Source organism: Pteropus medius, unplaced genomic scaffold, assembly GCF_902729225.1.
Source record: "Pteropus medius unplaced genomic scaffold, Ma_sr-lr_union100, whole genome shotgun sequence".
NCBI classification, from domain to species: domain Eukaryota; kingdom Metazoa; phylum Chordata; class Mammalia; order Chiroptera; family Pteropodidae; genus Pteropus; species Pteropus medius.
The window spans coordinates 472,977-617,155 of NW_024352784.1; the positions used below are offsets into that span (position 1 = coordinate 472,977).

Below are 144,179 nucleotides of genomic sequence, written 5' to 3' on the forward strand. Positions count from 1 at the left end.
TCCTTCTCTTAGATAAAAATATAATTATTTCAAACTGTGTCTATCTTTTAAGACAAGCATTCAAACACAAACAGATCCAGTTTCACATTTTTTTGTTTTAATATCCAAGAGGTTACTCACATGGACAAGGTTAAACAGAATACCTATTTAATTGGTACTTCTTGTTAACATAAGAGTGTCAGAAACACTGAATCATTATCACATCATGATGAGAGACAGACATAGTAAAAGTTTGAAATGGAGCAGACTCATGGAGACAAGGAGAAAAGAGGCCAGTGATCTCACTCAATGATCTTTTATTATTGTTAATATTAATGCTAACTATACTAATGTAAGATGACTAATATAAGATAACCTTTGAAAACCTTGTATGCCAGTCTTAAATGTGTGATATTTTCCCATGGATTAAATCCACTAAATATTTTAACCTCAGAGGTGATATGATGACATATGCATTTCAGGAAAAACCCAATGACTTCAGTGTGGAGAGTGATTGGAAAGGGTATAATAGCAAAGGCAGAGAGATTAAGGAAATAATCCAGGTGAGAGATGTCAAGAGTGTGAACTAGGCAGTGACACTGGGGGTTGAGAAAAAAGAGTGTATATAAGAGAGGTTAAAAATAAAGTCAATGGTAACTGGTAAATAGGTAAAAGAGATGAGAGATAAGAATGAATGAGGATAGTTTCAAGTTTTTACATTGGAATGGATAGGTAGATAGTGATGTAATTCAAAAAAATTTGGACAAAAAAGAGCAGATTTAGGAAGAATAAGTGAGTTAATTCTGTCTTGAATGTATTGTGTGGTATAGATAGATATTTAGGAAGCAAATGAAAAAATGGATTTGTGTTTCAGCTATTTGACTTAGAAACATAGATTTAAAAGAAATTAAAGTATGTAAATAGTTAAAACCATGAAAAAGGATGAACTCAGTCAGAAATAATGTACAGAATAGGGGAGCAAGGAGAAGATAGAACTCTGGAATCAACAACATATAATGGATCAGTAGATGAAGAAAGTGGTGGGGCTACATATACAGGAGAAACGACTGTAGAGTGCTATGTTATGGAAACTGAGGGAGACTAATTTAAAGAATAAGAGATTGATTTACAGGGTTCAGTAATACCAAGAGGTAACAAAGAGAATCCTCTCAAGTAGACAGTTCCAAATTATAAGTAACTGAATGGTAGACTTTAAACATGTCTCTAAAAGCAGTATGTGCTTTCTCTTATCTCTGAATGAAACTAGACCTATCTTAATTTAGACATGTGGATGTCTCAGCTTTAAAAAAAAGTATCTCAAGAAAAGAAAATTTTCTTTCTCGTCTCTTTATTCCCTTTATTCCCTTGTATTTCAGCTTAAGCCTCTTTCTTCTCATGAAGATGGTAGCCAGATCCGGAAAATGTGAAAACTCATCAGAAATGGAGAAATCATGATTTTCTTCTCTCTTCTCTCTCTGTGCCATTCATGATGGCCCTTAGTAATTCCAGCTGGAGGCTACACCAGCCTTCTTTTTTCCTGATTGGCATCCCAGGTTTAGAGGAAAGCCAGCATTGGATAGCATTGCCACTGTGTGTCCTTTACCTCCTTGCTCTAGTGGGAAATGTCACCATCCTCTTCATCATCTGGACTGACCCGTCCTTGCACCAGCCTATGTGCCTTTTTCTGGCCATGTTATCTGGCACTGACCTGATCCTGGCCTCTTCCATGGCACCCAAAGCCCTTGCAGTGCTCCTGGTTCATGCCCATGAGATTGGGTACACTGTCTGCCTGATCCAGATGTTCTTCATCCATGCATTCTCTTCTATGGAGTCAGGTATACTGGTGGCCATGGCTCTGGATCGCTACGTAGCCATATGTTACCCTCTGCACCATTCCAGCGTCCTGCATCCAGGAACCATAGGGCGCATTGGAGTAGTGGTGCTGGTGCGAGGATTGCTTCTCCTCCTCCCATTCCCTATCCTATTGTGGAGACTTGTGTTCTGTCAGGCCACCGTCATAGGCCATGCATATTGTGAACATATGGCTGTGGTAAAACTTGCTTGTTCAGAAACCACAGTGAACCGAGCTTATGGGTTGGCAGTGGCACTGCTTGTGATTGGCATAGATGTCCTGGCCATTAGTATTTCCTATGCCCTCATCCTCCAGGCAGTACTGAAGGTACCAGGCACTGAGGCCCGAATTAAGGCCTTTTACACATGCGGGTCTCATATTTGTGTTGTCCTGGTCTTCTATGTTCCTGGCATAGTTTCTTTCCTCAATCATCGTTTTGGCCACCATGTTCCCCATCACATTCATGTTCTTCTGGCCATACTTTACCTCCTTCTGCCCCCTGCACTCAATCCTCTTGTCTATGGGGTGAAGACTCGGCAGATCCGCCAGCGGGTACTCAGGGTGTTTTACATAAAAGGGTAAATATAAACATATCCCAATTATTTTCTTCAGAGGCTCCTGCCAAAGACACTGCTAGGAGCCCATGCCTGATCTAGGCTATATGAATAGAGGGCATTCCACATTGAGATGTCCTTCTAGCCCTACCAGTCTCATGGCAAAGTACTCAAGGACATTTAGTTCCATAGCCAATTGGGATGAACCTGGATAGCTAGATTAGTGAATATTTTCCACGTTCATTTTTTTGCTCCTGATCCCAACATTTTCTTACTCCTTGTGATGGAGAAACTTAGGGATAGGGTAAATTGACGACTGCTCTGGATATGCCTTTTTTTTTTTTTCCTACCTTTAACCAAAGACTGTAACATCATCTGGAATGAGAATGAAATGTCCCAAACTTTGCTTGGTTTTAGTTTTGGAGTCTCCTCGAACCTTCTAAGTGCTGTGAGCTCTAGGACACTGGGCTCCTATGTAGCAAAACTGTCTCTCTGAAAGCATTTGAGATATCCACGATGTGAGAAAACAACTTTTATTGCAATATGGTTGTTACTCGTTTAGTTAAAAAAAACTTAAGTGGAGCAAGTACTGTAATAGGTTCTAGAAATAATGTTATGATCCTTATTTTTTAAAAATGTGTTTGTACAGTGGATTTCTTATTTAAAATAATTTTTTATTTTTTAATTACAGTCAATATACAATATTATGTTAGTTTCAGATGTATGACATAGTGATTAGACATTTATATATCTTACAAGTGATCACTCCAATGAATCTAGTAGCCATCTGACACCATACATAGTTATTAAGATATTATTGACTATATTCACTATGCTATACTTTACATCTGCATGACCAATTTGTACCTCTTAATTCTTTCCCTCTCTTCACTGATCCCCCAAACCCCCTTTAATCTGGCAATGCTCAAAATGTTCTCTGTCTCTATGAGTTTGTTTCTGTTTTGTTTGTTCATTTATTTTCTTTTTTAGATTTTACATATAAGTGAAATCACATGATATTTATCTTTCTCTGTCTAACTTATTTCACTCAGCATAGTACACTCTATGTCCATCCATGTTGTTGCATATGGCAAGATTTCAGTCTTTTTATGGCTAAATAATGTTCATTGTTTATATGTACCACTTCTTTGTCCATTCATCTATTGTTGGACACTTAGGTTGCTTCCATATCTTGGTTATTGTAAATAATTCTGCAATAAACATATAGACACATATGTCTTCTTAAATTAATGTTTTGGGTTTCTTTGCATGAATACTAAAAATAGAATTACTGGGTCCTTATTTATCTCTTGTTATAGGCTTTGTTTTAATGTCTCTTTTGTCTGGTATAAAATTGCTACCCCAGATTTTGTTTTTCATTTTCATTTTCATAAAATGTCTCTCTCTATCCCTTTATTTCAATCTGTGTGTATCCTTTGATTTAAAGTGAGTCTTTTAGGGCGGCTCCATAGTGTAGTGGTTAGCACGTCTGCTTTGCACGCAGAAGGTCCTGGGTTTGCACCCCAGGTCCTGGGTTCATGCCCCAGGTAGAGCCACAGGCCATACCCTCGGTGCACCAGGCCCCGTGTGCGCCAGGCCCCCCAGTTGTGCCAGGCCCCCTGAGTGCACTGGCAGTGCCAGGCCTTGGGTGCGCCAGGCCCCAGGTGCATGCTGCGAGCATATGGGAGGGGACACCCTGTCTTTAGAGATCCAGTTCTTAAGGGGAAATGGCAACAACCATGGGTCAGGGGTGGAAGTGGGAGGGGGGAATTAAAGAGGGGGAAAAAAATAAAGTGAATCTCTTGTAGGCAGCACATGTAAGGGCCTTGTTTTCTTATCCATTCAATTATTCTATGTCTTTTGCTTGAAGTATTTAATCCATTTATCCATTTACATTGAAAGTAATTGTTAATAGGTATATAGTTATTGCCATTTTATTATTCATATTTTTTAAATCTTTTTTTCCTTCTTCTTAAAGAAGTTCCTTTAACAGGTCTTGTAATACTGATTTGATAGTGATCAACTCCTTTAGCTTTTTCTTGTCTGGGAAGCACTTTATTTGGCCTTAGATTATAAATGATAGCTTTGCTGGATAAAGTAATCCTAGTTGTAGGTCCTTGCTTTTCATCACTTTGAATATTTTGTTCCAGTTTCTTCTGGCCTGCAAAGATTCTGTTGAGAAATCAGCTGACAGTCTTATGGGAGCTCCCTTGTAGGTAACTAACTGCTTTTCTCCTGCTGCTTTTAAAATTCTTTCTTTGTTTTTAACCTTTGACATTTTAATTATGATGTATCTTGGTGTGGGCTTCTTTGGGTTCATCTTGTTTAGGCCTTCTGCACTTCCTGGGCTTGTAGATGTATTTCTTTTGTAAAGTTAGGGAAGTTTTCTTCAAATAAGTTTTCAATTCCTTGCACTCTATCTTCTTCTGGTACCCCAATGATGCAAATGTTATGCTTGATGTTATCCCTGAGGCCTCTTAAATTATCCACATTATTTGGATTTTTGTTTTTGTTGCTGTTCTGGTTGGGTGTTTTCTGCTACCTTATCTTCTAAATTGCTGATTCAATTTTCTGCTTCATCTTATCTATTGTTAATTCCCTCTAATGCATTCTTCATTTCAGTTATTGTATTCTTCATTTCTGACTGGTTCTTTTTTGTATTTTCTAGCTCCATTTTTATGTTTCCTATCTCTTTGTTAAAGATCTCACTAAATTCATCTACTCTTCTCCTAAGTTCACTGAGCATTCTTATTACAAGTGTTTTGAACTCTATATCTGGTAGAATGCTTGTCTCCATTTAGTTTAGTTTAGTTTTTTTTTGCCCCCAGAAGTGTGTTCTGTTCTTTCATTTGTGACATGTTTCCTTGTCTCCCTATTTTGGCTGTCTCCTTGTGTTTGTTTCTATTTATTAGGTAGAGCTGCTATGTCTTCCAGTCTTGGTAGAGTGGCCTTCTATAGTAATGTCCTGTGGGGCCCAGTGGCACAGTTTCCCTTGGTCACCTGAGCTGGATGCTCCAGGTGTGTCCCTTGCATGGGTTGTGTGTACCCTCTCATAGTTGAGCCTTGGTTGCTGTTGGCACATCAATGAAAGGGATTAATTCTCAGGCTGATTGGTTGTGAGGACTGGCTATGACCACAGTGGAAGAACTGTTTTGCAAGGGCTGACCCTAAGGAGCAGGATTTGCTTAAGTGGGGCTCTGTTGCCTGCCAAGTCTGACTTTTGGATGTGTCATCTGTGGAGGTGATTGGGTGATACTCTGGTGTGGTCTGAAGCTGGCCATCAGGTGTGTTGGTTCTGGGATCTCTTGGGAGGAGTTCTGATGCAGGCCAAGGTCAACGTCTGCTGTGCCCAGACTGGGACCACCTGATATGAGCTACAAAGTGATCTGTAGATGGTTACTGCATGTGTTGGACTTGGAGGCACCTGGGAGGAACTAAGCTGAGAACTGAGGCCGGCTTCCACTAGTCCCAGGCTTGAAGCTGCTTAGCAAGAAGTATGGGGTATGCTGAAGTGAGTCGCTGCTTGTTTGAGGTTTGTGAACCTTTGAGAGATATTAGGAAAGTCTACAGCCTAAGCTGAGACAGGCTGTCTATATGGAAAAGCTGCTGGAAGTGGCTTGGGTGGGCCTCAAAGTTGGGTGGGGCATGGTCTCAGGGAATTAGCAGGGCCAGGCTAATGGTGTTAGCCAGGTTGATGGAGACTTAGACTCTGTGCCTGTCTATACCTACACATGCAGATTTGATGGTGGAAAGGCTCAACAAAGGAACAATGGTATCTGCCAGAACTTCTGTCTGGGAGAAAGCTTCTGGCTTTTGCACCAAAACAGACAATTTAGTTTTCCCCCATATGTCCCTGATGACTTTTGAGCTACTGCCCCAGAGCTGGAGCTCTGAGTGAGTGAGATAGTCAGCAAGTAAGTCCGTGTGTGAGTCCTTTAAGAGAAATGCTTGAGACTCCAGCAGCCCCCCACTCAATCAGGCACCATCTCCAATGGTTTTTACAGCCAAAAGTTATGAGGATTTCTCTTTCTGGCACTGGAATCCTGGGCTGGGGAGCTTGGTGCAGTGCTGGGACCCCTAGCTCCTCAGGGGGGACCTCTGCAGTCGAGAGATCCTTTTTGATTTTTAGCTGCCACACGTGGGTGTGAGACCAGCTTGATTTTTGTCTCTGTCTCTCCTACCAGTCTTGAGGTGGCTTCTTATGTATATCCTTAGTTATAGGACTTCTGTTCAGCTAGACTTTAGGTGATTCTCAATGATGATTGTTCTGTAGTTTAGTTTTAATTTTGAGGTGGTAGTGGGTGGAGGCCCACACATTGTATATCTACGCTGCCATCTTGACTAGAAGGCTCACGGTGGATTTCTTTTTTAAAAAGTCTGTATTCTTAATTTATTGCATTTTAATTAATTTTTCTTAGGATAAAGAGAGAATAAGACAAAGTATTGAATATACATGTGTTTTATAAGGATTAATTTAACAAAGCAAAAGTAGCCATGTAATTATTATTCAATAACTACAAAATGTTCTAGAGTTTGGGGCTGGTAAACATAGCTTTATTCATAAATGTAGAAGTATTTATACTACTTGAAAATGAATTTCTTTTTCTGAAATGTGGATATGGAGTGAGGTAAATTAATTCTCCCATTTCTGCTAACAGGAACTGGGTAAAAACTCACAAGAGAATTGTCACAATTGGTGTATTACATCCTTTTTGTTGAATATTGCCCTAAGATTTGGCTTAACTTTTTTGTGTGCCTAAAATATAACACATTTTGTTTAGTCCTGGAAGAAGTCAAGTCACTGCTACCTACAGTAGGATGTTCAGGTGAGGAGAGGATCCTATCTTGGATTTGATAGTGGTAGGAGAGTGGAGTGGATAGTTATTATTTTCACTTTCTTTGTAAATTTTACTCCTTATAGTTTTCTGTTACAGAGTTTGAGTGTTAAGTCTTTAATTTGGTTGGCATATGAGAATGAATTAAGAAGGAGTGGTATGAGTTGTTCTTATTGCAGGAGGAATTACACTGTCATCACCTTGTTTCTAGGTCTAGGACTAAACTCTGGTAAGTTGTCCTGGAAAAGCCCAGGCTATGGCATATTACATCCATTGGAAAACAACTTTCTTGATCCTAGAGGTACTTAGTTTTGGTAAGTTATACAAAGAGGCAGTTTGTTCTCTCCTTCCATTTACACCACTTGCTGAAACTTGGAATGTGAATATGATAGTGTGATCTGAAGTAGCTTCCTTCAATCATAATATGGAAATGTGTGCTGAAGATGGCAAAGTAACACTATAGAAGAATGTGTGTTCCTGTGTTATGGATGCTGTCTTGGCCATCAACCCTAACTTAAACTTGAGGCAGAAATAAACTTGTATCTAGTTTAAGGTACTATAGTTTTGAGAATCTTTGTTGTAGGCGACTAACTGATAGTCTAATGAGTATATATTTTTCATTTCAGATCTTCCAAGTGGGATACGTGTGCTTCCTGAAATATATATTTTAAAATTTCCTTTTGAAAAGTGTTTTGGTTTTTGTCTAAAAATTTCTACTTTACACTCATTCAAATTTACTATCAGAAGATTGTTTGTATTATTTTCTTATTGTTTTATTTGTTACTGTGCTTGCAGTATATCTCCTATTTCATTATATTTCTATTTCTTCGTGACTTCTCTGTTTTCCTTGATCGCCCATGAAAAACACTTAGCAACATTATATAAGTACCATGCACTAACCGATTGCACCACTAGAACTCCAGATTTAACAATATTTTAAAAATATTTAAATTTTAAACTGTATAGCTATTCAGCTAAATGCTAGCACTGGCTCTTTGGGTTAAACTCTTTAAATATTTTCTGCTGATTTAGATTTATTTTTCTACCACCTCAAAAATGCATTAAGTTCATTTAAAAAAAAAGTATTACATATTTTATAAATGTCTTTTTTTCTACATGAACTCTTTTCTCTAATGGATTAGCTTTTCTGCTAGTTTAGCTTAATCTTTCATTTTTATTCTAATTTTCCTTAAATATTTATAGATTCTTATTCTTATCCATCTGTTAATACTATGAGAATTGGCTTGGGTAGTTGGTGTGCATTTTCTCCAGGGCTGTGAATTTTATAGCTTTTGTGCCTTGGTTATAGGACTCTGTCAGTAATTGTGCAAGAATTTTCTGACAAGCAGAATTTCCTGAAGACTGTCAAAAAAAAAAAAATGAAGTAGTGAAATGGGTTCCATCTCTTTTGCTAGAACAGATAAGTTTTTATGGTTGAAACCAGAGATGCAGATTTGTGGAGATTCCTTTTCATGCTTTTTCTCTATTTCTAACCTGGAGAACCCACCCTACCTTGGAACTGACTCTGATTCTCTCTATCTGGCCCCACTTCAATGACAGGGTTGAAGATACAGAGGTATCTCCTTCATTTTATATAGGGAGCTGATTTTCTTATCACTGTGTACAAAACTGACCCAGCTGTTCTGGCAATACAAGAGCAATTACTGCTTCAATTTGCTAATGTATTACTCTCTATTTCTGTTATCATTTCTATTGATTGATTCTAACCTTGTTATATTCCCTTCTTATATGGACTTCTTAATAAGAACATTTCCCATCTTTGTATTAAGCTTTAACTTCTCCAGTTCTTCTTTCTCTAACTCATAATTCTACTCTCTACACACACATATATATATTAGTTTGCCAGTTTCTTCATTTTGATTTTTCTATAAATTCAATCCGATCTTACTTATGAATTCCAGAGATATCAGAAAGTATCCAATCCTAGTATACATCTCCATATTCTAGTACTGTTATTGAATTATTCTCATTTTAAGTTTTATTTAGTCATTAGATTTCAAACTATATTACAAAGCTATAGTAATTAAAATAGTATGGTATTGGCATAGACACAGACACATAGATCAATGGAACAGAATAGAGACCCCAGAAATAAACCTATGCATATATGGATAATTAATTTATGTCAAAGCAGCCAAAAATATGCAATGGAGGAAGGCTAGTCTCTTCAATCTTGGTGTTGGAATAACTGGATATCCACCTGCAAAAGAATAGCAATGGATCCTTATTTTATATCATGAATAATATTCAACTCGAAATGAGTTAAAGACTTAAATATAAGACCTTAAATAATAAAACTCTTAGATTAAAAAATAGGGAGTAAACTTGACATTGGTCTTGGCAATGGTTTTTTGGATTTGACACTAAAAACAAAAGCAGCAAAGGCCAAAATAAACAAGTGAAACTACATCAAACTAAAAAGCTCTGCACAGCAAAGGAAATCATAAACAAAATGAAAAGGTAACCTATAGAATCAGATAAAATATTTGCAAATAACATCTGATAAGGGGTTAATATCCAAATTATATAAAGAACTCATACAACTCAATAGCAAACAAACAAACACAAAGAAACAAACAAATGAAAAAACAAAACCAGCCAAATAAACCGTCTATTAAAAAATGAGCAGAGGATTGAATAGATGTTTTTTCAAAAAAGACATACAAATGGTCAACAAGTACATGAAAAGATGCTCAATATCACTAATTATCAGAGAAATGCAAATTGGAACCACAATGGAATGTCACCCCACACCTGTTAGAATGTTTGTCATCAAGAAGACAGAAGATAATAAGTGTTGGCAAGGATGTTGAGGAAAGGGAATGTTTGTGCACTTGTAATGGAAATGTGAATTGGTGCAGCCACGATGAAAAACCATTTGAATGTTCCTCAAAACATTAAAAATAGAACTACCATATGACCCAGCAATTGTTCTTTTATATATATATATATAGGAAACAAAATCACTGTCTAGGAGAGCCGTCTGCACCACCATGTTCATTGCAGCATGATTTACAATAGCCACAACATGGAAACAACCTAAGTGTTTGGTCATGGATGAATGGATAAAGAAAATATGACATTTATAAAAATATTATTCAGCAATACAAAAGAAGGAAATCCTGCCACTTACAACAACATGGATGAATCTTAAGAGTATTTTGCTAAGTGAAATAGGTCAGGTAGAGAAAGACAGATATTGCATGTTATTACTTATATGACTAATCTTAAAAAACTGAACTTGTAGAAACAGAGAATAAATTGGTAGTTGCCAGAATCAGGGTGTGGTATGTGTGAGAAATGTGTGAGATGGTCAAAAGGTACAAACTTCTAGTTATAAGATAAATAAAGAAAATGCTGACTCTGAGAAAGAAAGGAAGTAAATCATGTTATCAGTTCAACACCTTGAATCAGAATTATTACAATTATAGTTAAATTTTGTGATATTACTTACATTGTATATATCTCCCATGCTAGACTGTAGGCTCCAGGAAGGTAAGTACCTTATATGTTTCATTTACTTCTCAATCTAAGTGTTTGACTTACTCCCCAACACAACAAACACCCTCAATAATTATTTGCAATACTGAATTCAATTATTGCACAAACTTGATACCTTTGCAGTGAGTGCTCCTTTTTTCCTTTTATTAATTTTTAGTGTGATTTTCTGTTGTGGATTAGGAGGACAGATCTTCAATCTTAGAATTTGATACTCTTCACCTGACAGAGAGAGGGTATTACTTTGAGAGAAAGCAGCTGAGGAGTGCTATCGGAGATTAAAAGCACAGATTTCTCAGTCTTTACCCATTCTGCATTCCTAGCAGTAGAGAATGATTACAAGGAATTAAAGAGAGATAAAAAAAAATAATGGTTAAAAACGAGTAAATTTCATATGCATGGCTCTCTGATAAGTCATGATTGGAAAATATAGGTGGGACCAAAAGAGACAGAAGAGACCTTCAATTTCACCACTAAATTTTAAGTCTTAAGATCTCTTCTTAACCCCTACCCCCATCCAGATATGGTGAGATTTGATTTGAAAACTTGACTCCAAGTACAAATACTCAGTCATTGAGAATGGTTGCAAGATCCCCATAAATGGAGTCCTAGCAGAATGCATAATGCAAAAGAGAGTGGCAGCCTCCAGGTTTTTCTCTGGGAAAAAGATTATGGGCAGGCAAGTTTATAATATTCAGATATGAAGCAAAAGAAAGTCCACTGGTGTCCCTACAGATTCTCCAGGCAGGCAGTAAAATACAGAGGTCGGAACATTTTTTCTACTCTTGATATGCAGTAACTCCATCCACTACTCACAGCAACCTCTGTCAATTGTATTTGTAATCCTTCTTCCCATATGAAAAAGCAAGCAAGGGAGAGGAAAAGGGAAAAGAGCAGAATTTTCACCCCTATTATTTCCCCCTTATGGTGAGAGGAAGAAAAGACTTTCTTTGTGGAAGCTTAAGAAATCAGATTCTTCTCTAATAGGCCGCATGAGGCCCCTTCTACATCCTTTGGATGGGATTGATGTTACATGAGAACTAAAAAAAGTGGGAAGGGGCAGGGCATTTTTTGTTCTGGGTAATAAATTATGTATCAATAAATTAAAAAAACTGAAACCCTATAGGATGTGTTCTCTTACCAACAAAAAATTAAATTGGAAAACAATAACAATAAGATGCCATGATAAGCGCCAAACACTTGGAAATTAAACAACACACATCTAATAATCCATGACTCAAATAAGAAGTCACAGAAAATGTTAGAAAATATTTTAAACTAATTGATAAGTACATATACTAAAAGTTGTGGCATGCAGCTAAAGAGAAGTTAGAAGAAAAATTATACTTTTAAGTGCTTATATTAGAAAAGAATAAAGATTTAAAATTAATTATCTAAATTGATAACTTAAGAATTATAAAAAGAAGAATAAATTAAGCCCAAATTAAATAAAAGTAAGGAATTAATAAAGATAAAAGTAGAACCAATAAAAGAAAACAGAAACAACAGAGAAAATCAACAAATTTTAAAATTGATTATTTGGAAATATCGATAAAATCAATACAGCCATAATAAAACTTATCAAAGAAAAAAGAGAGGGAGGTGATGTCATTAAGATGGCAATATAGATTGTCTGACTTCAGTCTCCCTCACAAGAAGACCAACCAGCAACTATCCAGAGATAAGACACCATTGTGAAAATCCCAGAACCTGGGGCTGAGGCTGTAGCCCCACTTCCAAGACCACAGAGACTGAGAAAAACTGCATTAGAAGGGTAACGGGAGCAGTTTCACTTTGACTGCATAGTTCCTCTTTCAGGATGACACAGTACTGCACTCACCGAGGGGGCCTACCTGGATTTCTCATTTCTCCAGTGAGGAGTGTCCAGTGTAGACCCCAGCTCTGCTGACATTGAGTGGGATGCTTTCTGGGAGGCCCACTCAGATCTCATTCATAGGGATCATGAGGTCTTCTGTAGGGCTTGACCACCAGGGAACAGATAACTATGGAAAGGGGGCGGGACTAACAACAACTAGTCCTCAGATCTTGAAGGGCTGCATTTCTGCTGCTCTGGAACTTGAGCAGAATTCTCAGCCAGCAGTTCTGCTCATCTGCTGAGTTGAGCCAGTGGCCTTGTCTGGCCAAGTGGTTCAGTTGGCAGTTCTGCTTAATTCGGGTCCCCAACCAATGGGCCTGACTTGCCATGGAGCCCATTATACGACCCCAACCAGGCAAATTCGCAGGACTCCTCCCCCAAATCTCTCACAACTGTTAAGCATATGTTCCAGTTTTGTTTGCCCAGGAAGCTATGTCCTGCCCAGGCAGGGAGCGAAGCCATGTCTTGCTCAGGCAGTGAGCCAAGCCAGTACCCTTGCCCAACTATTGAGCATTGCCTCCGGCCCCTTATAATCAGGTTGTCTAACAGTGACCCTAAGCAGCCTTCAAGCCCAGAGCACAATCCTTCCCAGCCTACAGCCCTGCCTGATTTTTGAACACAGCCTGTGGCCTTGCCCAGGCAGGAAGCCCAGCCAGTAACACTGCCCAGTCCACCAGTATAGACCGTGGTCCCATTCAACTGAGAAGCTTGGGCAGCAGCTACACTGGATCATGGAGCAGTCTCAAGTTTCATTCGACTAGAAGACATAGCTGGAGGCCTCATCTCACCAGAGAGCATGGCCAATGACCTTGTCCAGTAGTGGAGCACAGCCAGTGTCCTACATGATTGTAAGGCACAACCTGTGGCCTTGCCCAAATTCAGGGTACAGACTGTGACTCCACCTGATTGCAGAGCACAACTTGAGGCCCTGTCTGACTGTGAAGTCTTGCCTGTGGCGGCTTTATCTGAAGACAGTGTCCAGCCAGCAACACCATCTAGTTGAGGAGCATGTCTGAGGTCCCATTTGACCAGGAGTGATTTTGGAGCCTAGCCTATAGCCATATGCAGTTGTAGAGTCCAACCTGTGGCATTACTCTGCCAGGGAAAACAGCTTGCAATCTTGCCCAACCAGAGATGATTGCAGAGCCTAGCTAGTGGGCTCACCTGACCTGATGGAACGCAGTAGCAGCTCCGCCTGACCAGGGAGCCCACCCAGCAGCCCTACTTAAATGCAGAGCCCAGGCCATAGGACCACCCAACTGCAGAGCCTAGCCAGCATGACTCCCCTTCCCCTTCAGCCTCAGAGCGTGGGTAGTGGCCTTCCCCAACTAGAAACCATGAAGGTAAGCCCTATGTGCTCATGGATGCTACCAATTGACCCATTCAGTATCCCAAGCTGAGCTGACCGAGATGAAGGTCTTTTTCTACCAAAGTAAACCTACAAAGTAGGAAAATAGAGACTGCTTATCCCAATGTGCAGATACAAGTGCAGGGATACAAGGATCCCAAAGAATCAGGTAAATACATGACCACCAGAGTAATCTAATAAAGCTCCAATAACTAATACCTAAAAAAATGATGATCTATGAACTGTCTGACAAAGAATTCAGAATAATCCTTTTAAAGAAGTTCAGTGAATTATAAGAAAACACAGACGACCAAACAAAAATAAGTTAACAATACATGAACAAAATGAGAATTTGAACAAAGAAATAGAAATGACAAAAAAAGAAAAAAGAAAAAGAAAAAGAAAGAAAGAAAGAAAGAAAGAAAGAAAAAAGACCATACAGAAATCTTTCCTACCTTTAAAAAATTTTTTTTCCTGTTTGATGGAGAGAAAAAATCTCACAATGAATCTGACTGACTTTATTTTAACTTCATCATCACAAACTGCCATGAGACATTCAACAATGTCTGTGACTGGAATAATCACTTACTTAGAACAGTGATTCTAAATAAACTGGAGAGGCAAGAAAGTCAGATTACATATGACCTTGAATTAATCAATTGGGTAAAAATGTGTTGATCCTACTACATTCTAAACACCGTAAGATATCACATTAATGAGAAATAAAATCAATGTGGATCTAAATGCCCATGAAGCTAACAGTCCAGTTTATGTGTAGTATTGAGTAATCCATATTAAGAAAACTAGTTTTATTTTATGAACAATGAAAGCTACTGATATTATAATATAATGTAATTACTATAACAGAATCTCAATTGAAGGTAGGGACCTTAATTACTTTATTCACCTTTTTATCCCTGTGACTATTCCAGTGTTGGATATATGATTGATAATAAATATTTATTGAATTATTGAGGTTTATATAGGGTTAATTAGCTGCCCAAATTCATGCAGATATCAAATAGTTGAGTTGAATTCAGAATAATATAAAAAACAGGAAATAGTATAGCTTTGTTAAGAAATTCTAGAAAGAAAGATTCAACATACCATTTCAGAATGTTGAAAGTGGTATAATGTTTAACAGGATGGTTTGTGGAGTCAAGTAGATAAATGTAGATTTGAATTTCAAGTTAGTTTCAAATCTTGTTCCCCACTTCTCAACTACTAGCACCCAGTAGCACTGTAACATAAGGTAAGATGAAGGTTCCCATGAGATCCAGCTCATCAGCTGATGGGGTCCCAGTATCCCAAACTACTACTGTTCCCAGCTGGCTTGGAGAAGAGGTGGGGCAGTGTGAGGAATTGACAGCAGACCATAAAACCCTCTAGATTTTTTCATCAGAGCCAAGGAAACAGTTCAAGTTGTAGTTTCTGGATGCAGGCAGCTGACAAGTTGGGCAGGCATCTAATCTATTGCATCCTCGGTGAGTTCCAGGGCTAAGGGATGGAAGCAATATTGTGCTGGGCCACAGCAACTGGGTTTCCAGGACACTCAGAGCAGAAGACCCTCTCCTCATTCTTATGTTGGCTCTCATGATAAAAGAAGAAAAAGGCTGTGAGTGGTGGTACTGGATGCAGAACATTCAGAAATCCTAGGTTTCTCCTGGAAGAGAATGTGCTTCTATAGTCTCAGCAATTCCATATATTTGAATACAAGGGGTCCCATGTTTTCTATGGCTGGGGACTTCATACAAGTACGTGACCAAAATCTATCCGACCTGTCTAAAAAAGTTGTGTAGGAATTTCAGAGGGAGGAAGGATGGTTCCAGGACAGGAACAGTGTTTGGAGTTTAATATGACACCAGACACTAGGCCCATGAGACTCAGGGAACAAGCTGGTGAGGAAATTTGGTCATTGCCTTCCCCCAATGTGTTCCACCAAAATAATGTTAACAAGAGAGAAAGTATCCTCTGATTATTGTGCAGGACTCTTATTCAACAGAAAAAGAGTTCTCTGTGATTTTCTCCCAATGGTCCTGGTTTTGATCTCTTCTTCTTGAAAGTCAGTGATACACGTGGAAGGCATCACTTAGATAAAATATCTTCACTTTCCCAAATTATTTCTCCTTATGAGTTTTAAAGCCCTCTTTGTCTTGGCTGCCTTATTCAATGAGGTATAGTTTTTAAAATATTCCTTAAATCAAGGTGCACTGAAGTAGACACAATATTCTAAGCATGGTTGAATGTGAGAAAAGCAGAATAGAAGATCCATCACTTTCTCTCTAATCACTGTCATGTCTTTTAGTAGAGATTAAGTTTCTAATAGTTCTTATTAACTGAATATATAAAAATTTCAACTCATATTCATGTCTGTAATTCTACATGACATTATATCCATGCATCTGAACTTCTTTTTCTCTGCATCCATTTCTTATCATCCCCCCTTTTCTTAGCCTATATTATATACACACTTCTTAGAGAAATCCAGGAGCAGAAGGATGAGATTAACTAGAATAGTTCTCTGCAATGAACGGAGGAATTAGGACAGGGAGGTGGATGAATAAGAGACTGTGATTTGTAATGCATGATCATGGATAGGCACTACTTAAGGGACAGGAAAAAGAACACAGAGCTAAAGAAGGGATCTCTCAGGGATGGCAGAATAAGACAAAAAAAAAAAAAGAGTGAGTGAAGGGCGAGAAATAAGATTAACTATGGTTTGAATTTACCTTATGTGTTGATAGTTTCAATTCTCTACCTTTAATTCCAAGCATTCAAGCGAATTCCCACACTTCATGGTCATGTTTATTTTGATAGCTTACAGACACTATAAACTCAACATATCAAAACTAGATCCATCATCTTTGCTTCTATAACATACACTAAGTCTTTTCAAAGCCTGTTGTGTCTTGTAAAATTTACTTAGTCATTTAATATAGAAGAGACAATACAATTTTAAAATTTCTATCCTCTCTTCCTCTATACAACTACTCAGTCTAATCTCTGTTTATGTCAATATATTTATGCCCCTAAAAATGACCCTTTCTACACCCTCAGAGCCATTCCAGACCATCTATTTGCACACTGATCACTTCTCAACTGGACTATTGAAGCTAACAGTTGCTTGACTTCTTTTGGATAACCTTTGCCTCTTCTGGTTCTTTAAGTTTTGGTATTAAAAAAAAAAAAAGAAATATGAGGTAGAGATTTAATGTCTTTGTTCAAGAACCGAAATCATGGTTTTACACTAAATGGGGATGTGGGATAGATGTAGAAATTAATTAAGATCTGAGAGACTTGAGTGTTTTGAATGTCCAAGGGAAGGAGATCCAAGAAGGGGGAGCTTGAATACATAGGACATTGACTAGATAATTAACAGGCTAAAGTTCCTGAGAAGATCAGGGTAGATAGACTCCAAATCAGAGGCGGAGAGATTGGAATTCAGAGGGGTAGATCTTTGAGTCAACTAGATACAAAGAGACAGTAAGTGTATAGGTATCAATGAGTTTATGAATATATTTTGGGAAATTGAGGAAATTGGACAGCCTATTGCTGTCTTTGTGGAACAGCTGGAGAGGTCATCTGCTGAGAGAGGAGAGGATTTAGCATTTGAAAAAAGTTTAGAACATTAAAAAAATCGATTGCAATGAATGAAGAAATGAACTAACCAGAGACTGTTATATTGAACATTCCTATTAAGGGCTCATTTGAGGTTGGTGGTCATAAATATTAATAAAAATAGCCTGACTTTGAGCATAAATTTCTATAAGAATATTGAACTGTACTTGCACAGGCTTGACTTAAGTATGTCCAAGATGGTTTGTGGTAGAGATATAATAAGTGAGAATGATGGAGGGATTTGGGGAACCCTCTTTAATCAATGTTTACTTTTATTTTCTTTTAACATAGGATTAAAAGTATCATTTAAATCATAAATTTTCCATCTCAAATTTACTTTGGTGTGTGATAAAAAGTGAGGAAACATTAATTTTTTGTCACTTTCTAACAAATTATATCTATAATAATTAAAAGACCTATAGTTAAATAGAATTTTTATGATCTTTGTTAATTCTGGGTTACTCTGTAAACTAGTGAGTACTTCTGGGCTCTGGGATCTATAACTGGTCAATTCGTGTTATCTGTATCATATGTTAGTATCACTTATAAAAAATTTTGTAGTTTTACAATATGTTTTAATGAGGTAATTCTCATTATTTTCCTTCTAAACTTTGTGACTAGTCTTTTTTGTTTTTCTAAATTAACTTTAAAATAATTTGCCAGCTCTTCCCCTGACTCATATTAGTCTTCACTGAACTTGGCTTTCATTTGGGATAGCTTTCTACATCTCATCAGTTTTCTGGATGAGTAGTGTTAGCAAATATTTTGACAACTTCATTTTCTATTGACCTAATTTGTGTGTCTTATCATATATAAACCTAGGTGAAATATCCTCATCTTAGGATTTATCTCATGACATTATCCAGCAACTACTCCACTGCTCCAGTCTCTGAATTCTTCCTCATCTGCTTCCCTAACTACCAGAGTTGGCAGCACTGGCTGTCCCTGCCCCTCAGCCTCCTCTTCCTTCTGGCCATGGGGTCCAACGCCACCCTCCTGATCACCATCCGGCTGGAGGCCTCTCTGCACGAGCCCATGTACTATCTGCTCAGCTTCCTCTCTCTGCTGGACATGGTGCTCTGTCTCACCGTATCCCCAAGGTCCTGGCCATCTTCTGGTTTGACCTCAGGGCCATCAGCTTCTCTGCCTGCTTCCTCCAGATGTTCATTATGAATTGCTTTCTTGCCATGGAGTCCTGCACTTTCATGATCATGGCCTATGACCGCTATGTGGCCATCTGTCACCCACTACGATACCCATCCATCATCACTAACCAATTTGTGGCCAAAGCTAGTGTTTTCATCATGGCTCGGAATGGTTTGCTGCTCTCACCGGTCCCCATTCTCTCTGCTCGGCTTCATTACTGTGGAAAAAATGTCATTGAGAACTGCATCTGTGCCAACTTGTCTGTGTCTAGGCTCTCCTGTGACGACGTCACTCTTAACAGAATCTACCAGTTTGTGGCTGGTTGGACCTTACTGGGCTTGGATTTCATCCTTATCTTCCTCTCCTATGCCTTCATTCTAAGAGCTGTGCTTAATTCAAGGCTGAGGGGGCTGCGGTCAAAGCTTTAAGCACATGTGGCTCCCACTTCATTCTCATTCTCTTCTTCAGCACCATACTGCTGGTTGTGGTGTTAACAAATGTGTCCAGAAAGAGAGTCCCCATGGACATCCTAATCCTGCTCAATGTCCTTCATCACCTCATACCTCCTGCCTTGAACCCTATTGTTTATGGGTTTCGAACCAAAGAGTTAAAGCAGGGGTTTCAGAAGTTGCTACAGAGGAGGCTTTAAATACACAGAAGGGACTCTCTATAGAAACATCTATTCCTATTTCCTCTGTCTTATTTCAGAATTTGTGATTCTAGACAGTAAAATAATGCTCGGAAAGTGAATATTTCCTGCCTACTTTTTGTCCCTTCCATATCAGGGATTACTGTGGATTTCTTAGTACCTGATCAATATTCATTTGCCTAGCTTAGGTAACTAACAGTCTTAGGTACCTAACTTTGTGTCTAGACATTTATAAATTTAAATCATCTGACTTTCATAACAATTCTGCAGGGCAGGGATTATTATTCCACTTTATACATTAGAAAACAAAAATTAATGGAGAAATACTGACAAAGATTCCATCTGGTATCAATTCAAGTGCAGGTGTAACAGACTGCAGAGACTTTCTATGACACAAGATTCCTTCCTCAGGTACAATTGAAGCTCTAGCTCTGCTCTTCAGGCCATGATCTCTGTGTCATTTTTATGAACCTGTTGCTGACAATATGCATCTTCTTTCTAGAATCCCCTCCACCCCAGCCCCAGCTTCAGAGTCGAGAAGAATTAAGGAGAGACACGGAATTCAGAGAGATCACCGTCTTTTCTGATTATGACTGTTTAAGTTTTGGTTACAAAAGATAATACTCATACTAGTACAGTCTGTGCCCAGCAGAAGACAGACACATTCAAAGTCTTTATGGAAAGACTAGGACACCGAGGACCCAAGTGGAAGTGAAGGTGGGAAATTAGAAGACTTGCCATGTAGCCCCATAAACTTGTCAGGTTTATTACATAGCCCTTTTTTTTGTTCACAAGTAGTGGGGAATTTGGGGCTCAGGCTCATCCAATAACCTAACTCAAAGCTTAGACATAATTTTTATTTGCAGAATTTCATATGGTGAAAGCAAAGCCTGCTCTATTAAGAGGTCCTTAGATGCAGGTTCTGGTGAATAGATGTACAGAGCATAAAGAAACAAGGACTTTTTAGACTTTTCAAAATGAATTCCATGGGAACCATTACAGTGATGTCAACTTGCACATAAGAGGAATACACTTAGGGTATAACTGGCCCGCCCAAAACCACAGATGTCAGCTGCTACATGCAGGAGTCGAAGCATGAGGATCTCATCTTGTAAGGTCCGTATAAGCTGAACACCTGAGACAGACAATAACCTGATAGCATCAAGGACACTTGCACTAGAGCTGAAGACTGACTTTTTGACCCGTCATAACCACTGGCTTGGAACCGACGTACAATTCTCTGCGCTGCCAGTCAACAGGGCTGGCTTTGGAGATGTTAAAGGCTTTCATCCCTTTGCTCTCTTGTGGAAGACTTTGTACTTCCCTTCGCTGTGTGTTGTATGTTAACCTGTATGGGTACCTGATCCGTTTATCTGAGGTTCCACTCAATAAACCTGGCATTGTGGAAAGATACAAATGTGTTCAAGAGTGTACTTCAGTAGCCACTTTTCCTGTCTGCAAAAGTAGATTCCAAAATTTTTGAAGGCATTTTAAATGTAAGAGTACTAATCCCTTGTTTGTAACAAATATGATCTTCTCTGTTTTTGAAATGTCTCTTGACTGGTAAATTGTAAATATTGGATAAAAAGGTCTATGTTTTATGCATTAGAGCATAACAAAAACTTGTGAAATGTGGAGAGCTGGGAACTGTTTAATTCCTTTAATTGCAATTCCTCTAATCACAAAAAGGTGATTAGGAAGCATTTTAAAGGAATTTCTTTAAAGAATGAGTGGAACTTGATTATCATTTGGATGTGTGAAGAGAAAAAGATGACTATATTTTCATGCTGTCACTTCTGTGGGTTTTGCCATCTCTAGTCTTTGATTATTTGATAAATTCTGGCATAAGGTTCTCTTATGGGTGAAGACAGAGATTGGGTTGTCCAGATCCAAACATAGTTAACCCGGAGGCATGGTCATGCAGCTATCCTTGTTTTCCCCTGTGAAAAAAACGCACCGTCACATGGTCTTCCCAGAGACACTCATATTCTGAGTACATATCCTAATGTCTCCACACACAAGGGAGAGAATTTTGACAGACTCCTCACTTAAAAATAAACCTAAGTAACTTTCTTAACCTTGAAGTCCAGAACTGGTCACATCTCACTTCCATTTCTGTATACCACTGGCCTTCCCGCAGTCCTAAAATCTATTTTCTTCAAATTTCTTAGATATATTTTGGAATCCCCGAATCACTCTGACCTGATTCCCCCAGAGGTGTATTCTCTTTTACTGTGGTACATAGTCCTTCCAAGACACTAAAGCTTAAGCTGTAAAATAGATCTCTCCTGACTATGGGGAGGGTGGGGGACTTCTTCAGTCACAAGTCCAACTCCAAGTCCAGGGAGGAGTCAGAAATTGGATAATGCTTTCCTCTGTTTGTCCAGCATGATTTACATACTCAAGAAGGACTTAAGCTTGTCAAGATGGAGCAGCAAACCAGATTTATCCTCTCACTTGAAACAACAACAAAATACTGGACAAAATTTGTGAAACAATGGTTCTGAAAACACTGGACATCAGGCAATGAGGCAGTAGAGGACAATGATGCCTGAGTGATAAGAAACAAATGAGGTAAATCCTGTTTACTGGAAAGAAATCTTTGCAACTTATTGGAGAGAGATTCCAGGCCATGTCAAAAGGAGGGCAAACCCAGGTGTAGTCTGACAGTCTCCCTGTGTTGAGGACAAGGGCATGGAAATCCTGGGGAGGTGGGGGGTAGGCCAAGACAGCTAGAATTCAGTGGGTAGAGTATTGAAGAAGCGAGAACTGCATAAAAAGAGAATTCTAAAGATCTACGAAGGGGTCTCATTAAGTATTCAGCACAGTATTGATCAGTGCATGCATGTGTGAAACTATTCAAAAGCATTTGAGGAAACAAAATCCCAAACAAGAACTCACATAATTACAGAGGGAGCTCTAGGATGGCCCTTTTCAGAGTTGTCTAAATTGAGGTGCAGGGGACCAGGCCCTTTTTCCTCTCTTATCAACTAGTCTCTAGATGGGAGTTGCCCCAGACAGGAAGCATAACTTTGGAGGAGGCAGCTCTTTTGCAAAGGGCAATGAACCAAGAGGAACACTTATCATTGTAACTATTTAATGCAAAAGAGTCCTGACCAGCACAGTAAGTCAATGAAGAAAGAAGAGTTTTAAAGATCAGATTAAAAATGGTTAAACTATTGTTGTTTTCATATGATCTAATCATTAAAAATAATAATCAGATTTTTAGAATAGTTATTTGTTCAGTAAGATGTTCAGTTATAAGAAGAACTTAAATCAATAGTTTTCTTTATATCAGCAAAAATTATCTAAAATTAACATACCATTTACGGTAGGAAAAGCATATTAATATGTGGAAATTGGCATTGTTAGAAACACAAGACCTTTAAGGATACTATTTTTAAAATTACGCTTAAAGCATTTAAGTGTAGATCCTGTTAAATGTAGAGATAAACCATGTCCATGAAAAGGACACATGAACATTGTAAGAATGTCAGTTCTCCCCAAATTAATTGATAAATTCAAAGCAATTTCAAGAAAAATTCCAACATGAGGAATGTTACAGTTATTGTAAAGCGTATAGGGAAGGTGAAACTTTCACTAAATGGAAGAGAGTTTTTAAAAAGATTCGAGTCATATCTTATCAGATAATAAAACATACTAAAAAACTCATATAAAATAGTGTGCCTAGTTTAAAGGCCTAGATATAATAAAGAGTTTATAACAGGCAAATGTATATAAGTTAAATTGATATGGGATAATATCATTTACATATATACATATATATAATCTTGATAGACATATAGAAAAACATAGATGGAAAATATACAACAGATTGTTTATACTAGTTCTTTCTGATGGGTGAAATATTGCTGGACTTTCAATGATAAACAATATCATATAATTTGAATGTTAGCATGTCTATTTTTTATTTCATAATCAGAGGAAATTTAAAAACTTCTCTGAATTGGGCTGTATTGTTCAGAGTGAGACTTCCAAGGATGAGTATTGGATTGGTGAGAAAAATCTATGTTTATGAGTAGAAAACAAATGTAACAAGTCAACGAATTCAAGGACACACGTAAAGGTCACCAGTTAGGAACTCACAGAGAAACAAAAAATAAGGATGGGAGCTGTGGGGACTACAAAGCTGTCTTTTCACTTTTTATTGGCTTGATTGTAGCATCTCTTTTGAAATTTCAGTTGTGGCTATCAGTCTGTTCCGGGGCTACCTTTGCACAGTACTATTGTTTTCCAGGTGTATTACTCTCAGCACAAGTGAATAGAGAGCTGTGCTACCAAGTTCTCAGCAGAAAAGGCTCCTGCCCTATTTGCCCATGGAGTTGTCATCTCTTTTTTCTCCTCGTTGTATCGGTTACGGGTGGGCCCAATTTTCCTGTGCAGTATAAAGGCACAGGAAGCTCCATGAGGCAGCAGACGACTACAATTACACCAGTCCCAAACAGATTTATAAAAGGACACCAGAAGAATAAGTTTCTGCCCATTTTCTAATGTAAGGTAGCTTTCAGGCGATGATGTCTGCAGGTGGATCAGATGAGACAAAAAGGAAATTAAATAGAATATTTTATTACCTAACTAAATTGTCTAAAATCAGTGGGAGATACTACAGGGTAAAAATTTGTATCTCAAATGATTTCTCTGTTGAACATATTTTTTGCCTGAGATCTAAACCTCTTCCAGACTTTTCTCAGATTTATTCTAGTCTTCACTGAGAAAAAAAAAAAAAACATATAAAGTTTAGGTCACTCAGAAAGCACTCAATAGTTTAGGTCACTCAGAAAGCACTCAAACATTGGAGTTCTTATAAAGAAGGAGGTTGCTTTTTAGTCTCTTTTTCTACATTTTCACTGATGTTTGTGTGTCAGGCTTATATATCAGATCCCCAGCTTCTGGTTTCTAGACAAGTTCTTACCTCAGTTGCAAATCACTTCATCCTTTATATTCCAACTTCTTACTTGCAGGAGCACCATAAGACAGAGTCTGCAAAGGTCTCAGCCCCTCATTCCTCAAGTCTGTTTCTTGAGCCACTTTTTCCCTTCTGGGTCTAAGAAGCGGGGCAGGAAAGGAACAAAGAGCTCATAAAACTCTCAAGATTTATTCATTAAAGTCCCAGGATAGCAACCGCTATGGCTGATACATTGTCAAGGACTCATCTTTTTATGTCTTCTGTAAGTTTCAAGGTCAAATTTCAGGTAGGATAGCACAGGCTGTACTGGATCTAGATAGAAAGAGTGGTAAGGCAGGCAGTGGTCCTTTTCTAATAGGCAATCTCCAATAAACAGGGAGAAAAAGGAAATGAGGAGGTGAGAGGTATGGTGACTTTGAATGTATTAGCATCTAGAAATCTGAGCACCTCTGTAAGGAGCCTCCTACTTTCTCCTTCTTCTCTCTCCTTTCTACAACATGGTCTCATTTCATTGTTTGGTTAGGAGACTTGGTGAAGATAGAGAATTGGGCTTCATCTTCCCTGACCAGGAAAGAAAGGAGGTTTTTAAATCCTACAACAGGATAAAGGGTGCTGAGTTTAGTATTTCACTGGACACCAAGGATATAGATACAGAAAAAATATTGATGAAGAAGCTTCCCCCTAACTCTGTCCCAGTTTAAACTGGAGAAAGAAAACTTTCTTAAACTTATAGAAAGCTCTCATGTTTAGCCAAACTCAGCTTCTCTGTGATCTCTTTCTGATGGTTCTAGTTTTTCCCTTTCTCCCAAGATAGCCATTCATATATTTTGAAGTTATCACTGATGTCCTTATTTTATGCAGGCTACACATCTATAATTTGTAACAATGAACCCCTTAAAGGAATCAATAACTTTTTAGGATGCTCCAGGTGGACTAACCAAACAGTTGAGAAAAGAAGTGGAAGAATGAGCAGAACAGAATAGCAGAGAGGAGAAAAGAAAATCAAAGAGAACCCAGGACTGAATTTTGGAAACCGATGCCAAGGTAGTGGATGAAAAACATGTCGGGAAATGAGAAGGAGGTCAGGAGGTATGAGATAAATCAAGAGACTGTGATACAAATTAAACCAAAGAGCATGTTTCAATGAAGAGGATTTGATCAATTGTTTTAGCAAGTTTCAACAATCTGATTTTTTGAGAGCCATTTTGATGAAACTGATGGGGATGGAAGCCACATTGAAGTGAGTTATAAAATGGATACCGGGTGAGGAAGTGGAGACAATACGTATAACAGTCCTTGAGAAAATTTTGGGTGTGAAGGGAAGGCGAGAGAAAAATAGCTGCAAGGCTAGAAAGAGGCTTTTTAATTTTTATTTTTAAAGATGAAAGATACTGGAGAATGTTTGAAAGACAGGGCAGATCCAGTAAATAAGGAACTATGACTCAAAATTAAAAAACTAGAATGCACAATTGATAGTATAAATATAGGCTAGGAAGGCTAGGATTCGATGTAGAAGTGGAAAGTTTGACATTTTGTCATTTTAATGGGAGGAATCAAGGAAAGAATGGGAGAATGCAAGTAAATTTGTAAGCTTTATTTTGGGGAAGTTGAAAATTTCACTGGGCACCTTCTCTTTGTGAGATAGTAGTTGATGTCACCTTCCGAGAGAAGAAGAGTTCAGGATTGAAAAAGAATGAAGAAGGTTTGAAAAATGTCTTGGCAAGAGGGGATGGTTGATCAGGAAAACTCTGTAGGATAGACAGGCAATACTGAGGGCCCACTTAAAGTTGATAACTATAAATTAAAGTAAAAACAACTTTTCTCATTGTTTTAGGCTTATTCCAGGAGCACTGAGATGGTCAGGTGCACACTTTGGAAAATGAATAGTTATATTCAAATTGGACTGGGGTTTTAGCAAAGGACCGATTTAATCAATTTTACATTCTATTTTCTTCTAGTATACCATGAGCATGAGGAAATGATACAACAAAATTATCCATCTCAATTTATATTGATGTATGGTAGGAGGTGAGGACTCAATTAAAGGTTTCCCATCCCCCAATTGTCAACAATTATCTCCAATTATCTCAAAAATATCTATTAAAGAAACTTTTTATCTGTCATAGATTTGATGCATTCTAAATTATAGAGTAGATTATTGTAAAAACTAGGTGAGTTTTGGCAGATCTCCTTTATACTACTAACATTTTACTTTTCTTACACTGGTACCATGATGACCTAATTTGTTGCACATTTTTAATATTGTGAGGTTACTCCCTATTATTCTTTTTTCAAATCTAGTTTTTACAGATTCATTTTTCTTCAAAGACAAAAGCATTATTTGTTAAGTCTCACCACTCTACCTTTAAAAAATTGACTTCGGTTTGCCTTATTTGGGAAGAATCTCTTATATGTAATCAGCTTCCTAAAGAGTAAGTGAGAGGGCTATTTTTGAAGTTAATTAAAAAAATTACTTTTTGTATCTGCTCTTACAAATAGTCAAGATTAGCCTTCTCAGCTCGATTAATTCCATGGCCTCACCCAGCAATGACTCTACTGCCTCAGTCTCCAAATTCTTCCTCATATGCCTTCCTAACTACCAGAGGTAGCAGCACTGGCTGTCTCTGCCCCTCAGCCTCTTTTTCTTCCTGGCCATTCCTCCTGGTCACTATCTGTCTGAGGACTCTCTGCATGAGCCCATGTGCTACCTGCCTCCTCTCTCTGCTGGACACGGTGCTCTTCCTCACCGTCATCCCCAAGGTCCTGGCCATCTTCTAGTTTGACCTCAGGGCCATCAGCTTCTCTGCCTGCTTCCTCCAGATATTCATCATGAACAGTTTCCTTCCCATGGAGTCCTGCACATTCATAATCATGGCCTATGACCACTATGTGGCCATCTGTCACTCACTACTATACCTATTCATCATCACTGACTAATTTGTGGCCAGGGCTAGTGTCTTCATTATTACACAAAACGCCCTTTTACTGCATCCATTTCTATCCTCACTGCCCAGCTCTGTTATTCTGGAAAAAATGTCATTGAGAATTGCATCTGTGCCAACCTGTCTGTGTCCAAGCTTTCCTGTGAAATTTTACCCTTAACAGAATCTACTAGTTAGTAGCTGGTCAGACCTTACTGGGCTCAGATTTCATCCTTATATTTCTTTCCTACACATTTATTCTAAGAACTGTTTTTAAATTAAAGGCCGAGGGGGCTGCATTCAAGGCCCTGAGCACGTGTGGCTCTCACTTCATTCTCATTCTGTTCTTCAGCACCATCTCGCTGGTTGCAGTGTCAACAAATGTGTCCAAGAAGAGGATCCCCATGGACATCCTGACCCTACTCTATGTCCTTCATCACCTCATACCTCCTGTCTTGAACTCTATTGTATATGAGGTTCAGACCAAAGAGATAAAACAAGGAATTCAGAAATTGCTGCGTAGAGGCATGAGAATATGAAGAAAAGATTTATAACTCATTTTTCCCTTCCTCCTCCGTGATTTTACCTAGGCAACGAGTTAGAGAAATGCCTGTGAGTATTTGTAATAAGTAAACACTGAGGCTCACTTCATAACTGATACAGATACCTTTCTTTGTTCTCCTCTCCTAGTTTAGGTGGAGGTAGGCAAGTGTGAGAAACTCATATTTCTTGAGTAACAGTTTTGAGCCAGGCAATTGTATTTAAGTAATTTAATCTTCACAACATTCTTGAAGATATCATTGCTTCTGTTTTACAGTAAAAAAAAAAAATGATACTTTTAAAAGAGGTAACTGCCAAAGATCACATATCTGGGAAGCGATGGAGATTGAAATCTAGTCTCTTTCTGCAGAATGGCCCTTCTGTACAATTGAAGCTGGAGACCAGGCTTCCACCATACTCTTCTTTGGCTTTAGTTTTGTCTTTTTGGTCATCCATAGGTATATTCTGCCTGTACCTACTTCCTTGAGAGCCAGAGTGTTCTCAGAGAAGGCAGGGCTGCAGGAAAAGAGTATTCATAATAATATAAAGCAATGCCATGTTTCTATTCTATCCTACATAATCTCATTACCTTCAAGGAGTCTTGCATATGAGGATACAGGTTGTAAGAGGGCATGCCAATGGAGTAGGAAACAGAGAAACTGACTAGAACAGTGGGTTGGCCACCTCCCTAAATGTTCGAGCTACACATGCAGTGAACTGGAAATCAAGTCTCATTTGATCTGTTGACTGCCCAAGAGCTCTAGTTAAAGGTTGGAAGACATGACATAGTATCAGGTTACTGAATAATAGTGGGTCAAGTCAGGAGAAAAGACATTGCACCCATTATTTTTAGAAAATGTAATGTAAGCAGTTGGTAAGTGGGTATTGGAGACTGGAAACCAAAAAAGAGGATGAAGTAACACAGAGTTGGTACCTGAAGAAAGAATCTTACAACTGAGAAAAGGTTAGGTCATTAGAACATAGAATGTTGGGGATGGGCCCTTTAACTGGGTTTCATAACTCTGAGGATGAATTCTGACTCTAATTGGTACTAGTGTCATGGGAGTTCAGAGGAGGTGCCTTTTGAGCTGGCTCTTAGATGTCTGAGGACTGGACTCTATCCTGCTGCTGTTGATACCACTGATGGAGTTCAGTGACACTGATTTGATCCAGGCAGCTCTAAAATTTGAACCCAAACCCAAACCAAACCCAAAACTCATTCAACTAACCAGTCAACCAACCAACCAAACAACCAACCAACCATTCCTGGAGACAAGAATCAACTCCACTGCCAGCATGATGAGTCATTGCTAAGAAATACTGATGAGAGAGAAACAGACACAGAGACAGAAACAGAAACAGAGGAAGAAGCAAGTGTCCCTTCCACCGCTTTAACTTTCCAGTCTTTTTCTGTTGCTCTCTGTGGGTGCAAACTAAGAGGACCCAGCTGATAAAGAAGAGCCCCAGAGTCTGAAGGCCAGCATCACAAAGCAGAGTTTGGCTGAGAGGGTTTGGGACTGAGAGATAAGAGTTAATGACTGCACAGCTCCTCTTTGTTCTGAGTCTGAAACCTATGACAACAGGAGGGACAGCTGTAACAGCATCTTGAAGTGCACAATGCCTCCTAGGGAACTGGAAACAGAATCTAGTCTTCTGGTGCAGGCAGGCAAAGAGACATGATAGGGGCAGCTTTCATAACCAGGAAAGAATTTGGTATTAAGCTGGCAGCAAGAATAGAGATTGACTGCCCCACACTGGCAATTAGATAGAGTAACTACAACTCATTGCTGGTGTGAGCCCCAGGGGCAGAGTCTCCAAAGCCATTAAAATGATGCACATTTGCCTACAAGAAGAGGCTCTTAATATCCTCAGGCTTGGCTCTCATTTCCTCAAGCCAGAGCCACAGCTGTGACTCGGTATTTGTCATTTTTTTTTTTAAAAGCAAATTTTCTAATAGAGCTTCTCTCCATCTCTTGGCTTCTAGAAGAGTTTTATTCACCACCATCTTCCTACTGTCCCTCAAAGGATAGAATTGCCAACTTCAACACTGATTGCCTAAAACGATACTAATAATCTTGTCGTCTTTATGTATTACTAATAATGATAGCAATAATAATAAAATGAAAAGCTCAAATGTTTTGAGCACTTGTGAAATAATAGTTTGTGCATGATAATCTTTAATTTTTATAAGAGCTTTCTGTGAGTGATTATAAAATGAGTTTTACAAAAATCTAGCAGAAAGGATATAATTCATATAAATTATCTATAATTTATATATAATTATATATAGAAATTATATATAATTATATATATATAATTCGTATGGTCTGGTGATATTTTCAAACATTTGGTCCATTCTTTTGGTCTCTCTAGGAGTGCTTTCTCTACCTCATCTATGCCTTTACCCAGGGTGCAAACCCAGAAGGGACTCAAAAAGGAGTATTTTTAGCTGGTCAAAATTAAGATTTAATTCCTGGACCAGGCTTCTCTAGGTTAACGTAAATAGCCAACATAATTATGAGAAGCTTGGATCAAACTGGGTGTACTCAGGAAAAGAAACTACCAACTTGTAGTAGAGATTTGTCAAGAATGTAGGGACCAACACCTCCGTTGTCATTCTTCATAGTGACTAGCACAATTATGGCATGTTGTGGGGCTCAGTAAACATTCTCTTACTTATGATACCGGAGTGGCTAAGTAAAGAGTTAACAGATAGTATCTACAATGGCTCTCTAGTTCCATAGTATTAGAGCCCTAAATAAAAGGAAAGGACAAACCATATACTTGAGGTTAGACCTCAGCTCTGATTCTGACAAGAGAGGGTAAGAGGACCATAGTTTCTCAGACGATTGTCAAGCCCAGTGTAAGTGGTTCAAGAAACTAAACACAATGGTCCTAAGACAGGTTTTGTGGTAATGCCACATCCAGTTAAAGGTAATGGGGGAGCAGCGTTACTCAAAGAGCCAGATCTTAAAGGGCAAACACAACTCTGTTATAAAGTTCCCGTAACATTAAAAAATGAGCTTAGTAGAAATCTTTGAACCTTGTCTTGAGTGGATAGAATGAATGATCGTAAACTAAAGGCATTTTAAATTGGTTGGATATGAAAGGCACAAATGTACAGTTATAAGATAAATAAGTCCTGAAGAATGTAATGTAAAATGTCATGACTACAGCTGACACTGCTGTATGGTCTATTTGAAAGTTCAGTAAATTTTGAGAGTTCTTATCACAAGGAAAAAAATATATACATATATATTTGTATTTGTATGAGATGTTAGATATTAACTAATTGTGGTAATCATTTCACAATAAGTATAAGTCAAGTCATTATGCTGTATACTTTAAACGTATACAGTACTATATCTCAATTACATCTCAAAACTGAGAGAAAAGAAATGATGGGGTACAGATGTTTTATCAGTTCAACTAAGAAACTGTGGAATCACTTTGCTGATATAGACTGACTATGATCCAATTTTAATGGAAGAAGAGTGTAGTAAGAACATGAGAAAGAGGAAGGGAGTGGCTTACCAATAGTCACTCACCTCATTAGCTGGTTTGCAGGTTAGTTCCATTTGCATGAGTAATGTGTAATAAACACAGAGCCTTTTGAAAGAATGTCTGAAACCATTGTACACTGTTATTCAGGAACAGAGCAGATTTTAATCAAGACCCATTGGCAAGAAAGAGCAACAAGTCACCTGGAATTAAATATCTGGAGGATAAAGGGAGTCTATGGCGACCATTGCTCAAAACAAAGACCTAAGTACTCCTAAGTGAATGAAACTGCGTTTTCCACATATAAAATAGAATTTGGGAGCCTCTCAGTATGCACTTAGGGAATCTCCAGTGGTACTTCTGAATCTAGCTCTTGTATAAGCAAAGGGAGAGAAGTGTAGGAGGTTTTAGGGGCTCAATCTGGGAGAGATTCACATCATTTTCTCTATTATTCCACTGGCCAGACTCCTCACACAGATCCAGATGCCTATAAGAGAGGCTGGGTCACTGAATATTCATTTCTTAAGACAAACGATCTGAGAGACTCTTGCATGTAAAATATATGTAACTGCTTCTCAAATCAGACTACCCAAATTTTCATCTATTTCCTGTATGTAGCACAAAGTTCAAGATCTCCAGGAGTATATGGTCTTCTCCATCAAGTTCCAGATGTGATTCCTCTTGGGCCAGTCATTTCCTCCTCCCACTACTTATTGAATGGTAGAGCAGAAACTGGGGACCAGCAATAAAGATTCCCAGGTAGAAGTGAAGCATGAATTCATTTAGGAGTAATTTGTCAATGGTAATGCTAAAATACTTTGGGGACAGGCATGGCAACATTTTCACCTTCTGTCAGTTCAGTAAGCTCTCTGACTACATACAGACAATGTTCTCTGGGAGAAATTGTCCTGGCCATTGTTTTCTATGTCTCCTTGTTCTGCCTTTTGGAGGTTGTACCTTCTTAAGTCTCCAAACTGACATTAAGCAAATGAGGCTCTGGAGCACATGACTTCTTTTGCAGATACTGCATTTGATGTCTGCCTCCTGTTGATAATATTAGGATCAATAATTATCTTAAGTCTTAATCAAAAATTTTCTTTAAAAGCCACGCTCGTGTTTTGATTGTTGAAGCATCACTTCAAAGACAAAAGACATCTATCTCAAATAAATATATTGCCAGCTATACTACTAGGTTAAGAGCCAGTCTACACTACCTATTAAGTTAGTCATTTCAGAAAGCTTTGGTTAACTTAGTTGACTGACTTTTTGAATGACCCTGCTTTTCTCTTCCTGCTTAATTCTTGTTCCTATGTTTTAAATCCATCAATAAAGAGTAAACCCATAAAACCCTTGGCATCTCACTCTTGACTTCAATAAAGGCAGAACCTTAAGTTTGTTCTCTCTCTCTTTCTCTCTCTCTCTCTCTCTCTCTACTCTTGACTTTGCTATGTGGCCCCAGGCATACTGCATACCTTGCAAGACTTGTGAGTAATAAATCTTAGTTTTTCTAAGCTTCCTGATGATTGTTGCTGAGGTGAATTTTCTAACCATTATAAGAACTAAAGGGCTAATGTAGTCTCAACAGTGGCTCTAATTGGAGGAAATGTCTGTGGGCTTTCTGCCCAGGTGAGTGCCTCCAGGCATTTCTAGCCAATAACATCACTATCCATAGGCTGAGAACTACACAAAGCACATCACACACCCAAAGAGTTTTCTTATGCATGATCAAAATATATATATTTTTAATTGTCTTTTCTCTCGCCCCATGCCACTTCTTTTCTACTTAATTGTTTCTTTCCAAGGCTGTCAGATTTGAGTAGGATAGCTAAACATAAAATCTAGTCTCTTCTCAGGGCTGGTTTCTATGAGGCTTAGTTACTCAAAAGTATTCTAATTGATCCTCTTAATCTTTGATCTCTCAAGCAGTAGGACAATTCTTTGACTCCATTCTTATGAACTTTGTCTATTATCATTGAATTTATACTTGAAAATCAGCCAACTTTTTGCTAAGCTCATCTATTTCTCACAATAACTTTTCAAATGGAATCAATAATCGCAAATACACATGATTATTTTGAATTGTTCCAATCATTTCTCCTAGAGTTACCATTTAGTAGGCATGTCAGCTTTTCTTGTTATGAGATCTTTATAGCATTTGATGTCAACTTTCTCACTGTCTACAGCCTTTATCAGGATAACTTACCAGCTGTTGAAACAAACAATTCCAATTTGTTGGTAGTTTAACACAACACAATTTTATTTTTTGAAGTATTCAGTCCAATGTACATGGAAGGGGGAATCTCTTGTCCACTCAATCATTCAGGGATCTAGAGTTCTCTGCTGTGTGGTTCCACTATTTTCTAAGGCTTTATGTCTTCCAGCAGATTGTCTGCAACTGGCCAAAAGTGGAGAAAGAAAGATACTGTAGAGACATGAAGGAGGTTGTTAAGATTATGCCTGGAAGAGGTGAATGCCATTTCCTTGGCCAGATTTAGTCTTATAACCCACATAATTTCAGGTGAGCCTGGAAAATTTAAATTTGTCTGTGTGTCTAGGAGGAAGAAGAATTCTGTTTGCTAAACTTAGCCTTGTCTCTGTCACTTACATACATTGATTGTCAACTGAAATCTAAGTTGCGGAATGGAAAGGATAAGAAGTGAAAGGATAACTATGGAAGATTTTGTGGCTTTCTTGATCTTTCTGACACACAGTCAGCCCTTGAGCCTGGTCTGCTTTTCATTTGCTTCTTCCAGATATCTTATTACCTCATAGGTTTTATTTTAGACTCATAAGAGAGAGGCAGAAGGGTCTTTTTATATCCCTTCCATCTTTCCCAGGCCCCCACCCCATCATTTGTGGTAGAAAAAAGAGAGGGCCACTGTGTGGAGCATTGGTAACCTGCATCTCAGGAGTAGAAATTCAATGGATGGGGTGCAGGGATTTGAATCCCTCCCCAGAACCAGTCCCTAGCTCAAGACTGTCCAAACATATTCCTGAAACTTGCCTCGACTTTCTGCTGTGATGTCGTCAGAGCCCAGTATTTGATTCAAATAAGCAATACATATTGTTTCAGATTTGAGTGTATGCAGAATTTGTGAACTGTCAGGAGATACTGTTGTTAGGACATGTTTTGGAGAGGGGAATAGATGAGTGATATTCTAGGGAAGAACAAACTTTGGTAGATTTTCTCAACAGACTCACTGAATTTATTGCATTCACTTGAATGTTTATAATAAAATTAAGAACTGTGTTCTGTTCAATAAAAGGGCTGAGAGTTTCCTTAGACTTATGCTTGCTTACTCCTGTGCAAGTAAATATGATTTGTCTGTAGACTGAGCCAAAAGAGAGATATTAATGGGTCCAGGTGTTCTGCCTTCTCACAGCTGAAGTGAGAGCAGTTTCTTTGACTTCCAAGGTATGCTGTTGACCTAAGTCTGAGTAACTCTGTACACTGCATTTATCTAGCCAATTAACATGTCAGCAAGAACTTATTTCTGAGATTATAACATTTCCTTTCTCCATTGTGGGGTAAATTTGGCTTTGCTTAATATCATAACTTCATTTTCTTTTTGCACCATCATCTTTTTATCTTAACCAAATGGATTGCATATTTCACCAAAATAATAAAAATGTTGTAATGACCACTACGTCTCATTCTTCCTGGTCTCCACAGAATGACAAACGGATCAATATATCTAAATGCTCTTGAGAAAGAGCCTCCTGATATTCATTTTTAGCATAAAGAGACTTGAATTTTAAGTTTAGAAGTCAGGTTTCATATCCTGGCTGCGCTATTGCCTGCTGTATGAATTGGGAAGACAATTTAAACTCTCTATATTTCAGTTTAATTGCCTCACAAACAATGATAAGAGCAATTATTTCAGTTTGATTTTTTGATTCTATTATGTATATAATATCATTAAGTACAATCACTCAATATCTTTGTTATTTTTACTTCCTTATCCACTGTCTTTTTTTTCTCTCCCACCCTTCTTTTTTACCACCTTCCTTTTTAACCTTTTTTTACCACTACTTTTTTCTCTATCCCACCTGTGTTCTTCCTCTTTCATTCTCTCTTTCTATTCTTTTTAAAAGAAGCTATAGTAAGTTATTCTGTTCTAGACTGTGACACCAGAACTTTATCTTTTTAGAATCTCTTTCTTCAAAATGGGTCACCATTAACTCATACCTTCAGGATCAATTGATTGCTTTAGATAAATCTCAATATATCTGTCAGGTAGATAAAATACAGCTAACCAGCTTAAGTACCTGTCCAGCTGGATTCAGAGAGAGAGAGAGAATAATTATGTGAACAGAGCTAACAGGGTTTTAGAGTACAAACATTTGTTATTTAGGGACATTTTCTTATGCTTCACACTGAAAGTTTATTCCAAACCACTGCGTGGGTAAATGAGTCCTGTCTTCCTTGTAAAAAGCAGTTCTGACTTCCATTTCATGGCAGAACATAACACGAAAAATCTTTTTGCTGTTAATAACAAAGTAAAATATAATAAACGTCATTTCAAATGCATATGTTTAAAAGAAAGTAAGGAAATTTGCTAGTGGTCAGAAGGAATGAGAGATGAAAATAACATTGAACTATGGCTGTAATGGGAACATTTATCAGTTTCTACAACAAAAAGTTTGCATTTTAAATAATCATGCAAATAGGAACTCAAGAACCTGGATACCCACAAGAGGAGGAAATAGAATTTAGAAACATACATCCCCATAGTGCCATGAATATGTGAAAGGTTATAACTTCTGTGAAGGGACAAACAAAGCACACACACACACACACACCACACACATGCATGCATATGCACATGTGTACATGCATACACACATTTTGTCTTGAACTAGATTTTAGAGAGAATAAAACAAATTTCACTTAAGTAGGTTTGATTTGGAATTTATACCATGCAGCTTGGGATATCCCAAGTGGAGAAATTAATATAAAGTGTCCTTAGGGTAAACTTAAGAGATCTCACAGAAATAGCTTTATTGATTATAATCTCACAGTCCAAAATGACAAAAGATGAACAGAATCAGTAGAAGTAGATATAAGAACTTTGAATAATAAAATTATTGGACATGTTATAACAACTGTGTTTAAAATGGTTAAAGAAACAAAAGATGAATCCAAAAACATGACAAAAGAGCATTAACCTATCAGAAAACCAATAACTTCAGAAAAATATAAGAAGTTTAGTGTCTGATGAAAGATTAACATATTTCAAAAGATTGGCAAAGCTGAGTTGAGAATTGGTAAAATGGAGCTAAAGTTGAAAAGTTTAATCTGAAAGCAGTACAATTTGAAAGAGACCCGAATGTGAAATAGAGGTGAAAAGACAAAAAGAATTGAGAAGAAAGCCCAGTATATACCAGATTGGATTTATACAAAACAATATAGAAAATAATGGGGAGGAGCAATATTCAAAGAGATAGTGCCTGAATTATATTCAGACTCAAGAAGCTTAATTAATCATAAGTAGAATAATTTTAAAAAATGTATACATATTTGCTAGCATTCTAAAACCCCAAAGACAAAAAGTTCTAGTAGAACCAGAGAGGTGATACATTGCCTACAAAGAAACAGCCATTTTATTGACAGTGTATTCTGAACAGCAATGATAAACATCAGGAAGACAAAGAAATACACATATGTGACATTAAATTATACACATAACATGTATACATAATGTATAACATTATACATTATTCAATTTGTATATGTAATGTATAAAAATACATGTCAATACTAAAACATTTGCCCAGGTTAAATGTCACTAAAAAAGCTGCTTAAATTAATAAAATAGAAATATACTTTAAAAAGCACTGAAGAGTTAAGAATAAAAAGTCAAAACTAGGATAAGGTAAAAACTGAGATAAACCTGGGATTTAATGCTACTTCTGCTCTGAGGACTTTTGCTAATCTTGAAGAAATGAATAAATAATGGAGCAAAAATTTGGCAATTTCAGGCACTAGGAGACAAAAATCAAGCCTAGAACCCACCAAGAATAGAGTCTGATAATCATCCTCTCACACATACATTTTAAACTGGAACCTTGGGATATGTATTAAGGTGCAGTTAAAATGAAGTTCTTCAATCTTTTTGTTAACAGGTAGCTCTCACCTTGATGACATCCACAAAGACACAATTTCTGAATAAAGTTGCCTTCAGAGGTACCTGGAGCTTAGAATTTCAATATATCTTTTGGGGCACTATACCATTAGTTTATGAAAAAAGTTAAATAAAATACAGGGTAACAATATTGTGTCAACTATAATTAAAAATTAACTTTAAAAAACTGGTTGTCTATGTCCCTCAGTCTTTTTCTATCTATACTCAGGAAAACCATGACCTGTGGCATGTTCCAGTACTACCAGGTCTACTCCATCATCATTTCAGAAGGGAGAATCTAAGAAAATCTAGACATATTGGGGAATGTGTAGCCAAAACGTTGTGTCAGAGAAGAGAAAAAGGCAGGTATTAGAAAGGCTAAGATAACACCAATGTGGCAGCCACATGTGTTGAGGACTTTGAACCGGGCTTCCCAGGAGGGTAGGAGAAAGACTGCATAAAGGATCCTGAAATAGGAGAGAATAATAAGCACATCCAATAATAAGAGAGAAATATTGTCAAGGCCATATATAATATTCACTTTGATGCTGGCACAAGCCAGGCAGGCAATGTCCATGTGCTCACAGTAGGTATGAGGGATGATATGATGCCCACAGAAGGGCAACTTCAGGAGAAGAAACACCAGTGGGGCCACCATGTACAGGCTCTGTAGAATAGCGATGCCGGCAATAATGCTGATGATTTTGCTGGTGAGGATCGTGGTATACCAAAGGGTTTTACAAATGGCAATGTAGCGGTCAAAGGCCATGGCCACCAACACGATGCTCTCCATAGCAGTGAAGAAGTGAATGAAGAACATCTGGGAAAGACAGCTCTCAAAAGATATATTCCTGAGGCCGAACCAGAAGATGCCTAGCATTTTGGGGATGGTGGCAGTGGACAAGCCCAGGTCGATGGAATCCAACATGGCCAGGAAGTAGTACATGGGCTCATGGAGAATATACTCAGTCTGGATCACAAACAGGACAGCAGCATTCCCCAGGAGGGCAACAAGATACAGAAAGAAAAAATGGAATCCAATCCAGACATGCACACCTTCTAGTCCTGGGATGCCCAGCAAAAGGAATGAAGAAGGATGAAAGTGGGTGTTGTTAGGCATGGGCATTCTTTCTGTCACAGTTAGCTGTTGTGCATGTAAGAGACAATTACTGACCTCCTACTAGTGATTCCTGTTCATCTTATCTCTTTGTCCAGATTCCGGGTAAAACAGAAAAGAACATTTTAATCTTCATTTGTTTCTATTTGGAAAGAAGGTTAAATAATGATTTTCATCAGTCAGACTGTTTGATACTTCAAAATTCTAAGGGACTAAATTTAAAATGTTCTGATCAAAAAATGATAATCATGTGATATGATAGGAATGATAGCTAAAGTTACGGTGACAATCATACTATAACATATAAATGTATCATGTCAACATGTTGCACACCTTGAATTTATACAATGTTATATCTCAATTATATATCAATTATATCTCAATTCTTATAAAAGGAAAGGAATTTCAATATAGTCCTCAAGTTCCGCTAGCCTCTTCCGAGCATCATGTGGCACCAGGAATAAAACTAGACTTACCCTGCAGCCACTTACCCTAATAAAGAGACCAATATTAAAAAAAGAAGGCAGAAAAATATCCTCTACATAACGGAAATTCAGACTCTGGAGTGTAGCCATAAATAAATGGAAAAAATAAATTCTAGAGCCTTTGTCTCTGAGAGTGTTCCACATATTTTTGCTTAAAATGCAACAAGTTTTCTTTGATATTCGTAATCTGAACTGTTTCTCTATTAAGGAATCTAAAAACCCCCAAATGTAGAGTGCCTACTCCTGCATACATGCACGTGTGTGTGTGTGTGTGTGTGTGTGTGTAAACTCGGACTGCTAGGGTTGGAAAGGAGACAGCTGAAGTCTCAATTTTATAATGTGAAACTATCAAAGATAGTTTTCTGCCTTTCATTAGTGGAGAATATATACAAGGTAAGTGGAGATGTGATTCCTCTATGTACCAGCATTGATTTGTCAATTTGAATATAATTTTGAATAAAACTGGTCACGAACCCTCAAGAAGACCATGAGTAAAAAGGGAGATAAAATTCCAAAGATGAAATTTGAAAATTGTATTGCAAGTTCAATGTTAGAAGTATGCATAGAATATATACAATTTTTTTTTGGTGACATTAGTTAACAAAATCCAGTAAGATTCAGGTGTATAATTTCACAGTAAGACATATATATATATATATTTGTTAATAATGTCACCAAAAAATTTAATTGAAATGGAAAAAAAAAAGAAGAATGTACAGAATGTTATAGGTGTATAGATGGGTCAAAAAAATTCCATGGAAGAAGGTAGGCTTATGCTAAGACTCAGAATATTCTTCAGCTAATGAAAGAAATAAATTTTATTCAGTATGGAGTGAAGAGAAAGGACAAAGTGAAAATAAAAACACAGTGACCAGTCAGGACATAAAAAAGGAATCTGTCATCTTCTCAATGATCTTATCCAGAAGTTCAGTAGATTGATGGCCAGACTCTTAATTGTCTGGTGTCTTGGTCACTCTTGGGGCTTCATACAGCAGATACTTATTTAAAAAATATGGCTCTATCCCAAGAAAATCTCATTTATTTCTTATCCCACTTATTTCTGTGGATTTTCTAGAAGTGCTTGAAAAATGGTGCTTTCCTGTTCTCTGAGAGAATATTATTTCCATTCTGTAAACATTTATCAACCAATAGCTAATTATTAACATATATCATGTATTATGACCTATTATTTCAACATATATCATGTATCTTTGAATCTCTGCTGGATTCAGAAATAAGACTGGGTCCCAGCCTTTCATTTGATCTCCTAACTCTTAAGTGTTATATGAAATTATATCCAGCTATCCAGTAGTCATGTCCTCAGTGTGTCATCTTCTTACTCTACTCTGTTCCATCTGCCTCCACCACACACTAAATACCCACGTTTTCATTTCCTGGAACTGATGAGCATAAAGAAGAAGACATAAAGTACACTCTTTCTCATTCTTGCTTAATCTTGCAGTTTGTGGCCATCCTGCCTTCCCTTTCCCAGATGTTTTAACGCCCTATACCTAGGTCTTATTTTCACAAAAGTCTAGCCCTCAGGGCCATGTTTTATGGTTTATTTATTTATTCATAAATTCATTAATTCAAAAGCATTTTTTTATCACCTTTTCTATACCTGACACAGTGCTATCATATAGAGAAAGCTAGTCCTTGCCCTCTTGTTACTCACATTTGTGAGCCTATCTACAGGGTCAGAAATAATAACTAAATTGTTACAGGGTATATTGGTGCATCTCCTTCCACATCAGCTTTTATCCTTTAGTTTTGCAGGTGAGATTTTTTGCATGGTCATAGGTATAAGCACAAGTAGGTAAAAGTGTAGCTTCAGGAGGTTATGAATATGAGTGTACATTCTTTCTTCATCTTGTCTTCCTTGCTTTCACTTTTCTTCCATCTCTCCATACTATCTTGGAAAAAGCAATTTCCCCTCTCTTTTGCTGTTTTTCACAGCCTAACCAGGATGACTTACCTTGGTCTCTAAATCTCTAAGAAACTCCCTTGGCATCTTCTTGGGGGGCATGCCTCTTATTATCCTGAATAGAAGATATTTATATTTTTCTTACAACCCACTTCCCTTGGGATAGGCAATAATGGTATCTTAAAGATACGTTCCCAGAGAACTGTCATTATGTGACCTATGTGGAAGCTCCAGGGAAATTCCTTCTCACAGGTAAACCTTTATTTGACATGACTCAAAACTCCTTCACTGTGAACAGCCTTTTCCCTGAGCTATGGTCAAAACAATGAGTAGAAATTAAAACATTGCATCTTCCTAAAGCAGGAAAAAAGTTGGGGATAACAAAAGACTGACCAAAAAACTTAAAAGTAAAACTTGGGAAATGAATTGACCATACAGAGTTTTTCAAAGCTCTGAATATTCCTAAGCTAGAAAGCCACACACACGTATGTGACTATGCACATGCCCAGTAAAGACCTGAGAAGTTCCTAATCTGTACCCTCTGGCTCACTGTGAGGAAATAATACTAAAGTACAGAATGTGGCTCATTCTACTAGAAAGAATCTGGTGAATTCAAAAAGTCATTTCACATGCGTGCGTAAACACGCACACACACAGTAGGGTTTTTTTATGGTGTAGAATGTACATATTTTTAATAATAAAACTACAGAGAAATGTCCCTATGAATATAGATTAAAAATTCTCAGCAAAATACTAGCAAATCAAGTTCAACAGCATATCAAAAAGAATTATACACCATGACCAAGTGTTATTAATCCTAGGAAAACAAGGTTGTTTAGACATAAGAGAATCAATCAATGCATTATACAACATTAATTAAATGAAGGAAATTAGTCCAAAAAGAACATTTGACAAAATCAAGCATATTTTCATGATAAAAACACTCAACAAACTAGGCATGTAAGAAAATTGTATTTTCTTCCTCAACGTGGTAAAGACATTTACGGGAAAAATATAATTTATATTATACCCAATGGTGAAAGTCTGTACATTTAAGGCTTATATAATCTTATTACCCAATGTCATCCAATAAATTTAATTTTAAAAAGATGTACAAAAGGCCAAGGTACCCATGAAAAAAATACTTACTATCATTAGTTATTAAAGAAATGTAAATCAAAAACCCAATGAGATACCACTTGGCATCCACTAGGATGGCTCTAATGGAAAATAACAAGTATTAGAGAGGATGTGGAGAAATGAGAGACCTTATATGTAGGTGTTGGAAATGTAAATTGATGTAGCCACTGTGGAAAATGCTTCCCCAAAAAGTTGTGTAGAATTATCAAATGTCTCCAAAATTCCACTTTTGGTGTATATACCTAAAAGAATTAAAAACAGGTGTTTGAACAAATCTTGTACAAGAATATTTACAGCAGCATTATTGACAATAGCCAAAGTATAGGAACAACCCAATATCAAAAATGGTATATCCATATAATGGATTATATTGTTCAGTGCTAAAAATAAATGAAATACTGATCTATGCTACAACAATGATTCGACTTAAAACCGTGCTAAATGAAAGAAGCTGGGCTCTAAAGGTCACATGTATATGATCCACTTTTATGAAATATCCAGACTAGATCCATAGAGAAAATTGACAGAAGCGGAAATCAGATGATCGGTCCCAGGGGCTGGAGTAGGGAAGAGTGAGCCGCGATGCTTACTGGGTGCAGGGATTCCGTGTGGAGTGGCGTGAAAATGTTATGGAACTAGATTGTGGTGACAGCTGCATGACATTGTGACTGTACTAAGGGCCACTGGATTTTAAATTTCACGTTGCCTCACTGTCTTTGGAATGTTCATGCTTATGTGACTTCCCCATGTCAATTTTAATACATGCACATTGGGAATTTTCTCATGTTAAAAAATGGTTAAATGGTAAATTTTATGTTATGTGTATCTTACTACAATGGGAAAAAAAGTTGCTAGTTATATAAATCCTCAACAGAGCCCAAAGGGTTAATCCAAGCAATTCAAAGACTAAAAGAGAGAAGAATGAGAGAGAAAGGAGGAGAGAATAAGATAAAATGTGACCTGTCATAATATTATGTGAAACAAGAACTGAAAATTGACCAAGTAGCAGGCAGCAAAGTTCACTGAGATTCCCCTAGAGCTTCTCTTCAGCTGGTGGGATGACCAATGGGAATTTCTATTCATTTAATTTCATGCCTTAGACTGTCACCTGGAGACTTCATTACAAATTCTCCCCAAACACATACACGGGAAGACGTTTTGTTAATGCCTCTTAGAGTGCATTGAGGCTCTGTTCTAAACACCTTATATATATATGTAAAATTTCGATAACTGAATTCACAGTTGCCATATAACTCCCTAAGACTGAACACAAGGAACTTGGTAAGTGCTTGTGATCACAGAGTCTGTGCAATGTGTGTTTAAGATTGTAATTTGGATTCAGGGAAATTGAGTTAAGACCTAGAGTATCGGAGTAGGGAGTAAAATGGCACAGATCAGTGGTCTGGGGCGAGACAGCAGGAGGACTGAGATGGGAAGAAGTTGGAGACAATGTATCTGCTGGGCACTTAGAATATTTCACATATATAACCTCATTTATCCCACCCATAACAATATGAGGTAGTGCTATGCTTATTTCTAGATGAAAGTGAAACACAGAACATAATGTAACTGACCTAAGGTCACAGGACCAGTAAGAACAGAATCAGGATTCCCTTTCATACCACAATGCAAGTAATATAAAATACCATATGCTATTGTTTCTTTTTCCTACACATATTGCTTGATAGTGAGTGAGACACCAAGTGAAAAAAAAAGCCATAGTAGGTAAATAAGGATAAGATAATGAGCTTGAACTCCCTTATACTTAGACCGAATGCACCCATACACTGATATAATAAAATACAAAATTTGGTGATCAGCTGTTTGTCTCCATGCTTAATATTTTGAAGGGAATAATCTGAATTCAAAATAGACTATTGGGAGGTTAGAAGTCTGATTTTATGATTGATGCCATAGATCAGGTATGAGGTGAAAACCATAGCTACAACAATAGTAAAAAATATTTTTGGAGCTAAACGAGTAGATGTGTAGTAAAGAACTAGCCATTGCCCAGAGGGAGATCTTGGTCATGCTCTTGGCTTCTAGGTAGTTTGAATATTCTAGGTCCTTTTATTCTTTCTCACTCCTTATTTTAGTTTCTCCCTCCTTTCACTACTTCTACTGTCAATTTTGTAAAGTCTAGTTTCAAACTAATTTCACATTTTGATTTTACTGCTTATTAGCTTTGTAAGCAATGGGAAGTTAATTAATTTACCAAAACCTTTCCCTTCCATAAACCAGATACCAGCAGAACTTGTGCCATAGCATTGTGGGGAGAAGTAAAAGATAATATATGCAAATGAGGATAAGAATAATGTCTGAAAAATAATGGGTACCCAATTAATGATAGCTATTATTGTGGTGGTTATTATGACTACCAATTATCTTATCTCCTAATAATACTTATTTCTTGAGAAATAGAATTGGTGTATTTACTTAGAACACATAATTTTAAGAGAGACAGAGTGTTGGATTCTATGGTGCAGGTGAGGAGTGATACTGGGATTACTTATGTCGAGCTGAAAAAGGAAAAGAATCAAAGGCCTTTAGAGAACCTTATTCCTAGTATTAATGCTTTGTTTGGAATTGTTTTTATTTAAATTTTATAGATCTCAGTTAATGGTGGATAAATTCTTCAATGGAAACCAGCAACGACTTTTAAAAACTATACTATTATGACCCTGCAGAAGAATGACTTCTCCCAATGTCACTGAGTCTCACCCTTCATCATTCCTGTTGCTGGGAATTCCAGGGTTGGAAGTTGCACAAGTGTGGCTTGGCTTTCCCTTCTGTGCAGTGTATCTGATAGCTCTAGTTGGAAATGTCATCATTCTGTTTGTGATCTGGGTCGATCATAGCCTTCACCAACCCATGTTCTACTTTCTGGCCATGCTGTCAGTGATTGACCTGAGTCTCTCTACTACTACCATCCCCAAGATGTTGGGTATCTTTTGGTTCAGTCTTCAGGAGCTGTGCTTTGAGTGCTGTGTTACTCAAGTCTTTTTTATCCACTTTTTTACAGTCATGGAGAGCATTGTACTTCTTGCCATGGGTTTTGATCGCTATGTGGCGATTTGCAACCCCCTCAGATACAACATGATCCTCACTGACAGAGTCATTGGTGTGATTGCTGCGGTGGTAGTTCTAAGAAGCTTATGCATGATTGTGCCCATAGTTTTTCTCCTCCTGAGGCTGCCTTACTGTGGACATAGAATCATCCCTCATACCTATTGTGAGCACATGGGAGTGGCACGTCTGGCTTGTGCCAGTATTAGTGCCAATGTCTACTATGGTCTTGGGAATATTTCTATTTTGTTTCTGGATGTGCTTGTTATCAGTATCTCCTACGCTAGGATCTTATACACTGTCTTCCACCTCCCTTCCCAAGATGCCCGTTCGAAGGCTCTAAATACCTGTAGCTCCCATATCTGTGTCATCTTTGCCTTCTTTGGTCCAGCTCTCTTCTCCTTCCTCACGCATCGCTTTGGTCATGGCATCCCCCAGTATATCCATATCCTCTTAGCTAATCTCTACGTAGTCATCCCCCCTGCCCTCAACCCAGTCGTTTACGGGATCAGGACCAAGCAGATCCAGGAGCGAGTACAGAGTCTTTTTGTTAAAAAAAGATTGAATGAGAGGTAATTCGTTTCATTTATGAAGGAATAAAGTCTGATTATGCTGAAATATGATCAAATTAATAAGGAATTTTTTTAGAAAATTAACTGTGAATTATTTATATATAATATGTTATTATATATAATATTAGTATATTTATATACTATATATTATATCTATAATATAAATATGAGATAATATATATGTATATATATATAAAGAGAGACAGACAGAGAGAGAGAGAAAGAGTGAGAGAGAGAGAGAGAGAATATCGGCTGTAATTGTTGGATGCATGTGTTTTTGTGTGTGTCTGAATGTGTACTTGCAATGATATTCTCTGTTGACCCTTGGCATAAAATATGCCATATAATAATAAATTTCAAGGGGGAAAACTTTGATTCACTGTTCTAACTGTATAATATTTTAGATCTCTTTCAGGTAGTAACAAAATTTCTTTCATAGAGATGTTCAAGCAGAGATCACACATGTCAATTACCAAAAAAAAACCTAAGACAAATGTAAAAAAGTTTCTATAAATAATAATGTACTGCCTAAAAATAGTTGTTTACTGAAGTGTATGCAAGCAAAAGATGGGAATTAGACTAGTTTTATGGTGTTTTTTTTTTTCCTATCCATGATCTTAAGTTTCTGATTCTAAGTTCTTGATAAGCCTAACCTCATATCATACACTCTCGTTCTTGAACTGGTAAATTTAACATTATTTATTTTTTGAAGTTTAAAAATGCTTGTGGAACAAATGAAAATTATATACTAAATTAAATTGATGATTATAAAATTTGTGAACATGTTAGTTCTTATTGTTTCTTCAGCCCATCTCCCCTTACAGAAACATATATTTAGCAGCCATCCTTGGAGAAATGCACATTTGTGGGAGCTTTGAGATCCAGATAGGAGGTAAAATCCAGGTTGAGCTCATAACCGAGAAGGGCTGCTTTGAGAAGGCAAGCCCAACACACCAATGACAGGCTTCTTGCTGGTAGTCCTGGCTGCATACTGATTGCAGCCCCGTTCCCTGTGAACTCGGCTCCAGTTCCACTTGTACATGGTCCTGCCACTATCCTCTTCTGCCAAGGGACTCAGGAGGTGCCATGTCTGTCTGTGCCCCCAGAAAAGGCACACCAACCTCGGGCCTGACTGTCGTCCCTAAAGTAGTCCTGTGACCTGATCCCAGTCCCACTCTACCACAGACCTGTGGCAGTTCTGCTAAAAGGGAGATCAGCCCAGTGATCCAATGAGAGTACACTCAGGCACCCAGTGGAAGCCACATCCATCTGTAACCCTGGTAACAGGCCTGCTAGTTGTGAACCTGTCTTCAGACCAAGTGATAGCCATAAGGCAAGGTTCTAGCTCTACACGACCATGATCTAGAGATAGTTCCATCAGTCCAGAGACCCAGCAGAAGAAGAACTTTACCTGCTAAACCAGTCTAAAAGTTGGAAGGGATTTCTATTCCTTCAAATGTATGTTTTCAACTCAAATATACATGGATCACAAGGAATCAGAAAAACATGACACCAACAAAGGTAACTAATAAAGCTCGAGTAACTGATCCTAAAGAAATGGCGATCCATGAACTGTTTGACAAAGAATTTAAAATAACCATCTTAAAGGAGCTCAGCGCACTACAAGAGAAAAGAGACAATGAAATGCAATCAGTAAAACAATACATGAACAAAATGAGGAGTCTAATAAAGGAATTGTTATTATGAAAATAAACCAAACAGAATTCCTGGAGATTAACAATATAATAACTGAACTGAAAAAATTCAATAGTGATAAAAAAAAGTGGTCTATACATACAATGAATATTATTCAGCATTAAAAAAGAAGGAAATCCTACCATTGGAACAATATGAATTAAACCTGAGGTCACTATGCTAAGTGCAATAAGCCAGTCGCATAAAGACAAGTATTGCATGATCTCATACAGAGAACAAACTGATGGTTGCCAGGTGGGTGAGGTGCCGGGGAGGGTGGAAAAGGTGAAGGAATGAAGAAGTACACATTGACAGTTACAAAACAGATATGAGGATGTAAAATACAACATAAGGAATATACTCAATAATAGTATAAAAACTGTATGGTGCCAGGTGAGTACTAGACTTATCAGAGAAATCGCTTTGTAAGTTATATAAATGTTTAACTACTGTACTGATATAATATTGAGTGTCAACTGTAATTAAAAATTTTTTAATTAAAAATATATTGCATGATCTCAGTTTTATGTGGGATATTTAAAAAAAAAGTCAAACTCATAATAGAATATAATGGTTATCAGAGGCCGTGGAATGGGAGTAAAAGAGAGAGAAAAAAATAAAAAGTTGACGAAAGACAACATCACCTTCTCTCTCATAATAACTCAAACTTGTCTGACTTAGATGATAAAAGATAAAAACTGGAAAAGGGGAAGAAGATTAAAAAGTACAAATATCCAGTTATAAAATAGGTCACAGGGACATAATGTACAGCATAGGGAATATGGCCAATAATATTATAACAACTGTGTATGGTAACAGATGATTACTAGACTTATTGGGATGATCACTTTATACGGTATATAAATTTTGAATCACTATGTTGTACACCCACCTGAAACTAATATAATATTGTGTTTCAACTATAATTAAAAATTCACTTTAAAAAACTGGTTGTTTAATGTAGTCAATTGTCTCTCAGTCTTTTTCTATCTATACTCAGGAAAACTATGTCCTATAGCATGTCCTAGTACTATTGGGCCTACTTTATCATCATTCAGGAAGAGAGACTCTAAGAAAATCTAGACCTTGAGCTCTACCTGCATTCTGTTTTTTCACAAGTATGTGGAGTTTCCTTTACCTTCTGCCAGAAGAGCTAAAAACACAGGAAAGCCCCTCTCCAAAGACTTCATCTGTTTACTAGAGTTTACAGTGTTTCCATTGAGGATGTGTGATATTATTTTCTCACTTGAAACAAAGTCATTTGAGATATTATAATTGTATGTGTCTATGTCTAGTTCCAATTGAATTCTACTTACAATTTCCCTTGTTTGCTACATCATTAACTTCAGATATACAGGATTTCAGAAAATTTGAAAAAAGAAATCAGAATTGTTTTATGGCTTAAGCACAAGGCCCATTTTGTTATTAAGCTCAGAATAATTTCCATATAATTTATCGATCCTCATATTTCTAATATATAGTCCCATTTCCTAATTCTAGATATAGCTAGAGAATGTAATTTGCTTTAAACCAAAATATGGTTTACTTTGAATTGAATTTTGTGACTGATAAGTGCAATCTTGCTTAGAAATCAGGAGATGTCTCCATCATATCTGATGTTTTAAAACCACTCTCTAGGTTTAGATGACAATAGGCAAACTACTCAAAAGTATATCAGAGTAAGGTATCAGGAAATGGGGGCAGATAAAGCCAAGAAGACAAGGAAAGCAACAGTACCTGTTACAGTTACTGGGAACCTGTACATTTCTGTGAATCTGGACAGCTCTTGGTCTGAAACTGGACACTGACAAAGCAAAATTCTTGCATTCTATAGCATCTTAGTACATGACCTGTGTATAGACCTGTGTACATGAATTGTAATTTGTTACTTTTCAGCCTTTGCCTCATACCCCTAAAATTTTATGGAAATATAAAATTTTAAAGATGGAAAGACACTGAAATTCACCTGATTTATCCCCTTTATTTTACAAATAAAGACACCAAGGTCCAATGAAGGCAGCAACTTGTGTGTATACATTGTACCCATATTAAGCATTATTTTGATGTAAGAAGAGATCACTCAGATAAATACTTTTGATTAAAAACTCTTAACTCGTGTAGAGATTTGGATAGACATATTTTATATATATATGTGACTCTCTACCATGGGTCCCAGGTGGAGATATCTAGGAAAGTGGGAGATAGAGCAATAGATTGGTATTGGTAATAAGAAAAGGGAGACTAGAGAATCTCTGAGTGCATGTGCAAATAGAATATTAGCAAAACATGATTGAAATTGGTACAGTCCTGTGGTCCATAAGTTCTGAGGGATGAGAATTGACCATCTCTCTGGTCATTCATATCTGTACCACACATAAGCATACTTCAATAAATAAATCAAATTATTTCAGCTATCTATAATATGAAGGGTTTATGGCATATATAAAGCAACTTTATGGTTAAATCTATTTATGGGATTAGGGAAAAAGCAATATAAACATAATAGTGTAGACAATGTAGATTGGAGTACATAATAATGCTAGCCCTGAAATGGTGTACAATCAAATGGCAGTACCACACTTAGACCTGGCTGAGCAGAGTCCCTGTCCTAGGCTTCCTTCTCAGGGCCCTCTGTGCTTTGGAGTAGTTTCCTCAAAATTTTCAAAGTCCTCTTATGGTGCTTGGGACCAGCTGGGGACAATAATGCTGTATTGATGGGATTCCCTGAGCCTGGACTGAACACATGTGGGCCCAACTCACAATTTTCCACTTCAAGGAAACTCTAAGACTCCCTTTTTCCAATACTGACCAGCTTGTGGAGTTGACGATTTGCCCTAAAGATCTCTCTGACCCATGTCTAGGGGTTGTCTGTCCTCAGATCTCATGGCTGGGACCTGGTTTCAGGAAAATAGCTTGGTAAGCAAATAACTTTTTCTAGACTGCATAGTGGTTCTTTCATGAAATCCTGTAAGTGGAGCCACCTGAAGATTGCTGGCATGCTGATTGGAGGTGACTGTCACTCATGTCAGACATAGGACAAATTCAAGGCTCTGGTCTATCAATGGTTCGTTACTGAACCTTGGCCTTGAGCTATATTAGAGCTTTACTTTGGCTCTCACCCAACTGTGTTCAAACTCTCATGCTGTCTTACCTATAGCACTCAATGCTGGCAGTGGAAAGAGCAGATATCCATGTCTTGGTGAAGGCCTTTCTGTGTTGAGATAATTGAGTGTCTTGAAAAGCCATGGCTTTCTAAATAATAATAGTGCTAGTACTTTCTATTTGTAGCAGAAATGAAATGTCCAGAAATGGCCTGTTTTGACAAAAAATAAATAAATAAATAAAATAAAAATGAATAGAGAGTTCATGGAACTGAACAGAAATAAGAAAGTACCTGGATGTCGGAAAGAATCTTTATGTGCAGTAATTAGTCATGGATAAATTATTATATATCACATAGTTCCCTGAATTTTGTAATACAATTTTTAGACAAATCGTCAATAACTCCACAAATATACTTGCCCCAGGCATAATATACAGCAATAGGACAGGTCCTGCAAGCAGTTTTACATTCAGCTTCTGAATGCCAAATTTCTAACTTCCTATTTCACTCTTGTGGTTGTGTCAAATTAATACTGCCCTGATGCATGGCTCCAAGTTTTTAGAAATAATCTGTATTCTGCTTGAGTATTAATTTGTGTATGAAGTTGTGTGTATGTGTATGTGCACACACATGCTTATGTTTATGTTAAATATGGCATGAATTTACTAGTATCTAAAAATATTAAATGCATTTACAGACTTAATAGCAAATATATATAATATGATGAGAAAATACATATATACAAAAGAAAAATAATTGAGGAAATGGTGACAAGAGAAAAATATGATGAGCTCAACATTAATTATGTCTTTGAGATTTAATATTCCAAGACAAGGCCATTTTCCATAAACCTCTGTTACCCTCCCAGATACTCCTTTTCCTTTGGAATTTTTCATGTGTTGCAGGATAATTTACAGAACACAGAAATCAGGCTTCCTCATTGGATATTAGATGTTAATCTGTAACTTTAATTATCCACCAGCATCTTGGGAGCACACATACGCAGCCTAACTTAAAGACATAAACCTCCATTAAGTTTAATCCAGATATAATATCTTCTTGAATCTATTCCGACATTGATCCACTCAATGGGTCTATCAATCCATAACTCATGATATTTAGTCAGAGCTTCGATATTAACTTGGTCCAAAAAAAAAAAAAAAAAAAAAAAGACTTGTAAAAATTCCAGATGCTTGCAGACCCTTCAATTTTCCTGGTGCTAAATTTAAATAAAATGCCCAACAGTTTCCCAAAGTGGCTTAATGGTTTTATACTGCTACCAACAAACTATGAGAGTTCCAATTGTTCCATATTTTCACCAACATTTGTTTTTTGGGGTCTTTTTAATTTTAGCTGCTCAAGTGAATGAGAATCAGTAGCTCATTATAGTTTTAATTTTGATTTCCCTGTTAACTGATAATGTTGATTGTACTTTCGGGACTTATTAGCTATTTTTTAATCTTTTGTGAAGTGTATACTAGTCTTTTCAAATAACTACAATGTTAGCTACTTTGAGATATATTGGAGTGTAGTTCAAAAGCTTTTGAGAAATTAAAATTCAAAGGCAAACTTCTTCATGACAAAAATTAATTATAAGACCAGTAAAATTAATTATAAGACCAGTAAAATTATAAATATATATCATGTGTTATACATATTATCTGTGTATATATAAATACACATATATGTACACATATATTACACATCATATATTATGTATGACATATTATTATTTAAAGTAAAATTAATTTAAGAGGAATCTGCAAAAAAAGGTAAGGCTGCCTATTGATTATGTAAGTCAAAGTTTTGGAAAAATCGTGGCAAACTCAAATGAGCCCCTTAAACTATAACAAATGATAGGCACAGTGTAGGGATGAAGAGGAATTTTTATTGAAAAGGCTAATCAACTCTTTGTTCTGCTTCTGTAAATATGCTGGCTGCATGGGCTGTACTTGAAATTGACGAAAGACTCACCTTCCCTTTGCTTGTTCTGTCTAAGTAACAAATGTAACTGTTTGTATGCCCTAGCAAGTCCTGCCTTTGTAACACTTTGCAACTGCAGGTAACCCATAGTAACTCCCAGGCTATGTAATCCAATGTAACTACCTGCAACCATAGCAACTCCCGCCAGCAGCCTGAGTTCAAATTACCTAGTTAGGCTGTGACAATAAAGTCTGTATAAGGAATGTTGCAACTGAGCTCGGGGCCCAGATCTTCAGAGCACTAGGCCCTCCACCGGCATAATAAACCTGAGATCTCCATCTCTCTGAGTGCTGCTTGGTTTCTTGCCAGTCTGATTGTGAATCTTTTCCACAACAGGGAAACCACTGTAACAGGGATAGCAAATGTAAGGAATATTTGTAACTCCTTGGCCTGAAGAGAAGGCATTCCTGGAATCTAGAGATTCAGAAAGCAATGTGAAGATACCTACATGCCAGAGTTGGGATTTATTTTGAGGGACTCACCCAGCCTATGGTGACCTGCAGGCACCTGCAATGAGAGAGCAGGAGGAAATCAGAATAAATATTCCGACGTTACTTCCCTCTTATCCTCTTGCTGATACTTTCCATTTTCTGAAGCCACCCAGATGCCAAAGGACAAGGGAGGCGACCCATGCAACCCACATCTTCAAGTCTCTAGGACACAGAGTGTGGAGTGGTCCTGGAGAGGCATAAAGGAGATACCCTGCCCTTTGGCCCACATAAATGAAGAGCTGGTGGAAAACCTGAACAAAATTTGAAGGCCAGCATTTTTATATATCCTCCTTTAAATTATTATTTTATATTAATTTTCAGGATGATACCTGTGATATTAGATAATGTCTCTCTTTTTGTTCTCAGGGTTCCCTTAGAAGAGATTTGAGTTTCTTTTTATCCTTTTAGACAGCTCAAGAGTTACCCAAAATGATACTGATTTTTTAAAAAACATGTGGTCAAATACACTTTGAAATTAAATCTAGTATGTTTACTAGAGATGGTTCAACATATGCAAATCGTTTAATGTGATACACCACGTAAACAAATTAAAAAATAAGAATCATATGATCATATCAATAGATGCACAAAAAGTCTTCGACAAGATACTGCATCCATTTATGATCACAACACTTAACAAAATCGGTATGGAATGAAAGTAACTTAACGTAATAAAGGCCATGTATGACAAACACTCAGTCAACATTATACTTAATGTTGAAAAACTAAAAACCTTCCCTCTAAGAGGAAGGCTGTCCACTATCACCACTGAATATAAGACCCGAAACAATAAAAAAAAAATAATATATATATGTATATTATATATACATATATTATATACATGATGATATAGATGTGTGTGTAATGTGTGTATATACATAGGAACAAAACTCAAGGATCTTGGACTTAAAGAGGATTTTATGAATTTGACCTCAAAGGCAAGGGAAGTGAAAGCAAAAATAAATGAATGGGACTACATCAAACTAAAAACCTTCTGCACAGGAAAAGAAACCGGAACAAGGTAAAGAGGCAACCATCTGGATAGGAAAAATATATTTGCAAGGAATGCCTCCGATAAGAGCTTAATATCCAAAATATATAAAGAATCATACGACTCAATAACAGAAGATGAGAAGAGATGCCATTAGAAGAGATGAAATACTGCCATTTGCGACAACATGGATGGATCTCGAGATAATCGTGCTAAGCAAAATAAGCCAGACAGAAAAAGTTGAAAATCACATGATATCACTTATATGTGGGATATAAGCCTAAAAGCAACAAACAAATAAGACAAACAAACAGAGACTCATGGACATGGACAGTAGACTAGTGATTACCAGAGGGCCGGGGTGGAGGGGTGGAGTAGATGGGGTAAAAGGAGTCAAATAATAATGTGAAGTGACAGAAAAGAAACCTAACTATGTTGATGTTCGAACACCAAGCCCAATAAGCATAATAATAACAAATGATGTGTGTGTATTATTGACTGTGTGTTGTGTGCGTGCGATGTGTATCACATATACTCTTATATATATATATATATATATCGCCTTTCTTCTACCATAATGCATGTGGCAACATGTGTGTATGTATATATATGCCTTACTGTTGAATTGTACACCTGAATCTTACTGGATTTTGTTAACCAATGTCACCATAATAAAAAAAAGAAAAGAAAAGAAAAGGTATTTAAAAACTAAGAGTCACACACACACACACACACACACAAATAATTGCTTGTCATATGAGCATTACTGACATCTAGTGGTCAAACTAAACACATTTCCTGAACAAATAAGAGTTGTTTTTGTGAGCAATCTAATGAACTAAAATATAACTGATGTTTTCGTATTCAAATTCAACACCAAAAAATCTATTTCAAATAAGTAATAAAAATAATATCCATTTTAATAATATCTTGTATCTATTGTCAAATGCTGCTATTTTAGTTAAATGCATCTTCTCACTCAATTCAGGGGAAAAAAACATGAACTATAAATTGTCATTTTCATTACCTTTATGAATCTACAGGGGTAACATGAAGCTCAGAGAGGTTAAGAAATGTCTTCAACATCTCTCAGCTGAGAAGTGCTGAATAGCAGGAAAGTTATTTAAAGTTATCTGATCCAAAATATTGACTTCAGAGAGAATGCCATACAATAATTATAATTAAAACCAGTGTTTATTTATTAATTAATTTTAAATAAACATTTGCTGAGTACTTTCTAGGTGTTATTTTATTATATCATTAAAGTAATCCCACAAGTTGATATAATTTTTTCTCCTTTTGCTTGTGAGTAAACCAAGGCTTATAACAATAAATTAAATTGGCCAAAGTCACAGAACAAATAGGTGGACATGCTCTTTGTACGTATGCTAAGATGCTTTCCTTTGTATAAATATTATTTATTCTCATGTTCTATTAATTAATATTTTACAGAGTTTTAGAAGCACTATATTCTCACAAAAATCATCAATGTAATTCATAAAACAGATGTAGCTCAAGTTGAGAGACAAGTTAGAATTCTGGTTCCGACATTTTCTAAATGTACAGATACTTGCAAGCCAACTTTGAGGACATGCTGATTTTTTGTTTTTGTATTTGTTTTTTTTCTCTACTGTGCTCTTTCCCTGCCTTCACTGCCTATCTGTCAAAAGTAGCTGTTCACCTGGTACCAGAGTGAGGTTTAAAGTGTTGGTGGGAGTCCAGGATGCCTCTGAATGACTAGATTCCTGGGACCTATCTGGAGAGGGTTCTTGCTAGAGGATGCAAATTGCAGATCATCTGTAACCAGAAGGTGTCTCTGACCAGAAAGGATAAAACTATCCTTAGAGATATTTATAAGTCCATTACAAGGACTTATAAAAATTATGAAATGATCTATAAAAGTGAAAACTTATCTCTTTATTTCATTCTAACCACTATTGTGTTGCTGCCATAAAGTGACCTCTTTTAGCACCATCTTGGGCAGTATGAAGCCCACATACGATGCAAAAGTATGATTGGACTGTTGACCTGAACTAACATTGGAGAAGAAATCAGCTTTAGCTTGACAACTCAGAAACTCCTTTATTTATTTATTTATTTATTTATTTATTTATTTATTTATTTATTTATTTATTAGGCCCATGGGAGCCCCAAGGGGAAGTATGAAGTAACACTATAAATTCTTACTCACTATAAATTATCGCTCCACAAAACCCAGAGGTTGTAGCGTCCAAACAGGTGAGTCTTCTGGAATATGAATAATCTGCTAAAACAGTTGGTAAGTTAGCTTCCTTCTAAACAATGGAGCCCTGGTAGAAACTAAAGGCAGAGAAATCAGAGCAGTGGAAGAGATAATGGAAAGAGTAAGATCACTTGGAGGCATTTGTTATGAAGTCCTTGAAAAAAAGGGATTGGATAAAGGAAATGATTCTTAATTAATCTTGAAAACAGAGGGGGAAACAATGGCAGGGAGCATCTCTAATTTTTATGAAGACCATCTGTGATTCTGTTATACCCTATATCTAATGACCAGTAATCATATAATTCTTAGTTTCATCATATTTCTGTCTTGCTCTCACTCTTGCTCTCTTTCACACACACGCACTTCACACAGAGTTGAATGTATATGTTTTTATTACATTATCAATGGTGGATCATAATATATTGATCAGAAAAACAATAAATAAGAATATTTATTGCTACTTTTTGTTTTATAGTTTTTCCTCTTCATTCTTTCATTCATATATTCGATGCAGAGGATATGTATCAAACATATCATACACTGTTGGCTCCCAAATATTTCTAAGCAGCCATGTCCTTTTCCAGTGTTTCAGGCATATATATCTAATTATCTAATTGACAGATCCACTGAATATTAATTCCTTTGGTAAATATTTAGGAATGGAGTTTCTGAATAATAGTGTATATGTATTTTTAACTTCATAAAAAATATGACAAAGAGTTTTCCAAAGCAGTTGTATGTTTCACATACCAATTAACAATGTATGAGAGTTTCGGTTATTCCACATCACCTTTAGTACATTATAATGTCATTCATTTTTCTCCTTAGGTGTTCAAGGAGAATAAAATAAAGTCACTTTGGAATTTTAATTTTAATTTCCTTGCTGACTAATAATGTTTGGTATCTTTTCATTGGGTATTGACCATTTGTATATCTTCCATAGACATGTCTCTTCATCTTTTTTCCATTTTGAATGGTTCGTTTGTATCCTTATCGCTGATTTTTAATTCTAATCGACTTTATTTTCATAACACATTATCTGGAGTAATTTAATTCTTTTTGCAAGGTTACTTTCTTTCTTGCTAATTTAGAATGTGAGAGTTATAAAAAAAAGACTGTTTCTTTATCACCACCATGTACCTTAGCTATTCCCACATCTGACAACACCAGCTAAAAAGTAAGTAATAAACATTAAATAAATAAACGCTTGAAACATTTATGTCTCAGAAAGACTTAGAGGACCCAAGACATCCAGTCTTTCCACAAGAATATCGTATTCTCCCAAGAACTAAGTTTTAGCTGTTTAATTAAATGGATTTCTTGTTACCATAACTAAAAGATGTGCTGCAAACTTATTTTAATATTCAATTATAATTAATATGACTTAATATTTTAATTTAAAAATCTTATTTCTTAGAGTCTGAATACTTACATTTCTACATTTAAAGTCTATACTAAAAATTATAAAAAAGCTTTTATTTCAGTTTTTCTTAATATTTTTTCTTATTTATTTATGTATTATTTATTTTTTATGGTGACACTGGTTAACAAAATCCAATAGGTTTCAGCTGTACACTTTAACAGTAAGGCATACATATATCTATTTCATCTCTTCTTATGGCTGAGTAATATTCCATTGTATATATGTACCACAGCTTCTTTAGCAAATCATCTATCTAAGGACACTTCAGTTGCTTTCATGTCCTGGCCACTATAAATAAAGCTGCTATGAACATCGGTGTGCAAATATCTTTTTGGATATGGGTTTTCAACTCTTTGGGGTAAATACCCAGTAGAGGGATAGTTGGATCATATGGTAGATCAATTCTTAGTTTTTTGAGAAACCTTCATACTGTTTTCCATAGTGGCTGTACCAATTTGTAGTCCCACCAGCAGTGCATGAGGGTTCCTTTTTCTCCCTATCCTCTCTAATATTTGTTATTACTTGTCCTGTTGATTATAGCTATTCTAACAGGTGTGAGATAATATCTTATTGTGGTTTTGATTTGCATTTCCCTAATAGCTAGTGATGTTGAGCATCTTTTCAAATATTTGTTGACCATTTGTATGTCTTCTAGGGAGAAGTATCTGTTCAGGTCCACTGACCATTTTTTGATTAGATTATTTGTTTGTTTGTTTTTTGTTTGTAATTGCTTTACATATTTCAGGGCTCCCTGATTGGGAGCATAGATATTAATAAGTGTTATGTCTTCTTGGTGCATGATTCTCTTTATTATTATGAAGTGTTCTTCAGTATCTTTTTTTATCTTTTTTATTTCAAAGTCTATTTCGTCTGATATTAGTATTGCTACTCCAGCTTTTCTCTGAATGCCATTTGCTTGATATATTATTTTCCACCCTTTCACTCTGAGTTTATATTTGTCTTTGGAGCTGAGATGTGTCTCCTGGAGGTAGCACATGGTTGGGTTTTGTTTTTTGATCCATTCTGCAACTCTGTGCCTTTCTATTGCTGAGTCCAGTCCATTTGCATTTAGGGTGATTATTGAAATATGAGGTCTTCTTATGTACATTTTATCTTTTGCTTTCTGGTAGCTCAGTGTTTCCATTGCTTTCTTTTCCTTGTGTTTCTATTTTCTTTATTTTGGTTGGCTTTTGTGGGTTTTGCCTCTGGTCCTTCTTTTTAATGTTATGTGCTTCGGTTCTGAATATTTGGTGTGTGGTTACCATTATGAATATGTAAAGGATATTTACATATATACAGTCGCCCATTTTCTTCTGAGAGTGCTTATCTCTATTCCCCTGTGTGAATTTGAATCTTTGAGTCCTCCCTTTTTTAGTCATTGTTGTCTCAATTTGTCCTTATGTATGCTACACATTCATTACTATATTGCTATAGAAATTCTCTTCTTATTATTTAAGCTTATAATGCCATGTTCTTAGTAAGTGTTGCACTCTTCTGCTTCTGTTTGACTGATAGATACCTTACTCCTAATTATGTATTTTTTTGGTCATTTTGTTTTAGGTGAGCTGACCCCTTTTAGTATTTCCTGTAGTGCAGCCCTCATAGAAAATTCCTTCAATTTTTAAACAACTGGAAAAGTCTTTATTTCTCCTTCATATCTAAAGGAGAGCTTAGTTGGATACATTATTCTAGACTAGTAGTTCCTTTCACTTAATATTTTGAATATTTCATTCCACTCCTTTCTGGCTTGTAAGGTATGTGTTGAGAAGTTCAATGATAATCTAATGGTTTTCCTTCATAAGTTGCCATTTTTTTTCTCCCTGGCTGCCCCGAGAATTCTGCCTTTGTCATTGATTTTTGATGATTTTAATACAATGTGTCTTGGTAAAGGCCTTTTTGGGTCAAGATAATTGGGTGTTCTGTTGATTTCTTGAATTCCAAGCTCCAGCTCATTCTGTAGATTTGGAAAATTCTCGTCCACCGTTTTTCTGAAAATGCTTTCCAATCTCTGCTTCTTTTCCTAGTCTTCAATAATGCCCATTATTCTTATGTTTCCTCTCCTGATGGTATCAGCTAGTTCTTGTATTTCTCTTTCATTATATTTCATTCCTCACTTTCTCTCCTCTTCTTCTAATTTAATTATAGATTTCTGTCTTCAATATCACTGATCCTTTCCTCCATTTGGGCGACTGTTTCCCAAACTTGCTATTTCATTTTTCAACTCTTGCAGTGTGTCTCTTCACGAAATAGCCATTATCTATAAAATGCAAAAGCTCAGATTTTGTTGGTGAGACTTTGTAGTTTACTCACACATTACCCATAATTAGGCCCTTCCTCTCATGGTCAGAAAGAGTGAAACAGATATTTAAGAGCAGACCCAGTGGACACTGAATATTGGGGCCAGGCAGAGCCTGTCAAGTCAACATTTAACATCTCATTATCTGTCGAATATGCATTTACCCCTAATGTAGACAAATCCTTATTAGTGCTAGGGAGGCAGTAATGAGGAAATAGGCAACGCTCATGCTTACATTCGAGAGGTGATTCCAGACAGCACACAAATAATCAAAGCATCAAGGTAATTTCAGAATAGAAGTGCTGAGAATAAAATTGTATAAGATTTTGAGTTAAGGGATGATTTGAGGTGGGGAAAGGGACATGATGTCAATGTGGTACTTGAGATAAATCTTTCCAGTTTGGTCTGTTTGAAACAAGGTCCTAAAAGAGAAAATAAGTCAATATATGAGATACAGGGAAGGTATGTTCCAAGTGGATAGAACACTGCAAAGGCTCTGAACCTGGAAGAGGCAGAAGTTCAAGAAGCAGTGGGAAAATTCAATAGCTACGAAGGACATAGCCAAGAAGAACCTAAAGTAGAGAACTGAGGCAGTGGCCACTTGGCAGGAAGTCAAGATCCAAAATTAGGAGAGGATTTGAAGGTCTGCACAGAATATTGTAATAAGAACTTAAGTTTGGGTCAAAGCAGGAACACAGTCCTGTGAACTCAAGACGTACAGAAGAAGAAATTGGTGCTGAAAAACAGAAGGCCCTTCATCAGAACCAGGCTATTTTGAGGGTGCAGAGTTTGGGATTGAGTTTGCTGAAAATAAAATAAATATTTCATTACTAATATTAAGAAAAATAAACTTTAATGGAAGGCTACATCAAGGTCATGATATGAGTGTGCCATCATGTAAATAATGTGGGTATCTTAATTCTGCGTGCCGGGGGACCAAAGGAAAATAGATAACTAAATAAAGGAAAACTTCATTTCTCAAAACAAGTATCAAATTAAAATCAAATCAAACTTTGTTTTCTTTCATGGTAGCAAAATTACATCTCCATGAGTATCCATTCTGGAAAACTCATTTCATTTCTCAATAACTAAGGCTTTTGTTTGTTTCATTACACTATAAATCATTATAATGTCATAGTTATAGTCATGATAAGTGATCATCTATTCATGCAATAGCTTAGATGGACAATACCTATTCTCCACTAAGAATGTGCTTGAAGCCCACAGGAACTTGTGAATGAACTTATTGCACCTTTGGGGAGGATTGCACATAAATATGTGACTACGCAGGTGTATAGGCAAGTCCTTGATGTTCAGAGAAATGACCCACTGCCAGCTGGTCTTAAACACAGTGTAGCAGTGCATATGCCCTGGTTTCAAAAGGCTCTTTCTCTGCTGAGACACAATCATGTTCTATCCTAACTCTATGCCTATCTGTCCTAGAAGGGCCTTATGAGCTTGCTAGTCTTGATTTCCACTTCCCTCTCAAGGGAATAAGGATGACGGGGTCCCTGAGGCCAGTGACGTTATAACAGTCTCAGCTGTATTGGTCAGAACTCCAACAGCAGTGGAGCCAGGACCCATGCTACTTCCTCTGAAAGTGAATCTGACAAGGAGAACCTGGAGAGGGGCTGAGGGGCATGAACACCAAGATTTGCCAGAGGCAGAGGGGTCTTATCTCTTCGATTCAAATGTGCATGCCTGTCCTTTCCCGAGTCAAGGGTGCTTGAGTGGTCTCAAGAGAAGTAGGAGACACTGTACCCTGTATAACAAGAGGACCCTTCTTAACTGCCTTGGCCACATCTTGGGGCTTGATGTGCCGGGGATGTACCTAAGCTGGGACTTGTCTATGGAAACTTAACTAATGTCTTGGGAGAGCTGAAAAGTCTCACCCAGTAGAACAAATCAAGACTCATAGTCTGAAGTGTGGGAATCTAGAAACCCTACAAGAGCAAATCTGTGTGTGAATACTTCATCCGTCAGGGGGAGAAATAAACTCACCCTACGTAGTGACAGAGATCAGAAAACAAAAGACATGCTTGAGGGCGAGGAGAGGGAGAATAACATATCTCAGTGCAAATAAAGAATGTCTGAAAGCTGAAATGCTAACATTAGAAAGATCTGCCAGGAGAAATAAAATAGTAATTTCCTTTTTGTCTCTGGATCCAGTCCTTAAGTTTGAAGGGTAGAAGCTTATTTCAGAAGCTTATCCAAATGCCATGGGGGCTAGGTGATACATTGTATTTCCTCCAAATTTAGAAGTCTGTGCTTCCAATGTTCTATGATCGACTTGGGTCTTAAAGCCTAGAAACTGGGCTTGAGTTAGTTACCGGCATCAATCTCCAGCTCTGACTGGCTTCCTCAGCCTGTCCCTGATGGGACAAATAATAGTCAGCTTTGGGGCCTCAGTCCTACTCTTGTCATAGGCTGTCTCTTATTGCAGAAGAAGAATGGAAAAGGGAGAGAAACGCTGTATGTAAACCCAAGTACTTTGTCCCCAGAACTGAGTAGATACTCATTTCTCGTTAAATAGATTATTGGTTGAAGAGACAGAGGAAGAAGCAAGAGGAAAAAGTGGAAAATAAGATTGGAAATTCTTCCTTTGACATGCCAGAAATTCTATCCTAATGCTGGAAATAATCTTTCCAAGACCACCTAGAAAAATTAGAAAGTATTCTGCTTTTTCTAGATTTCCTCGTGGATCCACCTTTCCTGCTGCAGAGATGCTTCCAAGTGTCTTCTTCCCCCTGAAATCACAGAGGAATCCTTGACCCATTTCAACTACGGTGAGATTCGGGGCTGTGGTAATAGATGTGCAATAATGTTACTAGATGAGGTCTGAGCAGAGGGAACATGCAAAATGAAGTAAAAAATGGCATGTCCTGAGGAAAAGATGTAGTGTAAGAATTTGACACCTAAATGTGCATGTGCTGTGACAAAATTAACTGGTGTAATGGCAACTCTGCTTTGTGTCCTGTATCTCACTAGCACTGATGAGACAACTTTAAAACCTCTGAAATTTATGGAAGTGTTATTAATGTATGCTATGTTTTTTTTTAACATTTTATTTTATTATTAGTTTAAAGTATACAGTACATATGTATAGCAGATGAAAGGATTCTTGCTCTTTCTCTCCTCTGCCTCTACACCTAGACTTTACATTACTGGTGACTGCATTCCTTATGCTGTGCTCCCTAACCCCATGACCATGTTAATATATGCTATTTTTAATAACAGGAAAAGAAATGGCTGGAGATAATGTAAACTCCTGATGTATCTTGAAATAACTTTTGCCTCCAGAGAGAGGGACAGTTCTTGGCAGACACTGATCAGACGGTACTTCTTTGATTTTGAAGTAGAGCATCAAAAAGGAATGAATAGGGGAGTTGGGGAAGGAGGAGTATAAAATTCACTGTCTTTCACTGACCCGGCCATTCCCAGGGCCATCGGGTAAGAAGGTGGAAGTCTAAGAAAAAAACAGAGTGAACAGGACCGGAAGCATGGGATCGAGGACATACATAGATGGAAACGAATGTGTAATTTTCACAGTTATGTCAAATTAGATTCTGATAACTGAAAAATATTTAATCCTGGGTTCATACTTCCATTCAAAATCCTCTTCTGTCTACTAAACCCCCATTCCAAAAATGCCTCTCCACTACCATATTCAACTTCCTAGGGGGATAGATTTATTTCTTTTCAGAAACTGAGGAACCAAATGTAATATCATAGCATTTTACGGCTCAGAGGCAACCTAAGAGACTGTGGAACCAGTGTCCTTTGGCTGATTAGATGGAGTACAGCACAAGGGACTAGGGAGTGGGTTTAAAATCAAATAGAATTTTGCGTCTAGATTGAAAGTTATACTGTTTGCATGCTCTTGGAATTTTCTCAACCTTTCTTCATCCCATTTCTCTCATTTGTAAAGTCATACAAGACACACCTCTAAAGGTTATATTTTTAATAATTGAGTTAGATAATGCTCCTAGTATATTTTAGCGTAGTGCCTGGTAAGTACTCTCAGTCTGTTCAACACATTGTAAACATGTTTACATTTTACCAGCTATGTCAATAGATGCAAAACAGTATAGTATAAACACCGATGAAACAAAGTAATTTACATGTGTAGGATGTCACCTGAGCAGGACACCTACAAAATAGACAGATCTTGGGACCATACTGAGCATGATTTTAAAGATTCAAATCATGCTGATCACAAATATTTTGCAAGCATCTCTCATAGCGACAGGTAACTCATTTTTCACAGTCTCTTTATATTTGCCTTAACATTCAGTGGGTGAGGAGTCTTGTGAACACTGTGCTTGCATGTGAGCGATGTTAATTCTCGCCTACACTCTCAGTATACTCTGCACGCTGCTATCTTTATTCTTATCATTTTGTCTTATGCTTGTCTTATAAATGGCAATCCCCAGGGGATTGCCACCACTTGAGAACAAGACTAATATTTCATCTTTGTGTTTCTTGTATATAGGAGTAAGTTAAAGACAAATAAGAAGAAAGCAGTGACAACACTGAAGAATATCTGGTGTGAATGTTGGGGACGTTGTCTGGGCAACTTAGCAAAGAGATTCAGAGAGGAATCACTGAAGACCAGTTTTACCACGTTTACACTGCTGAAATCATAGGGCCATTTTATCACAATCCTCAATTGCAAGGACACTGCCTCATAGCTAATTATTCATAACTTATTTTAATACATGTTTTTCAATCAAACCTTAGAAATATTCCAGAAATGAGGAGAAGCAAAATTTGTAAAATGTTAAAATGTAATTATTTTCTGTATGTTGCACACAAACTTTCCATTTAAAGCCAAATAACCTGCTAGAAAACATAAGTTGCATCCAATTTAGCCAATTTTTTTCTCACTGTCGGTACGAAGGCTAATTTTGATCCTAACTTTTTAGATCATAGAAGAAAATCCAGTGAAAAAAAATCTGATGACACTATGACAGCTCCCAGAAATGGCTCCACTGGGGTTTCAGACTTCTTTCTGAATTGTTTTGTCAGGTCGCCCAGCTGGCAGCTCTGGCTGTCTCTGCCCCTCAGCCTCCTCTTCCTTCTGGCCATGGGGGCTAACAGTATTCTCTTGATCACCATCCGACTGGAAGCCTCCCTGCACCAGCCCATGTACTACCTGCTCAGCTTTCTGTCTCTGTTAGACATGGTGCTCTGTCTGACCGTCATTCCCAAGGTCCTGGCCATCTTCTGGTTTGACCTCAGGGCCATCAGCTTTCATGGCTGCTTCTTTCAGATGTACATCATGAATTGCCTCTTGGCGATGGAGTCTTGCACATTCATGGTCATGGCCTATGACCGCTATGTGGCCATCTGCCATCCACTGAGATACCCGTCCATCATCACTGACCAATTTGTAGCCAAGGCTGCCATTTTTATTTTTGCCAGAAATGTCTTTATTACAATGCCCATCCCCATTCTCTCAGCACGACTTCATTATTGTGAGAGAACTGTCATTGAGAACTGTATCTGCGCCAATATGTCTGTCTCCAGGCTCTCCTGTGATGATATCACCATCAATCGTATCTACCAGTTTGCTGCAGGCTGGACTCTGCTGGGATCTGACCTCATCCTCGTCTTCCTCTCTTACACCTTCATACTTAGAGCTGTGCTGAGACTCAAGGCGGTGGGTGCCATGACCAAGGCCCTAAGCACATGTGGCTCCCACTTCATCCTTATTCTCTTCTTCAGTACCATCCTTCTGGTCTTCGTCCTCACTCACGTGGCTAAGAAGAAGGTCTCCCCTGATGTGCCAGTCTTGCTCAACATCCTCCACCACATCATCCCCGCAGCCCTCAACCCCATTGTTTATGGAGTGCGAACCCAGGAGATTAAGCAAGGAATCCAGAGGTTGCTGAAGAAAGAATGGAAATAAGGACAACCGGACCTCTGAATTCCTAAAATAAAATGGCTTAAAAATCAGTTAATGAAAAATTGAGGTGAAGCTCATAGCTCAATAATGTAAGTTCAAGGAGAAAAGTAAGTTTATTTTCTGATACAGTTTCTGATTATAGCTCTCTTTTAAAAATCCAATGCTTTTCCCAAATGTCTGTCATTTCTGTGATTTTTAATGCTTATGATTCTATTTTGTCTAAAATGTAGCCGCCAAAGAGAATCAATTCTATAGTAGAGAAGTAAGTTCTAATTAATACATAGTTACTATTTCTGTATATATAATTAAAAATAACTGCATATGTTTCCTTGCTTGCTTATTATTATTATTATTATTATTATTAGCTTAGTTACATAATGCAGTTGTGGAAAGACAACAGTATTTTCAATGTCACCCTGAATGATGACAAGTAACTAGTATCCATAAGCAAATCTCTTTCAGTTACCTCCAACCAGGACAATAACTTTTTTCTTCTAATCTTGATCAAGCAAAGCATTTGTCTTATTGTGTGCAACTCTCAAAAGGGTAGAGCTCTTGTATGAATTTCTCACATGTGAAGAAATGAGATTTACTGGATTTAGGAGAAGGAATTATTATATAAAACCTCTTCTTCAATGTCTTCATTCTATTGTCTGTACTTGAAGTTTCACCTTCAGGATTCATGATGACTCAGTCTGCAATATGTATATAGGGCTCTGCTTCGGTGTACTAATATGTAACATCATCAGAAAATGTTCCAGTAATGACATTGAAATATACTAGGGCATGTTATTAATTCCAGAAAAACTTTCCAAGCAACTGCTCTGGTACAGGAACTTTGTATGAGCTCAAAGGTATGAAGATGCACAGAACAAATTTTCAATCATTGACAAACTCATATGTTTAGATAGACTATAAAACAATCTAGACCCTATAATGTTGAAGAAATGTTTTCTTCTACATAGAAAGAAGTAGAAATAAGTACTGAAAATGACTTGAAAATAAGAAAAAGCCTGAGATGATGAGTTAGAAGTTTTGCACTCTAGGTCTTGCACAACCACAAATAGGATGTGTGACATGGAACAAATTAGCAGCCTCACTGAGTTCCAGAGTCCTCATCTGTCACATGAAGACAGTGAACTAATTATTTTAAAACATATACCTAGTTCTAAGAGTCTATGAAACTATGTCCTACCTTAAGATAGGTATCACTCATGTTGAGTCTTTTTTTTCCGTATTCCTTCCCTTTAAGCATAGACATAGACACTTCTCACATTCCCTCATGACAGCTGAAAGTAAATGGGAAATTTGAATATTGTACCAGGATCACTTTCAAATACTACAATTTTTTTATTTTGTTCACAGGTCAAAATCCAAGCTTTACTGAAAAATTATTTATACATTCACATCATTTACAGGTCCTAGCCTGCATTCACCTGCCTATAACAAATTCTCCATCCAGTAATGAAAAAGAAATCAATCTTAAGCTTCTTCTGATGGTCTTTCGATTCACAACTGTTGAACTCCTATTATCATCTGCTTAAAAATGAAAATACATTTATATTATTCTAACAATAAACAATAATACTAGGTAAAAATTTTATTTACGTAATATGCTCTCTAAAATATAGACCAGTATGGCCAACTAAAATATCACTCTTGTAAATGTTACTATTTTAGAAGGTCTTAATTCAACATATTTATAACTAAATAGCAATGAGAAAGATTCTTAAAATAAAATAGGATCTACTTCTAAAGCAAATTTAATCAACTGCTATTATAAAATTGATAATGCTTGCAACCTCTAAATGATATTTTCCAACAGCTTTCCATCAATACTCTAAAAATTATGAGATCTGCTAGTGACTCACATCAACTTACCTCAAAGCAAACACAGATTTTTCAACAAAATGGCAGAATGAAACAGATGAAATGGCTTCCCAGAACTAAGGAATTTATCACAAGCTATTTCTATTCAAAGAGAGTCTTGAAATTTTTAATGTTATTTAAAACTCTGCATTTTTTGTCTACTATAATTTTTTTAATGTGGGAAGAGAAATTCTGGCTTGCTTTAAAAATGTATGTCCAATTTCTATGTGAAAAACACAATAGAGAACAACAATGACTGTCTCCCACTCGAGATAGGTGATATGAATTAAGATTTTCTTCAGCTACTGATGTCAAACTCAGGAAAATGAATTTAAAAAGCAAGTTAATTGGATAAAAACTTTACTCTAAAAAATCAACCATAATAATAAATAAAATTTCTCTTAAAAGGAAGCCAAGGGAGTTAGGGTGGATTCTCTGCACTAAAATAATGAGAAAGCAGAGCATATAATATTTGAAAACAAAGTGAAAAGATTAAAGTGGTAGAAGTCTTATTGATTAATTTCATGCATGTCAAAAAGACCCGGAGTCCTGCAATGACAGGACTGAGGCTGAAGATGAGCCATAAATAAATCTAGGAAAATGTTATCCTTAATTAGTTTTTATTAGTGAATAATAAGAAATATTAACAATAGGGTAAGCAATGGTTGTTCATGTTGAGTTTATCAGAAAGAAACAATTATAACATATTTTTATCTTAAGTTTAAATCTTACCTTAAACATATTTTCACAATTTCATATATCAGCATTTGAAATGAGCTGACTTTAATTTTTTTTAAAAAAGTTTAAGGCATAAGAGATACAGAATGCTTTACAGACTAACATTCAAAAGGAAACACAAATAGTAAATCCGGCCCTCTGAACCATGAGACAATTATCCAGATAATGTTAACATGAAGGATTTGTTGGTAATCTTAATATTACTAGGTAGATGCATCAGACTGATATCTTAGGGGACATTTCAACTGACACTGAAGATTGATCTGAAAATATATTTCAGAATGCCTTCAGAGCATGGCAGTGGCCTTACATACTGAAATTTGTGACCAATTTTTTAAAAATATAATATGTATTCAACACCTGATATATGCTGGATACATCAAAATCTAGAATTTAAGGATAGGGACATAAGCAAAAAAGACAAGATCAAGGTACATTTCAAGGTACAAGATCAATCATTAAATATGTAAATTAATAAATAAGAAAAAAAGAATGGTATAATGTGTTAGAATGATCTGAAGTAGGAGAAGAAAGCCATTTTGGTTGTAATTATTAAGGAGGTACTCTCTGTAGAGGTGACTTTTGACTTATGAATGTTGAGAAGTTAACCATTTGAACATATAGGATAAAACTCTTGCAATCAGATGGAACAATAAATACAGAGGCCTAAGCTGAGAACAAGCAGAAGGCCAAGAAGTAGTGGCCATTCCAGCGGTGAGTGGGATACAGCCATGGGAGGTTAAGGCAGAAGTCCAGAGCAGTGGTCACTGGGGAGATCTGACTGTAGATAGCATAACCTCTGGTTCCAAACAAAGAATTGGCTATGAGAAGGTGACTATCATCCTAGAACCGGCAGAAGACTGAAGGTTAATGTAAAATAATAGAATGGGAATGGATTAGAACTAAAGCAAGAGCCCAATCTTAAAAACCAGAGACATACAAAAGAAGAAGTTGGGGTTTAAAGGCCATATCCTACCCTTGTAATGTTACTAGAGAGGGAATGATACAATGCAGAGACATTACATCTTGGGCAAGTTAATTGGAATCATGCTCAACACTAAAGCATTCTCTTCAAATATTGATTGATTGCATAATTTCATCCTCATTATCCCTAAGCTGGATGCCGCTGGAGGCAGATCTGAGCCAAAAGGCAGAAGATCATTGAATCTGGCTGGGGTAGCTGTAAATAAAAGAGACCTAAAACAATTACCTTCCCCATATACTCTATAGATTTTTTTCTTGTGATTAGAACTTTCAAGATCTACTCTCCTCACAACTATAAAATATGCAATATGGTATTAATAACTATAGTTCCTATGCTGTACCTTTCATCTCCAGATCTTATTTAGTTTATAATTGGAAGTTTGTATCTTTTGACACTCTATACCTATTTTGCCCACCCCCAAGCTCTGCCTCTGGCAACCATCAATCTAATCTGTTATTTGTATCTGTAAGTTGCGTTTTTGTTTTGTTTTGTTTTGTTTTAGATTCTACATGTAAGATCATGTAGTATTTGTCTTTCTCTGTCTGACTTACTTCACTTAACATAATACCCACAAAGTCCATCCATAATGGCAAGATTTCATTTTTTTTTATTTAGCTGAATGTTATTCCATTGTATAGATACCACAATTTCTTTATCCATTAACCATCGATGGATACTTAGATTGTTTCCATATTTTGGCTATTGTAATAATGCTGTAATGTACATGGAAGTGAAGATATCTTTTTGAGCTAGTGCTTTGTTTTCTTTAGATAAATTCCAAGAAGTGTAATTGCTGGATATTCATCTGAAGAAAACAAAACTATTTAACTTTTAGCTTTTTGAAGAACCTCCATATTGTTTTCTAGAGTGGTTGTTCCAATTCACATTCCCACCAACAGCGCATAAGAGTTCCCTTTTCTCCGCATCCTTACCAACACTTTATTTCTTATCTTTTTGATTAATAGCCTTTGTAACACGTGTGAGGTGATATCTAATTGTGGTTTTGATTTGCATTTCTTTAAAGATTAGCTATGTTGGGCACCTTTTCTTGTACTCGTTGGCCATCTGTATGTCTTCTTAAGAAAAAGATCTATTAGATGCCCATTTTATAATCAGATTATTTGAGTTTTGCTATTGAGTTATATGAGTACATTTTATATTTTTATATTAAACCCTTCCAATTCTATGGGCTGCCTTTACATTTTGTTGATGGTTTCCTTTGCTGTTCAGAAGCTTTTTAGTTTGATGTAGTTCTGCTTGTTTATTATTGCTTTTGTTTCAAATCCAAAAATGTATTGCCAAAACCAATGTCAAGGAACTTATCACCTATGTTTTTGCATCTTTTTAAATGTTATTTTAAAGTTGTATCCTTTATTTTGAATATAAGAAGTCCATTACCCTGTTAACTTATGTTAATGAATGCTTTTATTTTTATAAAGAATGCATATCTTTTTTTAATGTTTAATGTGTTTAATGTTAAACCAACACATGGAATTTCATCAACAAACAGTACTGTATTTGGATCCAGACTCCATAATCCAGATGTCACATAGTAGAGCTAAAAGTTTTGAGAAAGTCAAAAGTCATTTATTAATTAACTTAAAAGCACTCACCATTGTGCCAGGCACAATGCTAGAGGTTGAAGATAAAGAAAAATTCAATGCAGTTTCTGACCTTAATGAGATCACAGTCTACGGGGAGTGACAAACAATTAGGGATCTGAAGTAACTAACATTTGAACAAGTTTCTTGAACAAAGGGATAGAAACGAGAGGATAATTCATCAACTTCGCACCACATGTCTAACTGGGATTTAAATACTATCTATACCTTTATGATTCAAACTTCTGTCTCTAGCTTGGCCCTGACCCCTAAACAGTGCCATATGTCCAGTCACTTGCTTTTCCTTCTTTGTTTGGATATTTAATAGTTATTGCAATAATACAGCCATTTGGGGGAGTTTGGGATAGAAATTGAGTTCAGTGTCTAAAGCCAAACTTCTGATATCACATATAAAACTAGATTCTCAGTTATTAGCAATTACACTTTTCTAATTGCCCCTGGAAAAAAAGCTTTGGAGTGTCCTTTACTCCTCTCCACCTTTTATGTCCTACGCATGGACTCCCAGCAAATCTTGTGCCCCATAACTTCAATTTTCACTCACCTCCTTATTATAAGCCATTATCACTTTTCATCTAGATTATTGAAATAAAGTCCTCATTGTTTTTCTCAACCCTACCTATGCATTTTCTATTTAAAGTGATGTCTTATCCCTGCGCTATGAATTAAATGTAAGAGGCACTTCAAATGTAAAACCTAAGAAGTATATGGAAGTATTAAATACTTATTTAATGAATGAGTAATTGAAGGATCATGATGGCAAGGGGTCAGAATGAAGGAGATAATGAATACCTAAACATGGGTTCAGTTAGGATTTGAGGAGGGGGTAGTCATGGTAACTATCATGATAGTGGTTGAGGAAGGTTTAAGTTCAAGATGAGAGTAGCAGCATGGATGTCATATTGTGTCTCTTGTGGTATTCAAATGAAACCATCACTAAAACATGCCCAGGCTTCCATAATCACTGATCTTTGACTCACACCGCTCAATAGTGGTCCTTGAATAGCTTAATAATTCCTTGCTTGATTTCTTGGGTTCGTACTCCATAAACTATGGGATTTAGGGCTGGTGGGATGAGATGATGCAACACATTGAGAAGAATGGGCACCTCTAAGGGCACCTTTTTTTCTGCTTTGTTTGTGAAAATGAAGACTAGTAGCAATGTATAGAAGAAAAGTATGAGAATGAGATGGGAACCACAAGTACTCAAGGCCTTGGTGGCTGCACTCCCTGCCTGCAGATGCAGAACAGCCCTCAAGATGAAACAGTAAGATAGCAAAATGAGTATCAAATCAGAACCTAGTAGGCACCAAACACTCACAAACTGATAAAGCTTATTTAGACGAATATCCCCACAAGAAAGCTTTGCCACAGAAATGTTGGCACAGATACAGTTCTCTACCACATTGCTGGCACAGTAGTTGAGCCTGGCAGCCAGAACTGGTGTGGGCAGTGTGGCCAGAAAATTTCGGAAGACAATGAAGATGACTGAATAAATGACAAACTGTTCATTGATGATGGACGGGTAGCGCAGTGGGTGGCAGATGGCCACATAGCGGTCATAGGCCATGACCAGAAAGGTGGAAGACTCCATGGGAAGGAATGTATTCATGATGAACATCTGTAGGAAGCAGCCTGAAAAGCTGATGGGCTTCATGTTGAACCAGAAAATAAGCAGGACCTGCCAAAATCATTACTCTCAAAAACTGTATCCATTCCCACCCTAGGGTACCTAACCCTGGGAAACCCTCATATGGCTTCAACCACCCATATCCCCAAACCACAGCCCCCAAATCCCAGCTAGGACAGTTTCTTAATTTCAAACACCTTCTATGTGCATCTCAATTTTCAGAGCCTCATTTGTATCAATTTCTCTCCATCTATAGGCCACATTTTTTGTTTAAAAATGTTTACTTCTAGTCTGTCTTCTCTTGATCTCCAGAGTTCTTACTCAAACTCTGGCTGGACACATCTGCCCACCTAAATATATCGCAAAGACATCAAGCCCAGTGAAGTCCAATATTTATATGTAAAAACCCTCCAACCTTTCCAAACTCATAAGAAACCTCTCCAATTATACTTCCTATATCAATATATGACATAACCATACATCTAGTCACATTTTAGAAAGTAAATTCTAGAGCTTTTAGATCTAAGAATGGAGTAATTCATAGTCAAAGAGAATCTCCCTAGAAGTAAAAAGAAGGGCAAAACTTGAAATATCACTTGCTTAGACACTGAGAGAAGGCCTGACAGTTGGGAAAGAATGAATTCTTAAAAAAACATGGGCATTAAAAATGAGAGGGGACTGTGATATCGCAGTCTGGGAGCTGTGATAGACCTAATGTGATGGTTCAGGCTACTCACTGAGGATTTTCCTTCAAGGGTAGGAGGATTTACAGCAGAAAAAAAGTACTGGTTAGAGAAAGATGACTGAGTGCCTGAGAGTTTATTTAAAGAGGGACTGACCTTGGGGATTACTGTGAGGCAGAGGATGACATCCAGAATGGATAGGACAACAAGAAGGTAGTACATGGGCTCATGCAAAGATGCCTCCTGCCAGATGGCAAGTAATAACACAAAGTTGGCCCCAAGGGCCAAAATCAAGAGGGGTGCCAGGACTACAGATAGCCAATGCTGTGTGTCCTGCATTCCTGGAAAGCAGATCATCAGGAATTCAGTCACCTGGGTACTTATGTTGTTGAGAGAGTTGTTGAGATATAATACCATGACTGGTTGGTGATCCTGGAACTAGCTGAAAGAAAAGAGACATGAATTTATGGCTTGATTGTTTTATGAATAAGTTCCTACCCAATTTATCTGCCCTCATTCTAGGCTCTGAAGTTTCTCCACAATTCTGTTGGCATAGAAAGTGTCTAATTTAAATTAGATCATATCACTCCTTGTTAAAACAATTTCCTTAGCATTCATAACTTCATAAATAAATGATAACTCCCTTCACATGAAATCTTCCAACTCCATACACATAGACCCAGCTACCTATAGAACATACTTTGTTTTGCCTCATCTCTGTTTTCCCATTTGTCATATCTTTCTTAAAGAATTAACTCTCTTGCCCTTAGATAACTAACTTCTGCCTGTCCCATTTTATCTGCCAAGAGTTACACCTCTTAGAAAATTTTTCTTGTTACTCTTTTTACATGCATAGTTAGATACTTCTTCTTTCCACTGTTTCTCTATGATCCTTAAATATCCCAATCATGTAACTATTAAAGTATTAATAAAACTTTCCTATACTCATTGATGTTTCCTATTTATTTTCCAAAATGTCTGTGTTTCATCTGCCAACATTGGGATCTTATCTTTTTATTATAGCACAGAGAAGAAACAATGCACCTGGTGACATAATAGGTACTCTATAAGTACAGTTCAGATATATAAGACTGATAGATTGTTAAAAGTATTATGATGCCCTTGACTAAATTAATTTAGCTTTTCCATATCTTGCTCTACTATAAATCTTCAGCATTCTTGCTTAATGCTCAGTAAAAAGTTGAACAAAGCAGCATCAGATAAAAAAGAATTTACTCGTAAGGAAAAAAAGCAAGTGATTAGAACAATAAATAAGAAAGATACCTGTGTACTGTCTTATTTGCATTTGCATATGTACTTGGTAAATAACTACATAAAAAAAGGAACCCACTCTGCATTTCCCTGGAATAGGAGGGGGAAAAAAGGAAATGAGGGTTCTAAGAAAATAGTTGTAGGAATACTTAAACATGCCCCGGGATATAATGCTACACAGACTGAAGCTTCAGTTCTCTTTGAATATCTTCTTAACCATCTAGGATCCTGCTGGTGAAGAAGGTGCCAGGTTCTGCTGTGCTCTCCTCTGAAGCAGAGCAACAATCATCTCTTATAGATGGATTTTTGAGCATGATGTTGGGGCACCTCTGGGCACAAAAATAATCCCCCAGTCAAGGTGTACAGTTGTTTATTTATTTTTCTAGAATATATAACATGGGCTCCTTATCAGAATTTTCTTTTATCCAGACCAGTGGTTCTCAAATGTAAGAATGCAACAAATCACTTGGAATTCTTATTGAAACACAGATCGCTGAACCCAGCTCTGTTACCAAATATGTAGGTCTAGAGGGAAGCCCAAGAATTTGAAACATTTCTAACGAATTCCCAGGTAATGCTGATGTTGCTTTTCCAAGACCAATACTTTGAGAATGACAGTTACATCCAACTGTAATAACAGACCTAACCAGTGATTTGACTAACTCAAGCCAAGACTGCTGCCTTCATTCAGACAGCCCTAACCACAGTTCTGCTCAGTTTCAGACATCAAATTGGTTGCTTCTCCCATGATCTGTAGTTATTTAAGAAAAATTATGGTCAATCTCTGGTCTCCCAGTTTGAAAGTTTTCTTCTACCCATGAACTCTCTGGGAATTTGGTAGGTTCCTTTTTCATGATTTTATCTCTCTACCTGATCCATAGTTTTTAGCCACCTCTCCTTAGAGTTCATTAAAGTCAAGGTACTAATTATAGAAGGAATACTCTCCAGTCAGCCTTCCTGACAGAGACAGACCTGAGCTGACTTTCTGTGAGCTCAGCTGACCCACACTTCAACAGGCTCATGCTCTTCTGACATCACTGATCTTCAGGGTCTTCACAAACTAACATCTAAGGGTGCAATAACATTCTCGAAAATAAGCAAAGAATTAAGTCAAGGACCAAACTCAAAGGTGCTTGGCTTTCCAAAGGACTGTTTTCAAAAATACTTACAGTGAAAGTCTGCTCCAAACAGCAGTTTCACCATTCAGCTACTTTCAGGCAAATGTATAACTCCTCAATTTCTCACTGGCCTTCTACTTGTGGCTTTAGCCCCTGGACAACTTTATTAAGATGCCGTCTATAAAAGCCATTCCCTTGTGGCTGAAAACATGAAGAGTCAATTTGGGAATCCTGCTCCTATGGGCTCTGGCTTCCCTGCAGATACATACACACTTCCATTCTAAAAAAAACAGATTATTCCTCTAAACTTAGATGAAGTGAAAGAGAGGTGATCAGCTTATAGTTTCTCTTGAGATGTCTGAAAATTACATAAACCGAGATGTATTATTTGTAATGGAAACAAATATCACTTGAGGACTTGGAAGATGTATGTAGAAGATCCTTTAAGGAGACAAATGTCATTAGATTTATGGAATGATGTCATCTTACATATTAGTTTCATTCTAGAAAAATTGTTTCTAAAATAAGTATTTTATGATGATTTATTTTATCATTAATTTTTAATAAGTTTTAAAAATATCTTCACACAGGAAAACTATGTCACTTAAAAAAAAACAAGTATATGGAATCCTGAACACTCTTTTAAAGACCCTTTAAAGGGTATCAAATACAAGGTAACACAAGAAGACTAGACTAGACTTTGGGTGGTAAGCACACAATATAGTATTCAGATGTATTATAAAGTTATACACCTGAAATTTATATAACATTATTAACTAATGTTATGCTAATAATGTTTTTTAAAAAAGAAATAACATTTTATGAAGATATAAAATTTCTCAAAAAAATAAATTATTCTGAATGAATTATATATTAAAAATAAATCTATTTTATATTATAATAGTTTATTTTTAATAGTTTGTTCAGACTAATTAACTTTTTTATAGAATTATCTATTGCACTGCTATGTAAATGGTGAAAGTTTTATTGGATGGTATATTATACTAATAAAAATCCTAATGATATAAAGTAAAATAATTACAAAATTATTTAAAGTTCATACATTTAATTAGACTGTAGTAAGTAAAGTTTACAAATTTTCATTCTAGTATTATCACCAAAATAATAGTAAAAAAATATTACATAAAAATTGAATTAATCCAAAATAAAACAAGGAAGTAGAAAGAAGAAATATAAAATAGATGAGTTAAACATACAAATAGTAAGATGGTAGCTATAAAGCAATCAGTAATAGCATTATGTAAATAGGCCAAGTATTCCAAGTAAAAGACTAAGACTACGAGATTGAATACATTCATGTTGATTACAAAAGACACACTTTAAATATAAACACCCAGAATGACTGAAAACCAAAGAATGGGGAAAAAATATATGTTGGAAATACTAACCAAAGAATATTAGGTAGCTATACTAATCTGATTAATGCAAGCACGAAGGCAGGAAGCATGACTAGAGATAGAGGCAGTTTATAATGATGAAATAGTCTTAAAGAATTTTAGAGCAATCAAGTCTGCATGCTCCTAAATGGAACGCGATTAAAACTATTAAAGCTAGTACTGGAATTTTAATTCACCAGAAAGTGTTTCCAGGACACTTTTGTCCATGACAAAAATATAGAGAAGTGAGAGAAACTTTTAAAAAATCTTAAATAGAAGCAGGAGTTTTCTCTCTCAGGTGCTACAAGATACTTCCTTGTCATTAGAGGAATTTCAGCAAATTTTGGATGTCTATTTACCAAATATTCTTTAGTGGGAATTCTAAGAGGACAGGAGACATGAAGACTTAAAGTCTCTATCAATGTGAAATTCTATGTATCAAGAAATAAACAAAAAGTGATGGCCAATGTAGAGAATCTATCAAGTATTTGTACTTCAAGAAGTAGATTATAGAGAATTTAAAACTTTCTAATTTTTAAAAAGTGAAATAACTATAGTAGTTTAACAAATTGTAGAAATATGTATAGTGAGTCTATGGGCACATGTCCCTCACTGTCTGACCTGAGAGCTTTTCTTTCTTTTCTTTTCTTTTTTCTGTTCTCTGTTCATGGACAGCCTATAATCTTTCATTAGAAGAGCTAAAATCAGTACTTTTAGTCTGAATCCATTTCAACTAGTCTGTTAGCCAACTGCAAACATCTGAAATGGGGTAGCAGGACTCAGATTTCAATGAATGACTTAAAAGAATGAGGAACAACTGAAGGTGCCACAACAAAACACTATGATCTTCAAATAAAGAAAGAGTTTTATAAGGGAGTGATGCACCGTAATCAAGAAATTGCAATGGGGACTGAGAATGACACATAAGGCAAGGATTCTCTGAAGTGCATGGTGTATAAAATAATACAGATCATTATCTGAAGACATTTAAGAATGCAGTGAGCATAGAAAAATAATGAAAGGAATTTCCATGTATAAGTTATTAGCACGTTTTAGGCTCTGGTTGAAAACTTTTCATCAATTAGGTCATCCAACACTCTGGTAAATCATATAATAAAAGGGCAATTATCACTCTTTTTAAATAAGAAAACTAGAGCTCAGTTGGTGAATTAAAAGTTGCACATCTAGCCAGTGGCCAAATTGGTGTGCCTGGGAGTTAAATAAAAGTCATCCTTATCTTATTCCAAGATAAGCACTCTTAAGTTCTATGTTATATAAATTCACATTGAACTGTGACTTATGCAAGTCTTTTTGTAAAGTGTTTTGGAGAATACAGTATATTAACAATTTGATCTTTTCCCTAAGAAGTTTACAGGGGAAATAAAAAACAAGCAGTATGTGTATCAGTTATTCACTTTTATTCAACCCAAAAAAGCTACCATATGTAAAGAATTGTATTAGTAGCTCTAAAGTATGGAAAGTTAAGAAGATGAATAAAACTCTTCACCAGACTCAGAGTATTTTATAATCTAGTATCAGAGGGAGATATACACATGGCTCAAGATAGACTAATTCTCTGAGGGGAAAAAATGGCATAGATGATAGAGGTTTTGTTCACCCCTCTTGAAACCAAATCAAAGTTGTGACAGAAACATGGAGCAAACTGCAAGCAAAGTTGCCTGGTTCCAGATGAACAGAAGCACTGCAACTAGGGAGAAAAGTAAGAAATCACCCTGTAATAGTAGAAGGTAGGAGGGGGCGAAGATGTGAGGCTACCTGGTTCCTAGCAGCTGAGTGGGACAGAAGCTGTGGCAGCTGTAGATGCCTCTTAAAGGTGCAATGTCTGCGAGTGAACTCTCATGGTGATGGCCCTGCTCTCTCTGAGCACCAGCTCCAGGTTGGCTGCTAGAGGTTACTGGGGACTCACAGGGGGACACTGAGTTGTCAGAGCAAGAGACGGAGGCGAGGCTCTCTCCTGGGAAGAAGTGCTGGTAGTATCCATTGTTCCTCTGTTGAGCCCTCCCTACTTCCAGTGTGTGGATTCAGCACAGTCATAGCTGAGATGTCATCAAACTGGATAATAGAGGTCGCTCTGTCTAGAGGATTCCCTGAAACACTGTCTCCCCCAACTCACAGCCACATTCAAGCCACATCCAGTTGTGTCCTCAGTGAGTCTGGCGCTCCTTACTGAGCCAACTCCAAGACTCACACTGATGGCAATTGGCCTTGGATTCTAGTATGGCCTCTTGAGGCAACTATAAGCACAGCATCTGTGGATTGCTTGTTGAATCGTAACAGGTGGCCTCAAAGTGACACAGGCTGGGCCTAACTTGGCCTGCAGCTGAACATTTCAGGATTGTGCCACTGGACACCTACTATACCAAGCCATGCCAAGAAGACCAAGAGACTTAGGAACTTTGCTTAGTACAAGAAACAGACAGAGAAAGGCAGCCAAAATGGGAAGACAAAGAAGCAGAAACCATACAAGTGAACAGAACAGAGATCCAGGAATAATAGAGTCAAGCAATCTAATAGAGGCAGAATTCAAAACACTGGTTATAAAGATGCTCAGTGAACTCAGTGAAAGAACTCAGTGAGAACTTTAACAAAGAGATAAAAAACATAAAAGTGGAACTGGAAATTATAAAAGGGAACCAGTCATAAATAAAGAACACATTATTTAAGATGAAGAGTATATTAGAGGGAAACAACAGAGTGGATAAAGAAGAGGATTGAACCACCGATACAGAGGATGGGGAAGCCAAGGACACTCAATTAGAATAGCAAGAAAAAAGAAGCCAAGACTATAATAATAATTTAAGGAGCCTATGGGACACAATTAAATGTAAAAATATCCATGTCGTAGGGGAACCAGAAGGAAAACACGTTGAAAAGCTATTTGAAGAAATAATGATGGAAAACTTTCCTCACCTGGTGAAGGAAATAGACATACTACCCCAGGAAGCTCAGAGAGTTCCAAGAAAGCGAAACCAAAAGAGACCCATACCAAGAAACATCATAGTTAAAATGCCAAAGGTTAAATACAAAGAGAGAACCTCAAAAGTAGCAAGAGAAAGCAGTTAGTTACCTACAAGGGAGCACCTGTAAGACTTGCAGCTGATTTCTCAAAAGAAACTAAGCAGGACACAAGGGTTTAGCACAAAATATTTGATGTGATGAAAACCCAGGATCTACAACCAAGAATACTTTATCCAGCAAAGCTATCATTTAGAGTCAAAGGACAGATATAGAGTTTCCAGACAAAAATAAGATAAAGGAATTTATCAACACCAAGCCAGTATTACAGGAAATTTTGGAGCGACTTCTTTAAGAAGAAAAAAACATGTATCAAAAACATGAGTAAAGAATGGTAATAACTACATTCCTATCAACAAGTACCTCAGATGGAAAAGAATTAAGTGCTCCAACCAAAAGATACAGTGGCTGAATGAATAAGAAAACAAGACCCCTACATAAGCTGCCTACAAGAGACTCACTTCAGATTAAAAGACACACACAGACTAAAAAGAAGGGGATAGAAAAAGGTATTGCCTTGATGGACCTGAAGGGTATTGCGCTAAATGAAATAAGTCAGATAGAGAAAGAAAAAGTATCATGATTTCACGTACGTGTAGAATCTAAAGAACAAAATAACAACAACGAAAATGGAAATAAACTCATAGATGCAGAGAATATTTTGAGGACTACTAGATGGGGATGTGGGGGGAGGATGGCAAAAAAGGGCAAAGGGATTAAGTACAAATGGATAATTATAAAACAGATATGGAGATATAAAGTGTACCATAAGGAAAATAGTTAGCTATGTTTTAATAAATATGTAAGGGGGAAAGGGGTACTAACTAGATTTAGTGGAGTGATCACTTTGTGAGTTATATAGATCTCTAATCACGATGCTGTACAACTGAAACTAATATATTATTGTATGCCAACTATAATTGAAAAAATCATTGAATTTTACAATGTAAATATGAGCAACCAATTGTCTATTATATTTCAATGAAGCTGGAAAAAATAAAAATAAAAATAAGAGATTAATTCCATTGCGGTCATTAAAGGAAGATATTGTGGAGCAGGTAGAGTTTAAAATAAGACTTCTAGAATGGGCATAGTTTGTCAAATAAAAGCAATGGTATTGGTTTTTTTATGTGGAAGAAGATTCTTGATCATAGACTTTAATAAAAAATACTGGAGGACACAAACTGAAAATAATGAGCTAGGAGGAACTGGAATGTTGGGTGAATAGAAGAGTGAGAAGTTTTGTGCTTTGGTTAGGATCAGTTTTTGGAGTTGTAAAACAGAGAAGAGAGGGTAGAGCAAAGCTATTACTTCGATATAAGAAAAGACTATAGAAATGATGTTATTTTACAAGTCTCCTAAGAATGGCTAACTTCATCACAGATCAGCTATATTAGAAGACATTCTTAAATGACTGATATATGAAGTTCTCAGTATCCAAAAAGGGGCTTAGTTACCAATGTAAATTAATCTCAGGAAATGCTAGCCAATATCTGAATCTCCGCCATTTTCAGGGCATGATCAAGAAGGGAAATGCAAAGAGCGAAACTTATCATTGTTCAAATAACCTACTAATTCAAAGGCCTGGATCCTATAGGGAGCTATGATGGCATCAGCACAGAGTATAAGGATTGACACAGCAGGAATGAAAGTAGGATAAGAAAGCCAATTTTAGTACATCTAAGATAATCAGAAGAGAGTGGGGAATAGACATGGTGCCTGAAATCTGATGGAAAAGTCAGGAAGGATCAGATGAAGTTAGAAGTTGGGAAAACACATCTGAAAAACAAATAAACACACACACACACACACACACACAGTCATCAATTCTTACTTAAAACACACACACACACAACTGAGTCATCTTTTAAAAAATTTTTTAATTCATTAATAAAAGGAAAGAACTACAGGAAATTCTATTATGGAGAAGTGACATTAGATAAATATATTAACAAGATCTGGCAGGGCTAGAGAAGACAATAGGTATCACATGTCATTCACTAAACTATGAGAATCAAAGTTCTGAAGCCAAGAGACCCGTTCATGGCACAAAATGAGTTTGACCTGCATCAGGTAAAACCAAGAGATCTAATACATATCTAAGTATTAAGCAATCAAGAAAATAGAAGCATTGAAAGTGATTGGACTACTATTTATTATTTATTTAAAAAATAATATCATTCTAATTAGGCTCTTGTAATTATAACTTGACAAGTCCCTCTCACATAGATGAGGCCAGGAGAAACTTCCAGGTAACTCCTGAATGCAGGAAACTAAGGTTCCAATCTATGCGATGAAAAACAGGAGCCAAGATATGAAAATGAATATCTTCATAGTCAACTGAAACATTGGAGAAAGAAAAATCCAAACTTATTCATGCAATAACTATTTAAATTTTCTATGCATCATGAAAATTATTTTTCATTATCAATTTCTGTTCCCAAGGTCAAATCTCACTTATTTTACCTCATGCAACCTCCTGAGTAGCTTCTGGATTCCCTGCTTGATCTCCTTGGTTCTCACACCATAAACAATGGGGTTCAGAGCTGGGGGGATGAGGTGGTGCAGGATATTGAGTAGGATGGGGACATCTGGGGGGATTCTCTTCCTGGCCAGGTTAGTGATGACCAGCACCAGCAGGACTGTGCTGAAGAAGAGGATGAGGATGAAGTGGGAACCACACGTGCTCAGGGCCTTGGCTGCAGCCCCCTCAGCCTTGATCTTCAGCACAGCTTTCAGGATAAAGGAGTAGGAGAGAACAATAAGGATGAGGTCAGAGCCCAGCAGGGTCCAGGCTGCCACAAACTGGTAGAGCTGATTGAAGGTGATGTCATCACAGGAGAGTTTGGACACAGACAGGTTAGTGCAGATGCAGTTCTTGATGATGTTCTCTGCACAGTATCTAAGTCGTGAAGAAAGGACTGGAACAGGAAGTAAAAAGAGGGCATTCCGGGCCATAATAAATACACTAGCCCTAACCACAAATTGGTCAGTGATGATGGACGGATATCGTAATGGATGACAGATGGCCACATAGCGGTCATAGGCCATGACCATGAATGTGCAAGACTCCATGGCAAGAAAGCAATTCATGATAAACATCTGGAGGAAGCAGGCAGAGAAACTGATGGCCCTGAGGTCAAACCAGAAGATGGCCAGGACCTTGGGGATGACAGTGAGGCAGAGCACCATGTCCAGCAGAGAGAGGAAGCTGAGCAGGTAGTACATGGGCTCGTGCAGAGAGGCCTCCAGTCGAATGGTGATCAGGAGGGTGGCGTTGGCTCCCATGGCCAGAAGGAAAAGGAGGCTGAGGGGCAGGGATAGCCAGTGCTGCCAACTCTGGTAGTTAGGAAAGCAGATGAGGAGGAATTCAGAGACTGAAGCAGTGGAATCGTTGCTGGGTGAGGCCATGTAAAGGGTCCTGTACAAGCTAGAAATTAAAAGTCCCTTAAAATGTAGAACAGAATAAATCACCATAGAAAGTATACATTCTAAATGTAGTAGAAATCTGGTTTTCACTGGGGCTCTTAACCTATTGCAATGAAGTTTGAAAGTCGTCATCATCAAGCATCACTAACATTTAACTGAACACTAATCATGTGCTAGGCACTATGCAGAACATTTATATTCACGATCTCACTTTATCCTTTAAAAAACACTTAAGAGTAATTAATACTGTTATCCTAATTTCACAGATATTGAAAAGGTACAGAGAAAGAGACCAGCATAGTTTGATCAAAATTAGAGAGCCAGTATGTGGTGAGGTCAGGACTGAGAACCAGAAAGTCTGATTCTAGAGTCCCTGCTTGTAGCCCCTACAAAAGATTTAGCCTCAACCCGCACAATGACTTAACTAAGCCCCTCCTTCCTTCAGCATAAAAAGGTTAGCTATATGGAGAGCTCTGTTTAGCTGACTCCGCAGAAGTCCTAGAAAAGTCCAGACTTCGTACAATTGCACGAGGCCTAACTTCAGGATTCCTTATTTTCACTCTTCAGGAAATAATTGAATTAGAGGTAGAGCAGCCCTTGACTGCGCTCAAGGGCAACAATTTCTTCTAGCTCAAAAGAAGATTTTGTTTAAAGGTGTAGAGTTTATAATTCTTACTGAATTATTTCCTTTTGTTTCTCTTTGTGAAGGTTCAAGAATGACTTCTTTGTCTTGGGTCCTTTAAAAAAAGACTGGGAATTTCCTATTCTGGTGACAAGGACAGTTAGTACTGAGAGATGCACCAGAAGTTTTCCCAAAGGCAGAATAAATAGGAGCTAGTGAGTGAGTGTTAGGCATATAAAACTGTACAGGAATCTATTTACCTGTAAGCAAAATTCTCAATTATTTCTTGTGACCATGATCTAATTTTCCTAGTATATGGAATATATGTGTTGTAAACTTATCTGCTTTGATTCCAATTGTTTCTCTAGTTGGTTACTGTCTTATTTTTCTCACAGCTAACCAAAGGGCAGAGTGCCAAGTATTAAGAAGCATCACAGTAATGGCTGCCATGGCAAAGAAGCAGGAAAAAGTTGGGGAGTCATGGCAGGCTGAGAGACAGAGCCCAGGAGGCATATAATCAGTTATTTGGGATTACTGATTCTCCTCTCCAATCTTATCTGATAGTCTCCTCTAGGAGGGTAAAGTAGGTATGACAAGGCATCAGACCTTAGCTACCAGAGAAGATAAGATCCAAGGACTTTCATTTTGAATATCCCAGATTTTCCAAATATAGTACAAATACACACACACACACACACACGACACACACACACACACACACACACACTTCTACCCCTTGTAGGACTTTAAGAAAGCAAGAATTCAGGGTTAAAACGAAGATAGGGAAAATTATGTATCAGCAATTTCCTGTAGTTTCATATGTGATTAGGAAAATAACTCTTAGTGTGAATCAGAGAAATAAGAAAGATAAAAAACATGTCTACCTTTTCTGAAAAGGTTTGTCCTTTCCAATAACCTCAAGTTCTGGATTCTCAGAGTTGTTTCTCTAATAGCTGATCTTAAAAACAGAGGAAAAGGAACAAAGTATGAAGCAATGTGTTATGGTTGAAAAGTTGGCCTGAGATTGATAAATTCCAAGTCTGACTCTTATACTATGACCCTGACATCTATTTAAACCCTATGGCGCCTAGTTCCCTTATTTATGAAGTAGATAAATGATATCTAACTTCAGATGTTGTAGTGGGAAGGGAAAAGGGCTATTATTTCCTGAGGTTTTATCAGACACAGAGACATGGCAAGCTGAGAGCATCAGAGAAGGGTATAAAAAAGAGGTAACAAATCATCAGGGGATGAAGGAGGACTATCCTTGTAGGCAATAATAAGAAGACAGGCCTGATCTGTATGATTAGTGCTAAGGTTTTAGGGACTGGTAGATCCTAAGTTCTTTGTGAGAAGGAGGTAGGAGAGCTTAGTGCCAGGAGACAACGATCAAAGGAATCCAAGTGCATAAGTAGGCATGTAAGGTCCACCTGATAGCAGGTGTTATTGTGCACACTGTAAGGAACCACAGTAGATTTGAAACAGGGAAGTAATGTGCTACACATGGGACAAAGGGGAATCACACAGAAGGCAAGGACCCTTTTTGAGAGTCCTGAATAATTCAAAGGAGAACTGATTATAATATGAACAAAGGTCATGCAGGTAGAGAAGAAAGAACACATTTAAGGGTTGGGAAGACTACAAGACTTAGTGTAAGAAAGGCTGAGGAGGCAAAGAGAGCCTGGGGTCAAGAAGGTAACTGAGGATCTTTTAACTGATAAGGGAAGAAATGTCCTTTTCAGACCTCCTATAATATTGATATATTCTCCCGGGCAGTAATATATTCAACTCTGTTTTATAGTCCTTTTTAAATTCCTTAATAGCTGGGACCACTTTTCTCCTCTCTGCATCCCTCTCAGTGAAACTGAGGCCTCCCAATCTGAGAAATGAGGGATCGTTGGCCATCTGGGGCATTATTTTGATATGCAATACTCCAATTTAATTGGTTTGTATCTACAGACAAATATTTACAATGGGTGGTCATAGTGGTTCCTTGTGCTAAGCGCTAATGAACAAAACATGATCTCCGACCACGAGATATTGACAGTCTGGAAAGGTCAGGCAAGTCTTGAATGAACCAAATTACAACAGAAGATCCAAGCTCAGCTATGATTGCCTAGAAAAGGATTGATCACCTTGGTTTCTGGATAAATTTACACTAGTGCAGAAAGAAAGAGTCTGATCAAGTCAGGCACAGAGCCTTGGCATTCTAGCCATGATATGGGTAGGAGTTTTTGAGCCTCCAGAAGTTTGGAATCCACTAACCTAGTATGGCCACAGAAAGACTCAGCCTCAGCTCTGAATGAAGTAATAGCTTTAGGTTAATCCATGGCACTCGCTCTTATACCAGGATATACGTATCTTAGCAGCTTCAGCATCTACACAGAACCCATGGAAAGAGTTCCAACTATGTACATATCAGGCTCCCAAACTCCCCTCCTCTCTTCGTTACCTCCTTCCTCATAATTTTCCTTGCCCCTACTTGAGACTCACCAACTTTAGAAGGCTGCACTGCTGCTGTTCCTGGCTGTTGGAAAAAGCACCTAAACTTGCCCCTCCAAGGCCTCCAGAGGCTGATTTTATGGGCCCTAGCTCCACTTTGCCCCTTCTCTCCCCATTGCTCACAGGAGTCAGTGCCCATGTTAGGTACTTGGTCCCTGAGGCCCTATGCTATTTCCCAGGAGAATATATTATAGAAGGCTTAATTCAGCATCATGAATAGAGTGAAGGAAAAGAGATCAAAGGCTCTAGAGGAGTGTAAATAAAGAAAAAGGAACTCTGGGAAAAGAAGAGTAAGGAAACCTAGTGATGAAAATTTTCTCAGGAAAAATTGCTATGGCTACACCCATGGGGAAGAACTGAATAAAGTATCTTCAGCACTAAAACTCTGTGGAAGGTGGTGACAGAACAACATCCCCAGCACAAAAAGACATTGGACCTCAAGGGCAACTGAGGAGGGCGGTGAGCACTTCCCCCGTGAGCCCTTCTCACGTGGTGGAAGCATCAGTGCTCGGGACCCATCACTGAGAGAGGCCCTGTTCACACACGTGATCTCATGTCCAAGATTTATCTTCATGGCTGTATTTTGTCTAAACTGTTTCCTACTGTAGAATATGCAAATGTTAACAACACTCGCCTTCCCCAGAGCAACACTGTGTTGGCATCAATTTCTTGTGAAAACAGTGAGATTGTCACCAGCACAGCCACCACTCTGAACTGACGCACAACAGGACCTGAAAAATGGCCTCTCCTGTGAAGGTCTCTAGATGCTTCTTAGGATAGGGAGATTCAGGCTAAATGTAGGGTCTTTTGGGCTTTGAACACAAGAATCCTGGAGAGAGGAGAGCATGTGGAGGATGGTTCTAGGCCTCACACTTTCCTACCCACAACTGCAGAGCAGAAATGTAGATGGAATGTGACCCCCTTTCCTCCATGCACTAAATCCTCTCCTGCCCCTATCTCGACCTTGCTACCTGGAGGTCCTGGGTGAAGCACCAAAGATCTTGGAAGCATCAAAGGAAGTTGATAGCCAGGTTCAATGAAGACATGCTCACTATTTCATAAGTGAATCATCATTGTTCAATAAAAGTATGTTGTAAGAACATGCTATTTGCACTGGGCAAAATATCCTGGTCCTGAGTTTCTTGTAAATGAATAATCCCATTCCACTCTCAAATCATGGGGATGTGGCAAGGAGACAACTGGAGACTTAAGTCCGAACCCTTATTCTACCATTTCCTGGTTGCTTCAGTTTGGACAACTTCATAAGCTCTCAGAACCACAATTTTCTCATCTGAAATATAAGAATTTAGAGCCTTCTGTCAGAGAGTTGTTGAAATATAAAATTGCTTTTACTTTTTCATCAAACAAACATTATGACCATGCTTTGCACAAAGCACTATACAACATGTTAGACACGTAATGCATCAAAGAATGGTTTCTGCCACCTTAGAGGAGGAGCCCAAAACATTAACATTAAATCACGTGAAGGATTACACTAGTAATAATAATAATCTTTATTGAGTTCTTAATGTGTCATATTATTTCAATTGTTAACTGATATTTTATTTTGTTCTTATAACAAATTATTGAGATACATATTTTTACAGTGAACAAGTACAGTTAACAATTCCTAATGAAGATTCAAAAATATACATGTTATGGGTTGAAATGTGTCCCTCAGAAAGGTATGTAGAAGTCCTAATCCCCAGGTTTACAAATAGGATCTTTGTGGATATAATCAAGTTAGCAGTTAACAATTAACAAAAAGATTTATGAACTTCATTTCAACCATACACTGATTGTATATCCCAGGGTTCCAGTTTAATATGTTTGTGTGGGAGGATGATTATCAGACTCTATCCTTGGTGAGTCCCGGGCTTTGATTTTTTTCTCCTTATGCCCAGATATTGCCAAATTTTTGCTTCATTTTATACTCATTTCTTCAGGATTGGCAAAAGTCCTCAGAGTCGCAATAGCTTTAAATTCTGGGATTATATCTCAGTTCTTACCTTCTTCTAGATGTCAATCTTTCCTTCTTAACTCGTGTCTTTAAAAATATGTTTCTATATTGTTAATTCAAGAATCTTTTTTAGTGACCATTTAGCTTGGTAAAAATTTAAATATTGACAAGTGTTTTATATGCATATTATTCAATAATGTATTAAAATATACAGTGAATCCTCACTTAAGGTTATTTGTAAGTTCTTGGAACTGCAACTTTAACCAAAGTTCAGGTAACAAAAGCAATTTTACCATAGGCTAACTGATATAAACCTGAGTTAAGTTCCTATGGCATATTTCTGGTCACGAAAACATCACCAAACTTCTAAACAAAGAACCAAAACACTTCTTATATTAAACATTGGAAAAAATGTGAGCTATATGTACATTTAAGAAAGATTGATAGAAACAAGTAGGATAATTAATTTCTAACCTGCTTATTTCAGTTCAGGGTTGGAGGTGGCTGAAGCCTCTGTCTGCAGCTCAGGGCACAGGCTGGGAACCCTCCCCAAACAGGACATCCTTCCATGTCAGGGCACACTCGCACACACACCTGCACTCTCTCAGACTGGGGCAATTTAGACACACCAATTTACCAGACTTGCACATCTTGGGAATGTGAGGAAACCAGAGTACTCAGAGAAAACCTGAGCAGACATGGGAAAATGTGCAAACTCCACACAGCCAAAATCAGTTTTTTTCTCATTAACATGATAATGAAACATGGAGCTCCAATGGCTCAATCGGTTAGTGTGTGATATTTATACATTATAATGAAACAATGTTGAATGAAATGACACTGTTTGAGGACCTGCTGTATCTGCTATATAATAATGTCATATATATTATATAACTGTAATATATAATATGTAAATATAAAAATACAAATATATAATATATAAATACGTGTGTATGTATATGTGTGTCTCCACAGCTTTCTGACATCTACAGTTGCAGTTGAGAATATACTGTTAGTTAAATTGCTCTTCCTTTGTAGGTAATGCATTACATCTCTGGCTCTATTAGAATTTTTTTTCTTTAGGGTTTTAGAGTGTTAGCAAATGTGCACAGATTTTAAAAAATTATTCTGCTCATGATTAATTAAGCTTCTTAAATCTGAATATAATTCAGCCATTATCCCTTTGAATATTCGTCTCCCTTATTTTCTATATTCTTTTGTATAAATCCAGCTTGGTATTCATTGGTGTACATTTGGTGTTTTTGGTGTATATTCTTATTCAGTTCTTTTTATCTTTTCGTCTCTGTTTCATATTCCATCCCTTTTCAAATTGTACTGCTTTCGCATTAAGCTCGTCAGCTCTAGCTCCATCTTACCAATTCTCAACTCAGCTTTGCTAATCTTTTGAAATATGTTATCCTTTATCTATATCAGTTTCTTATAACTAAAAAACCATTGCTTAATCCAAAGTCATGAAGATTTACCCTTATGTGTTTTCCTGAGTTTTATAGCTTTATCTCTTACATTTAGAGTTTTGATACATCTTCAATTAATTTTTGTATACAGCGTGATTTTATTTACTTCTTACTAGAGCATTTTATAGATTTGTACTGATTTTTCCTATTTCTCATAATTCTGCTGATAGAGCTCCTAGTTCTAGAGCACCTTTTCTGTAATTATCATGAAGATGAGTTTAGTTAAAAAGTGGTAACAGTGCTGGGAGATCAGGGAGAGGTTGCCACACCGTGTGGTCTTCTTTCATTTCTTTAGGATCTTGATCCCCCTTCATTTCCTCTTTTCCTTTCATTAACACATCTCTAAAGAGGAACCTATTTTCTTCAGTTATCTCCTCCTTCCCCAGAAGGCTGCCACCTCTGTTCCTCCTCACTTCCAGGCCACTTTCCTGTAGTTAGTGCAGTTTTCATTGGGCCCCCTAACCTGTGTTTGATATTTTAGAATTTAGTATATTTTTAAAACATTTCTGGAGATGTTATCTGTTCTATGTATATGTCTTCCAAACCCCTCCCCTATTTCCCACTTAATCTTTTAAACATCCCTCTGTCCACACTTGGAACCTAAATTCTGTGATAAATGTAACTCTTTCTCATCTTAAAATAATTTGAAATTTTGCCATTCTCTTTCTTCTATCAAGCTGATAGAAGTGGGCCAATGTGGTTTTATTTACACTCCTTCTGATATTATGGTTTCTTTGAGAGGATGTATGATGAGATTCAGAGTCAGGCAGCCATCATTTTCCTAGGACCAATTAGAATACATACACACACGTCTATATCTGTATGTACGATGTACGTATGTATGTAATTCACAATCTCAGTAATTCCCTGGGTGAAATCTGAAATGGGCCCCCTACATGGAGAGCAAGGAGAGACTGAAAAAAAGAGGTAGACCACTCCAGATTGATAAGTGGCAGGTTAAATAAGAGAACTTATGAGGCTTGTCTTGGCTACCTGCAGATGAGAAAATCTCTGCACCAGCCTGCTATAATCTTTAATACATTTATATATACAGTCCTTAACTAGGTTTAGTCACACATACCAACCAGATGGCCTCATCCTCTACTCTCTGAAGTCTGTTTTTGAAACAGCTCTTAATGTGAAAATGGTGGGCGAAACATACATTCCAAAGACAGAGAAAGGGAGAGGAGCTTCTGATGTCCAGGGTAGCTTGCTGGTCAACCTGAGGTCACATCCTCTCAATGACTTCCTCCAGGAGTATGTATATGTATGCTTGTGCTTGTTACTCTGATTGTGAACTTTGAGTATTATGTCTTTAACTAGTTTTCATTATCATAAGATATACCTGCGTTTTTATATAGTGTTTAATTGACGACACTGAGTATCTCGTTATTAACAATTTTTCCCCCAGATTATTCTGTCAAGATTTCAGGAAAGAAAATTGTATGATCTCAAATAATGATGCATTTTAATTTTTTTTATTAACATATTTCCTTCATTTACTGGTTCAGTATTATTTTATAGAGATAATATTCAAGAAATATTTTAGAATATAATTTTTAAAGCAGATTGTAAAAAATAGATATGAATTATATTCTTAAAAGGAAGAATTTTTCTTTCATGTTTATTAGCTGTCTCCTTATTTTTTTTCTACACATTTAAAAAATAATTTCATATTTTGAAGTTTTTCAGTAGACTCAAAATTCATGGGGTTTACTCTATAATATTTATGCATTAGTTTATTTATATATTGGATTTAACTTATGTTTTCTGATATTAAAACAGTATTTTTCTGTGTAATTATTTCATATAGGCAGAGTATGATATTGGTTTAGAATTTGGAATGTAAAATTAGAGAGACTTTAAATAGCTACATGATATTAGTGAAAAATTTATCATTTTGAAGTCTGTTTTCACTTTTGTAAGCTGACAGTAATCACTGTTTCTTTATATATTTATAGAAAGCATTATTTCTTCATTTGATTTCCTCTCACTTTACATTACTATCACCTTAGTCCTATTCTCTGCATATTCCTTGCTCATCCTACCTTGAGTTTCAGCCAGGGTCCTATTTCCAATTACAAGACAATTTCTTATTTCTTCAGCTCCTAGAATACCCCCTGAAAATCAACTGTCTTACCTAGCTTCCATACTCTAATGAGAAGGACTTTATGTTAAGTCAACAGGCACTCTATTAGTCTGCCTTAAAGCTAACCCTAAGAAGAACTGTGGAGGATGTCGTTTCACTGAGTTCTCAAGCCCAGGTAGAGCCTTCTTTACTCTTCAAGCTTTATAATCTCCTGACTGAAGACCCTCTGACCCTGGTAAGAGCTGAGAGTCAATAAAGAGCCCCAAGCACTGGTGGAGCTGGAGACCTTACTTCATATCAGTGACTACGCTAGAATTAGATTTGGTAACTTAAATCTATGTACGCTAGGGTTAACAACCACACTAGAAATAAATTTGCTTATTTCCAAACCTTTTAATGTCTTACGAGCTGTAAAGATTTTCACAAGTTTTTTTTTGAGTTCATTGTCCCAAATTAATGTTGCTTTATAGCATTTATGGGCAATGGTACTAAAACTCAAAGAGGTCTGAGTGAAATTCTAAGGTAAATCTTCTAGTCAAGGCCAGGGCCTGAATTTAAACCTGGATTATAGGACTCCGAGTTAATTCTCTTACCACCACATCCTGCTTGGTTTTCACAAAATGCCACATCATTGTTAAGGCATGAACTTCAGCTTCTGACATGTGAATGAAGAGAATCTCTGTGTAGGAGGAAATTATATAAAGCAGTTATTCAAAGCACAACTTTTTGCAAACCTTGTTCTCCCATTAGGAATTTTATAGTATCAGTGAGTTTTAACTGTGAGATTTATTTTTGGTACTTTTCTTGTGATAGAGATTGTTTTGGAATCTCTGAACTATGCCTTCCCATGGGGTATACAAATTATCAGAAATAGGGGGCAATGTATTATGACTGTCTTGTGTGGGATGCCAGAGGAGTTTAGTAAAAATATTTCCAGTGTTTACTTCTGTTTTGATCTTGTGATTGTTCTACTGAACTATTGGGGAAGATCCTCCTGGGACTAAATATCAACAACTTTTAGGGTTAAGCATCCTGAGTACACACTCTCTTATCTGTTTTGTCCTGACTCCATAGATAACAGGGTTAAGAGCAGGGGGAACAACCACGTACATGTTGGCCAGAAGTATGTGGATGTAATGAGGGATACTGTGGCCAAAGCGATGTGTCATGAAGGAGAAGAAGGCTGGCAGGTAGAAAGCTAACATGACGCACACATGGGAGCCACATGTGCTGAGAGCTTTGAGCCGGGCTTCCCAGGATGGCAGGTGAAAGACTGCTCTCAAGATTTGGATGTAGGAAAATCCAATCACAGAAAGGTCAATGTATCCCACTGAGAAAGCAACCAAGCCATAGATAACATTGACCCTAATATCGGCACAAGCCAACTTTGCCAAGCCCATGTGTTCACAGTAGGTGTGGGGGATAAGCCGCACACCACAGAAAGGCAATCTCAGGATGAGAAATATAAATGGAGTCATAAACACCAAATTCCTGACTATGACGACTATGGCCAAGATGGCTATTACCTTATTGGTAAGGATCATGTTATATCTCAGGGGGTTGCAGATGGCAATATAGCGATCTATGGCCATGACTGTCAGCACCACAGACTCCAGGCCAGTGAATATATGAATAGTGTACATTTGTGTGATGCAAGCACCAAAAACAATGTCCCTGAGATTGAACCAGAAAATGCCCAGCATCTTGGGGATGGTGGCTGTGGACAAGCCAAGGTCAGTGCAGGCCAGCATGGCCAAGAAGTAAAACATGGGTTGGTGGAGGTTCTGTTCAGTCTGGATCACAAAGAGGATGGTGACGTTGCCCAGGAGAGCGATTAGATATACCACAAAGAAGGGGAAGCCAATCCAGATGTGCACACGTTCCAGCCCTGGAATGCCCATCAGAACAAAGGAAGCAGGGTGGAACTGGGTATTGTTTGGATGAAGCATATTGGAGAGAATAGATTTCAAACACATTTCTTGCAGTTTTCTTGTTTCCAGTGAGAGACTCTCACTTCCTTCATAGAATGTTGCCTATTTTCTGGAGAAATATAAAATCCATTCTCTAATTCTATAATACAGCAGAGGAGACCTGGAAAGGGAATAGGAGGCACAGTTATAAAGACACTCTCACTTCAAAGTATTTGTCTCACCTACATAGAAAACATGGAGAACATTTCCCAGTACAATAGTTCTGTACTTCGCAGTTTTTTCGTCAGTCTCTAAGGAAGAACCTGCATATGGCATTATTAGCAAATATTTGTTGTTACTTATATCTGTTAATCAGTATGTAAAGCATAAAATAGGTGGTGTGTGTGTGTGTGTGTGTGTAATATCACTGGACTGGGATTGAAGTGGAGATGACTCAACTGACATGACGGTTCAAGAAAATGATACGTTCTTGCAAAGTAGACCTGAAATATTAAGAAATATTCTATGTAAAAGAGAACTCAGTATGGGTGAAAGATTAGACAGCCGATGTTTGGATCTGAGGTAAGGAATGGAATTAAGAAATTTAGGCAGTTTGGAGAGTATTATATAATTTCAACAACACAGTGGTCCCTCTTAGATCTATAAAATCTTATGTTGTATCTTCATGCAGATACTTTCCTGAGAAAGTGTTAACTAAATTGAGAACTGAACAATGAGAATTTACTAATAAGTGGAAGAAGGGATTGAGCCGAGAAAATATTTCTAGTTGATATAAACAGGGAGTACAGAGACAGCGATATGACCATGTAGGCCCTTGTGATTAACTTCATGGGGTTTTACCCTTATCCTAGAAAAAATGGGAAGAAACCGTAGTATGTTAAGCTGTAGTGTAACTGGATCAAATTGGCATTTCAAAAATATCACTCTTGTTGCACTGTCAAAAAAAGGCAGCAAGTGCATTTGTAGTCATATCTGTTGGAAGGTTATCAGACGTTCAGATTGAAGATTGTTATCTTGTACTGTGCTGTCAGTAACTGATTGGAACAAGTCAACTTTGCAAGTGTTTAGTTGTATTGTCTTCTAAATAGTTATCAAATCTATTTTTCTTCCCCTTCACAACTACCGAATTAATTAAAATAGGTATAATCTTTTATCTTAACCTTTTTGTATAATTCATCCCTCTTCGCCAATGGCCCTCAATATTTTTCCTTTTAAAAACATATAACTGGTCAATATAAACCCAGTATTAAATGTGATTGAGGAGCAGTGATTCTCATGATAAGAGAAGGGGCAGGTGGCTCTGTGCAGAACTAGGGGAGAGGGATTGAGGACTTATGCATAGTTTGTTCACTCCTCATGGTGGCATTTAGGGCAGGCAGGGGGTGGAGGTTATAAACCTAGTGATATTTGATATATTGTCCTTGTAATAAAAAATTAACTCATGTATCAAGGTCCTAAAACCATATAGATTTTTACATGTTCTGATAACTGCAGCCAAAGATTTAAATTGTCCTCCTTCTATATTTAAGATTATCTGCAAATTTACCAGCACTACCACTCTCTGCCCTCATCTGTTATCTTACGGATGTTTCCAGTTATTAATCTTTAATTAATTTGACAAGTATTTATAGAGTTCTTACCATCTGTCAAGACCTGCTCCAAATTGAGTCAAAGTCCCCCAAATCATGGAGTTTAAAGTCTAGTCATACCAGAATTTTGCTTCTTGGCCTCACACAAGGTTTCCACTCTCATAGTAATTCTTTCATTTTTAAGCAGTCTTTGTAGGGAAACTTCCTAAAAGGTGCTTTGGTATTCCACATAAATTACATATTCAGAGTGCTCCTGTTCAATAAGATTATAGGCATTGCCAAAAATTATTGTCTGTCTAGATCACTTTGCTGCAACCACTAATCATAACTATGGCCACTGTTGATGTAGTCATCTAAATGTTTTGTCTGCTTAGTCATCTTTTCTGTTTAATGTACTTCCATGTATATTTTCTAAGTTTATCTTCACTCGAATTCAGGCTCTCTTGTCTTCTGCCTTTCTGAATGCCTCTCTTCCCTTTTAGACACTCAATTCCAAGGTAAACTATGGTGAGCTTCTCCCAGGGACTGGCTTCCATCCTTTGCAGCAGAATTTGACAACCTCTTTATTCAGGTTCCCAGGCTTCCCATTTCTTAACCCCTTTGTGTCCCATTTTCATATCTGCCATAACTGTCTTCCACTAGGGTGACTGTGTCCAGTGTAAGAAGTCTTGTACAGAGGTGACAAAATTGAAGGATGTAGGAAGAAAAGACCTCATTCGTGCCAGCTGATGAAAGTAACCATTGCTATTATTTCTCATGTTTGCATATCACATTCTTTATTTACATGTTTGTGTCTACAGATATGTTCCTGCATTTGTTGATATCAGTTTGTTTATTTAGCACAGTGAGTGTTGTGCAGTGTGTTTCTGTGTTAGTGATTGATGTGTGGCCGTGAATGCAGGTTATTCTCAACACAACTCCTCTCTCTTGCTCTTGCTGCATCGCTTGGAGAGGGTCCTAGCTACAGAGACTCTGGCTGAATCACTGGAGCGCCATCACCCCGTGAATCACTCTAGTTACCATCATTGTGAACCCTCTTCCAGCAAAACCAGGAGCTGACTCACCTACCTCTGCCCAGCATCTGAGAAATCATTTGTGAAGAACTGGATGCACAGACTGCAACCTGCATGTGACTGAGTTCTCCATAATCAGGGCCAATGGGTTATATGAGAACGCTAGTCCCCTGGGAAGGGTCACCACACAATGAATGGATTGTGTCCCCAGACCTGTGGTAATGAGACAGAAAATTTCAATATCCCTAAGGATATTTTTATCCTTTCTGGTCAGAGACACTTTCTGGTTACAGATGATCTGCAATTTGCATCCTCTAGCAAGAACCCTCTCCAGATAGGTCCCAGGAGTCTAATCAGTCAGAGGCATCCTGGACTCCCACTTACACCTTAAACCTCACTCTAGCACCAGCTACTTTGGACAGATAGGCAGTGAAGGCAGAGAAAGAGCTCTGTAGGAAAAAAAAAAACAAAACAACAACAGCATTTCCTCAAAGTCAGCTTGGAAACATCTGTACATTTAGAAAATGTCAGAACCAGAATTCAAACTTAAGTCTCTCAACCTGAGCTTTCCATTTTATGAATTACACTGATGATTTTTTTTTGTGAGAATATAGTGCTTCTAACATTCTGTAGAATAGTAATTAGTAGAACATGAGAATAAATAACATTCATATGAAGGAAAGCAGCCTAGCATACATACAAAGAGCACGTCCACCTATTTGTTCTGTGACTTTGGCCAATTCAATTTGTTATTCCAAGCTTTGGTTTCCTCACAGGCAAAATGAGAAAAAGTTATATCATCTCATGAGATTGCTTTAATGGTATAGGATAATGCCTAGAAAGTACTCAGCAATCATTTATTAAAAATTAATAAAAATAGGTTATTATAATTATTGTATGGCATTATCTTTGAAGTAAACAATTTGGGTCAGATAACTTAAATTTAAATGACTTTCCTGAAATTCTATAGTTGAAAGATGTTGAAGGCATTTATTAACCTCTGTGAGCTTCATGTTATCTCTATAGATTCATAAGGGTAATGAAAATGACAATTTATATTTCATAGTTTTCCTCTGAATTGAGTGAGATGATGCTTTTAACTAAAACAGCAGCATTTGACAATAGATAGAAGATATTATTAAAATGGATATTATTTTTATTACTTATTTGAAATAGATATTTTTAATGTTGAATTTGAATACAATAACAGCGATTATGTTTTAGTTTACTAGATTACTCATAGCAACAACTCTTATTTGCTCTTATTTGTTCAGGAAATGTATTTAGTTTGACTGCTAGATGTCAGTAATGCTCATATGACAAGCAATTATTTCTTATTTTCACCTATATTTACTAAAATTTTGCTGTGAATTTGATAACACACATATTAGGTACTCAATATAGATAAGCTAAATCGATAAAAACATGCTTGTCAATTTAGCATTTTATATATGTAGTAGTCAAATCAAACACATTTCTTTTACAAATCACAAAAGAGCTCGTGAGCTGTCAAGCTAGGTAACTGAAATTTTTCAAGACATTTCAAATATACCTTTACTTGTATAGCTTCAACGTTAATAACCATCTTTTTTATGGGGCTTTGATTTATTTTATGTTAAATTACTGTAAAGATTGAAATGTTAGTGCCTCTTCTTGATTATTTACAATATTCTCTACAAAATTTAATATATCTGGCTATATATTTTCATATTCATGATTTTGAATTTCAATATTAGTTAAAGCTTTAATACCCATGAATCTTATAAAACATATAAAAGAATACTCCAGGCATATCAATTTTTTCTTCATCCCACTTTGGGCCTTAAAGAGAGAATACTCTAAAATTACGTGTGAACCCCGAGGAATATAAACAAAGAGCATGGATGGTGATTACATGATTATTTCACTTATTTTTTAAAAAAATTTTATCCTCAAGGTAAACATACTAGATTTGATTTCAAAGTGTATTTGTCCAAATGATTTTTTAAAAATCAGTATCATTTTGGATAACTTTTGGACTGTCTAAAAGGATAAAAAGAAACTCAAATCTCTTCTAAGAGAACTCTGAGAACAAAAAGAGAGGCAGTATCTAATATCACAGATATCACCCTGAAAAAAATAATATAAAATAGTAATTGAAAGGAGAATATATAAAAATGCTGGCTTTCAAGTTTTGTTCAGGTTTTCCACCAGCTCTTCATTTATGTGGGCCAACGTGCAGGCTACCTTCTCTATGCATCTCCAGGATCACTCCACACTCTGTGTCCTAGGGACTTGCAGGTGTGGCTGCATGGTAGCTTCCCTTGCCCTTTGGCACCTGGGTGGCTTCAGAAAATGAAAAGTACAAGCAGGAGGACAGGAGGGAAGTAAAGTCAGAATATTTATTCTAATTTCTACCTGCTCTCTCCTTGCAGGTCACCATGGGCTGGGTGATCCCCTCAGAATAAATCCTAACTTCCACATCTAGGTATCTTCACATTGCTTTCTGAATCTCTAGATTCCAGGAATGCCTTCTCTTCAGACCAAGGAGTTACAAATATTCCTTACATTTGTTATCCCTGTTATGGTCCCTTGTGGTTTCCCTATACTGTGCCTATACTTTGTCATAGTTTAAGGGACCCACTTGAGTTTTTTCCAAAAAAACTCAAAAAAACTATTTTTTCCAAAACTTTAATTAATATATTCAATAAGCAGCTTTACCTTTTTTTTCAGATTTCTGCATTTAAACCTAATTTTATTTAATTATATGCCATACATAACATATGACACTTAACATGTATTCATATGTGTGTTCATATATATGCACATAATATGTATATATACACATTATAAATATACAATTTTACTGGTCTTATAGTTTACTTTTGTCATAGGTGGTTTTTGTCTTTGAACTCAAATTTCTCAAAGGCTTTTGAACTACACTCAAATATATCTCGAAGTAGCTAATTTTGTAGTTACTTGAAAAGACTAAGACACATTTCACAAAAGTAAAATTTAACATAGTTAATAAGTACTGAAAGCACAATCAACATTATTAGTTAACAGGGAAATGAAAATTAAAATTATAATGATCAGTTACTGATTCTCACTGACCAGAGTACCTAAAATTAAAAAGACCCCAAAAACCAAATGTTGGTGAAAATATGGAACAATTAGAACTCTCGTACTTTGTTGGTAGCAGTATAAAATCATTAAGCCACTTTGAAAACTGTTGGGCTTTTTCTCTAAAGTTGGCACCTGGAAAATGGAAGGGTCTGGAAGTATCTGAAATTTTTACAACTTTTTTTTTTGACCAGGATAATATCAAAACTCTGACTAAATATCATGAGTTATGGATTGATAAACCCATTGGTACAGATTCAAGAAGATATTGTATCCGGATTCAACTTCATAAAAGTTTACTTCTTTGTTAGACTTAGTATCTCTGCTCCCAAGGTGCTGGTAGATAATGAAAGTTACAGATTAACATCTAATATCAAATGAGGAAGCCTGATTTCTATACTCTGTAAATTATCCTGCAACACATAAAAGTTTCCAAAGGAGAAAGAGTATCTGGGAGAGTAAGAGAGGTTTGTGGAAAATGGTCTTATCTCAGAATATTTAATCTAATAGAATATAATTAATGCTAGAATCATCATATTTTTCTCTTGTCATCATTTCCTCAATTATTTTTCTTTTTGCATATATGTATTTTTTATCATATCACATATATTTTCTATTAAGCCTGCTTGTAAATGTATTTAATATTATCAGATACTAGTAAATTCATGCCATATTTAATACAAACATAAGCATGTGCACATACATACATGTACACACAGCTTCATACACAAATTAATACTCAAACAGAATACAGATATTTATAGAAAAATGGGGCTGTGCTTTAGGGCAGTATTAATTTGACACAACCACAAGAGTGAAATGGGAAGTTAGAAATTGGGCATTCAGAGGCTGAATGTAAAAATGTATGCAAGAACTGCCCTACTGCTGTATATAATGCTTGGGGTAAGCATTTTTGTGGAGTCACTGATAATTTGACTAAAAACTGTGTTACGAAATTCAGGGAACTATACAATATATAATAATTTATCTATGCTTTAGAATAATGGGTAGAAATGAATTAATTATATATTTGATTGTTGTCTAATTACTGCACATAAAGATTCTTTCCGGGGTCCAGGCACTTTCTTATTTCTGTTAAGTTTCATGAACTCTCTATTCATGTTTTTTTTTTTATTGTCAAAACGGGCCATTTCTGGACATTTTATTTCTGCTACAATAGAAGGTATTATTAGCACTATTATTACTTAGAAAGTCATGGCTTTTCAAGACCATATAGATCATCTTGCCTCCAGCGTTTCCAAATTCCATTTATTTAATGCTGATTGCATCATTAGTGTGCTGCATCATCCAGTCATCCATTGTGCTGCCCATGAATAACGGCTCCCAATGACCCTCTCAAAGGATCTTTCCATACTTCATTGGTGATGACCACAAATGCCAGGCTTAACCAGATTATTCAGGAAAATGTGTATAATAATTATTTCCTGTTCATGTTAAACTAAAAATCTTCTGTGCAGCAAAAGAAACCATCAATAAAACAAACAATCAACTAAATGAGAGAAGATATTTGCAAACAATACCTCCAATAAGGGGCTAATATCCAAAATATAGAAAGAACTCATACACCTCACCAACAAAAAGCAAATAATCCAATTAAAAAATGGGCAGAGGATCTGAACAGATACTTCACCCAAGAAGACTTACAAATGGTCAACAGACATATAAAAAGATGCTCAACATCACTAGCTATTAGGGAAATATAAATTAAAACCACAATAAGATACCACCTCACACTTGTAAGAATGGCTATTATCAACAAGATAGTAAAAATAAGTGTTAAAGAGGTTGTGGAGGAAAAGGTATACTTCCTTAGACATGGCTGGTAGGGATGTAAATTGGTACAGCCACTATGGAAAATAGTATGACGTTCCTCAAAAAATCAAGAATAGAATCACCATATGGGCCAGGAATTCACTTTCTGAGTATCTACCCTAAAATTTTGAAAACATGTGTAAGGGTATATACACCCTGGTTTTTACTGTAGCTTTATTCATAATGGTCAAGACATGGAAACAACTAAAATGTCCTTTGATAAGTTATTAGATAAAGATATGGTACATATATACAATGTTACTCAGCCATAAGAAAAGATCAAATACTGCTGTTTGCTACATCATGGATGGGCCTTGAGATTATCACGCTAAGTGAAATAAATCAGACAGAAAAAGTCATGAACCATGTGATGTGGAATGTAAAATTGAAAGCAATAGAGGAACAAGACAAACAAAAACTCATAGACATGGACAACAGTTTACTGGTTACCCAAGGGAAAGGGGGAGAGGTAGATAAGGGTAAAGAGGGTCAAATACATGGTGAAGGAAAGAGATTTGACTTTGGGTGGTGAACACACAGTGCAATATACAGATGATGTAGTATTGAATGACACACTTGAAATCTATATAAGTTTATTGACCAATGTCATCCCAATAAACTTAATTAAAAACTTTTTAAAATTTTTAAATACTAATAATGAAAAACACATATTTTGACTAAAGTATTTAGGTTCTAATCATTGCATTTCTAGAAGGTGATCTCTTTCAATTCTGACTTCATTGCTTCCTTCTGCACAGTGTCATCAGCTTGCAGTATAGGTGAAACAGAGTGGGAAGGACATTCCCATTTATACAAGTAATGCTGCTACTTCACCTGGCATTATTTAACACTGACTCAGGAGAAAGAGAAGTTAGAAAAAAAAGTGAGCAAGAATGACAGTAAAACAAGACTGAAGGAACATTAAAATAAAAACAAGTCAATGATTCTAGAGAAGAAAAACAAAATTTGAGGGTTAATGTAAAGATTACAAATCTATGGAACAGAAGATGTTCTACACTGCCACTAATCCATGGCTTAAACTTTATTTACTTCATCTACAATATGAAATTATTAGATCAGCATTCCTTCAGGATCTAAACTTACCTGAAAAGAAGACATGGAGAAATGGGGAGAGTTCACACCCTTTTCCATGAACCATTCTGCTCCCAAAACACTGCTGTCACTAGGATATATTTCTTTCCATTAGTCTTTTCCCTTTGTCCAGTTACATGTGGGTGGGTGGGCAGAATGAGTAGCAAAGGTAGCTTTGCTTTATCTGTCACCCTAAACCACTTCCAATAAAAATGAAAAATCTGTCCACTAGTATCTAATACAATAAAAAATTTTAAAGAGAGCTCAGATTAAATTTGGGTAGTATGTGAATACATTATCTCTATCTTTACAAAGATCTATTATTTCTGTACAAATATCTTTAAAACCCTCTCTCGGATTTGCTTGGTCCTGACTCCATAGATGAACGGATTAAGGGCAGGTGGAACTACCACATACAGATTAGCCAAAAGAATGTGGATATAGAGGGGAATATTCCGACCAAAGCGGTGTGTCATAAAAGAAAAAAATGCTGGTGTGTAAAAGCACAGCATGACACAGACATGAGAACCACAGGTACTGAGAGCTTTTAGTCGAGCTTCCTGAGAAGGAAGGCGGAATACAGCCTGAAGGATAAGCACATAGGAAGAGGTGATCAGGATGACATCTACAATGATATTAGAAATCACCATGAGCCCATAGATAATGTTGACCTTGATGGGTGCACAGGCTAACCTGGCAAGACCCATGTGCTCACAGTATGTGTGAGGGATGATGTGATGTCCACAGAAGGGCAGCCTCAGAATGAGAAACACAAATGGAGTCACAAGGATCAAATTTCTTCCAACAATAACAGAGGCTAGAATGCCGATAGTTTTGTTGGTGAGGATCACAGTGTACTGGAGAGGGTTGCAGATGGCAACAAAGCGGTCATAAGCCATGACCACCAGTAAAACAGTGTCCATGCCTGTAAACATGTGGATAAAGAACATCTGAGCAAGGCAGCTGCTAAAGCTGATTTCGTGCAGGTTGAACCAGAAGATGCCCAGCATTTTGGGGATGGTGGATGTGGACAGACCCAGATCAATCATAGACAACATGGCCAGGAAGTAGAACATGGGCTGGTGGAGACTCTGTTCAGTTTTGATCACAAAGAGAATGGTGATGTTCCCCACAAGGGCAATCAGGTACACAATACAGAATGGGAAAGCAATCCAGACATGTATAGTTTCCAGTCCTGGTATTCCTAGTAGGAGAAAGAAGGGGGGATGGAACTGGGTGTCATTGATAGAAGGCATTCTCTTAGCAAGTATCATCGAGTTCCTGTTAAGGAGGAGGGTCTCACTTTCTTTAAGATCTTTTCTTATCAATGTCCTGGAAAGACGGAAAGACTTCTAATCTGTACTGTGGAGGTAATGGCAGAAGCAGTTAATTTACAAACATTAGAGTTTGTCCTCTTTCCAGAGGGTAATTGAGCAACTCTCTCAATATACAATATTGTTCTGAGATTCATCATAGGCAATATTGTCCATGAATTTATTTTTTGTAGATCTTTGAAAGAACTGATATTTCAAAACGTGGTATATACTTACATTTTATGGTATTCCCTTTCATTCCTTTCCATGTAGCCCCTTGCTTTGGGGAAATTACTATACCCAGTGGTTCTCCAAGTGCAGTCAAGTGTTAAAGAATCCTAAATTCAAATGAGAACAGCTGACATATCATTGTCTATGTTTTGATATAGCATAAATGTAGGGATTTGTCTTATGAATCTGATACAGTCATATGACATAAGGGAAGTTAAGTAGATGGTCTCTCTTAGAATTTTTCTCATTCTCTTTCTGTTATGAGACCACTGCTATTTTTGATGCCTACTAATTTTATGGAATGGCTTGGTTTCTAATCCCATACCTCCAGACTCTTCTTTGTTCAGCGATTCCCTGATATTCTTCCAGTAAATTGCCCTTGGCTTTTCAGCTGAATTATGTTCCTCTTTCTTATAACCTATAATACCAATAACTAACATACAAAATCACTCCTATGTTCTGAAAATGTGCCTACCTTAGGATATGAATAGATCCAACACCTAGAAAATTTAAGTAAAGCTGAATCTAAAGTTGTAAATGAATCTTCCCTAATCCCTGAAAGTAATAAAAAAATTAGCATCTTTTAATATTTTTTGTGTCCCTAGGATATTGTACAACAGTGCAGCATTTAACATAACATAACGACATTTATGTATTGACCTCTTCTCTACTAACAGGAACTTTGCTACTGAGGCAAAGAACCAGATGTTCATTTTAACAACCCTCACAGGTCAATATGAGGATATGGTTCCCACTACCACAGAATTTACTTGTTGAATAGACTCAGGATTAGTTTAAGTGTGTGTTCATCTTTTTGTATATGTGAGTGTGTGTGTAAATTTGTGTGTGTGTGTGTGCGTGTGGTGTGTATGTGTGTGTGAGAGAGAGAGAGAGGGAGAGAGGGAGAGAGAGAGAATGTTTTATTATATACGTAGTTGCATATAACTGCCAGGTAGTTATTGCACAGTAGAAATACCCAGGCAAGGGAGTTAATAAACCTCTGTTCTATAAGAGAAGAAAAAAGCATATCTTGCTCCCAAAACTTCTGGAGAGAAAGTTCTGTCCACGTGTAGGAGCAAGATAGTTTTTGCTGGTGTTGAGGGGAGGATGCTAGGCTGAGAAACTGGAGATGTCTATGGACTTTACTTGGAAGAGTCTCATAAGTTCAAGGTTCATTCCTAGAGGGCAAGGTAATAAGTTCATCCTTTTCTAGATGTGCATGTTGACAAACAGCCCAGTCCCAGAGTTCATTTAAAAAATTGAATTGATGATACTTAGAGACCTTTCCCCTTTAGTGCCCACCAACACTCAATTCATTGAAGATGTGATTTTCCTTTACCTGCTATCTCTTTTTCCTACTAACTCTAATAGTAGATTATTATAGATAATTTATATGGATTTTGAAACCATTCAAATATGTTCAGAAATCTTGATGTGCCATCTACTAGCTGGAGATCTTTGGACAATCTTTTATTTTCTAAGTCAGTCTGTTCTGTAAATTGGGTTAATAAATCCTATCTAATATAACATATTTTAAGGACAAATAAGACCAATGCATGCAAAGGACTAGCTCATAGTGTATACTCAATAAATGGTAGTTATTTACATTATTAATCCTTCTCCTAACCTTATTTTTCTTTTAACCCAAAATAGCTAAAAATTTCACCTTTAGCACAAATTACTTACTTGATAGTAAAAAGCCCTTATTTATAAATAACTCATGGTGATTATATGTGAGATGAAGGAGAAGTGGAGGGAGGGATGACACAGAATATTCCAAGGTGAATGAGTAACACAGGACCTCACATTTACACTTATTTCTAGAATTCTGTGGAGGCATACATAAACCAGTGCAGCTCAGTTTGAAAGTAAACCATGTTTTTTGCATTGATAGCAGTGGGTGCCTTTCAGGCACCCTCTTGACTGGGCCATAAAGCAGAAGATTAGAGGAGAGCTCTGGATATGGCTGATCTGGCAGATGTATTTGGCTTTCAATAAAAAAGGCTTGAATATGTTTCCATAAAGTAGTAGTTACATAGGGGGCCAAGAGAGAGTTGACAATCTCTAAATTTACTAGAATTATGTGGGAGAAAAAAAAAGATAATAGTGCAGACCAAATGTATAATTTGTACATCATTTATTTGGATATTGATAGTCATACATTCAACTTCAAACTCAAATATATGAGAGTGATCTTCAATAGCCTCCTTGTACTCTAGATGAAACACAGCAAAGTTAGTTCCTGGGTCTGGTTCCCTGGCAACAATTTGCTAGTCAGAGCAATCTTCATTCTTTAGTCATAGCAAATGTGGTCAAGCTACTATAAGACTGTATTTGTGGCTTTCTAGCTGTGAAGAGTATATACTAAGTGAGCTGTGGTGTGTGTGTGTGTGTGTGTATGTGTGTGTGTGTCAGAGAGAGAGAGAGAGAGAGAGAATAGAGAAATTCTGCATATTACTTGATAGAATATCACTGTGCTTACCTGTTTATGTCTGTTTCAGTTCCATGTGCTCCGTTGTATCCTTTTGTGAAGAGAATGGAGAATGATGCTTTGGATCACTCCTAAGCAAAGGAGATTCTACTGTCTCCTTCTATCCTCATTTACCTCTCCTCTACTTCGTAGCATCTCATCTCCCCTGCCTTGCATCCTTATCTTTCTAATGTTTTCTCTCCTATTCCTCACTTGGAAAAATTTATCAGCATAGGCCTAGGTGCTTAAAAATGGTGACTGGAGCCCCTTCAAGCCTCTAGGTCCCAAGTTTGTCTTGTCACATGGAAAAAATATTTATAGTGAAGTGAGGGCATCCCTAAGTCTAGGCATGTCCCAGAATCCCTAAGCTTAGCCTTCAGAGTCCTCTGGGCTTAAACATGGGCTCATTAAGTCCATCTCTTTGTTCCTCCCTAATGCATATGCAGAGAGATATTACCATACCAGGTATAAACTCACAGCTCAGCATTGGGGATGTCTCATGAATGGTTAGGAAGAGAAATATCCCCAAGGGAAAGGAATCTGTACAGGGGATGGAATTGACTCTGTCCCTTTAAAGCCATAAACTTATACCATTAACAGTGTGACTCCTTAGGAAACTGTCCTTAGCAACTCGTATGCTTTGTTTAATGTAAAGGTGTGAATCCTGATGAACTTGGCATTGTTACAACTATAATTTCAAAAGATGAGGAAGACCCTCTGAAATAGACATATTAGACTCTGTGGCAGCAACTGTTTTCTGACAGTATTCATACCTGTAGATAATAGTATCAACTTTCTTCCAATTCAGCAAGGTTCTCCTTCTCAATTTATAGCTAATGGTAAACACATGAAGTCTTTGAAGAGGGGCTTTCCTGTGTTTTAGCTTTTCTGGCAGAAGGTGAAGGAAACTCCACATTCTTATGAAAACACAGAATGCAGATAGAGCTCAAGGTCTAGACTTTCTTAGAGTCTCTCTGCCTGGATTATGAAGTAGACCTGAGAGAACTAGGATATGCCATAGGTCATAGTTTTCCTGAGTATAGATAGAAAAAGCCTGAGGGATAATCAAATACATTAGACAACCAGTTTTTTAAAGTTAATTTTTAATTATAGTTGACAAACAATATTATATCAGTTTCAGGTGTACAACATAGTGATTTGACATTTACCATATAAAATGTTCACCACAATAAGTGTAGTCATCATCTGTCACTATACATAGTTATTACGATATTATTGACTATAATCCCTATGCTGTACATACATCCCGGTGACCTATTTTATAACTGGACATTTGTACTTCTTAATCTCCTTCCCCTTTTCCAGTTTTTATTTTTTCATTGTCTAAGTTCAGACAAGTTTGAGTTGTTATGAGAGAAAAGGTAATGTTGTCTATCGCCAAAAAGAGATTCTACTTAGATCTGATATTTTCTCATTTTTATTATTTCTCTTTTTGATTAATGAGAAGCTTACTAGGGATAGTCTCTGGTCATTCCCTCATGGTATACATTTTCCTCATTGTACCAACTTTTCCCAAATCAAGTCTGACTCTATCTAATCTTTTCTTAAAGTTCCTTCCTATGACCTCCATTTCTCCATTGTATACTATAGGCTTTACATGGTTAAGTACAAATGCCACTGTGGTCAGTCTTTCTTTTAATACCAAATCAACCTTTTACATTTTAATTCCGTTCTACTTCATGACTCTTCAAAACATTGCACCGTCTTTGGTGATCCAAAGTCCTATTTGTGAGATATCCAGAACTCATTTCCACTTTCTTTCAGCTCTCTCTCAATTTTCATGCCCTCCATGATGGTCTTCTGTATGAAACATCTAGATATGATCTCTGTGCCTCCTGTACATTCATATCAGTGTGCACTGCTATTATAACATGCACATTTTCCCTTTGGTTTAGTGTTTCTACCTTTCCCATTTTTTTTCCAATTATTTATTGTGGTAGCATACATATAACATGCAACTTACTATCTTAATCATTTTCAAGTGTACAGGTCAGTAGTATTATGTACATTCATATTGTACAACTATATCACCCATTGTTCTCCCGAACTTTTTATTTTGCAAAAACTGAAACTCTGTACCCACTAAACTCCCCATGACTTCATTCCCCATCCCTAGCAATTACTGTTCTACTTGATATTCTTTTATCTCCCCATTACCCCCATGTTGCAGCTTCTGCTAACTGCCATATTTTGCTATGAGTTTGATTTTTTTTAAAGATTCCATGTAAAACAGATCATGTAATATATTTTTTTAATTAAAAATGTTCAATTACAGTTAATATTCTATATTATATTAGTTTCAGGTGTAAAGTATAGTGGTTAGACATTTATATAACTTACAAAGTGATTCCTCCGATAAGTCTAGTACCCACCTGGCACCATACAGTTATTATAATATTAATGAGTATATGCCTTATGTTGTACTTTACATCCTTATGACTGTTTTGTAACTGTCAATGTGTACTTCTTCATTCCTTCACCTTTTCCACCCTCTCCGGCACCTCGCCCACCTGGCAACCATCAGTTTGTTCTCTGTACGAGATCATGCAATACTTGTCTTTATGCGGCTGGCTTATTGCACTTAGCATAGTGTCCTCAGGTTTATTCATGTTGTTGCAATGGTAGGATACCTTCTTTTTTAATGCTGAATAATATTCATTGTATGTATAGACCACTTTTTTATCACTATTGAATTTTTTCAGTTCAGTTATTATATTTTTAAGCTCCAGGAATTCTGTTTGGTTCATTTTCATAATAACAATTCCTTTATTAGACTTCTCATTTTGTTCATGTATTGTTTTACTGATTGCATTTAATTGTCTCTTTTCTCTTGTAGTGCACTGAGCTCCTTTGGGATGGTTATTTTAAATTCTTTATCAAACAGTTCATGGATCACCGTTTCTTTAGGATCAGTTATTAGAGCCTTATTAGTTACCTTTTTTGGTGTCATGTTTGTCTGCTTCTTTATGATCCATGTTTCTTTGAGTTGATGTATGCATTTGAAGGAATAGGATACCCCTTCCGATTTTTAGACTGGTTTAGCAGGTCATGTTCTTCTTTTGCTGCATCTCTGGACTGAAGAAACTACCTCTAGATCATGGTCGCATAGAGCTGGTACCTGGCCTTTTGGCTATCACCTGGTCCACAGTCAGGTTCACCACTGGCAGGCCTGTTACCAGGGTTACAGATGGATGTGGCTTCCACTGGGTCCCTGAATGTGCTCTCATTGGCACTGGACTGATCTCCCTTTGGGCAAAACTGCTGCAGGTCTGTGGTAGAGTGGGACTGGAATCAGGTCACAGGACTGCTTTAGGGATGACAGTCAGGTCCGAGGCTGGTGTACCTTTTCTGGGGGCACAGACGGACATGGCACCTCCTGAGTCCCTTGGCAGAAGAGGATAGTGGCAGGGCCATGTACAAGTGGAACTGGAGCTGAGTTCACAGGGAACGGGGCTGCAGTCAGTATGCAGCCAGGACTATGATCAGGAAGCCTGTCATTGGTGTGTTGGGCTTGCCTTCTCAAAGCAGCCCTTCTTGGTTATGGGCTGACCCTGGGTTTTACCTCCCACCAGGATCCCAAAGCTCCTACAAATGTATGTTTGTCCATAGATGGCTGCCAAATAATTGTTTCTGTGGAGGGATGTGAACTGAAGAAATAGTGAGAACTAACATGTTCACAAGTTTTTAATCATCATTTAATTTCACATATAATTTTCATCTGTTCCATAAGCATTTTTAAATTTCAAGAAAAAAAAGAGTCAGCATAGATAAGAGAGTATTAAATTTACTAGCTCAAGAATGAGAGTATCTGATATGAGGGTTGGCTTATCAAGAACTTCATAGAATCAGAAACTTAAAATTATAGAAAGAAAAAAAAAAGCACTAGAAATCTAGCCTAATTCCCATCTTTTGCTTGCATATACTTCAGTAAACATTAAACTATTTATTTTCAGTACTTTATTATTCACATAAACTTTTTAGTACTTTATTATTCACATAAACTTTTTCCATTCACTTAATTCTAGTCATTGGCCATGTGATCCCTACTTGAATATCTCTATGAAAGAAATCTTGTTACCATCTAAAAGAGGTCTAGAACTCTATAGTTATAACAGTGATTCAAAGTTTTCCTCCTTGAAATTTATTCTTATATGGCATATTTTGTGCCAGAGGTGAGCAGAGAATGTTATTTCAGGTACCCATTCAAATACACACAAAAACACATATCTCCAGCAATTACAGCCACTATATTTACTCTCTCTGTCTCTCTTTGTCTTTCTGTCTTTCTGTCTCTCTGTCTCTGTCTCTGTCTCTGTCCCTCTCTAAATATATATATATATGTATACACACAGATATATATATAACATACATAAAATATGTATATATACATATATAAAATATATTATATATAAATATATTGTACATTATACATAAATAATTCACAATTAATTTTTCTGAAAGAAATTTCCTTATTAATTTGATAACATTTCAGCATACTCAGACTTTATTCCTTCATAACTAGAATGAATTACCTCTCATTCAATCTTTTTATAATAAAAAGACTCTGTACTCACTCTTGGATCTGCTTGGTCCTGATCCCATAAACAACTGGATTGAGGGCAGTGGGGATGACTACGTAGAGATTACTAATAGGATGTGAATATACTGGGGGATGCCATGACCAAAGCGATGCGTGAGGAAGGAGAAGAGAGCTGGACCAAAGAAGGCAAAGATGACACAGATATGGGAGCTACAGGTATTTAGAGCCTTCAAACGGGCATCTTGGGAAGGGAGGTGGAAGACAGTGTATAAGATCCTAGCATAGGAGATAATGAAAACAAGCACATCCGGAAACAAGATAGAAATAGTCCCAAGACCATAGTAGACATTGGCACTAATACTGGCACAAGCCAGACGTGCCACTCCCATGTGCTCACAATAGGTATGAGGGATGATTCTACGTCCACAGTAAGGCAGCCTCAGGAGGAGAGAAACTATAGGAACAATCATGCATAAGCTTCTTAGAACTACCACCACAGCAATCACACCAATAATTCTGTTGGTGAGGATCATACTGTATCTGAGGGGTTTGCAAATTGCCACATAGCAATCAAAACCCATGGCAAGAAGTATAATACTCTCCATGACTGTAAAAAAGTGTATAAAAAAGACTTGAGCAACACAGCACTCAAAGCACAAGATACCCAACATCTGGGGATGGTAGTAGTAGAGAGACTCAGGTCAGTCACTGACAACATGGCCAGAAAGTAGAACATGGGTTGGTGAAGGCTATGATCGACCCACATCACAAACAGAATGATGACATTTCCAACTAGAGCTATTAGATACACTACACAGAAGGGAAAGCCAAGCCACACTTGTGCGACTTCCAACTCTGGAATTCCCAGCAACAGGAATGATGAGGGGTGAGACTCAGTGCCATTGGGAGAAGATATTCTTCTGCAGAGTCATGGTAGCATGATTTTTAAAAGTTGTTGCTGGTCCCCATTGAAGAATTCATCCACCATTAACTGAGATCTATAAAATTTAAATAAAAACATTCCCAAACAAAGCATTGATACTGGAAATAATTTCTTCTAAAGGCCTTTGATTCTTTTCCCTTTTCACTCTCCATAAATAATCCCAATATCACTCCTCATCTGCACTATAGAAACCAACACTCTGTCTCTCTTAAAATTATGGGTTCCAAGTAAATACACTAATTTTGCTCTTCCTCAAGAAACAAATATTAGGAGATAAGGTAATTAATATTAATAATAAGCACTACAATAATAATAGCTATCATTAATTGGGTACCCATTATTTTTCAGACATCATTCTTATCTTCATTTGCATATATTATCTCATTTAGTTCTCCCCACAATTCTATGGCACAAGTTCTGCTGGTATCTGGTTTATGGAAGGGAAAGGTTTTGGTAAGTTAATTAACTTTCCATTTCTTGCAAAGCTAATAAGCAGTAAAATCAAAATGTGAAATTAGTTTGAAACTAGACTTTCTGACATTAATCTGGACCAGTCTTTACACACTCGTTAGTGGAAGTAGTGAAAGGAAGGAGAAAAAAATAAGGGGTGGGGAAGAATAAGGGATCTAGACTATACAAACTACCTAGCAATCAAGAGCAGAGACCAAGATCTCTCTTTGGGTAATGCACATAATGAGTAATGCACGTAATGAATAGACACCTATATTCATTTAGCTACAAATATATTTTTTACTATTGCTGTAGCTATGGTTTCATCTTATGCCTGATCTTGGGCCATGGCATCAATCATAAATTCAGATCTCCCAATAATCAATTTTGAATTCAGATTAATCCCTTTGAAATATTAAGCATGGAGAGAGACCAGCAACTGATCTCCATATTGTATAATATTTTTTATCGGTGTATGTGTGTAATCAATCTAAGTATAAGTGGGTTCAAGCTCATTATCTTATCCTTATTTACCTACTATGGCTTTTTTTTTTCACTTGGTGTCTCACTCACTATCAAGCAATATATGTGGGAAAAAGAAACAACAGCACATGGTATTTTATATTACTTGCATTGTGGTATAGAAGGGAATCCTGATTCTGTTCTTACTGGTCCTGTGACCTTAGGTCAGTTACATTATGTTTTATGTTTCACTTTCATCTAGAAATAAGCATAGCACTACCTCATATTGTTATGGGTGGGATAAATGAGGTTATATATGTGAAATATTCTAAGTGCCCAGCAGATACATTGTCTCCAACTTCTTCCCATCTCAGTCCTCCTGCTGTCTCGCCCCAGACCACTGATCTGTGCCATTTTATTCCCTACCCCGATACTCTAGGTCTTAACTCAATTTCCCTGAATCCAAATTACAATCTTAAACACACATTGCACAGACTCTGTGATCACAAGCTCTTTCCAAGTTCCTTGTGTTCAGTCTTAGGGAGTAATGTGGCAACTGTGAATTCAGTTATCGAAATTTTACATATATATATATAAGGTGTTTATAACAGAGCCTCAATGCACCCTAAGAGGCATTAACAAAACGTCTTCCCATGTATGTGTTTGGGGAGAATTTGTAATGAAGTCTCCAGGTGACAGATAGTCTAAGGCATGAAATTAAATGAATAGAAATTCCCATTGGTCATCCCACCAGCTGAAGAGAAGCTCTAGGGGAATCTCAGTGAACTTTGCTGCCTGCTACTTGGTCAATTTTCAGTTCTTGTTTCACATAATATTATGACAGGTCACATTTTATCTTATTCTCTCCTCCTTTCTCTCTCATTCTTCTCTCTTTTAGTCTGTGAATTGCTTGGATTAACCCTTGGGGCTCTGTTGAGGATTTACGTAACTAGCAACATTTTTTCCCATTGTAGTAAGATATACATAACATAAAATTTACCATTTAACCATTTTTTAACATGAGGAAATTCCCAATGTGCATGTATTAAAATTGACATGGGGAAGTTACATAAGCACGAACATTCCAAAGACAGTGAGGCAACGTGAAATTTAAAATCCAGTGGCCCTTAGTACAGTCACAATGTCATGCAACTGTCACCACAATCTAGTTCCATAACATTTTCACACCACTCCACACGGAATCCCTGCACCCAGTAAGCATCGCGGCTCACTCTTCCCTACTCTAGCCCTGGGGACCGATCATCCGATTTCCGCTTCCGTGAATTTTCTCTATGGATCTAATCTGGATATTTCATAAAAATGGATCATATACATGTGGCCTTTAGAGCCCAGCTTCTTTCATTTAACACGGTTTTAAGTTGAATCATTGTTGTAGCATAGATCAGTATTTCATTTATTTTTAGCACTGAACAATAATCCATTATATGGATATACCATTTTTGATATTGGGTTGTTCCTATACTTTGGCTATTGTCAATAGTGCTGCTGTAAATATTCTTGTACAAGATTTGTTCAAATACCTGTTTTTAATTCTTTTAGGTACATATACCAAAAGTGGAATTTTGGAGACATTTGGTAATTCTACACATAACTTTTTGGGGAAGTGTTTTCCACAGTGGCTACATCAATTTACATTTCCACCACCTACATATAAGAGCTCTCATTTCTCCACATCCTCTCTAATACTTGTTATTTTCCATTAGAGCCATCCTAGTGGATGCCAAGTGGTATCTCATTGGTTTTTTGATTTACATTTCTTTAATAACTAATGATAGTAAGTATTTTTTTCATGGGTACCTTGGCCTTTTGTACATCTTTTTAAAATTAAATTTATTGGATGACATTGGGTAATAAGATTATATAAGCCTTAAATGTACAGACTTTCACCATTGGGTATAATATAAATTATATTTTTCCCATAAATGTCTTTACCACGTTGAGGAAGAGAATACAATTTTCTTATATTCCTAGTTTGTTGAGTGTTTTTATCATGAAAAGGTGCTAGATTTTGTCAAATGTTCTTTTTGGACCAACTTCCTTCATTTAACTAATGTTGTGTAATGCATTGTTCGATTCTCTTATGTTGAAACAACTTTGTTTTCCCAGGATTAATAACACTTAGTCATGGCGTATAATTCTTTTTAATGCTGTTGATTTGCTAGTATTTTGCTGAGAATTTTTAATCTATATTCATAGGGACATTTCTCTGTAGTTTTATTATTAAAAATATGTACATTCTACAACATAACAAAACCCTACTTTGTGTGTGCGTGTTCACGCACGCATGTGAAATGACTTTTCAAATTCACCAGATGCTTTCTAGTAGAATGAGCCACATTCTGTACTTTAGTATTATTTCCTCACAGTGAGCCAGAGGGTACAGATTAGGTACTTCTCAGGTCTTTACTGGGCATGTGCATAGTCACATACGTATGTGTGGCTTTCTAGCTTAGGAATATTCAGAGCTTTGAAATCTCTGTATGGTCAATTCATTTCCCAAGTTTTCCTTTTAAGTTTTTTGGTCAGTCTTTTGTTATCCCCAACTATTTTCCTGTTTTAGGAAGATGCAATGTTTTAATTTCTACTCATTGTTTTGACTATAGCTCAGGGAAAATGCTGTTCACAGTGAAGGAGTTTTGAGTCATGTCAAATAAAGGTTTACCTGTGAGAAGGAATTTCCCTGGAGCTTCCACATAGGTCACATAATGACAGTTCTCTGGGAACGTATCTTTAAGATACTATTATCCCAAGGGAAGTGGGTTGTAAGAAAAATATAAATACCTTCTATTCAGGATAATAAGAGGCATGCCCCCCAAGAAGATGCCAAGGGAGTTTCTTAGAGATTTAGAGACCAAGGTAAGTCATCCTGGTTAGGCTGTGAAAAACAGCAAAAGAGAGGGGAAATTGCTTTTTCCAAGATAGTATGGAGAGATGGAAGAAAAGTGAAAGCAAGGAAGACAAGATGAAGAAAGAATGTACACTCATATTCATAACCTCCTGAAGCTACACTTTTACCTACATGTGCTTATACCTATGACCATGCAAAAAATCTCACCTGCAAAACTAAAGGATAAAAGCTGATGTGGAAGGAGATGCACCAATGTATTCTGTATCAATTTAGTTATTGTTTCTGACTCTGTAGATAGGCTCACAAATGTGAGTAAGAAGAGGAAAAGGACTAGCTCTCTCTATTAGATAGGACTGTGTCAGGTATAGAATAAGTGATCAATAAATGCTTTTGAATTAATGAATTCATGAATAAATAAATCATAAAGCATGGCCCTGAAGGATATACATTTGTGAAAATAAAACCTAGGCATAGGGCGATAAATCATCTGAGAAAGTGTGGGCAGAAAAACCACAAGACTGCAGGATTAAGCAAAAATGAGAAAGAAAGTGTACATTATATCACTTGCAATACAATTTTTAAATTTCATCTTTGGAATTTTATCTCCCTTAGTACACATGATCTTCTTGGGGGATGTGACCAGTTTTATTAAAAATTATATTCAAATTGACAAATGAATGCTGGTACATAGAGGAATCACATCTCCACTTACCTTGTACATATTCTCCACTAATGAAAGGCAGAAAACTATCTTTGATAGTTTCACATTACAAAGTTGAGACCTTCAGCTGTCTCCTCTCCAACCTTAGCAGTCCAAGTTTACACACACACTCAGAGACATATACTACACACACACACACACACAGACACACATGCGCACACACACATGAGTACACACACACAGTTCCTGAGAGAATTTCTCAAATTATAAAATTATCTCTCATTTCTGCTACTCTTCATAGGTTTCAAATGGGCACAGGTAGCAAGGCATTTGCCTTGACATGGGTTTAAAGTATGATGTACTTACTTTTATATGCATTTATCTTTGATGTACGCCTCTAAACATCCAAGTATTCCTAAATTTGAATCAGATCTTTCTGCACAATTATAAACATTACATTCAATCAGTTCCACATTTTCTGTTTAACTCGTTTTCCCCCCCAAAATTTACAGGAATGAACTTCTCCCTTGTTTGCTTCAAATTTTTAATTACTATAAGTAAGTTCAGAACTCCCACATTTTCTGGATGAGTGCTATTATACAAAATCACTTAATAATTCCTTTTTTACTGTTACTATAAATAAGATATCCATAAAGATATAAGAGCTAGGATAGAATCTTTGTAGAAACTAAATTTTAGGATATCCTAAATGCTTCTACTCTTTCCCCACGAATACAAGGCAAAGATACATATGAAAGTTACCTAGCTCAGAATATTTAGTCTCTTCTTCCTTAGCTGACCTATATCTGGACAATTATTTATTTATTTATTTTGGCTGTGTTAACTATGCATTCTCTAAATGATAGGCTTATCTATATTAAAATAATCTCTTAATCTATGTTTCAACATAACTGTAAAATACTTTGTCAAGTATCTCTCCTTGTCATTATCTATTTTCTAAATGTAATGGGTTATTTTTTCAGAAACAAATTATGACATGAATTAAGGTGTTTATTTTCCAAAATGTGACATTGAAATTGCTTGCTGCCCTGTCTCTTCTTAATCAAGTCCTCTATTTATTAACTTTTAAAAATTAAGAACTTTTATGTGGCAGATTTTTTTTCATGCATATGAATAAGCAAAAATTGTTTTTTTGTTCTAAGAACCAGATCATCTAGCATTCACAGACACACATAAAAATGCATAAACACACTTTCACGCATACACAAATGAGCATGCACTTGAGGATATGCACTCTATATTTTGGGGGTTTTAAATTCCCTAATAGAGGAATAGTTCAGATTACAAATACCTAAGAAATATTATTGCACATTAAGCAAAAATATGTGAAACATTCTCAGAGACACAGACTCTGGAATTTATTTTTTTGTTCCATTTATTTCTGGCTATACTCCAGAGTCTAGATTTCCTTTATGTGGAGGATATTATTCTGTCTTCTCTTTTTTGTATTAGTCTCTTTAATAGGGTAAGTGGCAGCAGGGTAATGCCAGTCTTATTGCCATATGATACCCGGGAGAGGCTAGAAGAACATGACTGTATTTAATCTTTCTTTTTTATAAGAATTGAGATATAATTGATATTATAATTGAGATATAATATTGTATAAATTCAAGGTGTACATGTTGACTTGATACATTTATATATTATAGTATAATTACTGCCGTAACTTTAGCTAGCTATCAGTCCTATCACATCACATAATTATAATTTTTTTGATCAGAATATTTTAGATTTAGTCCCTTAGAATTTTGAAGTATCTAACAGTATGGTTGATAAAAGTCATTATTTAACTTCCTTTCCAAATAGAAACAAATGAAGATTAAAATGTTCTCTTATGTTTTACCCGGAATCTGGACAAAGAGGAATCTCTTCTAGATGAACAGGAATCTCTAATAGGAGGTCAATAATTGTCTCTTACATGCTCAACAGGTAACTGTGGCAGAAAAAATGTCCATTCCTAACGACACCCACTTTCATCCTTCTTCATTCCTTTTGCTGGGCGTCCCAGGACTAGAAGGTGCGCATGTCTGGATTGGATTCCCTTTTTTCTTTCTGTATCTTGTTGCACTCCTGGGGAATGCTGCTGTCCTGTTTGTGATCCAGACTGAGCATATTCTCCATGAGCCCATGTACTACTTCCTGGCCATGTTGGACTCCATCGACCTGGGCTTGTCCACTGCCACCATCCCCAAAATGCTAGGCATCTTCTGGTTCGGCCTCAGGAATATATCTTTTGAGAGCTGTCTTTCCCAGATGTTCTTCATTCACTTCTTCACTGCTATGGAGAGCATCGTGTTGGTGGCCATGGCCTTTGACCGCTACATTGCCATTTGTAAACCTCTTCGGTATACCATGATCCTCACCAGCAAAATCATCAGCATTATTGCCGGCATAGCTATTCTGCGGAGCCTGTACATGGTGGCCCCACTGGTGTTTCTTCTCCTGAGACTGCCCTTCTGTGGGCATCATATCATTCCTCATACCTACTGTGAGCATATGGGCATTGCCCGCCTGGCTTGTGCCAGCATCAAAATGAATATCATGTTTGGCCTTGGCAACATTTCTCTCTTATTATTGGATGTGCTTCTTATTATTCTCTCCTATTTCAGGATCCTCTATGCAGTCTTTCTCCTACCGTCCTGGGAAGCCCGGTTCAAAGCCCTCAACACGTGTGGCTCCCACATTGGTGTTATCTTAGCCTTTTTCACACCAGCATTTTTTTCTTTCTTGACACATCGTTTTGGCCACAACATCCCCCGATATGTCCACATTCTCTTAGCCAACCTATATGTGGTTGTTCCACCAGCCTTCAATCCTGTAATCTATGGAGTTAGGACCAAACAGATTAGGGAGAAAGTTTTGAGGATTTTTTATTTTAAAGATGGTTAAACATTGGTAGTATTAGAACATCTTACAGTTCATATTTTCTTCATAATGCTCATTAGAAGGGGGTTATTGTCAAGAAAGATAAGAGTAAGGGAGCAAAGGTGAATATAAACAGTAATTATCTTCTTATCATTCTCCATGATCCTTTGAGTTTAAGGATAACAATGAATGTACTAATGATAATATTATAATTCATAAGGTTTGTATATTTTACAAAGTACTAATATTTATATTGTTTTATAATCAAAATAGCCTTATTAAATATTTACTATAGTCACAAGTTTTCAGATGAAAATTTGATACTTAGGGTTGTTAAATAATTCATCTGAAAATCCAACTATTAGTAGGAAGTAGATTAATAAGTAGGGTAACTTAAAAATGGGACCAGTTTCTGAATCACCAGAGGAAATATAAAAGCGGCATAAGAAAATTGGTTTAGAAATTGTAGATAATTTTGATGACAAGGTTCTTGAAAAAGTAACAATGAAATTATTTAACTCAGTATTTACTATTCTAAATAATTTACTTACATTAACACATCTATTTCTTATGTGAATTCTTTGATGTGGTTACTCTTAATATTTGCATTTTCATATGAGTAAAATGTGGATCAGAAAATTCTCCATAACAAATTAAGATCAAGATTTTCAAAATAGAAGAAGGAATACATTTAGAAATAAAATAAAGAGAGCAGAGAATAAAGGTTTATATTTATGAAAGATCCATTCATTAAGTAAATACTTATGAACTTCCTCATGCACTAATTACATGTGACTGTTTGGTGATAGATAAAAAGACAGAATCCTATGTCTTAAGAAACCCATGGTGGGAGAGTTAGGGTATTAAGGAAAAGAACATTATGTTATATGATTACAAAGAATTTATATTTGGGAGGGGCTTTTGATAAACTTTGTAATAATATTCACTAAATATTCCAAATATTGGACCAATTTATTGAAGATAGCCACATAAAACCAGGAATATATTTGACTTTGTTTCACTTTCTAAAATAATCATATGGAAAATATTGACCTAGTTCATAAAAGAGGTGTTATTTGAAACTACATTTAAGAAAGTCTGCCAGAGATATGTTGTCTGTTTTACTTCAGTTAAAACTTCTGGTTTTTCATCAGTTTATGAGTACAGAAATTCTAAATTTAAAAATTTAGATATTGCCTTCTAAATGTTGTACTTAATTCTAGCAAAAATGTTGAATATATGATGGCATAGATATTTATATATCACAATTGTTTAAAAAAATTCATATACCACAGTTAATTTTTTTTTTTGTATTTAGAAAATCCAATAGTCCAAAACTCTAATAAACAGACATCAAATTAATTAAGCTAGCTAGTCTGTGTATTCAAAGCCTTCTGACTAGATAAGATAAGAAAGCTTTAGTCATCCAAACAGACAACAAAGGAATTTATCTATTGGTACATTCACAAACAAAAATAAATTATATTCAGATATAGCTAAATGTAAAAATTAATAACATTATCTACAGAAACTTGGGCTTTTGGATAAAACAATCACAACAAGAAAAAAAATTCCTAAAGACTTGAGGAAGAATATACAGCTTCCAAATAAGTTTTTTAATAATCAGAGGATGAAAAATAAAAATATTTGCTTGGCACACTTAAGTTAGACATTACTGGTATTTATTGACATTACCAGTTTTCTTTTTCTTTCAGGAACATGGAGGATTCTATGTGCTCAACCTCTTGCAGTTAGACTTGGCCATGAGACTTTCTATGACAAAATATTTGTAGAAGTAATCTAATGGGTGTCAGTTCCGAGAGGAAACATTTAAGAGTGATTATGTGCTTCTCCATTTTCTTCTTCCTTGCTCTTGTGTACCCTGAAGGATTTTGTTAAGATGCCATGTCATAAAATTCTGGTGCCTTTATCAGAATATATGCTGAGTGACTATGATAGAGTTCTCCCCAACCCTCAAAACTGTATCACTTATGTAGTATAAACCAGAATTAAACTTTTGATATTTTAATACACTAAAATTTGGAAAGGGATGGATGGCATCTCAGCATAATCTAGACTATCTGGAATGATATTATACTCATGCATGGGAAACTGCCCAAATATATCTATACACATATAGATATATTTTAACCAAGAATAGGCAAGTTTTTCTTAAAGAACAAAGTTTGAATACTTACACTGCCAGAAAACAAGACCTGTTCTAAAGCTATAGTAAAGACCTGTAATAAACCTATAGTAATTGGGAGTGTGTGGTTTTGGTGCAACTATAGGAAAAAAACCAGTCCAATGAAACTTAATAGAGAGTCCTGAAATAGAACCACAGATATATGTTTATCTGAATTATGACAGAGATAACATTGCAGTACAGTAACAAAAGATATTAAAGATATTGCAGTACAGTAACAAAAGATATTTCAATGAAAGATGTTGAGTCAATTGGAGAGCCATATGAAAAAGTAATGAATCTTGAAGATTTTTCTACCACATCATACAGAAAATCCTTCCCAAATAAATTGTAAATGTACAATTAAAAGGAAAAACAATGAAACTTCGGGAAAAAAGAGACTATAACTTTTTAGTAGGGAAAGATTCTAAAATAAGATACAAGTATATATACATGCTAACAATATTGGAAATATATTGATTAGCCAGAGTATAATGTAATTAAGAACATCTTTCATCAAATATAGACAAACCAAGTGACCTGTATCACAGAATATATAGAGGATTCCTATAAGTCGATAAGAAAATATAATACAACCATATAGGAAAATAACAAAGAACTTGTACAAAGATTTCACGAAGGAGGATTTTAAATTTCTAATTAACATGGAAAGATGCTCTACTTTCTTAGTCATAAGGGGGATAGGTTTTAAAATCACTAAACAATTTTATATACTGATCAGAATGGATTTTGACCAGAATGGATAAAATTAGAAATGTTAGGTAACAGTAAATATTTGGAGCAACAAGATCCTCATACATACAATAAATTGGTAAAATCACTTTAGAAAATTGTGAATATCTCAGAAAGCTAGTCACATGCATATCTTATGACTCCAAAATTCTGCTCCTAGGAATATATCCAACAAAAGCATTGAAAAAATTCACCGGAAGATACGTACATTAATGATCACAGAAGCACTATATGTAACAATCCATAATTGATACAGCTCAAATGTACTTGAATACTAAAATTTGTAAAGAAAGTGTGCTGTATTTAAACAGTGAAATACTATGCAGCAATGAGAATGAACAAACTATAAATATAAATAACAAATGAGCCAGATAGAAAAATATTATATATATACTTTAAGTTCAAAACAGGAGTGATAACACAAGAGCTAACTTGTCAAATCAGATTGACATCAACCAATACCAGTGATTTATCCTTACCAGGATGTCTAGTCATTATCATGTTCACAAGGACAATTAACAAGAGTCATTGTTTTTCCAAGGCTACCCAGGAGGAGAGGAAAAAATGGTTTCAGGTCTGTTGCTAATTCTTTGCTTCCTTGTAGGCAAACACAGTTTATGGTGTTAAAAGTGAGGATTGTGATTATTTTTTGTGGGTAGTAGTAACTGGAAACTGATATGAGATGGTTTCTGAATTACTAGTAATATTCTGTTTTTTGATCTGTTTGATGTTGGCACTTTGTTAAAATTTATTAACCCTAAATTTTGTGTTTTATGCATTTTTTCTAGAACATTGTTATATTTTAACATAATCTCAAGAAATAACATAAATTTTAAAGGTAACATCTAAAAGCACAAAATTTTTAGACAACATAAAAGAAAATCTTTGTGACTTTGGCTAATGCAAAGTTTTCTTAGCTATGACACAAAAACACTATTCTAAAAAGATAAATTGGACTTCACTAAGAAACAAGAATTTCTGCTCTTCAAAAGATACTAGGAAAGAAAAAGACAAATCATAGACTAGGAGAAAATATTTGCAAAGCACATATGTGAAAAAAGACTTGTATCTAGGATATACAAAGAATTCTTAAAACTCAATAATAAGAAAATGACTCAATTTTAAAAAATGGGCAAATGATTTGAACAGGCACTTCACTAAAGAAAATGATATGGATGGTAAATAAACACATAAAAAATTCCTCAGCATCATTTGACTTGAGAGGAAGGCAAAATAAAACCACAACGAAGCAGTATGATTTAGAAATAGCTCTGAGAATACCAATTACTGGTAAGCATGTAGACCAACTGACACTGTCATGTGTAGGAAATATCAATGCCCTCTAGCCAATAGTGGGATTTATTACTTGCTACAACAAGGGACACCACACACAGTGATGAAACATTAGGGAACTCAGTAAGACTGTGAGAGGAATGGTTTGACAGTGTACTTGCCCTTGTTCTGGGGAAATTTTTAGAAGCAGGTGGTTTCAAGAGAAGGGGCTAAGTCTATTATTAGATGTTTTAATTCCTTTTATAAAGTGAGGGGAATGGAGTGGGGCCTAAAGCTTTATTTGATAAAATAGCCATAGTTACTCGTATTAACTGGGAGGATAACGTTTGTTTTTCTTTTTGGGGGACAGTATTGTTGTTTTTGTCTCTGTTCACACATGATTATAGAAGGGTCTTGTTTTATTTCACTATATCATCATGAACACAAAGTGACCTTGTCTAATGTTCATATTTTGTGAAATTGTTTATGTTAAGTGGGCATCGTCATTGTCAAGATGTTGGTGCCAGGCAAGCTGTTAGCTGACAGCTGTTAGAGCTGCTTTTTCTTTTCTCCGAAGAAAGCCAGTCTTCCATGATTCTATACTTGTCCAGGCTAGACACAGTATATAACCTTTATTTGTGATGTCCTCAAATAATATCTGTTTCTATTTTACTTTGCAGGTTTTATTGTGCCATCTTCCAACTCCTTTCTAAAGGAAATTGTGTTAGAAAGCATGGGAGACTTACTGGTTTTCTAAATTTCTGTAGTTCTATAGTTAGCATTGTATAACTTAAAACTTAATGATTTGCATATTTATGTAAAGGGGTTAGTATTATCTATACACCTAGATTATAAACTTCAGGGTGAGAGGAGATATACAGATGCAAAACATATCTGAGCTCATACTTAATATTAAATAAGTGTTCAATGGCTAACCTGACTTTTAGATCAAGTAAATAATATTTGCTGGAAAAAAGTGGCACAATCATTAGAGAATATAACAGCCCTGAGTAATAAGATGGAGAAATTATAGATTGGCTCAGCTATTATTATGAGACTGATGGCAAGAGAGTAATTAGAAATAGTGGATTGTTAGAAAATAAGAAATTCTTGCAAGTTGGGAACCTAAAGGGAGAATCTTGAAAGTCCCAAAGGATATTTTTATGCCCATAATCTATAGTGAAAATTTATGAATTAATTGTCTTCCATGCTCTCATCCCACAGAGCCCCAGCAGCCATTCCAGGTCAAGGAGAGGATTTTCAATCCTAGTATAAATTTTCTACTTGAACCACAGTAATGAAGCTGAGACATGCTTGGAGCAGTGACTAGTTGGAATTGTAGATTCTTTCAATATTGGTTATACCTGAGGTTGGAGAGTTGGGTACAGGCTTAGCTCCTATGTATATTTCAACATATAGATTGGGAAGGTTTGGACTTGGATCTATTGATTTAATCATCTTGTTAACTTTATGTATGATATAAATATTAATTTGGAGGAGATAAACCAAAATAATTTGCATGTTTATTATTAACTGGTAGAATTTCACGTAATTCTACATATTTTAGAGTTTTATTTTTTTCACAAGTATACCTGCTTTTAATAATAGAGAAAACAGTAAAAATTAAACAAACAAGAAATTTCTTTTGTAAAGGTATTGTTAAAGTTCTCTCTCCTCTTCTTCTGTCTTTTACTCTCTCCCTATTGTCTTCCCTCTCCTCTACTCCCCTGCCTTCTCCCACCTCTCTCCCCCCTGTCTCTTCTTCCTTACTATTTCTAATTCTCTCTTTTAGACTAATTCTATAGAACTTTATCATGCTGCTGGTTATTTCAGCATTTTTTTTTAATTTAATATCCGAAAGTTGCATTCTCAATGTTTCTCCACATCAAATCAATACATTTTCTATTTCTATTTCATTGTCACTAATGGTGAGAGCTTCAATAGTTTAATATCTTCAGGTTCCAAATAGTATATAGTTTCTTAAAAGCATAATGAATTTTTCCATTTTGATTTATGCATATGAGGCATAAATCAGAATATGTTTATGTACATATTCGATCTTTAGTCTTCTGTATTATCAGGCAATTTTAGTATTAAATATATAAACTGTAGATAAAAATATTCCCAGATCATAAACATTATTTATTTAGCAATCCACCTGTCTATTTGGTATGGGTTAGGAGGCTGGATCTTATTTGTGTTGAAATCTATCTGGTATATAGCAGTTGCTTCTGAACTGGACCTGCTCAGTGTTGGGCAGAAGAACAATTCTGATCTAAAAATGGAAATGTACCTGTTAGAGGGATCCTCAAGAGAGAGGTCTCTCTTTACCCAGCACTGCAGAATATCCACCCGATGGAACCGATTTCTAGTTTTAACGCAGTTCTTGAACTTTTGTTATTTGTTCTATGTGGGGATAAAAACTTCCTAGGTAGAGGAAATAAGGATCTTTCAGATGGGTGACATGCAAAATGAGGCTATTTTGCAGCAATCCTTATACTTTTTGTCCTACTTTGTTTCTCTCCTACTTGGAAGCCTCCTGAATTTCCTTAGAAGTCTAAGGCTTTGATCTCAGATTTCACAGGTCTTCAGCAACATCCTTTTGCTTCTCGCACAATTCTATTTGTTTAGGCACTCTAATACAGTGTGAATAATGATTTTATGCTGAAAACAAGTTGATATTGTAAAAGATTGAATAACTCAGATTTTGGAAAATGTGACACTATGAAAATATTTTATTGACATTTTATAGATGCCATAGAGTAGCACAAGAATCAAGAGTTTCTGTGAGAATAAGTTATACATATATAAATCTATCGATCATATTTTACTTCTCATTTCTGATTGTCATGATTACCTGCTTTTACTAAACTCTCCCTACAACGTCTGCCTGATATTCTGCCTTTATTATATAACAGGTCCATGGAAAACTCACCTTGATGAAGAAAGCCTCTGGTAGAGTTATCTTCCTTATAGATTCACATTATCCTCTTATGAGGATTCTGGTTTTCCTTCTCATTTCTTCATCCTTAACTGCCAGATACACTGTGTGATTTCTCTTCCCATTCTTCTAACATCAGGACTTTTGACCAGGAGTTGAAATTAATAATTACCTACTTATTCGGTCTTTCATTAACAAATGTTTTGGCAGCTATCTGCCAGATGCTGTGCTAAAGAAATAATGATGAACAAAATCACTCCTTGGCCTCCTCTGCAACTCTGCATGAAGCTTATCATTAAACAAGAACCCAGACGTTGATTAATTAGACATACTGTGTAGTAGAATAAAAGGACCCTGGGAGAGAATATTATGAGCCGATATGCTAGGTTCAGTGAAGGCCTCTCTGAGAATGGGTATGTAAGGTGGAGACTTGCGGGATTAATAGGAGTGTGATGCTGGTTCCTCTTTTTCTTCCCCTCGTATCTGTCTTGAGGATCCCTCTAACAGGTACATTTCCATTTTTAGAAATTTTATCTTTTTTTTCTCACAGCGTCATGCCTCTTTGCTTTGATTTTCTAAAATCTCAGGTGTATTATATATGTCGTGAAACATCTCAACTTCCTTGGCTTCTAGGAAAAGATTATGTCTCCAATTATTAATACTATTTCATCCTCTTCAAAGAGCTATTCTTTATGGATTATGATTAAGAACACACTTATCTTTGGTTCTCTCTTCTTTAGAAATGTGGATTTAGACCAATTATATAAGTAAAATATTCAAGAGGTTGTAAAAAATGAAGAAGAGTATATTGGCAAGAAACCTAGGGGTACTGATTACGAGGGCAATGTAGCTTAAGAAACTGAATAAAAGGCTAAGTGCTCAAGAGTAAACAGAAGTCCAGTGAATCAATACATTTGGGCAGAACCCTAGGAATTCCAGGAGGTCAGAGAGCTGGATGACTATAACAAAGCATGTTCATTTTAAGGATGGAGACATGTACCTGTGATTCACACATAGAAGAAATCCACTTATTCAGGAATCAGAATCTGTCCAGGTTTTCTCATGAGGCTGATGCTAATAGCAAGTGATATAATTTGTCCAAAATTTTCTTCTGAAATTGAAATAAGTAATATTAAATGCCAATATGACACTATTATGTTTATAATTGTTCTCTTCCTTCTAGTAGCAATGACAATGAAAATAATAACCATAACAATAATATCCATGACCCCCCTTTTAGAAACAAAGTTGGAAATGACATGGATTATTTAAAAATGAAGTGAACTCAAGTTGTCTACTGTGAAGAATAGGGGAAATAAATGGGGAGCCTGAAAGTTTCAGTCACTGCTTTAAGCTGGAGTCAATTTCTCTAAAAAATCATAGTTTCATATCTAAGATTTATTATGTTGCATTGAATTTTGTGAAATAATGGCCTTGTAAGGCAAACTCCTGTTTCAAAGAACAGAGACGATGTCTTTATGCATTCATGACAAAATAAGTTCATATAAATTTAGAAGAAGCAAAATAATATGCTTAGATTTTGATGAAAGTTATTTATTAGCACGTTGAGAAAAAAAGACAGGCCATGTTAAGTAGCAGGAATAAAGATACATTAGTTAAAGTGGAAATGCCCAGCGATATATACTGTACTCATATTTCTAGTTAAACAAATGATTTTAAAGAATGCTTCTAAATTCTACAATACTGTCAGTGCCCACAGATGTTAATCATTTACCAGTGAGGTATCGATCTTATCTCAATTTATAATTAAATATTTCAAAAAGTTAGAGCCTAATATAGAATCTTGTATCAACTAGCTTGGTCTACATCTCATTAAAATTAATTTAGAACATCTAGTGCAATGTCTAAATATCCATTCATTTCTTAAGGAATATTATCCTTCATTTGCCGTATATATCAATGATAGTGAGTGGAAGAGACGTCTAAAAGAAAACATGATCTGTATTCCTAGATAAAATGTACCAATTACATATTTTTTGTTGTTTTTATTTGGTATTAACAGTATTGATGAGGTACTGAGAAGCCTTGTATAGAACTAATGATTCCTTCCAATGAGTAGATGTGACCATCAGAAATCTTTGCCAGTATATCTCCAGCCAATATCTCATATATTCACCCTTCATCCTTCCTGCTGTTGGGAATCCCAGGACTGGAAAATATGCAACTCTGGCTTGGCTTCCCATTTGGTACAGTTTACTTGATTGCCCTCCTAGGGAATGTCATCATCCTCTTTGTGATTCAGACTGAGCACAGCCTTCACAAGCCCATGTTCTACTTATTGGCCATGCTGGCTCTCACTGATCTGGGCTTGTCAATTGCCACCATTCCCAAAATGTTGAGCATCTTCTGGTTTGGTCTCAGTGAGATTGCCTTTGAGGGATGCTTAGCCCAGATGTTCTTCATACACCTGTTTACGGGCTTTGAAACATTCATGCTTATAGCCATGGCTTTTAATCGCTATGTGGCCATTTGCCACCCACTTTGATACAACACAATTCTCAACAACAGAACTATTTGTATTATTGCTGGAGTAGAAATTTTGAAAAATTTTGTTTTGGTTTTTCCACTTGTATTTCTCCTTCTAAGGCTTTCATTCTGTGGACATAATATTATGTCCCATACCTACTGCGAGCACATGGGCATTGTCCGTCTGGCCTGTGTTAGCATAAAGGTCAATATAATATTTGGATTAATCTTTATCTCTATGATACTTTTGGATGTTATTTTGATTGCTATCTCTTATGCGAAGATTCTACGTGCTGTCTTCAGACTCCTATCCTGGGAGGCCAGGCTCAAAGCTCTCAATACCTGTGGTTCCCATGTATGTGTCATCTTAGCTTTCTTTACTCCAGCCCTTTTCTCCTTTATGACACTTTGATTTGGCCACAATATTCCACAGTATATTCACATCCCCTGGCAAATTTATATGTGATCATTCCTCCTGCTCTTTATCCCATTGTTGATGAGGTGAGGACCAAGCAGATCAGAGATCGGGTGGTGACAATCTTCCTTTTTAAGGAAGTTTGATTTAGAACATTTTATTTGGAAATAGTCTTCAAATATTTTCCTTTTCACTTTTTTATCCTTTCCATTCTTAAAAAAGGGGAGTGTTTTAAGCTTTTATGGAGTAAATGCTTTACCACAATGTTCGTTCACTTACGTACAGCATCAAATTGGAGATAAATTTACATAGTAAATATTTGTCCTTAGATTAAATAAAAATTTTATTTTTAAATAAATAGATGTCATTTATTTATGTAATGGATACTAAAATTATAGTTCAAGGAAAAAAACTTAATGCAACTCAAGTACTATTAAATAGTCTCTTTATACAAAATTCATTGATTATGATAGAGGAATGCTATGCTGTCAAGAACTATCATAACTGTAGTGGAACCGACTAGACAATGCTATAAGGTGTGCATTACAGGAGCACTAATCAAAAATCAATCACAGATCTTATTTCTTCCATGGTAGAGTTGGCTTCCCAAATCGTGTAACTATAGGGAAGAAAATAATCAGTAAAATGTCATAAGCATCGTTTTGTACTCCATTTTTATAAATTTTTATAAATTTTGAAATAGCAAATGCAACATAGAGTCAGATATCGGAAAAGATTCATGAGACTTCACAGAGTATACTCAATTTAGGCTTTAAGTAAGTCAAGGTAGAGTACAGCAAGAGAAAGAAACTGATACAGCTGATAAACATAGAGAGATACAAAAAATCTCAGGCACAACTCCTGGGACCCTTTCTCAGTTACACATGATAAGTTATACATGATAAACCAAGGCACAGTTTATTGAAGGTCTTTTGAACCTTACTGGTTGCATAATAATAACTGGAATCACCATACTATGGTGGGCCTCATCTAATCAGTTGAATGCCTGAATGGAACAAAATACTGACCCTCCCCAAGCAAGAGGGAATTCTGTCCTTTGCTCAGTATATGTATTTTAATTATGCTTTCTGAAACTGAGGAAATAACCACAGAATATTTTCAGGTTTCAGGGGACCCATTAGCCTCTGTGAGATAAACCTGTTCTAAAACTCCATAGATCACCTGATCCTCAAACATCTCTACTCTGTATTTGTGGACTTCATCAAAATTAAAAAAAAAATTTCTTTCAAAATACACTATTGATAAAATAAAAAATGGAAGCTCTAGACTGAGAGAAAATACATGCAACACATGTATCAGACAATGAATTTGTATGTAGACTACGAAAAACTTTTATAGCTCAATAATAAAAAGATAAAATCTTAATTAAAAAATAAATGTAAAAATTTAATAGATATTTCATAAAAGATATACAAATAGTCAATAATCACATGAAAAAATACCATCATTGGTCATTTGGGAAATCAAAAAGCACAGGATATAGCATCACAATTAAAATGGCTAAAATTAAAAAGACTAGCCATACCAAACATTAGCAAGGATGTGGAGAACCAGAACTCTTATACACTGCTAATTGGATACAAAATAGAAGAAAGACTTTGGAGAATAGTTTTGTAGATTAAACAATATTGTTTAACATACACCTGTCATATGACCCAACTAAAATATTCGTAGGTACTTACCCAAAAGAAAAAAAATTGTTCATCCAAAGACTTCTATGAAGATATTCAAAGCAGCTTTATTTGTAATAGTTTCAAAATGGAAAAAAAACCCTGATAAACATATATGATCTTAATTTTTTAACATAATCACACAAGGGAAAATATCTTTTGATATATAACATTCCACACATTATACTACATATGTATCTTGAGACGACTAGACAAACATATTTCAGTTAATCAATACATGAGCTAAAGGTAAGAACACAAGATGGTAGAAAATTAGTGAGCATTAAAACAAAATAAATAGTCCCATTAAAGTAAATGTAACCATCATAAATATTGCTAGACCATTAAATACGACCCTTAAAATATTCTCTATATGCAGATTGAATATCATAATGTAATAAAATATTGAACTATAAATTTAACCCTGAACATGCATAGAGGGTTTATACTTAATGTGTGAATATGTACCTTTGTTGCTTTTGAGGAGCTGTGTTATAGTATCCTATTCTAGTAATTAATATGATCTTTTCATCCTTACTTGTGCCTGGCGTCCAGACTTTACCATGCATATATTCTTAGTGAGTCTTCTTTTTGTATTATTATCTAAAACAAAAGAGACACAAAAAATAAAACAATCCAAAGAAATAAAAATTGAAACTTTTCTACTCAATAGGAGGCAACAGAAACAACTATTATTAATATTTTTAAATGATTATTGTATTTTAAATTTATTTTGTATTATAGTTGACATACAATGGTGTATTAGTTTTAGATGTGCAATGTAGTGATTCAACATTTACCTACTTTACAAAGTGAACACCATAATAATTCTAGTAACTATCTGTCACTGTATGTAGTTATTATGCTTTGACTGACTATATTTCCTATCCTGTACATTACAACCTATAACTTATTTTATTAGTGGAAGTTTGTACTTCTTAATCCTCTTCACTTTTTCCACTCATCCCGCTACCCGCTTCCCCTCTGGCAACTATGTTTGTTCTCTGTTTCTATAACCGTTTCTGGTTTTTTTTTTTTAAGTTCCACTAATAAGGGAAATCATATAACATTTGTCTTTCTCTGTCTTATTTCACTTAACATAATACTGTTTATGCCCATTCAAGTTATCACAAATAGCAAGATTTCATTTTTCTTTATGGCTGGGTTATATATATATAACTATTGATACATATACCTATTCATCTATTGATAGACACTTCAGTTGCTTCCATATCTTGGCTACTGTAAACAATACTGCAATGAACATAGAGGCTGCACATATCTTTTTGAATTAGTGTTTTTGTTTTCTTTGAATAAATACTCAGAAGTAGAATTGCTGGGTTGTATGGTTGTTATTTTTGCTGGGTTGTATAGTTGTTATTTTTCATTTTTTGAGGAATCTGCATAATATTTTTCTTAGTGGCTGTACTAGTTTACAATTCCACCAACAGTGCATGAATGTTCCCTTTTCTCTATATCCTCACCAACACTTATTTGTTGTCTTTTTGATAATACCCACTCTGACAGATGTGATGTGATATCTCATTGTGGTTTTATTTTGTATTTCACCGATGATTAGTGAGATTGAACATCTATCTTTTCAAGTGTTTGTTTGCCATCTGTATGTCTTCTTTGGAGAATGGCTATTCAGGTCCTCTGACTATTTTTAAATTGGATTGTTTGTTTGAGTTTTTTATGTTGAGCTGTATGAGTTCTTTATTTATTTTGGTTATTAACCTTTTACCAGATATATCATTTGCAAACATCTTCTCCCAATGTTGCCTTATTGTTTTGCCGATGGTTTTGCCTGCTGTGTAAAAGCTTTTTAGTTGATGTACTTACATTTGTTTACTTTTGCTTTTCTTGCTTTTCCCTGAGGAGACATATCTCAAAAATAGGTTGCTAATACAAAAATCTTGCTAAGATTAATGTCAAAGTATTTACTGCCCATATTTTCTTCTAGTTTTATAGTTTCAGGTCTTACATCTAAGCCTTTAATTCAGTATGAGTTTATTTTTGTACATGATATGAGAAAGTGGTCTAGTTTCATTTATTTTTCATGTATGTGTCCAATTTTTCCAACACCATTTTTTGAAGAGACTATTTTTTTTCCTGTTGTATGTATATTCTTGCATCTATTGTTGTAGATTAATTTATCATATAAGCATGGATTTCCTTCTAAGCTCTCTATTCTGCTTCATTGATCTGTGTCTGTTTTTGTGCTAGTACCATACTGTTTGGATTACAGTTTTGTAATATGGCTTGAAATCAGGAAACATGAGATCTCCAACTTTGTTCTTCCTCAAGATTGCTTTGGTTATTTGGGTTCTTTCAAGGTTCCATATAAATTTTAGGATTATTTATTCTAGTTCTGTGAAAAATGCCATTGGTATTTTGATAAATATTGCATTGAATCTATAGATCGGTTTGGTTAGTATGGACGTTATGAGGATGTTAATTCTTCCTACCCATGAGCACAGAATGACCTTCAACTTCTTTGTATCTTCTTCAGTTTCTTTCTTCAATATCTTATAGGTTTCAGAGTACAGGTCTTTTACTACCTTGGTTAAATTTATTCCTAAGTATGTTATTCTTTTTGATGCTATTGAAAATGGGATTGTTTTTGTTTTCTTACTTATATGTTAAATGTTATTAGATGATATTGCCCAATAAATGACACTTCACACAGTTTCATCTTCCCAGCCCATTTAGGAAAAGTGTCATATTGGCTACATTGTATCTAGGTTTTGAAATTCAGCATGACTGTGTGACCAAAAGGTTATTGGACCATCTGAAATAATTCAGACTTGGTTAGACATTCCCTCTCACATGACCTAACAGGATCCAAATTAGCCAGAATCTCTTAGCTTAGCCGGTAGCTACAGGAGAGGGGAGAGCTTCCAGTGTTGCTGACTCAGGCAAGTCTTCAGTATGAGTCCTCACTGTAAAGGAGGTACTTTACCCCTCCTCATGACATCTCTTTCATAAAGGAACCAGATCAGGTGAATGTGTGTGAAATTGCACTGCCCAGGGTAAGCCCAGTTCTCTGAAGGATGAGTTACTTTGAAGAACCGTGAGAACAGCTTCTGAGAGCAGAACTGAGACAGGATTAAGAATGTAGTCCTGGCTTATCTGGCCCAGACCCATCTGGCCTTGTCATTTCCAGGGGCCCTCCCTTTGGTCCACATTTTCTCTTTTTCTTTCCTCTCCCTCCCCACAAAATTTAACTTTTATTTTCACTTGGCTCCTTGAAAGGGATCTTCTCTATGAGCAACAGGCTCTGGTTTGGTTAGTGAATTTTGACCACATCTACACCTGGCCTGCTTTCACTCTTCAAGGAGTCGCGACTTCCGCATTGGTGTCTGAAGGTGTGTTGAGTGGTTTCAGAGATCAGAGGTTGGGAGACTTCAGATGAAAAAACTGTTTTTGCTTGGGTGAGTTTAATTTGTGTTTTTGGAAGCTGTTCTAAAGAAGGAGAAAGGCCCAGCTTGCAGGCTTCCTGCTGAGAGTGTTGACTAAAAGGCAGTCTGGGGAAGATAAAGTTTTAGAATGTGGGACTTGAGAAGTGAAAAGCTTTGTTTGTGTCATGGAGGGAACATTTATTTCTCCAGGCTGAATGTTTGCACATGTCTTTCCCATTCATAATTTTGAATTGCACAGGACAGCTAGAATCTGGATATTTTAGAGGTAGAAAGTCTCTTCCCCCAACAACAGGAACAAAGGCAGAGAGATATTTGAATCTGAATAGTTTAATGCCTATTAGTGTAGCAATATAGGACTTCTGCAGGGCTCTGAAGATCCATTTTCACCACCTTGGCCTGCCTGTGCGTAGGAGCCTTGTTCCTGTGCCAGCTGGCAAGTTCTGCAGCCTTTGTCTTTTTACTGGTCCAGACACAAGGAATTGCCGAAATTCCTTAAAAATTACAAACCGTGCTCATTTTTCTTGGGCCACCCAGAAACAAAGATTATCTGAGAGATCAGGAGCAAGAGGAGCATATAGGAAGAATTTTCAGAAGTGACATCAGTTGTAACTTTTAATAAACAAATTGGGGGCTTGAGAGGAAGATGGCAGACTAGGTGAAAGTGGGGTTCGCCTTCTCCTGTGTCCACATTGAAATTACAACCAAATTATAAATAATCAACGTGCAGAATCATCTTAAATCCAGCTATTTATAACACGTATGTCTGTTAATGTAAAAAAGGAGCTACATCGAAGCCAGTAGGAGGGGTAAAATCACAAATCTTGCTGGAACTCCACCCATGGGTGGCAGAGGATCATGAGGAGGGAGAGTGAGGCTGCAGAGGCTTCCCTGAAGGAGAGAGGGGTCCTAGCCTCATTTGGGGACTCCCCAGGGAGAGGAGTTTCCAAAAACTCTGACTATAAAAACCAGCGGGGATTCTGGCCATCTGGGCGAAATGGAAGGAGACTGAAACCTTAGATGCCCCTTTAATGGGCCCACACACAGGCTCCCTCACCTGCAGACACTCACCTGGGGCACCGGTGGTGGGACGTGCAAGATTCACACGGAAAAAGACGGCATTTCCTTGTGCCAGAACGAGGGTTACACAGGCAGCCACCATTGGGCAGCCACCATTGTGCCTTAGTCGGGCCTCCCTACGGAAATCTACGGACTGTGCCAGATTGCCCATGCAGATCTCTTCCACACTGCCAATTCAGAAGCTGCACTGGCCTGAAGAGATCAGCCTGCCCCACTCAACCTTCAGATCGCCTAGGGCTTTTGTTGCTGGGTGGCTGCCACGCCCTGCACCATTTAAGTTCCAAACATTTGCAGCAAGCAGCCAGCACTGTGAGCATGCATTTCAAAGACATTTTCGGGCAGATCACTATTGCCAACACGAACTTGAGTGGATCTTGGAGATCTGTGGTCTAGTCCCAGATAGCAGTTGGTCCTGCTGTGATCTGTGATTTTCGTGGGAAAGCACGAACTGTTACTAAAGTTGCAGCAACACTGAGGCTGTATTGATCTGATTGCCATTGTCTCCCTGAGACCCTGCCCCACCCAACCGACAAATTGCCCCAGGCAGCCCATTGACAATCAACCACCACTGCCTTATTTCCCCACCCTGGGTCTCTCAATACACACAGGCAACTAACTTTGGCTAGCATAGGGTGGGCACTGCATGGAAATCAGTTGCAGGCAGACCTCTGTGGCCTGCAAGAGCTGCAATATCACATGGGGGAATCACGAGTGTCTGTGGGACCACCCCAGACAGCAGCCGATCTCACTGTGATCTGTGACTACAGCGGAAATGTGCAGGCACAGAAGTTGCAGCAAAACTGAGGCTATTTTGGCTTGATTGCCCTTGTCTCGCTGAGATCCCACTTCATCCACTCCACATATAGCCCATTTATAGGCAGCCTCCCTTGTCCTGCTTTTCTCTGGGGTTGTGCATTCTGCGCAGGCAATAGACCTTGGGTAACACAGTGAGCACATTTTGGGGAAAACAGTTGTGGACAGACCACTGCTGCCTATATGAGCTACAATAGCTCTTGGGGGGATTACAGGGGTATATATTGGCCTGACAGCTCTTGACTCCATGAGCTCCTGATGCATCCAATATAAAAAGTGCCTACCATATGTTGATAGGTAGCTGCCCCAGCCCTGGGGTGGGACATTCAGGCCTGAGGTGGGCAGCAGCTGACCTTGCTACAATTGGAAACTTCTACAGGGAGCCACAGAGACAGGGCTGACATGTAAACTGACACAGCAGTGGCAGGGGGAAATTTGCTCAATAGACCTGGGGTCCCTGTACCACTCAACATGCATATCACCCAGAGGCTCTTCTTTCAGAGACTTATGGGCAACTGATAGGCAGTGTCAGGCCTTGAGGAGCATTAGTCCTCAAGGTCAGAAACGGGGGATAACTGGACCACTGCCTACAGCATTGTCTCTTCCACTTACCTATAGATTCAGCATAGGCAACAACCATGTGCGGATCACATTGTAGCTCCCACCAGGTAGCCCTGAGCAATCAAAGGCAATGGCTAATCTTGGCCTATTGGGGAGCCCCCCCAAGGGGCCACAAAACCAATGCATCTGGAGGCTGGCACTAGACCACAACAAAGCAAATCCTTACTAACCCCATTAGCTGTACACACAAAGGGTATTTGCAACAAGAACACAAGCCTGCTAAGGCAAATCTCACTCAGTGGGGTCAGCCTCCACACAGCAACTAGTATTCTGTGGGTACAGTCAATTCGCACAATTAGCCCGAGTGTTAATCCCACCCACTAATATACTAACAACAATAAAGGCTTGGCGGCAACAGAAAATCAACACACATTCCACACAAAGATCATGTCCAGATCCCTCATTACAGGGGATCAGGAATAGTGTGCCATGGGGCCACACAGGACACCTTCCACATCTGTCCAAGGCTGAGAGATGAAACAAATGTTCCTGACATATGAAAATGAATAGAGAGGCTAATAAAATGAGAAAACAAAGAAACATGCCACAAATGAAACAACAGGAGAAAACTCCAGAAAATAAGCTAAATGAAATGGAAGCAACAACCTGCCAGAGACAGAGTTCAAAATAATGATTATAAGGATGCTCAACAAAATCGGGGGCAGAATGCACGAACACAATGAGAACCTCAGCAGAGAGATAGTAAGCATAAAAAAGGACAAAAAACCATAAAAAAGAACCAGACAAAAATGAAGAATACAATAACTGAAATGAAGAATACACTAGAAGGATTCGACAGTAGATTGGATTAAGCAGAAGATCAAATTAGTGAACTGGAAGACAAGGTAGAATACATCCAATCAGAACAAAAAAAATAAAAAAGAATTTTAAAAAATGAGGATAGTTTAAGGGACAACATGAAGCGTAAAAATATCCAGATCATAGGAGTACCTGAAGAGGAAGAGAGAGAGAGCTAGGGATTGAGAATCTATTTGAAGAAATAATGACAGAAAACTTCCCTAACCTGGCAAAGGAATTAGACATACAAGTTCAGGAAGCACAAAAAGTCCCAAACAAGAGGAATTCAAACAGACCCACACCAAGACACATCATAATTAAAATGCCAAAAGGTCAGAGACAAAGAGAGAATCTTAAAAGCAGCAAGAGAAAGGCAGCTAGTTACTAACAAGGGTACCCCCATAAGAATATCTACTGAGTTTTCAATGTCAACTGCAAGCTAGAGGGACTGGCAAGAAATATTCAAAGTTATGAAAAACAAGAATCTACGACCATGAATATTCTACACAGCAAGTTTTTCTATTAAAATGGAAGGTGAGATAAAGAGCTTCCCAGACAGAGAAAAGCTTAAGAAACTCATCACCAACAAACCAGTGTTACAAGGAACTTCTGTAAAAGAAGAAGGGGTAAAAAAGTAAAAAACAAATATAAATAATAAAATGGCAGTAATTACATACCTATCAGTAATCACTTCAAATGTGAATGAATTAAATGTTCCAATCAAAAGACATAGGGTAGCCAAATGGATAAGAAAACAAGACCTATGCATATGCTGTCTATAAGAAACCCACTTCAGATCAAATGACATCCACAAACTGAAAGTAAAGGGATGGAAAAAGGTATTTCATGCAAATGGAAATAAATTAAAAAAAAAAAAAGCCAGGGGAGCGGTACTTATATAAGATAAAATAGACTTTAAAACAAAGGCTATAATAAGAGACAAAGAAGGCCATTACATAATGATAAAGAAATCAATAAATCAAGAGGACATAACCCTGGTAAACGTATACTTACTCAACATAGGAGCATCTACATACATAAAACAATTATTGACTGACATAAAAGGAGAGATCAACAGTAATATACACATAGTAGGAAACTTTAACACCCCATTGACACCAATGGACAGATCTTCCAGACAAAAAATCAACAAAAAAATAATGGGCCTAAAAGACATACTAGACTAGATGGATTCAATAGATATTTTCTGAGCATTTACCCTAAAGCAGCATAATGTACATTCTTCTCAAGTGTACACAGAACATTTTTCAAGATAGACCACATGTTAGGACACAAAACCAGTCTCAATAAATTTAAGAAGATTGAAATGATATCAACCTTCTTCTCTGATCACAATGATATGAAACTAGAAATCAACTACAAGAAAAAACCTGGAAAATACACAAACACACGGAGGCTAAATAACTTGCTACTACACAATGAATGGGTTATTAATGAGATCAAGGAAGAAATTTAAAGATACCTAGAGACAAATGAAAATGGAAACACAATGGCTCAAAATCTATTGGACACAGTGAAAGCAGTCTTAAGAGGGAAATTCATAGCAATACAGGCCTACCTCAAAAAAAACAAGAAAAAGTTCAAATAAATGATCTAATCTTACACTTAACAGAATTAGAAAAAGAACAGCAAACAAGTCCAAAGTGAACAGAAGGAAGGAAATAATAAAGATCAGAGCAGAAATAAATTAAATGGAGTGTAGAAAAATAATACAAAAGATTAATGAAACCAAGAGCTGATTCTTTGAAAGGACAAATAAAATTGACAAACCTTTAACCAGACTCATCAAGGAAAAAAGAGAGAAGAATTAAATAAATAAAATCAGAAATGAAAGAAGAGAAATAACTACAGACTCCACAGAAATACAAAGGATCAAAAGAAAATACTATGAGCAATTATATGCCAACAAATTGGACAATCTGGAAGAAATGGATACATTCCTAGAAACATACAATCTCCCAGAACTGAGTCAAGAAGAAACAGAAAATCTGAACTGACCAATTACCACCAATGAAATAGAATCAGTAATCAAAAATCTTCCAAAAAACAAGTGTTGAACCAGATGTCTTCATAGGTGAATTTTACTAAACATTCAAAAAAGATTTAACACCTATTCTCAAATTATTCCAAAAAATTCAAGAAGAAGGAAGGCTCCTTAACTCCTTTTATGAGGCCACCATTACCTTGACTCCAAAATCAGACAGACATTACAAAAAATAAAAAAAAGAAAGAAAGAAAACAATAGGCCGATATCTCATGAACATTGATGCAAAAATCTTCAACAAAATATTAGCAAACCGCATTCAGCAATACATTAAAAATATCATACACCGTGATCAAGTTGAATTTATTCCTGGTATGTAAGGTTGGTACAATATCTGCAAATCAATTAATGTGATACAACACATTAACAAATCAAAAGATAAAAACCATATGATCATGTCAATAGATGCAGAAAAAGCATTTGACAAAATCTAGCATCCATTTATGATAAAAACTCTCAGTAAAGTTGGAATAGAGGGAACATATCTCAACATAATAAAGGCCATATATGACAAACCTACAGCTATGGGGAGAGGCTAAAAGTGTTTTTCTTAAGATTAGGAACAAGACAAGGATGCTCACTTTCATCTCTCCTCTTTAACATTGTATTGGAAGCCTTAGCCACAGCAATAAGACAAGAAAGAGAAATAAAAGGTATCTGAATTGTAAAGGAAGAAATAAAACTCTCATTATTTGCCGATGACATGATACTAGATATAGAGAACCCTAAAGATTCCACTGAAAAACTTCTAGAACTGATTAATGAATTCAGTAAAGTATGAGGATACAAAATTAATATTCAGAAGCCAATGGCATTTTTATATACCAGTGATAAACTTTCAGAAAGAGAAATTAAGAAAACAATCCCATTTATAATTGCATTAAAATCTATAAAATACCAAATTAACCAAGGAGGTAAAGACCTGTTCTCAGAAAATTATGTCATTGAAAAGAGAAATTGAAGAAGATACAAATAAATAGAAGCATATACCATGCTCATGGGTAAGAAGAATCAACATCATTAAAATAGCTATACTACCCAAAGCAATCTATAGATTCAATGCAATCCCTATTAAAATGCCAGTAGCATTTTTCAGAGAGCTGGACAAATAATCTTAAAATTTGTATGGAGCCATAAAAACCCTGAATAGCCAGGGCAATCTTGAGAAAGAAGAACAAAATTGGAGGTGTCACACTACCTGATATCAAACTATACTACAAGGCTACAGTAATCAAACTATTCTACAAGGCTACAGCATGGTACTGGCATAAAAACAGGAACAAAATAGAGAGCCCAGAAATAAATCCATATCTATATGCTCACTTAATATATGACAAAGGAACCAAGAATATACAATGGAGTAAAGACAGTCTCTTCAATAAATGGTGCTGGGAAAACTGGACAGATACAGGCAAAAAAAGAAACTGGACCACCTTCTTACACTGTATATAAAAATAGACTCAAAATGGATTAAAGACTTAAATGTAAGACCTGAAACCATAAAACTTCTAGAAGAAAACATAGGCAGTAATCTCTCTGATATTGCTAACAGTAATTTTTTTTTTCAGATATATCTCCTCAGGCAAGGGAAGCAAAAGAAAGAATAAATAAATGAGAGTACATCAAACTAAAACGTTTTTGTACAGCAAAGGAAACCATCAGCAAAAAAAAAAGACAACAGATTGAATGGGAGAAGATATTCATTTAAGATATATCTGATAAGAGGTTAATATCCAAAATATGTAAAGAACTCATACAACTCAACAACAAAAAAACAAACAATGCAATTAAAAAATGGGCAGAAGACCTGAACAGATAGTTCTCCAAAGAGGAAATACAGATGGCCAATAGACATATGAAAAGATGCTCAAGGTCACTAATCATCAGAGAAATACAAATTAAAATCACAATGAGATATCATCTCACACCTGTCAGAATGGCTATCATCAATAAATCAAAGAACAATAAGTGTTGGTGAGGATGTAGAGAAAAGAGAACTCTCATACACTGTTGATGGGATTGCAAATCGGTACAGCCACTGTGAAAAACAGTCTGGAGGTTACTCAAAACATTTAAAATAGATATACCTTTTGACCCAGCAATTGCACTTCAGGGTATTTATTCAAAGACAACCAAAACAATAACTCGTAAAGATCTATGCACCCCTATGTTCATGGCAGCACAATTTACAATAGCCAAGATACGAAAGCAACCTAAATGCCCATCAACAGATAATTGGATAAAGAAGTTATGATTCATATACACAATGGAATATTACTCAGTCATTAGAAAAAATGAAATCCTACCATTTGCCATGACATGGATAAACCTAGAGGTTATTATGCTGAGTGAAATAAGTCAGAGAAAGATAAATACCATATGATTTTGCTGATATGAGGATTCTAAAAAACAAAAAAGAACACACTAATCAAAAACAGACTCACAAATATAGAGGACAATCTGGTGATGGTCACAGAGATGGAGGTTTAGGGGGCTGGGAGAAAGGGGTGAAGGGTTAAAGAAGTACAAATTAGTAGCTGATAGATGGTCATGGCGATGAGGAGCATGGCATAGGGAATGCAGTTAGCATTAATTTAATAGCTAGGTGGAGAGCCAGAGGAGAGAAAGAGTAATTAGGAGGATCATTTCATAAATTACATAAATGTCTAACCAATGTACAGTATACTTGAAACTAGTAATAAAATAAAATTTTTTTAAAAAGTTATTATTCACAAAGATACAGTAAGAGTTAGAAGCACAACTGTGGGATTTCTTAACAATGGTGTAGGTAAGTGTTTTGTTGCCCAGGTCAGCCTTGTCTTTGAAGTGAGGTGAGCATTCTCAGGAACAAAGAGAAAAGTCTCTTTTTCCAATGAGATAGGAAGGCTGGGTGAGATCCCCAGTCTTTTTGCACTTTTATTCCTAACTTCCCCAATCAGTTTCAGAGCTAGTGGAAAAAAGTATGCTGTTTGGGCAAGTATTATCTGCTCATCCTTGGAATTCTCAACCGCCTCATCTTCGGATGAATTTTGATGAGACAAGGGATTCCAAGGTGGATATTTCCAGTGTCTCTCTTTGTATATATGCACGCATTTATATCTTAGCACTCATCCATGGAAACTGAGGGAAATTACTCTTTTAATTTTTCACTTTGACCTCTGCCTTCTTATCCCACCACTGCTTTGATGACTGAGGCTCTGAAACACTAGGAGTAATGTGTACTCTTGAATTATTGACAAATGTCTCTCCAGGGACATTCAGTTCAGTCCTTGAGTGCAGGATGAAGTGCCTAATTACAAGGAAAAAAAATCTGAATATACATTTTTCAGGTTCTTGATAACAATGTCAAGAATACTCCAGCTCTGCTTTACACACACACACACACACACACACACACTTGCATACACACACACACACACACGCATGCTCGCGCACATACACATATACTCACAGGCATATTTTATTTTTGTTTTCAGTTATTTTCTCCTTGTTTGCCTCACTCTTTCCTGCAGGTAAGACTTGGGTTGGAGCTCCTACATAGAGATTTGGTGGGAAACACAGAGACTAGGATTCCTTCCGTTCTGGGTCCCTGCACTTTCTTCCTCATTAAAAGGTTTCTTTGGTCCTTCAGTGCCCCTTCTCTGTCATTCATTTAAGAGTCATGGAAATATTTCTATGTACAAATGGCAAGAGCAGTTTCTATTATTATTTTATAAAAGACTATGCAAAAATTTAGAAAGAAGATTCTTAATAGTCTCCCATTATCTGTGATCTAGCATTTGAAATGCATCTTTTCATAAAGCTTAGTCAAACAACTCAAATCTGTTCATTTTTGAGTGTGTTGTTGTTTTGTTGAGGAGTGGTAAAGGTAATGCCAGACTTTATAATACTGAAGTAAGGGATGAGCATGTATGAGTATATGTGTGTGCTTCTGTGTGTATGTGCGTTGGCTAGGAAAGGATGTAGGATAAAATCTATAGAAA

At 36.6% G+C, this 144,179-nt stretch overlaps 11 protein-coding genes and 2 pseudogenes across 11 annotated transcripts; 7 read left to right on the plus strand and 6 right to left on the minus strand.

Annotated features, from left to right (window-relative positions):
• Positions 1-1,456: 1,456 nt before the first annotated feature.
• On the plus strand, positions 1,457-2,413 carry LOC120590457 (olfactory receptor 52L1-like). The gene has a single exon (XM_039848274.1). It carries the CDS (start codon positions 1,466-1,468, stop codon positions 2,411-2,413), a length of 948 nt encoding a protein of 315 aa, XP_039704208.1. The 5' UTR covers positions 1,457-1,465.
• Positions 2,414-18,433: 16,020 nt separating this feature from the next.
• On the plus strand, positions 18,434-19,376 carry LOC120590105 (olfactory receptor 56A1-like). Its single transcript, XM_039847743.1, is given in 3 exon segments — positions 18,434-18,668; positions 18,671-19,117; positions 19,120-19,376. Coding segments are annotated over 3 exon segments (939 nt in total).
• A 5,987-nt stretch (positions 19,377-25,363) lies between these two features.
• On the plus strand, positions 25,364-27,763 carry LOC120590458 (olfactory receptor 56A1-like; annotated as a pseudogene).
• A 9,925-nt stretch (positions 27,764-37,688) lies between these two features.
• On the minus strand, positions 37,689-38,522 carry LOC120590465 (olfactory receptor 52E8-like). Its single transcript, XM_039848283.1, has one exon. It carries the CDS (start codon positions 38,514-38,516, stop codon positions 37,689-37,691), a length of 828 nt encoding a protein of 275 aa, XP_039704217.1. The 5' UTR covers positions 38,517-38,522.
• Positions 38,523-44,747: 6,225 nt separating this feature from the next.
• Positions 44,748-45,698, plus strand: LOC120590466 (olfactory receptor 52E8). The gene has a single exon (XM_039848284.1). It carries the CDS (start codon positions 44,748-44,750, stop codon positions 45,696-45,698), a length of 951 nt encoding a protein of 316 aa, XP_039704218.1.
• A 19,186-nt stretch (positions 45,699-64,884) lies between these two features.
• Positions 64,885-65,829, plus strand: LOC120590467 (olfactory receptor 56A3). Its single transcript, XM_039848285.1, has one exon. It carries the CDS (start codon positions 64,885-64,887, stop codon positions 65,827-65,829), a length of 945 nt encoding a protein of 314 aa, XP_039704219.1.
• A 6,126-nt stretch (positions 65,830-71,955) lies between these two features.
• On the minus strand, positions 71,956-74,136 carry LOC120590106 (olfactory receptor 56A4-like). The gene is made up of 2 exons (XM_039847744.1): positions 73,507-74,136; positions 71,956-72,718 (listed from the first exon to the last, which is right to left on the minus strand). Exons 1-2 carry the CDS (start codon positions 73,765-73,767, stop codon positions 72,023-72,025), a joined length of 957 nt encoding a protein of 318 aa, XP_039703678.1. The 5' UTR covers positions 73,768-74,136; the 3' UTR covers positions 71,956-72,022.
• Positions 74,137-82,630: 8,494 nt separating this feature from the next.
• On the minus strand, positions 82,631-83,584 carry LOC120590468 (olfactory receptor 56A4). Its single transcript, XM_039848286.1, has one exon. It carries the CDS (start codon positions 83,582-83,584, stop codon positions 82,631-82,633), a length of 954 nt encoding a protein of 317 aa, XP_039704220.1.
• Positions 83,585-93,114: 9,530 nt separating this feature from the next.
• On the minus strand, positions 93,115-94,199 carry LOC120590107 (olfactory receptor 52E5). The gene has a single exon (XM_039847745.1). It carries the CDS (start codon positions 94,197-94,199, stop codon positions 93,258-93,260), a length of 942 nt encoding a protein of 313 aa, XP_039703679.1. The 3' UTR covers positions 93,115-93,257.
• An 8,931-nt stretch (positions 94,200-103,130) lies between these two features.
• On the minus strand, positions 103,131-104,075 carry LOC120590108 (olfactory receptor 52E4). Its single transcript, XM_039847746.1, has one exon. It carries the CDS (start codon positions 104,064-104,066, stop codon positions 103,131-103,133), a length of 936 nt encoding a protein of 311 aa, XP_039703680.1. The 5' UTR covers positions 104,067-104,075.
• Positions 104,076-111,477: 7,402 nt separating this feature from the next.
• Positions 111,478-111,990, minus strand: LOC120590109 (olfactory receptor 52E8-like). The gene has a single exon (XM_039847747.1). It carries the CDS (start codon positions 111,988-111,990, stop codon positions 111,478-111,480), a length of 513 nt encoding a protein of 170 aa, XP_039703681.1.
• A 6,710-nt stretch (positions 111,991-118,700) lies between these two features.
• LOC120590469 (olfactory receptor 52E8) lies at positions 118,701-119,680 on the plus strand. Its single transcript, XM_039848287.1, has one exon. It carries the CDS (start codon positions 118,739-118,741, stop codon positions 119,678-119,680), a length of 942 nt encoding a protein of 313 aa, XP_039704221.1. The 5' UTR covers positions 118,701-118,738.
• Positions 119,681-127,186: 7,506 nt separating this feature from the next.
• LOC120590470 (olfactory receptor 52E8-like) lies at positions 127,187-129,855 on the plus strand (annotated as a pseudogene).
• The last annotated feature ends 14,324 nt before the right edge of the window (positions 129,856-144,179 follow it).

Bases quoted from the DNA above. Each gene is read 5' to 3' on its own strand.
- LOC120590457 (XM_039848274.1), top strand. From the start codon at position 1,466: ATGATGGCCCTTAGTAATTCCAGCTGGAGGCTACACCAGCCTTCTTTT.
- LOC120590465 (XM_039848283.1), bottom strand. From the start codon at position 38,516: ATGCCCATGCCTAACAACACCCACTTTCATCCTTCTTCATTCCTTTTG.
- LOC120590466 (XM_039848284.1), top strand. From the start codon at position 44,748: ATGACTTCTCCCAATGTCACTGAGTCTCACCCTTCATCATTCCTGTTG.
- LOC120590467 (XM_039848285.1), top strand. From the start codon at position 64,885: ATGACAGCTCCCAGAAATGGCTCCACTGGGGTTTCAGACTTCTTTCTG.
- LOC120590106 (XM_039847744.1), bottom strand. From the start codon at position 73,767: ATGGTATTATATCTCAACAACTCTCTCAACAACATAAGTACCCAGGTG. The intron at 72,719-73,506 runs GTCAGTCCCTCT...TGATTTTGGCAG, and splicing joins GCCTCACAGTAATCCCCAAG to GTCCTGCTTATTTTCTGGTT.
- LOC120590468 (XM_039848286.1), bottom strand. From the start codon at position 83,584: ATGGCCTCACCCAGCAACGATTCCACTGCTTCAGTCTCTGAATTCCTC.
- LOC120590107 (XM_039847745.1), bottom strand. From the start codon at position 94,199: ATGCTTCATCCAAACAATACCCAGTTCCACCCTGCTTCCTTTGTTCTG.
- LOC120590108 (XM_039847746.1), bottom strand. From the start codon at position 104,066: ATGCCTTCTATCAATGACACCCAGTTCCATCCCCCCTTCTTTCTCCTA.
- LOC120590109 (XM_039847747.1), bottom strand. From the start codon at position 111,990: ATGGAGAGTATTATACTTCTTGCCATGGGTTTTGATTGCTATGTGGCA.
- LOC120590469 (XM_039848287.1), top strand. From the start codon at position 118,739: ATGTCCATTCCTAACGACACCCACTTTCATCCTTCTTCATTCCTTTTG.